A 144,179-nucleotide genomic window follows, 5' to 3' on the forward strand; every position below is an offset into this window, starting at 1 on the left:
TGAGAACATTTAAATGTTTAGGATTGAATTAAAATACTAATTATCAACACTTGTGAATACAGGCTTCAGTTTAGGCATCCTGCAGGAAGAAGCCCAGGCCACAGCAATCACAGATATGATGGACAAGATTTGAGTCCCACAACTTCTGTACCTATGGCTGTATGTCAGTTAAAATTATTTTCAATGAAGGATACAGATAACCCTAATCTTAATGGCTCAAACAACGACTTTGAAAAAAAAAAAAAACATATAAAAGAATTTCAAAGCTAAGGCAGCCCCAAGTTTGGTACACTCAGGGCTTCAGTTCTGATTCCATGAGACAGTCTTGGCTCTGCTTTCTGACATTTCGTTCAGTAAACCCTGGTGGTATAGCGCTTAAGAGCTACCACTGCTAACCAAAAGGTTGGCAGATGATATCCACCAGGCACTCGTTGGAAACCCTGTGGGGCAGCTCTACTCTGTCCTATAGGGTCGCTAGGAGTCAGAATCAACTCAAGGCAATGGGTTTGGGTTTTCGGTTTGGCCAGTGAAGATCGAGAAATTCTTTATCAGAAGCCTACTACAGACTTTAACTCAGGTTTCACTTGCCAGGATTATCACACTTCTCCAAGCCTGGACAATCATCAGCAAGGGGAACAGGGTCACCAGGATGGGCTTGTGCTTCTCATGATTGGCCCTTTGGATGTGGGGATATAGCTCTGGCTTCCTGGAGAAGGCAAACCAGGCAATATTTGGGATTTGTTAGCAAGGAAATAGGGACCATGGGTGCTAGCTAGGTCTGAATGGAGGCAGGGCCCAGATTACTTAATTCAATGTCAGTTCCTGCACTATGTTAGCATTGTCATCAGATGAATTAAATCAGAATCCCTGGGGCTAAAGTTCAGCCATTGGATTCTAGTATGCAGCCAAAGAGGAAAACCACTGCCGTGGGCTTATATGCTAAAGAAAGGAGTTTGAAGTTCATTTGAAGAGCAAAACCAAGCCATTGGGAAGTTTGTGGTATCCTCCTCAGCCACCCACTCAACCTCATTTCTGCATATCAAATGCTTAACTATCTTTCAAGGATGCCACATTCTCTTAGATTAAAAGACTCCTAGGACAATCTCTCCTCACTCTGGACCTTTCAACAATTTTTCTTTACTCTTTGATAACACAGCACCTCACAGATTGTGTTGTGTCCTGTAAATGCCTTTTATCCTCCACTAGAACGTAAATTCCTCAATAGCAGGAGCCTTGTATCCTCAAACAGTGTCTTGAACATTAAGATGAAACAAGATATTTTTAAAAAATGAATTTAAGGACTTTGCTTGGTAATAATTATGTGGACTAAAAATTGATGTACCAAACCTTCACATCTTTACAAATGAGCTGCTCAAATTACCCAAAAAATACAGGCACCAAAAAAGTAAAAGACAAAGATGGTTTCATTGGATTCCAGCCATTTGTTGAAATTGGGACCACATAGAATGGTTTGCTGCATTTCGGGATAGAAGGACAAAATAGGGTCATAAACACCAATTATCTTGCATGCGTCATGTAAGAAAATGTATCAGGTTCTGAATGTGATTTTCTCCAGTAAGTTAAGTAACTTGTATATAATCAAAGTTCTATATTTTGTATTATCATGGTACAAATATTATCCAGGAGTGATGGATTCCATTCTGAAACAATTTCAAGAGTATCAAGAAAAATCATGGAAAAATGGGATCTCTCAATTTAGGCTGACTTAAAACAGAATTGCTCAAAAGCTTAACTGTGCATTCTACCTCGTAGATAAAGCTGCACCTAGCTTTATCTGTACAATTTATATTTACTTAGCAAAGAAACATGATTTTCATTGCTGTCATAGGCACCTGGTTTGCTATCAATTTACACTGAAGGGAAAAGAAGGCAAAATTACTTTCTTGGGCTCCTAAAGTATTTTGTAACGCAATAAGGTAGGAAAAAATTAGGTTGTCTGTCCAACAAATATGAGTAAATTCCATGTGGAAAAAGGCAGCCACTTTACATAGGAACTTACCTTGAACAGCAGTCTACAAACAAAATAAAAGTTAAAAATGGCTTTGTAAGTTCAGGGCTGGAAGAGCATTTAAATGTCTGGCCAACTCTGGTTCACATTTTGATATATAGTTCTCTTGGGTACAGACTGTCATACTGAGTTAGTGTCAATGAAAGAAAATGGTAGATGGACTTTCAGATGTTCTCATTCAGCTAAAAAGAAAAACACAGTTCAAAGAGTTTTTACCCACTGAGATTTTCAAATAACCACTCAGTAGGACAGACACAGTGCTTAAAAGGGAGGGCTCACAAGAATACTAGGAGAACTTGATCTCTGTCATTAACATTGTTTAAAGTGAATCCAGGTGACTGCTTCTGTCCTTTCACCGCTACACGGTAAACAGGTGCTAAAGATAGTATCATCACCCAATTCACAGTGCCACTTCACTGGTGGAGTTAATTTATTATAGATGTTCTTAAGCAGCTCGCACCTAACCAACTTTCTGTATTAATCAACTAATGTTCTCCATTCTCTCTAAACACATCCTAGCCGAAGATGGCCATAGCATACTGACCTTGTGAACTTCCACCTTCTGCAGTTATTAGGTCAGGAATAACACCACAAGTGGCCCCAAAAGTTGATGTTAAGAGCAGTCAAGATAATGAAGATAGGAGATTTGTAAATTTTAAGTCTTCCGGACATACCTAGACTTGCTGTGGTGAAATACAAACCCAAAATTTAGATTGAAATTTTCTCAGTTCAACTTTTTATACAAACTCTACTTTTATATATTGTTCATTGACAACCCTAAGTCACTTTCCATCTGCTAGATTCAGACACTCACGCAGCTTATCACAGTGGAATATTTTGAGGTACCTCACCTGGCCCTCTGACCAGCAACTCCATTTCATAGCATCATTTTCTTTGTCTCTAAGGTAGGGTATATATAATCATTTGATTGCTTTTCTTACACGTTGGCTTTCATAAAGCATTTTCACTTTTATAAAGCTAGGGTGGAAAACAAAAATAAAAGCATTCACGCTTGTTATAAGAAGCATAGGCTAAAAAACATAACAAAGATGGATATGAATAGGCTGGTCTGCCTCAATCAGCCCACTCTTTCGGCCTCAAGTTAGGCAAATATGGCTTATATATTGTAGCTGGAAGTTTTTAATACACCCTTAGAAGACATATTTGTGGAAGCAAAGATCAAAATAAAAGACATGTATATATGACATATTTCCAGTATTCTGTACGTCTGTCATTTTGATCCTTGCTTCCACAGATGTGTCTTCTAAGGTTGTATCAAAAACTTCCAGCTAGAGTTTGAGATTTTATTTACCTTTTTTTGCTCTCAAGTACAGAGAATTGATTTAATTAAATTTCTCAATTTGTAATACATTACTAAAAGAAAAACATAGGTTTTTATTTTTTTACTTATTTTTTTCCTCTTCAACTCACAGATATCTTTTTGCATTCTGACGGGAGCCTAATGTTTTTCTTGATGCTATGAGGTGAGCATTGATAATTACTGATGATTGGAATAGGACTGCTGGAAACAAAGAAGAAGGATCAGTAGTTGGAAATTATGGCCTTGGAGATAAAAGTGATGTCTAAAATCACATGATAGAATTTTCCAAGGACAGTAACTCATTCATTGCAGACACCTTTTTTCAACAACATAAATGGCAGCTATACACATGGGCCCTGCCAGGTGGAAAACACAGAAATCAAATCAACTACAACTGTAGAAAGAGATGATGGAGAAGCTCAATATCATCTGTCAGAGCAAAGCCAGGGGTCCACTTCAGAACAGATCATCAATTGCTGAGATGCAAGTTCAAGTTGAAGCTTAAGAAAATTAAAACAAGGCCACGAAAGTCAAAGTACGAACTTGAGTATCTTCTACCTGAAACGTAGAGACCATCTCAAGAATACATTTGACATATTGAACACTAACAACTGAAGACCGGAAGACTTGTAGGATGGCATCAAGGATATCATACATTAAAAAAAACAAAAGGTCATTAAAAAGACAGGAAAGAAAGAAAAGACCAAAATGGATGTCAAAAGAGACTCTTAAACTTGCTCTTGAACATATAGTAGCTAAAGCAAATGGAAGAAATGATGAATTAAAAAAGCTGAACAGAAGACTTCAAAGGGTGGCTTGAGAAGACAAGGTAAAGTCTTATAATGAATGTGTGAAGATCTGGAGACAAAAAACCAAAAGGGAAGAACACACTGGACATTCCTCAAGCTGCAAGAATTGAAGAAAAAATTCGAGCCTTGAGTTGCAATCTTGAAGGATTCCACGGGCAAAATATTGAACAACTCACGAAGTATCAAAAGAAGACGGAAGAAATACACAGAGTCATTGTACCCAAAAGCTTTGGTAAACGTTTCACCATTTCAGGAGGTAGCATATGATCAAGAATTAATGATATCGAAGGAAGAAGTCCAAAGTGCACTGAAGGCACTGGTGAAAACAAGGCTCCAGGAATTGACAGAATACCAATCAAGATGTTTCAACAAATGGATGCAGCACTGCAAATGTTGAATTTTCTCTGCCAAGAAATTTGGAAGACAACTGGCCAGCCAAATAGAAAAAAAAAATTTTTTTTTTAAGTAGAAGAGGTCCATATTTGTTTCTATTCCAAAGAAAGGTATCCGACAGAATGCAGAAATTATCGAACGATATCATTAATATCACATGCAAGTAAAATTTTGCTGAAAATAATTCACAGGTGGTTCCAGCAGTATAACAACAGGGAATTGCCAGAAATTTAAGCCAGATGCAGAAGAGGACGTGGAATGAAGGATGTCATTACTGACATCAGATGGATCTTGGTGAAAGCAGAGAACATCAGAAAGATGTTTACCTGTATTTATTGGCTATGCAAAGGCATTTGATTGTGTGGATCATAACAGATTATGGATAACCTTGGGAAGAACGGGAACTCCAAAACACTTAATTGTGTTTGTGTTCGTGAGGAACCTGTACACATACCAAGCCACAGTTGTTCAATCAGAAGGGATACTGCATGATTTAAAATCAGGAAAGATGTGCGTCAGGGCTGTATCCTTTCACCATACTTGCTCCATCTGTATGCTGAGCAAATAATCCAAGAAGCTGCACTACACGAAGAAGAAAGTGGCATCAGGATTGTAGGAAAACTCATTAACGACCTGTGTTATGCAGGTAACACAACCTTGCTTGCTGAAAGTGAAGAAGACTTGAAGCACTTACTAACGAAGATCAAAGACTACATCCTGTAGTACGGCTTACACCTTAACATAAGAAAAAAATCTTCACAACTGGGCCAGTAAGCAACATTATGATAAACAGAGAATAGATGGAAGTTGTTAAGATTTCATTTTACTTGGATCCACAATTAACATCCATGGAAGCAGCAGTCAAGAGATGAAGTGATGTATTGCATTGGGCAAATCTGCTGCAAAAGACCTCTTCCAAGTGTTAAAAGGCAAAGATTTAGCTTTGAGGACTAAGATGCACCTAACCCAAGCTATGGTATTTTCAGTCACCTAATATGCATGTGAGAGCTGGACAATGAATAAGAAATACTGAAGAATTGATGCATTGGAATTGTGTTGGCAAAGAATATTGACTATACCATGGGCTGCCATGAACAAATCTGTGCTGGAAGAAGCAGAACCAGAATGCTGCTTAGAAGCAAGGATGGCACTGCTGCTATGTCTCAAATACTTTGGACATGTTATCAGGAGGGACCAGTCCCTGGAAAAGGACATCAGGCTTGGTATAGTGGACAGTCAGCAAGAAAGAGGAAGACCCTCAAGAGGATAGATTGACATAGTAGCTGCAATAATAAGCTCAAACATAGCAATAATTGTGAGGACGGCTCAGGACCAGGCAGTGTTTTGTTCTGTTGTACCTAGGGTAGCTATGACCGGAATTGACTCGATGGCACCTAGCAACAACAACAACAATGTGAGACCAGCTATTTAATAGCTGGAATGAATCCCAGATCCTTTACATTGCTACAGGTGTATGATTGGGGGAAAAAAATTAAAAGAAAATCTTTAAATGGACATATTTAAGGCTCAAAGCCTATGAGGTCTGAAGATAGAAAACCACTGAATATCTGCAGTTTAAGAGGAAATGCCCCAGATGGTTCCAAAGAGAAAAATATAAGAATACAGGATGAAAAACAGGCATCATGCAGTTCAGCCCTGTTGTGAGGTGCTGTCAAGTGGAGTTTGACACATAACAACCCTATGTGATGGAATGGAACTGCCCCATATGGTAGTCTTTACTAGGTCTTTCTCCAGTACAGCAACTGCTTGACCCTTTTGCAAACCAGTGCAACATTATTTGGGAAAACTGAGGGCAGAGATGAGTATCAGAAAAATCCATCTGGGTTTTAAGATCTTGGCATTCTTAAGATGGAAAAACCTTAATTAACTCCTCAGTCAAGTCTTGACTTCAAAGTTGTCCTGCTAAAATCTTCGGGATCAAAAATGTTTAAAAAGGCCATCTCCTCTGCGCAACCCTTCAGCCTGCCTCATCTTTCTCCCACCATTCACCCTTCGAAATGGAAATTGAAACATGACCTAAGAAATCTGAACCAGGAGCAAGTAAAACAGAAGCTAGTCATTCAAAGTGGCAACATGTCAAGAGAGAAGGCTTGAGTCAAATCCAGAAGGCTGCATGCTGTCAATTTCTAATGGAACTCTTCCTTTTCACCAGAGAGCAAGAGCAGGCGATGTTTGTAATGATGCGTTAACATCTGTCTAAGAATACCATCCCCATGGCACCCAAGTACCTTGCCCAAGCAAAGGAAATTCACCATAAAGGCAAGACTGTATACTTTTTATTAAATAGAGAATTGGTATCTGAACTGACAGATAATAACCATATACAGCTGACAGGTCCAATTAAAGTGTACCATACTTAGAGAGTGATTTTCATACTAGATTAGGACATGACAAAAAAAGACAGATGCTTGGGAAGTTTTCCTATGGAATATGTTTAACAGGGCACCTTGCTGGTGACAGTAGAGAGCAATAGGATGAGCACTGGCCCTGGTGTTATATTTACCAAAATTTAATCCCAGATATATCATTCATTAGCTGTGGGTTCCTCTGCAAGTTACTTAAATTCCCTAGGCTTCTGTTTCTCTCTTTAAATGAAGAAAATTTTATTCACTCACAGCTACAATTAAGTGAGAATACATACAGATTCCTAGCAAGTTACCACCAGCAATAATTGCTGTCGAGTCAATTCCAACTCATGGCAACCTCATGTGTGTCAGAGCAAAACTGTGCTCCACAGGGTTTTCAATGGTGTGTATTTGGAAAGAGGTCACCAGACCTTCCTTTCAAGACATCTTCGGGAAGACTTGAATCACCAATTTTTGATTGGCAGCTGAGCACGCTAACCATTTCCATTAGCTAGGAACGCCAACCTAGCAACTTAAATTAGATCTTAATATTTGCTCAGTAAATGTTTTTTCTTACCTTACAAAAATATTCTTCACCACTTTGATATGAAGTCATAATTGCTCATTCTTTTTTTTAAATAATTTTTATGGTGCTTTAAGTGAAAGTTTACGAATCAAGTCAGTCTCTCACATATAAACTTATATACACCTTACTACATACTCCCATTTACTCTCCCCCTACTGAGTCAGCCCGCTCCCTCCTTCCAGTCTCTCCTTTCGTGACCACTTTGCCAGTTTCTAACCCTCTCTACCCTCCTATCTCCTCTCCAGACAGGAGATGCCAACACAGTCTCAAGTGTCCACTTGATACAAGTAGCTCACTCTTCATCAGCATCTCTCTCCTACTCATTGTCCAGTCCCCTCCATGTCTGATGAGTTGTCTTCGGGAATGGTTCCTGTCCTGGGCCAACAGAAGGTTTGGGGACCATGACCGCCGGGATTCTTCTAGTCTCAGTCAGACCATTAAGCCTGGTCTTTTTATGAAAATTTGGGGTCTGCATCCCACTGATCTCCTGCTCCCTCAGGGGTTCTCTGTTGTGCTCCCTGTCAGGGCAGTCATCGGTTGTGGCCAGGCACCATCTAGTTCTTCTGGTCTCAGGACAATGTAAGTCTCTAGTTCATGTGGCCCTTTCTGTCTCTTGGGCTCATAGTTATCGTGTCACCTTGGTGTTCTTCATTCTCCTTTGATGCCGGTGGGTTGAGACCAATTGATGCATCTCAGATGGCCACTTTTTAGCATTTAAGACCCCAGATGCCACACTACAAAGTGGGATGCAGAATGTTTTCTTAATAGAATTTATTTTGCCAATTGATTTAGAAGTCCCCTTAAGCCATAGTCCCCAAACGCCGGCCCTTGCTCCGCTGACCTTTGAAGCATTCAATTTATCCTGGAAACTTCTTTGCTTTTGGTCCAGTCCAGTTGAGCTGACCTTCCCTGTATTGAGTGTTGTCCTTCCCTTCACCTAAAGTAGTTCTTCTCTACTATCTAATCAGTAAATAACCCTCTCCCACCCTCCCTCCTTCCCCCCACTCGTAACCACAAAAGAATGTGTTCTTCTCAGTTTATACTATTTCTCAAGATCTTATAATAGTGGTCTTACACAATATTTGTTCTTTTGCATCTGACTACTTTCACTCAGCATAATACCTTCCAGGTTCCTCCATGTTATGAAATGTTTCACAGATTCATCACTGTTCTTTATCGATGTTCAGTATTCCATTGTGTGGATATACCATAATTTATTTAACCATTCATCCATTGATGGACACCTCGGTTGCTTCCAGCTTTTTGCTATTGTAAACAGAGCTGCAATAAACATGGGTGTGCATATATCTGTTTGTGTGAAGGCTCTTATTTCTCTAGGGTATATTCCAAGGAGTGGGATTTCTGGGTTGTATGGTAGTTCTATTTCTAACTGTTTAAGATAACGCCAGATAGATCTCCAAAGTGGTTGTACCATTTTCCATTCCCACCAGCAGTGTATAAGAGTTCCAATCTCTCCACAGCCTCTCCAACATTTATTATTTTGTGTTTTTTGGATTAATGCCAGCCTTGTTGGAGTGAGATGGAATCTCATCGTAGTTTTAATTTGCATTTCTCTACTGGCTAATGGTCGAGAGCATTTTCTCATGTATCTGTTAACTGCCTGAATATCTTCTTTAGTGAAGTGTGTGTTCATATCCTTTGCCCAACTTTTGATTGGGTTGTTTCTCTTTTTGTGGTTGAGTTTTAACAGAATCATATAGATTTTAGAGATCAGGAGCTGGTCGGAGATGTCACACCTGAAAATTTTTTCCCAATCTCTAGGTGGTCTTTTTACTCTTTTGGTGAAGTCTTTAGATGAGCATAGGTGTTTGATTTTTAGGAGCTCCCAGTTTCTCTTCGTCATTTTTGGTAATGTTTTGTATTCTGTTTATGCCTTGTATTAGGGCTTCTAACGTTGTCCCTATTTTTTCTTCCATGATCTTTATCGTTTTAGTCTTTATGTCTAGGTCTTTGATCCACTTGGAGTTAGTTTTTGTGCATGGTGTGAGGTATGGGTCCTGTTTTATTTTTTTGCAAATGATTATCCAGCTGTGCCAACACCATTTGTTAAAAAGACTATCTTTTCCCCAATTAACTGACACTGGGCTTTATCAAATATCAGCTGCTCATATGTGGATGGATTTATATCTGGGTTCTCAATTCTGTTCCATTGGTCTATGTACCTGTTGTTGTACCAGTACCAGGCTGTTTTGACTACTGTGGCTGTATGATATGTTCTAAAATCAGGTAGAGTGAGGCCTCCCACTTTCTTCTTCTTTTTCAGTAATGCTTTACTTATCCGGGGCTTCCTTCCACTCCATATGAAGTTGGCAATTTGTTTCTCCATCATATTAAAAAATGTCATTGGAATTTGGATCGGAAGTGCAATGTATGTATAGATGGCTTTTGGTAGAATAGACATTTTTACTATGTTAAGTCTTCCTATCCATGAGCAAGGTATGTTTTTCCACTTAAGTAGGTCCTTTTTAGTTTCTTGCAGTAGTACTTTGTAGTTTTCTTTGTGTAGGTCTTTTACATCTTTGGTAAGATTGATTCCTAAGTATTTGATCTTCTTGGGGGCTACCGTGAATGGTATTGATTTGGTGATTTCCTCTTCGATGTTCTTTTTGTTGATGTGAGGAACCCAAGTGATTTTTGTATGTTTGTCTTATAACCTGAGACTCTGCCAAACTCTTCTATTAGTTTCAGTAGTTTTCTGAAGGATTCCTTAGGGTTTTCTGTGTATAAGATCATGTCATCTGCAAATAGAGATAATTTTAATTCTTCCTTGTCAATCCGGATGCCCTTTATATCTTTGTCTAGCCTAATTGCTCTGGCTAGGACCTCTAGCACAATGTTGAATAAGAGCGGTGATAAAGGGCATCCTTGTCTGGTTCCCATTCTCAAGGGAAATGCTTTCAGGCTCTCTCCATTTAGAGTGATGTTGGCTGTTGGCTTTGCATAGATGCCCTTTATTATGTTGAGGAATTTTCCTTCAATTCCTATTTTGCTGAGAGTTTTTATCATGAATGGGTGTTGGGCTTTGTCAAATGCCTTTTCTGCATCAATTGATAAGGTCATGTGGTTTTCGTCTTTTGTTTTATTTATATGGTGGATTACATTAATGTTTTTTCTAATATTAAACCATCCTTGCATAGCTGGTATAAATCCCACTTGGTTGTGGTGGATTATTTTTTTGATATGTTGTTGAATTCTATTGGCTAGAATTTTGTTGAGGATTTTTGCATCTATGTTCATGAGGGATATAGGTCTGTAATTTTCTTTTTTTATGGTGTCTTTACCTGGCTTTGGTATCAGGGATATGGTGGCTTCATACAATGAGTTAGGTAGTATTCCGTCATTTTCTATGCTTTGAAATACCTTTAATAGTAGTGGTGTTAACTCTTCTCTGAAAGTTTGGTAGAACTCTGCAGTGAAGCCGCCCTCTTTTTTTGTTATGGGTCTATTTAGTTGTTCTACTTCTGATTGTGTTAGTTTAGGTAGGTAGTGTTTTTCTAGGAATTCATCCATTTCTTCTAGGTTTGCAAATTTTTAGAGTACAATTTTTTGTAATAATCTGATATGATTCTTTTAATATCAGCTGGGTCTGTTGTGATATGCTCATTCATTTTAAAACCAGTTCAAATTAAGCTCTACACATGAAATGGTGCTGTGTTTTTCTGATCACTGCTTTCAGTCATACTCATTTAAATCCCCTTTCCCACTTTGTATATCATCTTGGGCAGATTTTTATAATTTTCTGACTACTTTTCCGTATTAGAATTAGGTCCAGTCCAAGTTAACATTTCCATCTCTTACCTAACTTAATACTTTGTCTTCTACCATCTCTGGCTATGCTTGTGAAATGATCTAAGGAAAAGGCATAGTCTGGTTTTTCACTGCCTCTCCCATGCCCTTGTAAACTTGGTTGTTGTTGTTGTTAGGTACACGTCAAGTCAGTTCCAACTCATAGCAACCCTAGGTACAATAGAAGGAAACACTGCCTGGTCCTGCACCACCCTTAAAATTGTTGCTATGTTTGAGCCCATTGTTGTAGCCCCTGTGTAAACTCTAAGACTTGGGTAATTGTGACCAGGAGGATGGACTCTGAGACAGAGGGATGGGGCGGGGGAGAAGGACAGGTGTCACTTTATTTAATGGAGCCAAATTGGGAGGCATGCCTGCTCCATTCCTCTCCCCTCTGTCTAACCCTTTCCTCTCACAGACTGTGCTTCCCACTGCTCAGGGAGGCATGGGGCAGAGAAGCCAGTCTGTTATGTAAGCAGACATGCAACTAGATATAAGAATGCCAGGCTTCCAGAAGGATGATGGCTCCTCCCACCCCCCTCAGGTATCTCTTCACATAGTCATTGGAGAGGCAGCAATTCTGAATTTAGAATTCTGGGGATATAGGGCCACAATTCTTGATAGTTCTTCAGCTGTGGGAATTTTAGGGTAAAGAGAAAAGTTCTAATCAATATTTGATTATAATATCATGAAAAATATAAAGAATGGAGAACAAAAAGCTGAGAATAAATAGCGAATAAGTGGCAAGAAACACAAATATTCAATGTATACACGGTCAGTTTGTTTTTCCCTTCGTAGTGTGGTCACAAACTTAATCCAACTGTAACTTTTTAACTAGTCTAATCTTCAGAAGCTCCCAAACATGAGGTGCTAGGAAAAATTGTCATCCAATCCCACTTAAACTTCAGTTTGGACAAGTAATTTGAATAATTTCATTAGGTAAAACTTAGCTTTGAGGATATTCTTAGGCTATTTTTTCTGCTCTCTAGCTTTTCTTCATGTTCCCTCTAAAACAGTGTTTGATGGGAAGTGAAGGGGTTGTGAAGAGCATACAGAATGGATCTGCCAGTCTGTGCAGCAGTCCTGATTCCATGCTGGTCCTGGCCATGCGTAGCTGACCTGATATTTCTTAGGGTTCACTTACTCTAGTCCTATCTCTGGGTGCTCTGATTAACATCTGTACCTGAGTCACAAGATGGCTGTCTGGAAATCTACTATTGTTAGCGCAGTTGGGCCAGCTACGTCTCCCTGCAGAATCAATGTTCTCTTGGTTGATACAGAGCTAGAAACTCCATGATCTCTACCAAGACCCTTGGCCTAAGCAGCCTTTGATGCAAATTCACCTCACCTCTACCTTTATGGGTGCTGTGATAGGCCCGTTTAACACCTGTGATACATGGGAGCCAAGTAGGTTTGGGAATATCAACAAAAGCTTTTACACGTGACCATTCCATTCCACACTGTGAAAGGCACAGTCTCCCCTTCCACTGTGGAATGAATTGAAAACTGTAGTGTGCTTTTCCTATCAGTTTCTCGTACCTCTAGGTTTTCTTTGGAACTTTTCAATATCATTGGGCTAAGTGACTGAACTACCATTTAGTTCACTGAGATTATTATATCAGGATGTTCATCACCTCAAATGCAACCAGTAGAAGGAAGAAGTCATTATTACTTGGTCATTTCTAATAGGCATTTGGTTACATTATTTGCTTCTTCAATTTAGTATAAAGAAATTTCTTACAATGATATTGGAATATGATTGCTTTGCCCTCATTAAAGGTAGAGAACTGATGAAAATGTTTGCATTCACTGTAAAGCTGACAACTGTGTTACCATTGTCTTGAGAGGTGTCTCTGTGTAGGTACATACTTAGACGTCTACTGTACAGAGAATAAAGTGACCTTCAAAAGTAACCCCCAGGGCGGGGCCAAGATGGCAGACTAGGTGGACGCTCCCGCGGATCCCTCTTGCAACAAAGACTCGGAAAAACAAGTGAATCGATCACATACATAACAATCTATGAACTCTGAACAACAAACACAGACTTAGAGACGGAGAACGAACAAACACTGGCAGACAGCGATTGTTTTCAAAACCAGGAGCCAGCGTACCAGGCAGGTGACCTTCGGAGCCCGATCTGAGGCAGAGCCCAGGGGGGCAGACGGCACAGACAAGGGGCCCACCCCTACCCCCCGAACTCATCCCGGGAGAGAGCCTAGCCGATTGGCCCGGGCGGCGTAGCGGCGCAGCCAGTGGGAGAAGCACCCGGGAGGCAATGACAGATCTTGGAGCGGGCAGAGCAACGTCCCAGCCGGGGAGCCGTCCCGCCGGGTGTTTGGTGGGAAGCGGGCGGGGCGCGAGAGAGGGGATCAGCTATATTTCCCTAAAGCGACCTCGGGGACGGGCCCAGCCGTTCGTGCGGGTGACGCCCACCTAGTTCGCGCGAGCAGTGCGGCGCACAGGAGGGAGAAGTCCCCGGGAGGAAGTGACTGGTATCGGAGCGGGGAGAGCAGCGTCCCAGCCAGGGAGCCGTCCCGCTGGGATTCTGGCGAGCGTGGGTGGGGCGTGAGCCCGTTCCCTTGAATAGACCCCGGGGGCAGGCCCAGCTGTTCATGAGGGCGACGCCCACCCAGTTCGCCTGAACGGAGCGGCGTGCCGGAGGGAGAAGTCCCTGAGAGGAAATGACTGGTCTTGGAGTGGGGAGGGCAGCATCCGAGCCGGGGAACCGTCCCGCCGGGATTTGGGCCGACGCGGGCAGAGTGTGAACACGGGGACCAGCTCTATATTCTGAGGTGCTACACTCCTAGCTCTCTGACCCTTCCCCTACCCTCCCCAGGCGGCTCCATTAACATCCGAACACCCCGAGACAGAGGGAGAATTCAGATAGGGATCTAACTACATTTTTTTTAGCTGATTACCTGGAAAATCTAGTTTCCCAGTGATGGCTCGTAGACAGCAGTCCATATCAAACCACATAAAGAAACAGACCATGACAGCTTCTCCAACCCCCCAAACAAAAGAATCAAAATCTTTCCCAAATGAAGATACAATCCTGGAATTATCAGATACAGAATATAAAAAACTAATTTACAGAATGCTTAAAGACATCACAAATGAAATTAGGCTAACTGCAGAAAAACCCAAGGAACACACTGATAAAACTGTTGAAGAACTCAAAAAGATTATTCAAGAACATAGTGGAAAAATTAATAAGTTGCAAGAATCCATAGAGAGAAAGCACGTAGAAATCCAAGATTAACAATAAAATTACAGAATTAGACAACGCAATAGGAAGTCAGAGGAGCAGACTCAAGCAATTAGAATGTAGGCTGGGACTTCTGGAGGACCAGGGAATCAACACCAACATAGCTGAAAAAAAATCAGATAAAAGAATTAAAAAAAATGAAGGAACCCTAAGAATCATGTGGGACTCTATCAAGAAGGATAACTTGCGAGTGATTGGAGTCCCAGAACAGGGAGGGGGGGACAGAAAACACAGAGAAAATAGTTGAAGAACTCCTGACACAAAACTTCCCTGACATCATGAAAGATGAAAGGATATCCATCCAAGATGCTTATCGAACTCCATTTAAGATTGATCCAAAAAGAAAAACACCAAGACATATTATCATCAAACTTGCCAAAAACAAAGACAAACAGAAAACTTTAAAAGCAGCCAGGGAGAAAAGAAAGGTTTCCTTCAAGGGAGAATCAGTAAGAATAAGTTCAGACTACTCAGCAGAAACCATGCAAGCAAGAAGGGAATGGAACGACGTATACAGAACACTGAAGGAGAAAAACTGCCAACCAAGGATCATATATCCAGCAAAACTCTCCCTGAAATATGAAGGCGAAATTAAGATATTTACAGATAAACACAAGTTTAGAGAATTTGCAAAAACTAAACCAAGACTGCAAGAAATGCTAAAGGAGATTGTTTGGCCTGATGACCAATAATATCAGGTACCAGCACAATACAAGGCCACAAAACAGAATGTCCTGATATCAACGCAACTCAAATAGGGAAAGCACAAAAACAAACAAATTAAGATTAATTCTAAAAAATAAATAAATAAACAAAATAATACACATAACAGGGAATCATGGAAACCAATAGATAAACGATCACAATAATCAAAAAGAGGGACTAAATATAGGAGGCATTGAACTGCCAGATGGAGAGTGATACAAGGCGATATAGAACAATACAAGTTAGGTTTTTACTTAGAAAAATAGGGGTAAATAATAAGGTAACCACAAAAAGGAATATCAACTCCATAACTCAAGAAAAAAGCCAAGAAAAACGTAACGACTCAACTAACATAAAGTTAAACATTATGAAAATGAGGATCTCACAATCTACTAAGAAAAACGTCTCAGCACAAAAAAGTATGTGGAAAAATGAAATGGCCAACAACTCACATGAAAATGCATCAAAATGACAGCACTAAAAACTTATTTATCTATAATTACGCTGAATGTAAATGGACTAAATGCACCAATAAAGAGACAGAGAGTCACGGACTGGATAAAGAAACACGATCCATCTATATGCTGCCTACAAGAGACACACCTTAGACTTAGAGACACAAACAAACTAAAACTCAAAGGATGGAAAAAAATATATCAAGCAAATAATAAGCAAAAAAGAAGAGGAGTAGCAATATTAATTTCTGACAAAATAGACTTTAGACTTAAATCCGCCACAAAGGATAAAGAAGGACACTACATAATGATAAAAGGGACAATTGATCAGGAAGACATAGCCATATTAAATATTTATGCACCCAGTGACAGGGCTGCAAGATACATAAATCAAATTTTAACAGAATTGAAAAGTGAGATAGACACCTCCACATTTATAGTAGGAGACTTCAACACACACCACTTTCGGAGAAGGACAGGACATCCAGTAAGAAGCTCAACAGAGACACGGAAGATCTAATTACAACAATCAACCAACTTGACCTCATTGACTTATACAGAACTCTCCACCCAACTGCTGCAAAATATACTCTTTTTTCTAGTGCACATGGAACATTCTCTAGAATAGACCACATATTAGGTCATAAAACAAATCTTTGCAGAATCCAAAACATCGAAATATTATAAAGCATCTTCTCAGACCACAAGGCAATGAAGCTAGAAATCAATAACAGAAAAACTAGGGAAAAGAAATCAAATACTTGGAAAATGAACAATACCCTCCTAAAAAAAGACTGGGTTATAGAAGACATCAAGGAGGAAATAAGGAAATTCTTAGAAAGCAACGAGAATGAAAATACTTCCTATCAAAACCTCTGGGACACAGCAAAAGCAGCGCTCAGAGGTCGATTTATATCAATAAATGCACACATACAAAAAGAAGAAAGAGCCAAAATCAGAGAACTGTCCCGACAACTTGAACAAATAGAAAGTGAGCAACAAAAGAACCCATCAGGCACCAGAAGAAAACAAATAATAAAAATTAGAGCTGAACTAAATGAATTAGAGAACAGAAAAACAATTGAAAGAATTAACAAGGCCAAAAACTGGTTCTTTGAAAAAATTAACAAAATTGATAAACCATTGGCTAGACTGACTAAAGAAATACAGGAAAGGAAACAAATAACCCGAATAAGAAATGAGAAGGACCACATCACAACAGAACCAAATGAAATTAAAAGAATCATTTCAGATTACTATGTAAAATTGTACTCTAACAAATTTGAAAACCTAGAAGAAATGGATAAATTCTTGGAAAAACACTACCTACCTAAACTAACACATCCAGAAGTAGAACAACTAAATAGACCCATAACAAAAAAAGAGATTGAAACGGTAATAAAAAACTCCCAACAAAAAAAAGTCCTGGCCCAGACGGCTTCACTGCAGAGTTCTACCAAACCTTCAGAGAAGACTTAACACCATTACTATTGAAGGTATTTCAAAGCATAGAAAAAGACGGAATACTACCCAACTCATTCTATGAAGCTACCATCTCCCTGACACCAAAACCAGGTAAAGACATTACAAAAAAAAGAAAATTTTAGACCTATATCCCTCATGAACATAGATGCAAAAATCCTCAACAAAATTCTAGCCAATAGAATCCAAGAACACATCAAAAAAATAATTCACCCTGATCAAGTGGGATTTATACCAGGTATGCAAGGCTGGTTTAATATCAGAAAAACCATTAATGTAATCCATCACATAAATAAAACAAAAGATAAAAACCACATGATCTTCTCAATAGATGCAGAAAAGGCATTTGACAAAGTTCAACACCCATTTATGATAAAAACTCTTACCAAAATAGGAATTGAAGGAAAATTCCTCAACATAATAAAGGGCATCTATACAAAGCCAACAGCCAATATCACTCTAAATGAAGAGAACCTGAAAGCATTTTCCTTGAGAACGGGAACCAGACAAGGATACCCTTTATCACCGCTCTTATTCAACATTGTGCTAGAGGTCCTAGCCAGAGCAATTAGGCTAGACAAAGATATAAAGGGCATCCAGATTGGCAAGGAGGAAGTAAAGCTATCACTATTTGCAGATGACATGATCGTACACATGGAAAACCCTAAGGAATCCTCCAGAACACTACTGAAACTAATAGAAGAGTTTGGAAGAGTCTCTGGTTATAAAATAAACATACAAAAATCACTTGGATTCCTCTACATCAACAAAAAGAACACCAAAGAGGAAATAACCAAATCAATACCATTCACAGGAGCCCCCAAGAAGATAAAATACTTAGGAATAAATCTTACCAAGGATGTAAACGACCTATACAAAGAAAACTATAAAACTCTGCTACAAGAAATTCAAAAGGACATACTTAAGTGGAAAAACATACCCTGCTCATGGATAGGAAGACTTAACATAGTAAAAATGTCTATTCTACCAAAAGCCATCTATACATACAACGCACTTCCAATCCAAATACCAATGTCATATTTTAAGGGGATAGAGAAACAAATCACTAATTTCATATGGACAGGAAAGAACCCCCGGATAAGCAAAGCATTACTGAAAAAGAAGAAGAAAGTGGGAGGCCTCACTCTACCTGATTTCAGAATCTATTATACAGCTACAGTAGTCAAAACAGCCTGGTACTGGTACAACAACAGGCACATAGACCAATGGAACAGAATTGAGAACCCAGATATAAATCCATCCATGTATGAGCAGCTGATATTTGACAAAGGACCAATGTCAGTTAATTGGGGAAATGATAGTCTTTTTAACAAATGGTGCTGGCATAACTGGATATCCATTTGCAAAAGAATGAAACAGGACCCATACCTCACACCATGCACAAAAACTAACTCCAAGTGGATCAAAGACCTAGACATAAAGACTAAAACGATAAAGATCATGGAAGAAAAAATAGGGACAACGTTAGGAGCCCTAATACAGGACATAAACAGAATACAAAACATTACCAAAAATGATGACGAGAAACCAGATAACTGGGAGCTCCTAAAAATCAAACACCTATGCTCATCTAAAGACTTCACCAAAAGAGTAAAAAGACCACCTACAGACTGGGAAAGAATATTCAGCTATGACATCTCAGACCAGCGCCTGATCTCTAAAATCTACATGATTCTATCAAAACTCAACCACAAAAAGACAAACAACCCAATCAAGAAGTGGGCAAAGGATATGAACACACATTTCACTAAAGAAGATATTCAGGCAGCCATCAGACACATGAGAAAATGCTCCCGAGCATTAGCCATTAGAGAAATGCAAATTAAAACTATGATGAGATTCCATCTCACACCAACTAGACTGGCATTAATCCAAAAAACACAAAATAATAAATGTTGGAGAGGCTGTGGAGAGATTGGAACTCTCATACACTGCTGGTGGGATTGTAAAATGGTACAACCACTTTGGAAATCCATCTGTCGTTATCTTAAACAGTTAGAAATAGAACTACCATACAACCCAGAAATCCCACTCCTCGGAATATACCCTAGAGATACAAGAGCATTCACACAAACAGATATATGCACACCCATGTTTATTGCAGCTCTGTTTACAATAGCAAAAAGCTGGAAGCAACCAAGGTGTCCGTCAACGAATGAATGGGTAAATAAATTGTGGTATATTCACACAATGGAATACTACGCATCGATAAAGAACAGTGACGAATCTCTGAAACATTTCATAACATGGAGGAACCTGGAAGGCATTATGCTGAGCGAAATTAGTCAGAGGCAAAAGGACAAATATTGTATAAGCCCTCTATTATAAGATCTTGAGAAACAGAAAAAACGGAGAAGAACACATACTTTTGTGGTTACAAAGGGGGGAGGGAAGGAGGGAGGGAGAGGGTTTTTTATTGATCAATCAGTAGATAAGAACTGCTTTGGGTGAAGGGAAAGACAACACTCGATACAAGGAAGGTCAGTCTAATTGGACTGGACTAAAAGCAAAGAGGTTTCCGATATAAAATGAAAGCTTCAAAGGTCAGCGGAGCAGGGGCTGGGGTCTGGGGAACATGGTTTGAGGGGACTTCTAAGTCAAGGGGCAAAACAATTCTATTATGAAAACATTCTGCATCCCACTTTGAAATGTGGCATCTGGGGTCCTAGATGCCAACAAGTGGCCATCTAAGATACATCAATTGGTCTCAACCCACCTGGAGCAAAGGCAAAGGAAGAACACCAAGGTCACACGACAACTAAGAACCCAAGAGACAGAAAGGGCCACAAGAACCAGAGACCTACATTATCCTGAGACCAGAGGAACTGGTTGGTGCCCGGCCACAATCGATGTCTGCCCTGTCAGCGAGCAAAACAGACAACTCCTGAGGGAGCAGGAGACGAGTGGGATGCAGACCCCAAATTCTCATAAAAAGACCATACTTAATGGTATGACTGCGACTAGAGGAATCCCGGAGGCAATGCTCCCCAGACCTTCTGATGGCACAGGACAGGAACCATCCCCGAAGACAACTCATCAGGCATGAAAAGGACTGGTCAGCGGCGGGGAGAGAGATGCTGATGAGGAGTGAGCTAATTGACTCAGGTGGACACTGGAGAGTGTGTTGGCAACTCTTGACTGGAGGGGGGATGGGAAGATAGAGAAAGAGGGAAGACAGCAAAATTGGCACGAAACGAGAGACTGAAAGGGCTGACTCAATAGGGGGAGAGCAAGTGGGAGAAGGGAGTAAGATGTATGTAAACCTACATGTGACAGACTGATTGGAATGGTAAATGTTCACTTGAAGCTTAATAAAAATTAATTAAAAAAAAAAAAAGTAACCCCCAAACATGAAGCTGTAGAAAATAAGCACTCCTCCATAATTTATAGATGTTTGTTTCTTTTTGGAAAGGATATATTAACATCAGTATGCATTCTCTGTAATCTGATGGTTGGGAAATTGAGCTGGCATCTAGGAAATAACCCTCTTGAGCTGTTTTTTTTAAAGGAATTCTATTATATATTATACATACTGCAAAAAATAAAATAAAAAGCTGGTCCCATCATCCTCCCCAAAACCAAAACCAAGCCTGTTGCATTGAGTCAATTCTGACTCATAGCGACCCTATAGGACAAAGTAGAACTGGCCCATATGGTTTCCAAGGAGTGCCTGGTGAATTCAAACTGCTGACCTTTAGGTTACCAGCCATAGCTCTTAATCACTACACCACCCTTTTTAATTGATACTATAGTGCTAACATTATAGTTCATAACTTTGAAAAGCCTCACAACCAATACTTGGAAGTTGCAACTTAAGTGGATTTGCGAAATATTTATCTTCCAAAATATGCATATGTTGATTAAACTGGCTTGTTTTTAGTGTTACTAAAGTTTACCATGTTTGAGTTCATTTTGTCACTTTTTAAAAAATGAAATTATCAGTTTCTGACGTGTGAAATGATCATGTGTTAAGCCAATCACATAAAAAAGATCTCAGAAACTTTGGGTTTCAGAATGTTCACTCTTCTGTTCAATAAAATAATTTGGCCTTTAATTTGGATCTTATTTTTTATTCATGTGCTAACGTGAGCTTTCCTTCAATGTGTGATGCATATTTACCGCTTGTTTTAAATAGTAGTGCTCACTTCTCCCAGGAGAATGATTGCTAGCTGGAAACAAAGGTAGAATTCATTCAAACAATAAGTCTTTGGCCAGGTCTGTAGTAGGAAAGTGAAGTGGAGAACGGAGGCAATCAGCAACAATTACTGAATACTCACTTTCAAAAACCCTTCCACTATGCCCTGTAAATACCTTTAAAGAAAACAACAGTCTCTGCCTTCTTGGTATGTAAAATGAAAATGGAAAATCTGAATCAGCATCTAAACACATGAATAAAAGTGCTAGTGATTCAAAGACATAGACAAATACAGCAGACATAGCTTTTGTTTGTAGGACATATGTCCTAAGAGATGAGAATATGGTTTCAATTCTTCACTTGTCTGGAACAGACACCATCTAAGAAAGAATAGAGTGTTCTATTATACTACAGAGGCGTACCCATCGGCTTTCCACATTTGAGAGAGCAATTTTTTACACGTGATTTTGTACATGAAACACCTGGTTTGGTCAAATTGGTAATATGGTGTTCTTCCAAATAGCTCACAGGGAAAATCCAATTCTGAGACATCAGTGTGCAGTTGGCAGGGTCCTGGTAAGCTTACTCTTCTGCTCTTCCCTAAGATAGAATCTCGCCCCAAGATTGCCTTCTGGCATTAAGAGGCTCAAAGGCCATAGCTGCCCCTTTCCAACCTGGTTTGTTTTTAGACATTGTTGTGGGTAAACTGTTAAAGTTAGCCACTAGAGAACTGGTGGACTATTCACAATAAATGCAGCCCTGGTTGCTCAGTAGTTAAGTGCTTCGCTGCTAAAAGAAAGGTCAGTGATTTGAACCCTCCAGTTGCTCTGCAGGAGAAAGGCATGACAGCCTGCTTCTGTAAAGATTAAAGCCTTGGAAACCCAATGGGGCAGTTCTAGTCTGTCCTATAGAGTCACTGGGAGTCAGGATCAACTTGACAGCAATGGGTATTTACAATAAATAAATAATAATTTTTTTGTTGTTGTTGTTGCTGTTAATTACATTAGATATAATTTCCAATTCCTACAGGTGTTTTAGGAGCCCTGGTGGCACAGTGGTTAAGAGCTTGACTGTTAATCAAAAGGTCAGCAGTTGCCATTCCTTGGAAGCCTTATGGGACCGTTCTACTCTGTCCTATAGGGTTGCTAAGAGTTGGAAGGGCTTGATGACAACAGATTTGTTTTTTTCATTATAGGTGTTTTATAAGCATTTTTATGTAAATCACTTGGTTTCTTTTCAATAAATTTATTATGCTGGTAATTGTGCCTTACCAGCAGGTTAATTAGTCAGGTTTCTATAGTAAGTATGGTGTATAACAAACATCCTCCAAGTTTCTGTGGCTTATAAAAACATTTGTTTTTCACAGCACTTGTCTGTAGGTGAGCTGCCATCTCGCTGATCTCAGCTGACCTTGCCTAGGCTGTTCTGAGCTGGGCTGACTTACAGGCTCCAGACTGGTTTGGGCCTTCATCTCAGGATCCAGGCTGAAGAAGCAATAGGTCCCTGAGATGTGTTCCTCTCATGGCAAAGGGAAGATGTCCCAAGAGTATTAGTTGAAACTTGGCATACTTTTTAAGGCATCGGTTTGGATAAGGTGCATGATCATTTCCATCCAGATTTCAGTGGCAGTTTCAGGGGTCACCTGGCCAAGCTCAAAATCAATGGGGTAAAGAAGTATACTCGGCCCTCAGGGAAGCTACAGCAAGGGAGGGGGAGAACGGAGAGTTAGGAACAAGTGCAGCATTGTTTTTTTTTTTTTTTTAACAGGGTCTCTATGAGTCGGAATCGACCCTGCGGCACTGGGTTTGGTTTGGTTTTTTTGTAATACCATCTGCTCCTACAATGTACATAAAAACCAAGAACCAAACCAGTCGCCATGGAGCAGATTCTGCCTCATGGCCACCGCATGTGTTTCAGGGTAGAACTGCTTCGCAGGGTTTTCGTGGGTTTGACCTCTCAGAAGAAGATCACCAGGCCTTTCTTTGGAGGCACCTCCAGGAGAGTTCAAACTGGAAACCTTTCATTTCTTAACCATTTGTGCCACCCAGGGACTCCAAGAGATGAACAAAATATTTTTGAGGCAATATAGATAATAAAGCCTATAATCTGGTAATAAATTGCAAACGCTCCACTAAGGCAATCACACTTGCTAAAGAAGTCAGGATTTAGCAATTTAACCCTCTAACAAGAGCTGCTCGGAGCCCTAGTGGTGCAGGGCTTAAGAGCTCGGCTGCTAGCCAAAAGGCCAGCGGTTTGAATTCACTAGCTGCTCCTTGGAAACCTTCCGGGACAATTCGATCCTGTCCTATAGGGTCACTAGGAGTCAAAATCAACTCAGCTGCAACAGGTTTTTTAACGGGTAATAAGTGCAACTCAAGCTCACTCTAGCCCAGGAGCCGCTCCAGACCTGCACAGTGGTCTCTTTCAGGTGCTGATGTGGGTGCTTCCTAGAGCAGTCACTTAGCACACTCTCTTCACCTTCATCTGCTCTAGTATCTTGGCAATGATTTGCAAAATAGCAGCCATCTTTCTGGGTTTTGCTCTGGCCTCGGCCTCAAATATTCCCTCTTACCTAATCCTTCATTTTTACTCACTCAACCCGGATCAGGTACTCCTAGTTCAACCTGGATCAGGTATCCCCAGTTCATCTTGGGTAAAGTACCCGACAATTCATCCTGAGTCAGGTACTCCCAAGTCAACCCAGGTCAGATACTCCCAGTTCACCCTGGATCAGGTATCCCCAGTTCATTGGGTAAAGTACCCGACAATTCAGCCTGAGTCAGGTATTCCCAATGTCCAAGCTCTCAGCATAGCATTTAGCACATCAGACCTCATGACCCCGTCTCCTGACTGTACTCATTCTACCTTTCTAGCTTACCCGATTTCTTTTTTTTTCAGGGGGGGAGGGGTATTCTTGGTTATAATTTTTTTGTGTGTAGTTTATGTGAAAGTTTACAGCTCAACTTAACTTGTCATACAAAACTGTATGCATACATTGTTATGTGACACTAGTTGCAATTCTTATAGTGTGACAGCACACTCTGCCTTTCCACCCCGGGTTTCCCATGTCCATCCAACCAGCTCCTGTCCCTTTCTGCCTTCTCATATTAGACTGGACAATAAAACATACAATTATTCTCGTGAAGAGTGTGCTTCTTAGTTCAAGCAATTATCTGATTACTTACTGGAAATAATATTAATTCATTCTTCTAAATACGGAAGTTATAAATCAATGGAAATATGCTATGAATTTAGATTACTTAATCAATAATACCTAAAAAATATGGTTATATTTTATATGTTGCATTTTTATTTAAAATAAAACTTTTATGTAAGTAGTCACAGTTCCTCAATACTATAAAAGACATGAAATATAGTAGAATAAGACAGTTTATGTTTTTAGCCTTCCCTCTGTCATTAAGACTTATGGTCACTTTTCGCATACAATATATCCTTCGGAATCGACCCAACACCAACTAACAACAACATCTATCTCTTGGTAACCTCATTCAAAGGATGGCAGTTATAACCTTTAAAGATTTAGAATAATCGTACTTAAATGATACTAAAACTTGAGTCAAGGTCACAAAAGTATCTTTACTAATTCAGAACATACACATATTTTCTTCAAAACTAATCCCGATGCCACATATATACATCTCTAATTTGAAAGTTTAGAAGTGCCATACACATTTAACAACTAATTTTAAATTACCAATTTCTGATTTAGAAGGCGCTTTTTTAGAACATTTAAAGTTTCATGTTGTTATATTGTAGCCTTGAACCATATTTTCACATTACCATTTGATATGTAAGTCTTATTCTCATGAACATCGTTTTCATTTTTTTGTTGTTGTTGAATCAAGTTGGTCATTTCAGAGATCACTTATTGAGCACCTACTGTGTACTGGGCAGTCTACAATGTCTAAGGGGGAGGGCAGTAGAGATGGACTTTTGTCTCCATGGAGGTTATAGTTTACAGATAATATTGTCTGGCAGGGGTAAAGACAAGAAACAGCAAAACAGATTTAAAATAAAATATTTTTAAAGTTTTAAGTTCTGTGATGAAAATAAACAGAGGAATGGGATAGAAAACGGCTCCTAGTATGTGTTACTTGAATTAGGAAAGTCAGGGAAGATCTTTGAGCTGCATCAATCTGAAGGAAGAAAAAGAAGATGAGCCAGCAATGTGGAGCTCTGGAAGAAGAGATTTCTAGGCTTGGAGAAGAATAAGGAGGAGACCTCAGTGTGCTAAGGCCTTGAGATGGGGGAAGAAAACATGGGGATGGTGATGCCCTGTGAGCCAGAGGGAACAGGGTGCCTGGGGAGTTGAGTGGACAAGGGCCAGGTCACTGAGGGAATTTTGACATACATGATGGTGGCTTCAAAGTGGTGGTATCTGCAGGGCAATGAAGAGCACCAGCTTGCCTGTTAAAGAACAACAAGGGCTGGGTGTTGGGCACCTGATTTAACAATTACTCTTCTACTCACTGTCTGTGCAAACTTGCCCAAATGATCCGTTCCTTTGTATCTCATTTTTGTTACCTGTAATGTGTCGAAGTCCATACTGTTAAGGGGTCATTATATACTCTCATGCACTGCATAACGTCCGTTCAGGCAACGTCCTTACTGCATATATGTCTGTGGCCCCATAAGACTATAATACAGTTTAGAAATCTTGATCACAGAATGGGGCATAGAAGATGATCTAATCCCTGTAAAGCTTATTATATTAAAAATTCGAGGTACATACAATGGTTCATAATAATAAACGGGCAGCACTTTGCCATGTGTATCAAAACATTATTATTATTACCATATTATTATATTAAAGATGTTTTAATGTATCTGGAAGTGTTTCTTTAATTTTTTTGTGCATAGAAAGGTACACTATATACTATATACTAAGACAAATATTTGACTGACATTAGATACAAACCATACCTAACTCTTCCAACTTACATAAAAATTTCAAAGACAGACAGACTTAGGAACTGAACTCGCTCATAACCCAGGGACTGCCTTTATATAACATGGTGTTCACACAACATCCAGCCACATAACTTCCTATTTCACCAAATGTATCCTGGACATTAAGCGATGCATGACTGTGCCTTAATAGACTAAAATTTTTAAAAATCATATAGTCTGGCAACTAACAATATTATCTTAAGCCTCTTTATTTTATGTTAATCATAATTGGAATCTATTTTGTCCTTCAACCTAAAACTATAAATATGCATAGCTTTGTGGCTGGACAGAGAGGTATCCTAGCAACAGAGAGATAAGCTCCTTTCTTCCCACTAAGTTAATAACCTTGATTTGCTCACTCTTAGCTGGAAGGACAAATGCTAGGCCTCTGATAGAAAGAAAAATTCTTTCACATGATAAAGGGTAGGATTTATTTATTCATTCATTCAACACATTTTTTAAAGGCCCGCTAAATCCCAAACACTGTGATGATCACTGAGCACTCAAGGTCAGTACCCAGCATAATGCAGAGGTTCAATATTTCATAGACTATGTGTTGAATTAATGAATACACTTAATGCATAAAATGTACAAACAGCGGTCAAAGTGGCCAATTTTTGAGGCCGATGGAGAGATGCCGATGAGTGACAACAAAGGCAGGACAGAAGGAAAGAAGCCAAGGCTGAAAATATATGAGGGAGGTTGAGGAAATGGAAGTAGTGGGGTTGGCTAGTAAGATATTCTGTTTACCCAGAGTATTGGCTGAATGTTTATTTGAGAAGTTTGGAAGTGGGGCATGTACGATGAAAGCATCTCTGCCCCTACGTACCCCCACCGTGGTGCTGTGTGTACGCATGTACTTATGTGATTATGTGACTGGATGGGGAGTTGCTCACAAAAAGGAAGGCGACATTTACTAGGCAAAACTGATGTGGCCTCTTCCCAGCAGCGTGCTGCTGCTTCTTGGAGATGGTGCTGCAGTTTCAAGGCAACTCACCAACATACGGTTGTGAGCAAAATATTAATGACAACCTTGAGAAGTCATCCAGCTCTCTTCTGCCTTCAAATACACTTAAATTGTTCTAGAAATGAGGCTCTTTTTTTTTCTCTAGTTCTCCAGAAAAGGACATTCCTGTAGCTAGTTCATTATCAGAAATATAGAATTTCCTCCAAAAACACTGTCACACGAAGTATTAGTGCACAATAAGAAGTCTGCGAGAGCACCTAGTGCTCTTATAATGCAATTCTTACTGCTAGCAATAATGCGATGGACTGATTCTTTGCTCTGCTGTCCATGGGCATCACTTGTACCACTTGGACTTGCTACTTCGCCTCTTTGGAGCTCAGTTTCTTCAATTTTAAAACGAAAGTTTGGACTAGAGGATCATTACCAAGTCTTCTAGTTTTAATTCTGTGTCTATAATTTCTACAACTTTAATACTAGATTTCTCCCCCCACCCAAGCTACTTCTCTTTCTAAAAAGGTACCATGCTGCCCTCATGTGCTCAACCTTGAAATAATACACAAATGATTACTGAAACCAGTAAATTTATTTTTGTTTTAATTACTTGTGTGAAATTGTATAACATGAACTTAAAATTCATGATGGTCGGTAACCAAATCAACTTGAATCACCTTTCCACTAAAAGTGCCAAGGTTTTATTTGTTCATAACAATGCACACTTTTCACATAGAAATACTAATATGAATACAAATACTAATATTAGCTAACATCAAGGAATGCTTTTTATGTACTAGGCACTGTCAGTATTTTATACATCTCTTCTCATTTGATTCTTTAAAGATAGACTTTTTTTTAATCTTTCATTTCTCTGATGAGGAAACTAAAATACAGTTGGGGAATGTGCCCAAGATTTCGCAACAAATACACATAAGGCCAACATCAAATCTAAATTATCTGACCCCACACTACAAACTCTTTTACCACTATACTCTTTCTTGATAGTTTTGTGTTTACAACAGTTAATTTTCTAACACTCCTTTGTCACTAGGAGACATAAAGAAATAGACATCTAATTCTTGAAAATATAATATACAGTGAAACCCGTGAGAACTGGACCTTGAAGGGACTGCCTTGTTTTTCCAGGTCTCACAAGTTTTCTGCTTTTGACCGAGTGCATTCTTACCACTTTTCTATCACCCATTTTAGTGGAAAATATTTGAGTTTCCCTTCTCTGACAAGTTCCTGACTTACACGGGTTTCAGCTTTGGCCGGTTTTACTGTATAAGAAAACTAAATTAGTGTCTGACAAATAATCCGATTAAAAATGGGCAAAGAAAATGAACAGACACTTCACCAAAGAAGACGTTCAAGCAGCCAACATAAGACACATGAAAAAATGCTCTGGGTCACTAACCATTAGAGAAACGCAAATCAAAACCACAGTGAGATACCATCTCACCCAGGCATTACTGGCACGAATCAAAAAAAGAGGAAATAACAAAGGTTGGAGAGGCTTCGGGGAGATGGGAACTCTTATGCCCTGCTGCTGGGAATGCAAAATGAAACAACCATTTTGGAAAACGATATGATGCTTCCTTAGAAAGTTAGAAATAGAAATACCATACGATCCAGCAATTCCACTCCTAGGACTATGTCCTAGAGAAGTAAGAGTCGTCATATGAATAGACATATGCACACCCATGTTCATTGTGGCATTGTTCACAATACAAAAAGATGGAAACAACCTAGATGCCCATCAAGAGATGAATGGATAAACAAACCATGGTACATACACACAATGGAGTATTACACAAGGATAAAGAGCAATGATGAATTTGTGAAGCATCTCATAACATGGATGTATCTGGAGGGCATTATGCTGAGCGAAATAAGTCAATCACAAAAGGACAAATATTGTATGAGACCACTACTGTAAAAACTCATGAAAAGGTTTACACACAAAAAGAAACAATCTTTGATGGTTACGAGGGAGAGGAGGGGTGGGGATGGAAAAACACTAAATAGACTGGGTTTTAGACAACAGATAACTGGTAACTTTGGTGAAGGATAAGACCGTACACAATAGTGAAGCATCCAGCACAGCCTGTACAAGGCAAGGTCACGGAAGCTCCATAAACATATCTAAATACCCAGAGAGATGGAATTGCTGGGCTGAGGGCTGTAGGGACCATGGTCTCGGGGAATGTCTAGCTCAAATTGCATAATATGGTTTATAAAGAAAATGTTCTACATTCTACTTTGGTGAGTAGCATCTGGGGTCTTAAAAGCCTGTGAGCAGCCATCTAGTATACTCCACTGGCCTCACCCCTTTGGGAGCAAAGAAGAATGAAGAAAACTAAAGATACAAGGGAAAGATTAGTCTAAAGGACTAATGGACCACATCTACCACAGCCTCCACCAGACTGAGTCCAGTACCACTAGATGGTGCCCATCTACCACCACTGACTGCTCTAACAGAGATCACAATAGAAGGTCTCAAACAGAGCTGGAGAAAAATGTAGAACAAAATTCTAACTCAGAAAGATTGCTGGCCTGACAGAGACTGGATAAACCCTAAGAGTATGGCCCCCGGACACCCTTTCAACTCAGTAATGAAGTTACCCCTGAGGTTCACCCTTCAGCTAAAGATTGGACAGGCCCATGGAACAAAACAAGACTAAAGGGGTGCACCAGCCCTGGGGCAGGGACTGGAAGGCAGGAGGGAACAGGAAAGCTGGTAATAGGGAACCCAAGGTTGAGAAGGGCAAGTGTTGACATGTCATGGGGATGTTAACCAATGTCATAAAACAATATGTATAAAAACTAACTGTTTAATGAGAAACTAGTTTGTTCTGTAAACCTTCATCTAAAGTACAATAAAATCAATTAATTAATTAAAAATAAATTAGTTTCTGATGTGAAAATAGGAGCTCAAAGAATGTTAACTTATCTTTCATTAGATGTCATATTGCTCGTAGTATGACATTATTTAATTTAATAGTTAATATTCATAATCAATCAATTATGACTTGAATACTCAGCCAAAAAATAGATTAAGCATCTTACACTGAATAACCATTTTCTCAGTAGTTCAAACTTTATCACTGGTGAGTGCAAAATGATCTGTTAGAAATTTGTAATTAAGGGGAGTTTGTTCAGGTTTATAGCTCTATGGGACGACTTCATGAAGCAGATTAGCAGTGGTTGTGTTTTCAAATTGCAAAAATAAAGGAGCCAATTTTATTTTAAAAAGTGGAAGGTGTGTATCCACTCAAAGCAGCAGCATAAGCTATTGGAAGAAGTAAGACGGAAGGAGTCAGTATCCCATGCTAATCTCTGGGTGTTCAAGTGCCAGCGAGTGACTTTAGGTATACTACTTAATCCCTCTACATCTCATTAACAGATGTGTCATCTGCAAATTAAAAAGACTAAACCCATTGCTGTCAGGTCCATCCTGACTCATGGCAGTCCCACGTGTTAGAGTAGAATCGAGCTCCATAGGGTTTTCTTGGCTGTAATCTTTATGGAAGCAGATCACCAGAACTATATTCCATAATACCACTGAATGGGTTTGAACTGCCAACCTTTCAGTTAGTAATTGAGCCACTCAAGTACTTCTAAAAAGACTAGACTATAGGATTTGTATATGCTCTTTAAGCATACACATTCCACGATTTTAATGATTCTTAAAAGCCTTATGTTCAGATCCACCTCCTTTCCTTGGTCCGCTTTTTTTGATAATACTGCAGTCACTCCCGGGCTATGTGGGCTAAGTTTCAGAAAGCTTCATGGTAAGAAGATTTGTGTTTGGTTAGTCTTCATTTAACTTACTAGCTGTTTCTCAACCACTTTTGTAAGACCTGAGGTCTAAATGATCTTATCTCTGCCCATACTAACTTAACACCCAAGCAGGCAGGTGCCATCAGATTCTTTTAAAACATCTCTGCCCCCTCCCACTACATCAGACACACACAGAGAGCCTCCATTCAATCTCAATTAACATTCTCTCTCCCTGAATTCCCAGGCAGAAATCACTTCATACTCTGCCATCCATGTTATCTCTACTTTCTCTTCCAAACTCCAAAAAATATATTTCCTTAAATATCTCTAACTCCAGAAATATAATGATAAACAAAAATTCTCTGAGTTTGCTGGGTCAATGAGAATACATATATGTCTTAGTCATCTAGTGCTGCTACAACAGAAATACCACAAGTGGATGGCTTTAACAAACAGAAGTTTATTCTCTTACAGTTTAGGAGGATAGAAGTCCAAATTCAGGGTGCCAGCTCCAAGGAAAGCCTTGTTCTCTCTGTCGGTTCTGGGGGAAGGTCCTTGTCATCAATGTCCCCCTGGTTTAGGGGCTTCTCGGTGCAGGGACTCCAGGTGCAAAGGACACGCTCTGCTCCTGGCACTACTTTCTTGGTGGTATGAGGTCCCCCGTCTCTCTGCTCTCTCTTATATCTCAAAAGAGATTGATTTAATCTTGTAGATTGAATCCTGCCTCAAATCCTGTCTCATTAACATCATAGAGGTAGGATTTACAACCCAGGAAAACCACATAAGATCACAAAATTGTGGACAACAACACAATTCTGGGAATCGTGGCCTAGCCAAGTTGACTCATGTTTTCGGGGGACACAATTCAATCCATGACATTATCTATGAGGAAGTTATGGCTAGGGAGGAAATGCTGTATTTATAAAACCTAAACAAGTTAGAATCATTAGAAAAGTATTTTATTTCCTTTATAATAACAACAGCTAACTCTTATAATATAGAACTGCTAATACAGTCTTAGCATCAGTGGAAAAGATCATTAAGAAGCAGAAAAGACAGGAAGGACCTGTTGTTGTAAGGTACCGTCGAGTGGACTTCTACTCATAGCAACCTTACATACAACAGAATGAAACATTGCCTGGTCCTTTGCCATCCTCACAACCATTGCTGTTTGAGCCCCCTGTTGCAGCCACTGTTGTCAATCCACCTTGTTGAAGGTCCCTTTTTTGCTGACCCTCTACTATACCAAGCATGATGTCTTTCTCTAGTGATTATTCCTTCCCAATGATGTGTCCAAAGTAAAGTGAGACAAAGTGTTACCACCCTCCCTTTAAGGAACATTCTGGCTGTACTTCTTCCAAGGAAGTTTATTTGTTATTCTAGCCATCCACAGTATATTCAATTTTCTTCACCAACACCACAATCTGAATGTGTTGATTCTTTGGCCTTCCTTTTCTCGTTACTCATAATTTGCATATGAGAGGGAAAGGCTACAGTCTTCAAACATAAGGAGTTAGTTTTTGTCTAAGTCACTAAGAATTGAGAGAGTAAAGTCTACAGTTGTTGGTTCTAAATCTTTCCCAAAAAGAAAACTATAAAGCCAACTATTACAGCCACCATTATCAATCAACTTCTATGAGCCAGGGACTCTTTATCCATTATCTCTAATCTTCATAACAACACCAGGACCAGAAATTATTATTTCCAAATATATCTAATGAAATTGAGGCTCAAGGAGGATAAACAAGTCTCTTATGGTCACACAGTCAAAAAGCAAGCCCATGTAAGACTGCAAGTTTATCCATAGCCAAGGCTGTGTTTTACCCACTTTATTACATCACCCCCATTTCAACATTACTGGGGGTTTTAGTCCAAGGATTACTTTAACGATTGTTTTTCTGGGTGCACAAAACAGTATTAAAAAATGCCCGTCTAATAAAAATCATTTAAACAATGTAGTCCTTCAAAGCCGCAAAACAAAATCATTCTTTCTGTGGCTCATCAGCTTTGTGGGTTAGCTGGAAGTGGCTTTCTTTTGAATATGCTGCCAGGGGTATAGGATTTCCTCCAGTGTAACTATGAGTGACTACATGTTTGGTTTTTTGCTTATAGCCACCAAGGGTAAGGCTGATTTTACAACCATCATAGGTGACCCTCATCTATCCAAATTCTACCTGAAGGCTGCTTTTTTATCTGTGTGCCCCCTTCCTTTGAGTCATCCTTTTCTTACACCTCACCTTTGGAATAATGCGGTTTTTGCGCAAGCAATAGAAGTCAAAATTTTTGCGGGCTCTGTCTAATTTAAGGGGAATGAGAAGCTATTAAAGCAAAATGTAGCATAAGTATTTTGTTAGATCATGAACATGACAAATTGTTGCTATTTAAAATTGCATGTGAGGTAAAGAGAGTTTTATCTCCCTGCAAGATATCATTGACAAGTAACAAGTATTGTTTTTACCTAGTGACCTCAGAATGTTCTGACGTACTTAAGAGGACGGAGCAGTCTAAGTCTACAGGGAATGGACTGAGGCAATACAACTGATGGGATTCCGCTGTGACTAGTTAATAATGGTTCCAAAATAAACCCCTTTAGCTCCATCTCCACAGGGCCTGTAATGCAGCTGAGCTAAAAGCTTCATTTGTTCACATTTATTCAAATGTCAGCAGAATAGAAATGGATTGAGGTTTCCATAGAAACCACCAGTGGTTTTAGGTGTTTCTCAGGGCATTAATTGTATGGAGAAAACAGGTATACATTAGCCCCTGTCATGAATTGTATTTTCTTGCCTTGTTAAACGTTGGTGGGTGGCGCTGCCACACCGGCCTGTGTTTCAGCTCATTTTGGGCAGCTCGCCTTGCAGCCTTTAATTCAGCTGAGATGCTGGAACAGGGCACTTCTAAAGAGTGGCAAATCCTGCCCACTAGCGGTGGCTGTTCAGGCAGCATTTCCTCTCTTAGGACCAGAACGAAAATTTGAAAGTTCCTTACCTAGAATTGGTGTAACACATTTTCTTATTTAGGATTTATATTGCTTTTCTGGACTGTTGCCAACACAAGAGGTTAAGGACAAGTGCAATGGTTGTAGGAACCCGATCAACAACAACAACAGCAAAAACAAAAGCAGAAGGGGGGCTTCGAGGCATTAGTAAAATTTTCAGCTATAAAGTCCAAGGCCAACCACAATCAAACCTTTCCATCCAAACACCAGTTAATTAACCACCTACAGGAATAGTGTCCCTTCCCATAATACAGGGAGAAAAAGAAAACAATCTTATCCAGAAAGCATACAATGACTCAAGTGTATCACTGAATGACAGGCTTTCCTGTAAGTTTTCTGCAACAGGTATGATTAATTAGAAAACGAAAGCCAGCACAAAATAAAAGTAATAGTAAAAAACAAGAAGAAGAAGAAGACATGCCTTGGAGTACCCGAGGGCAGCCCGGTGTAGGAGAAAAAGCGTGTGTGGGCTCGGACAGCCCAGTTTACCTCTCACCACGGCCACCACTGCCACTTACTACTTGGCATCTTGAATAAGCTCCTTGATTACTATGCATGTCAGTTTCCTCATGTGTAGAGTGAGGATAACAATGCCTAACTTGCAGGTGCACTGCAAGAATTAGAGATGGTGGACAAGGTTCCTTCTTGTCTTCCTATTCATTATCTGAAACGCAGCAGTCCCCAGCTTGTGTAGGGACACCTATCGTGGAAACATGCACTAAAGAACTAATCTCTTAGAAATTAATATGCACTCAGATATTTCTCCCAGTATAGCACTAGCATCTTTCTCAGCTTATGTCTCAAGTTATTTGACAATCTGTAGCTGATTACCATGCAATTATAATACTCACTGATAACCAAGTAATATCTGCATATCTTCAGAAGGTGCAAGATTTTGCGAAACATGCAAAAGTGATGATGAATAACTGGAGAGGCAGCATAGCATAGACCCCGTGGGTTCAAACTCTAGATCTGCCAGTTTGAGGTGCATAACCTCAAACAAGTGACTCAACTTTTCTGTGCCTTAGTCTCCCCATCTATAAAGTGGAAATAACAACAGTATCCAATTCAAGGAATTGATACGAGGATCAAATATGGTGAATATGTGTGAAGTGTTTAAAAGCACTTGGTAAATCATAAACAGAGTGTTTATTAGGTAAAAACAAAAATAACTCTATAGCAGACCATTTAAAAATGAAGGAGAAAAATTAAAAACTGAAGAAAACTAAGAAGGTTCATGACAGGTTAGATACAACATTAAATAATGACTTAAGTATTGTAAAGGTTGAGAGTCATTGCTGAGACTGGTTGAAGTTCTGGAATATTTTCACACACAAAAATTGACCATGTTTGTTACTGAACCACAAGAGGTTGTGGTCACAAGCCTCCAAGAAGGTACCAATGACCCGTACCGCTGGTATGCATGCCCTGTGTAACCCTCTTGCCAACATCATACCAGGGTTGACCTGTGTAGCCAATAGCAGAAGTGATGGTGTCTAACTTTGTAGATTAGGTTATAAAAGATCCTGCTGCTTCCATTTTAGTTATTCCTTTGTCCACTCTCAATCAATAAATTATCTCTCTCTCCCCTCTTTCTCTTCACTTGCTTTGGAGGAAGACAGCTTCCATGTCACGATAGCCCTCTGAATTGGCCCAGGTGGAGAAGAACAGAGGATTCCGCATACACATGAAACCCCAGTGAAGCCTTCAGACAATTGCAGTGACATTCGACTGTTGACTGCAACCCCATGAGAGACCCAAAGTAGTGTGAAAAAACAAATGTTTGTACTCTTAATTTTCTAACTTTTGGGGTTATTTCTTAGGTAGCAATAAGTATTTAATACATGGCTGAAGGAAGACCCATGGGCTATTTTTTAAATTTCATGAAAATATTACACCCCCTTATGAAAAAAAAAATATCCTATGGCCGTCCAGTTGATACCGACTCATAGTGACCTTAAAGGACAGCGTAGAACTGTCCCATAGGGTTTCCAAGGAGCTCCTGGTAGAATCAAACTGCCAGCCTTTTGGCTAACAGCCACAGCTCTTAACCTCTACGCCACCAGGGTTTCCCATCCCCCTTAAAGATGCAATTTATTGATGCTTATTCTAAGAATTATCGGATACCTGTAACCTTAATTTTTCAGGACAAAAGACTTTTCAAGCTATTTTTTTTTTTTTTTTTTTACTGTTTACAGTAAAGTTGGTCCCCTTTTTAACTAAATACTGAATATACCATAGACTGCCAGAAGAACAAACAAACCCGTCTTGGAAAAAGTACAGCCAGCATGCTCCTTAGAAGAAAGGATGGCGAGGCCTTCATCTCACATGTGTTGGACATGTTATCAGGAGGGACCAGTCCCTGGAGAAGTACATCATGCTTAGTAAAGTAGAGGGACAGTGAAAAAGAAGAAGACCTTCAAGGAGATTGATCAACACAGTGGCTGCAACAATGGGCTCAAACATATCAATTGTGAGGATGGCACAGGACCAGGCAGTGTTTCATTCTGTTGTATATAGGCTGCTATGAGTTGGAACCAGCTCAACAGGACCTAACAACAAAGGCCTGTATGATCTGTGTGTTTCTTACCAATATTGTCTTCTGCTTTTACCCTTCTTCTCTGCACTCCATCCACACCAACCTCCTTGGTGTTTTGGAACATGCCGGGCATACTTCCACCTCAGGGCCTTTGATTTGGTTATTCTTCTATCTTAGTGGTTCTTCCCAGGTTCTTCAAGTCTTTATTCAAACGTCTCCTCACCAGAGCCTATTCTGCACATCTTGCTTCAAACTGCAACTCCTCTTTCCTCCTCCCACTCCGGATCCAACATATCCTGTTTTATTTTCCCCATAATACTTATCACCTTCTAACAAACTATCTAACTTCGTTAATTTTACTCTGCATCTCTCAGTGCTCCGTGAGGATAGGGATTTTTTTCTCTTTAGTCACTAAAACACTGATGTATCCTCATTACCTCGATCCCTGGCACTTATTAGGTGCTTAATAAATATTTGTTGATATAAGCCAATGAACTAAATATGGTTCAAATGGCTTTTTTACAGTTCCAATTACCCTGGGATAAGGATGACTGCCCATATTTAAATTTTCTGACTCAGTAGGTTGTCAAAAAACAGTATCTATTATCTGAAAGCAAACCTCAGTTTAAAAAACATATTGGCTTGAGTGAGTTCCAAAAAATGGGCTAGGTGCTGAAGAACCATTGAGGTAAGCATGCACATTGATCTATAAACTTCTTATCTAAATTAAATCTTTATCACCATATTTTCCAGGGCAATGTATCTCATCAGGCATATATATATATATATATATATAAAGACTTCCATGTCTTTCCTCTTAATACCCAGAACAGATATACATCATTTTTATTACCAATTTTGCATCAGAGAACACTATTACTCACTGCGCCTAGATAAAAACTAGAAACATAAATTAGATGTTGGTTCTAAAAAGTCCAAAAGGGCTGTGACATCAAGATCTAAGACTTCTGGAAGCTTTCTGTAGAACAGATTATAATAAAAAGGCCCAGCAAGTTCAGACTTCATGGGTGCTAGACCTGTGCAGTTGCAAAGAGCACCATTTTTGCAAGGGCGCCAGGCTGTCTTTAATGTTTTGCCTTTGCTATCTTCAAATTCTTAGTAATTTATGAATAAGGGGCCCCATATTTTCATTTTGCACTGAGCTCTGTAAATAATACAGATGGTCCTGAGGCCCAGAGAAAAAGATACTACTCATCTACTGCTCACCACCCAAAGAAATAAGTAGGGATGGAATGCCAGAAAGGCAAATAGAATTTTTTCTGAGATGGATACCCAACCCTCTTTGGGTTTTACTATTGCTTGGGGTGGGGGTGGGGGGGACCAGAGGAGAGTAGCAGTGTTCTACTGTTTTGCCACTTGATGTAGCCTATGTAACCAGCACCGGCAGCAGTATTTGGAAGCTTATTAGAACAGCAGAGTCAGGACCCACTCTAGACATACTGGATCAGAATCTGCATTTTAGAAGGATCCCTAGGTTATTCCTGTGCACATTACATTTTGAAAAGCAGTGCTGTGCTGTTCCAAGAGTCATCTATGACAACTCTAATAATGGACATTTGATGTTACTCAGTCACCATTGTTGTTGTTGGGTGGCCTCAAGTGGATTCTGACTCATAGTGAGCTCATGTGACAGAATAGAACTGCCCCATAGAGTTTTCTAGGCTATAATCTTTACAGAAGCGGATCATCAGATCTTTCACCAACTGAATAGCTGGTAAACCCATTGCCGTCAAGTCGATTCCGACTCACAGAGACCCTATGAGTGACTGGGAGATTCTGTTAAAGAAGAAAATCTTGTACACTGTTAAGAGAGAAAGAAGGGGTTTTATTGAGGAATAATACAGTTTGAGCTGGGCCAAACTAATAACCAGTTGCTGTCTAGTCCACTTGAACTCATAGAACTGGGCAGCATTAAGTAAAAATACAAAGCACTCTGCTGTTCAATGGAGAGAGGGGTCTATATACACAGAGAACAAAGGAAAAGTAGGGGGTTAATGACTGATTATAGATAAGATCAGATTCAGCTTGAAGTCCTTTGAAACGTAAAAGTCAGCCAGTTGGCTAGGACAGAGTGAGTTACCACCTAGGTGAGTGGCACCAGCCAGTTGGGTTATACATGACTGCAGTCCTGACCATATTGTCCCCAGAACAAGATTTCACATGTTGACACATCCTTCCTATGAACAAACAGTTTACATCCTGACCTTTCGTTTCCTGGAAATGCATGTTAGTCCCATCATTCTGCCATCTGACACAAGTGCCTCCAGTTTGAAACTTTTCCGTTTACAGTTCCAACGGCCAACCTTTCCATTAGCAGCTGATCACTTGCACCAGCAGGGCTGCTCACCCATCTCTGTAAAGGAGAGTACCAGCAAATTCTTAACCCCAGAATCTGCCAAACTGGGGCGTTAACTGACTTGAACATTATATTTGTTCCTCCTGTGGTCCCTCCTCTAGGATTGGGTTAATATGAAGTAAAAAGATTTTGAAATAAATAAATAAATAAGAGAAGAAAATGTAAAGAACAGGTTATTATGCACTAAGCTGCAGGTAGAAAACACTGCAGCAATAACAAAATGGACAAAAAAAATTACTTAAAAAATTAGTAAATAGCTAGCACTTACTGAGCATTTCAAATGTGACAGGCATCTTACAAAGGGTTTTATATGAATTACTTCATTTAAATTTTACCACTAACTTAAGAACTAGATGTTTTATTTACCTTAAGGAATGGAAGGACTGGCATAGGGAGGTTTTGAAATGGCCACAGTATTAGTCAAGAAATGGTGTATTGAGGTGGAGCCAAGATGGTGGAGTAGTCAGACACTTCCAGTGGTCTCTGTTACAGAAAAGACCCAAAAATATACAAGCGAATTGGTTATACATGACAATTTAGGAGCCCTGAACATCAAAAGCAAAGTTGAAGAATCAGACTGAGTGTCAGGGGGAGGGAGAACATTTCAGAAACAGTGATGAGTTGCCAGACCCAGCCCAGAGGAAACTGGCACCCCACAGCACCATGAGGCAAACAGTGGCATTCAGAACCCATTTTCAACATCTGAAGAGACTAAGCAGCAGAGTGTTTGAGCAAAAAGTGGCGCTCTCGGCAAAAGATAAATACTTGAGTCTAACCTTCCTTGAGGACCAAAAAACACCCCTTTGGAAAAAACTCTCCCATTTAACTGACCCCTCCCTGCTCTGCACCAGGCCCCTAGTCAGCTTCAGAGAGAGCCACTTTCCCTGGGCTGGAAATAGGACCTATCATGTGCCCTGAGCCACCCTCCTGGCCTTGGAGAAGGAACAAATTAACAAACAGGGGAAAAAATAATCTTCCAGCTCCTCTAAGCTGGGAACTCAGAGCAGAAAGAGCACCTTTGCCTAGGCACAGGCATAGGCGGTCCATAGACTTTGAATGCCTTTCACCCCTGCATAGACCAGTGTGGGCGCGTTTCAACAGCATAGGCCCTCATTACCACAGTACAACAGGGTATACACCTGAAGTCTAACTTCAATTGTTTCAGCTATAAGGTGGAGAGGTAGGTTCATGACATTTGACACCACTCTGCCTATTACGCAGGGTCCTCACCTACCCACATCAGGGGCCTGAGGACTGGTGGCTTCACCCAATGCCACCTAGCCACCATTGAAGGGGTACAATGATGAGTGGGGTCTCCCAGTCCTTACAGACAATGGCATTGGGTGCCCATAGTCCGGCTGCAAAACCCACTCACCTAGGTGCTCTAGGGAACAGGGACACACTTTCCTCACAGGCCTCAATGGCAGTTGTCATTCCACTGCCTTGCTCAGCACATGACCCCCTATTGCAGCCAGATACCTGTGCCTACACCAATCACCCCTGCTTGTCTAAGCCTGTAGGTGAGAGTCTGCACCACACAATTGGTGACCAACTACTGGACACCTGAGCTGAACCCATAGAGGAAAAGTAAATGGACTTCTGGGCTTATATACCTAGTATATACCTAGTAACAGCTCTAACCACCTGCTGACAGGACGTTAGAACTTCAAAGGTCAATAATCAAACTAGCTCACTTGAGCAGCCTATTTGGGCATATCAAAACAAAACAAGAAACTAGGACACAGTAAGCAAACATAAAATAAATAACTACAATAACTCATTGATTGCGTGGAGACAACAGTTGATATCAAATCACATAAAGAGGCAGACCATGATGGCTTCAACAAGCTCCCAAAACAAAGCATCAGGAAATCTTCTGGATGAAGAGAACTTCCTGGAACTTCCAGAGGTAGAATACAAAAGATTAATACACAGAACTCTTCAAGAAATCAGGAAGGAGATCAGACAAAACACAGAGCAATCCAAGGAATGCATAGACATAGCGTAAGAGGAACTTAAGCAGATTAAACAAAAGCATAATGACAAATTTAATAGCACTGCAAAAATCCATAGAGAGACAATAAACAGAAATTTAGAAGATGGATAGGAAGACTCGACACTGTAAAAATGTCTATTCTACCCAAAGTGATCCATAGATACAATGCAATCCCAATCCCAATTCCAGTGGCATTTTTTACTGAGGTGGAGAAACAAATCACCAACTTCATAAGGAAAGGGAAGAGGCCCTGGATGAGGAAAGCATTACCGAAAAAGAACAAAGTGGGAGGCCTTGCACTACTGATTTAGAACCTATTATACAGCCACAGTAGTCAAAAGAGCCTGGTACTGGTACAACAATAGGCACATAGACCAATGGAACAGAATTGAGAACCCAGATATAAATCCACCCACATATGAGCAGCTGCTATTTGACAAAGGCCCAAAGTCCATTAAATGAGGAAAGGACAGTCTCTTTAACAAATGATGCTGTCATAACTGGATATCCCTCTGCAAAAAAATGAAACAAGACCCATACCTCACACCATGCACAAAAAAGAAACTCAAAATGGATCAAAGACCTAAATATAAAATCTAAAATGATAAAGATCGTGGAAGAAAAAATAGGAATAACACTAGGAGCCCTAATACATGGCATAAACAGAATACAAAACATTACTGCCAATGCACAAACACCAGAAAAGAAACTAGATAACTGGAGCTCTTAAAAGTCAAACACTTATGCTCATCCAAAAACTTCATCAAAAAAGTGAAAAGACAACCTACAGATTGGAAAAAAAAATTGGCTACAACAAGTCCGATCAGCCAGTAATCTCTAAAGTCTATAAGATATTGCAAAACCTCAACAACAAAAAGACAAAGAACCCAATTAAAAAATGGTCAAAGGACATGAACAGACACTTCACCAAAGAAGACATTCAAACAGCTAACAGATATATGAGGAAATGGTCACGATCATTAGCCATTAGAGAAATGAAAAACAAAACTACAATGAGATACCATCTCACCCTAATACCCAGTAACCCAGTGCCATCAAGTTGATTCTGACTCATAGCAACCCTATAGGACAGGGAAGAACTGCCCCATAGAGTTTCCAAGAAGCGCCTGGCGGATTCGAACTGCTGACCTCTTGGTTAATAGCAGTAGTACTTAACCACTACACCACCATCACCCCAACAAGGCTAGCATTAATCCAAAAAACACAAAATAATAAATGCTGGAGAGGTTGTGGAGAGACTGGGACACTTACACACTGCTGGTGGGAATGTAAAACGGTACAACCGCTTTGGAAATGGATTTGGCACTTCCTTAAAAAGCTAGAAGTACCATAAAAAAAGATCCAGCAATCCCACTCCTTAAATACACCCTAGAGAAATAAGAGCCTCATACGAATACACATAGGCCCATCCGTATTCATTGCAGCACTGTTTACAGTAGCAAAAAGATGGAAACAAACAAGATGCCTATCAATGGATGAATAGATAAATTATGGTATATTCTCCCAATGGAATACTATGCAATGATAAAGAACAACGATGAACCTGTGAAACATTTCATAACATGGAGGAATCTGGAAGGCATTATGCTGAGTGAAATTTGTCAGTCACAAAAACACAAATATTGTATGAGACCACTATTATAAGAACTCAAGAAAAGGTTTAAACACAGAATAAAACATTCTTTGATGGTTATGAGGGTGGGGAGGGAGGGAGAGGGGTATTCACTAATTACACAGTAGACAAGAATTATTTTAGGTGAGGGGAAGGAAAACACAAAATACAGGGGAAGTCAGCACAACTGTATTAAACCAAAAGCTAAGAAGTTTTCTGAATACAACCAAACACTTTGAGGGTCAGAGTAGCAGGGAAGGGGGCCTGGGGACCCTGGGTTCAGGGGACATCTAGGTCAACTTGCATAACAAAGTATACTAAGAAAACGTTCTACATCCCACTTTGGTGAGTGGCGTCTGGGGTCTTAAATGTTAGCAAGTGGCCATCTAAAATGCATCAATTGATCTCAACCCAGCTGGAGCAAAGGAGAAGAACACCAAAGACACAAGGAAAATATGAACCCAAGAGACAGAAAGGGCCACATAAACCGGGGACTCCATCGGCTTGAGACTAAAAGAACTAGACAGTGCCCGGCTAGCACTAATGACTTCCCTGACAGGGAGCACAACAGAGAATCCCTGATGGAGCAGGAGAACAGTGGAATGCAGACCTCAAATTCTAGAAAAAAGAACAGACTTAATGGTCAGACTAGAGGGACCCCAGAGGTCGTGGCCCCTGGGCTCTTTATTAGCCCCAAACTAAAACCATTCCGGAAGCCAACTCTTCAGATAAAGATTAGACTGGACTATAAGACATAAAATGTATTGGTAAAGAGTGTGCTTCTTTGCTCAAGTAGATGCATGAGACTATCTGGGCAGCTTCTGTCTGGAGGTGAGAAGAGATGGCAGAGGTGGACAGGAGCTGGCTGAATGGACACAGGGAATACAGGGTGGAGAGGAGTGTGCTGTCACATTGTAGGGAGGGCAACTAGGGTCACATAAGAATGTGTGTTTACGTTTCTATATGAGAAACTGACTTGAATTGTAAACTCTCACTTTAAAGCACAATTTAAAAAAGAAATGGTGTCTTATGTTCACAGTTATTATTAGCGTCACACGTTTGTAAACCTCTGTTAAATGAATGCCTCCGTGTAAATTTGCAAGCATTATCTCCAGCGCAAGGTCCAGGTCGCGAGGTCCAGGAAATAAGGAATCGCTGCAGACCTAACAACAGGATTAAGGTCAAGTTAGATTCAATTACTGTCTGCATCTTCCAATTTGAGACAAAAAGGAGAAAAATAAAGGAAATTTCGGGAAATACGGCTCTTAAAAAATGCCAGGTACCTTGACATTTTCTTGATTATATAGTACCGAGACAGCAGAAATCAAATTGTTCACACAGAAGTTTGTATTTTCGTGTTACTCTATGAAGACTTTTATTTACTGTATAAAGATCTTCCTCTGTGGTACATGGCCCTGTGCCTGATGCTTCAAGTAAAACTGCGAGAATCTCCAACCTTCCAGCTAACCGGCTTTCCGGGTACAGAGCACCAGGGACCTGAAGACAGCCAGCATGCGCAGCCCCGTGCGCCCTCACTCCACCCCTCGGTCCCCCGAGCCCGGTAGAGGGAGGAGCCAATGAACCGAAAGAGGAAGCAGCCGGCCTGCTGGCGGAGGGGCTCCGGCCGGGATGGAGCTGCGGGCGCTGCCGTGGCTCTGGCTGGTCTGCTGCTGCGGCGGCGGCGGCGGCGACGACGGCGGCAGAGGGCGCGGCGCGGGCCCCGGCGCCACCTTCTCCCGGACCGGGCCGCCGAGCCGCGAGCGAGAGGCAGCCGCCTTCCGGGTACCGAGCGGGCGCCAGCGTTTCTGTTTCCTTCTCGCCCCTTCCTGTCCCGGGACTGGGCTTGGGTAGAGGGGCCACGGGGTGCGGCGCTCTCGGCGGCCACCTGGCTGTGGCTCTGTAACGAGTCTGCGGTGCCAGCGCTGGGCTTTCACATGGAGCTTGTCTTTCCGTGCTCCGTGTGCCAGGGTGTCTGCCCCTCTCTCCCGTGTCTTTCGCGAACGAAAGGTTTGATTTTCCATGAATGATTTGCGCTGTGGATTTATACCATGCGTCCACAGCAGTCAGGGGATGTGGGCAAAGTAGTCTTGATTGGAAGAAGTACCCCTTTTAGCAGTCCCCTTGACCATTCTCACCCACTTCAAACCTTTACAAGAAGCAGAAGCATGGTGCTGCCTACCGGCGCAGGAAACCTGTCGTTTTTCCCCCGGAGGGGTGCGATGTTAACTTCCTCCTGTGATCAGAAATTTCTGAACAGGAGACTACATTATGTAAATTCTGAGAATCCTGCCATTTATGGATTTTTCTGAACCGGAGCTCCTTAAGGTGGTGTAGCGGTTAAGTGCTATGGCTGCTAACCAAGGGGTTGGCAGTTCAAATCCACCAGGCGCTCCTTGGAAAACTCTGTCCTCTGGGGTCTCTATGAGACGGCGTAGACCCCATGGTAGTGGGTTTGGTTTGTTTTTTTGGAACTCTTTAAAGTAGTTTACCACTTTAAAAGCTTCTGCTGACTTGGTGGAGACCGATTTCGAGAAAATGGAAGAATCTAATTCCTCTTCAGATTATTTGGAAAAGACTTCATAATAACACTTTCTGAAGCCCAGGGGACCGCAAGAAATAGCGACTTAGAGTTTGCCTCACCGTGTTCTGTGTATGTGATACTGTTTAAGATTTGTTTTTAATAACAAAAGATGTCATTATCATGTTTTAATTTATTATAAAAGAAATTGCTTCATTCTGAACCAAAAATAAGTGTGAATTCACTAATATGACTTAGGGGGGGTTGTATTTATTCATTTCTGATCTTTTTCTTGGGGCTTCTCATGGGCTCCTATTGCTGTGCCCTCACCTGCTGTAATTAATGGTTAGGAGGTTCCTACCTTGACTGACCATCCATTCTTAATCTGTGGCCCACACTGACCTGTGAACTTTCTTCTCCACTTTATTACCCTTGCAGCTCAGATCCAGCTTTCGAAACCAGAAGCACTCACAACCCCTTGAGAACACAGTTTCTGTCCTGTGTTCTACCTCTGCCCTGGGCTTGCTTGCTATTGTGGTGACCAGAACCCCTTGGGACCTGTGGGGGGAGGAGGGTGAGAATAGACGCATCTGTACTAATGAATGTATTCAGTGGCTAAATCAGTAAGTGCACCGCCACGTTCCTCAAAAAATCACATTTAAGGACTGGAGGCTCAAGGGGGATAGAGTAAAAATTATACGTATATGTGGAGCCCTGGTGGCACAGTGTTTGGCTGCTAACCAAATGGTCGTCCGTTGGAACCCACCACCACTCTGAGGGGAAAAGATGTGTCAGTCTGATTCTTTGAAGACTTATAGCCATGGAAACCCTATGGGGCAGTTCTCCTCTGTCCTAAAGGATCTCTAAAAAAAAAAAAAAAGGTCTCTAGGAGTCAAAATTAGCTGGAGGTAATGAGTTGGGTTAGGTTACATATATATACATATACACATATATATAACATGTTATTTCTATAATTTATTTTATATATATATATATATAATTTGGAATCCCTAAGTGGTGCAAAAGGTTAAGCAGTTGACTGCTAACATAAAGGTTGATGGTTCGAACCCATCCAGAGGTGCCTTGAAAACTCTGTGGAGTGCAGTTCCACTCTGCACACATGGGGTCAGCATGAGTCAGAATGGACTTGAAGACAACTACTTGTGGTTATATCTATTATTTATGTAGTTATTCATATTGGCCCTGTGAAAAGAACATATCAGGAGATGAATGTATAGAAAATACAACTGTTCTCAGGAGAAATACTAGGTTCCAGGTTGGGAGATGGAAAGTTGCAATTAGAGGAGGGAAGAGTTACGAAGAAACTTGTTGCTGTTATTATCAGCTGTCTGTGACCCCATGCACAATGGAATAGGGCCACTGTGCTTTTCTGTAGCATTTCGTTGGCTGATTTTTGGGAGAAGGTCACCAGGCCTTTCTTGCTAGTTTGTCTTAGTTTAGATGCTCTGCTGAAACCTGTTCAGCATCATAACAAACATGCAAGACTCCGCTGACAGATGAGTGGTGGCTGTGCCTCAGGTGGATAGGCCGGAAGTTGGACCTGGGCCTCCTGTGTGTTGTTGTTAGGTGCTGTACAGTTGGTTCCAACTCATAGCGACCCTTTGCATGACAGAACGAAACACTGCTTAGTCCTGCGCCATTCTCAGAATCCTTGTTATGCTTGAGCCCATTGATGCAGCCACTGTGTCAATCCATCTCCTTGAGGGCCTTCCTTTTTTTTCGCTGACCTTCTACTCTACCAAGCATGATGTTCTTCTCCTGGGACTGGTCTCTCCTGATAACATGGCCAAAGTTGTGAGACAAAGTCTCACCATCCTCACTTCTAAGAGCATTCTGGCTGTACTTCTTCTAAGACTGATTTGTTTGTTCTTCTGGCAGTCCATGTTGTTGTTGTTGTTGTTCAGTGCTGTCGAGTCGGTTCCAACTCAAAGTGACCCTTTGCACAACAGAACGAAACACTGCCCAGTCCTGTGGCATCCTTAAAATCGTTGTTATGCTTGAGCTCATTGTTGCAGCCACTGTGTCAGTCCACCTCGTTGAGGGTCTTTCTCTTTTCTGCTGAGCCTGTACTTTGCTAAGCATGATGTCCTTCTCCAGGGACTGATCCCTCCTGACAACATGTCCAAGGTATGTAAGACGCAGTCTCGCCATCCTTGCCTCTAAGGAGCATTCTGGCTGCACTTCTTCCAAGACAGATTTGTTCGTTCTTTTGGCAGTCCATGCTATATTCAGTATTCTTCGCCAACACCACAATTCAAAGGAGTCAATTCTTCTTCGGTCTTGCATATTCATTGTCCAGCTTTCACATGCATATGATGAGATTGGAAATACCATGGCTTGGGTCAGGTGCACTTTACTCCTTAAAGTGACGTCTTTGCTTTTAACCCTTGAAAGAGATCTTTTGCAGCACATTTGCCCGATGCAATGCATCTTTTGATTTCTTGACTGCCGCTTCCATGGGCATTGATTGTGGATCCAAGTAAAATGAAATCCTTGACAGCTTCAGTATTTTCTCTGTTTAACATAATGTGGCTTATTGGTCCAGTTGTGAGGATTTTTGTTTTTTTTTATGTTGAGGTGTAATCCATACCGAAGGCTGTGGTCTTTGAACTTCACCAATAAGTACTTCAAGTCCTCTTCACTTTTAACAAGCAAGGTTGTGTCATCTGCATATCACAGGTTATTAATGAGTCTTCCTTTCATCCAGATGCTGTTCTTCATATAGCCCAGCTTCTGGGATTATTTGCTTAGCATACAGGTTGAATAGGTATGGTGAAAGGATACAACCGTGGCACACACCTTTCCTGACCCCTTGTTCTGTTCTAATGACTGCCTCTAGGTCTCTGCACACAATTATGAGCACAATTAAGTGTTCTGGAATTCCCATTTTCTGCAACATTATCAGTAATTTGTTATGATCCAACAGTCGAATGCCTTTGCGCAGTCAACAAAACATAGGTAAACATCTTTCTGGTATTCTCTGCTTTCAGCCAGGATCCATCTGACATCAGCAGGGATACCCCTGGTTCCACGTCCTCTTCTGAATCCGGCTTGAATTTCTGGCAGCTCCTTGTCCATGTTCTGCTGCACCCGTTTTTGAATGATCTTCAGCAAATTTTTACTTGTGTGTGGTAGAATTCTCCTGTTTAGAAGGTAAGAATTCTTCCACTGATCTACCACTACCCTCAAAAAACCTTGGGTTGAGAAAGAATGAAAAAAAATGTTTAAATTAATTGCTGCTAATGGGAGATCACTTCATGAGGTTGATCCTTCCAAACATAATTGGGTTTGAACTGGCATGGCTGTTTGGACCTGGAGCAGAGAGCTGGACTCAGCAATCAATAGAAAGGGCCTGCTTCCTTGATAACCGTGAGTGTGGCTTTTTCAGGATGGATTAACATATGCAGTAACTAAAAATCATTATGACCCTAGAAAACTAATCTCTGTAAAATTATGTCATACTGAATTGGTTGAATTGACACCCTCCATTGTTTATGTATCAGGCTAATTATGGTCAGAATCTAGAAAGCTATCTTGATCTGTAATGAAGTAAAATTAGAACAAAATTAAATAAAACTTAAAAAGATGAAAATGGAGTTATAAAGCACACTGTGCTGTGCTACAGAGAACTATAGGTTATAGTGTGCAAAGCAGGCAGACACTGAGGACCAAGAGCTAGAGTCTTTGGATCCTGATGTCTAACTTAAGGATAGCAATAGGGGTTTTTGTTTTTAGTAGGTCTCACCACATTTGCAAACTGCTTGGCAGAGGGTGTTGAGAAGTATCCAGGGCATGCAGCTGAGACACAGTTGGAAAAAGTGCTTGATCGATTAGTAATGCCTTTGATGGTCGTGGACTTAGAAAATAGTGAAAGGTTTTTTCCTTTCCGTCTCATGCATTTTCGCAAGTTCCCCAGGCATATTCCCTAAATGGAAGTTAGGTGACATTTAGGACCACTTTCCCACAAACTATCATTATGTTATTCAGTTATAACCGGGCCCCTCCTTGACTTATTATGGGATGCCATCCAGGAAAACTAACCTGGGAAAGAAGGAATAGCAGCCCTTGTCTTTGCTCTTTCACTCCTTTAGAAACTTCTAGTGTTCAGGAAGCTCCTAACTGTTATATTCTACCTGCCCTCCTTTGTGCCAAACCTAGGCGTACACTCATACTTAGTGACGCTCATAGCTATGCTGAAGAACAGTTAGATTGCTATTCTTTGGGGGATGCAGACCCACTAATGGATTTAATAGAAGTTGTTCATACTCACTTCAGAATTGTGTTCACTGCAAATGCACATATGACTTTGCATAAAATTTCAGAAGCTTCTCCTTAATTACTCCTGTGGCAGTGACACGTGCTACATTGTTACAAAATTATTTTTACCTTTAAGCACATTTGTTGATGCATAAAATAGGAGATAATAGTATCTTTACAATGAGTGATCCTAACTAACCAGCCATAGGTACCTGCTTGTCATAATCAGTCACCTGAACACTGGATTACCTCCTCCAAATAAACTTTATCCAAGAATTGCGTTTTCTGCCTAACATCATGATAAAGAGGTGAATTTGACAAAAGATTGTTTTATTCAGCAGAATATTTCTGATGGTTCTAGCTTAAAGCTGGGTGCCATCGAGCCGATTCCAACTCGTAATGACCCTGTGTACAGCAGAAAGAAATACTGCCCAGTCCTGGGCCATCCTCACAATAATTCCTGTATTTGAGCTCATTGTTGCAGCTACTGTGTCAATCCATCTCATTGAGGGTCTTCCTTTTTTTCGATGACCCTGTACTTTACCGAGCATAATGTCCTTCTCCAGGGACTGGTCCATCCTGATAACATGTCCAAGGTACATGTGATGAAGTCTCGCCACCCTCCATTGCAAGGAGCGCTCTGACGGTTCTTCTAAGTCAGACTTATTCCATCTTCTGGCAGTCCATGATATATTCAGTAGTCTTCACCAACATCATAATTCAAAGACATCAATGCTTCTTCGATCTTCCTTATTCGTTCAGCCTTCCCATACATATGAGGCAAATGAAAATACTGTGGCTTGGGACAAGCGCACCTGAGTCCTCAAAGTGACATCTTTACTTTTTAACACTTGAAAGTAAACTTTTGCAGCAGATTTGCCCAAAGCAATACGTCCTTTGATTTATTGGCTGCTGCTTCCGTGAGCATTGATTGTGGGTCCATGTAAAATGAAGTCACTGAAGACGTCAGTCTTTTCTCCGTTTATCATGATGTTGCTTATTGGTCCAGTTATGAGGATTTTTGTTTTCTTTATGTTGAGGTGTAATCCGTACTGAAGGCTGTGGTTTTGATCTCCATCAGTAAGTGCTTCAAGTCCACTTCACTTTCAGCAAGCAAGGTCCTGTCATCTGCATAATGCAGGTTGTTAATGAGTCCTCCTCCCATCCTGAAGCCATGTTCTTCTTCATATAGTCCAGCTTCTTGGATTATTTGCTCAGCATACAGATTAAATAAATATGGTGAAGGGATACAGCCTTGACGCACCCCTTCCCAGATTTTTAAACCATGCAGTATTGCCTTGTTCTGTTCGAATGACTGCCTTCTGATCTATGTACGGGTTTCTCATGAGCACAATGAAGTGTTCTGGAATTCCACTCTTCACAGTGTTATCCATAATTTGTTATGATACACACAGTCAAATGCCTTTGCATTGTCAATAAAACAGAGTTGTAAACATCTTTCTGGTATTCTCTGCTTTCAGCCAACATTCATCTGACATCAGCAATGATATTCACCTTGAATTTCTGTCAGTTCCCTGTCGATGTACTGCTGCAACTGACTGCGTTATCTTCAGCAAAATTTTACTTGCACGTGATATTAATGATATTGTTCTATAATTTCTACATTCTGTTGAATCACCTTTCTTTTGGAATGGGAACAAATATGGATCTCTTCCAGTGGGTTGGCCTGTTAGCTGTCTTCCAAACTTCTTGGCATAGACAAGTGAGTACCTCCAGTGTTGCATCTGTTTGTTGAAATATCTCAATTGGTGTTCTGTCAATTCCTGGGGCCTTTTTTTTTGCCAGTGCGTTCAGTGCAGCTTGGACTTCTTCCTTCAATAACATTCATTCTGGATCATAATGCTACCTCATAAAATGGTTGAATGTTGACTAATTCTTTTTGGGACAGTGACTCTGTGTATTCCTTCCATCTTCTTTTGATACTTCCTGCGTCGTTCAATATGTTGCCCATAGAATCCTTCATCTTTGCAGTTTGAGGCTTGAATTTTTCCTTCAGTTCTTTCAGCTTGAGAAATGCCAGGCATGTTTTTCTCTTTTGGTTTTCTATTTCCACATCTTTGCACATGCCATTATAATACTTTGTTTTCTCAAGACTCCCTTCGAAATCTTCTGTTCAGCTCTTTTACTTCATCATTTCTTCCATTCACTTTAGCTGCTCTACATTCAAGAGCAAGTTTCAGAGTGTCTTCTGACATCCGTTTTGGTCTTTTCTTTCTTTCGTGTCTTTTTAATGACCTTTTGCTTTCTTCATGTATGATGTCCTTGATGTTATTCCACAACTCATGTGGTCTTCAGTCATTAGTGTTCAATGTGTGAAAGCTAGTCTTGAGATGATTTCTAAATTCAGGTGGGATATACTCAAGGTGGTACTTTGGCTGTCATGGACTTATTTTAATATTCTTCAGCTTCCACTTGAACTTGCATATGAGCAATTAATTGTCTGTTCCTTAGTCGGCCCCTGGCATTGTTTTGACTGTTGATATTGAGCCTCTCCAGTGTCTTCTTCCACAAGTGTAGTTAATTTGGTTCCTGTGTATTCCATCTGGTGGGCTTCGCATGTATGGTCACTGTTTATGTTGTTGAAAATGTTATTTGCAGTGAATAAGTCATTGGTCTTGTGAAACTCTATCATGCGGTCTCTGGTGTCGTTTCTGTCACCGGGGTGTATTTTTCAAGTACTGATTCTTCTTCTTTAAAGCATACAATGCCTAAATGAAATCTTGTATCAGAATTTATGAATTTATTTGTCCACCTGTCCAGCTGTTTATTCCATGATTTATTTAATTTATGTAATATTTACTATGTATGAGGTTGCTCTAAGTTTTTGAGTGATATAAAGAATAAGACATGTGCAGAACTCTGAGAAATCATAATCTAATAAATTCATATTTTTATCTTTCAACGTTGTGCTATAACTCATTTTCCAGTGAACAGACGAATATAGAGACTAGTCTACAAGAAAAACAAATTCCTTCATCCAGTTCACAAAAGAGCATTTTTTTAATTCAGTCTGTGAATACAGGAGCATAGGTACGCACACGCGCGCGTGCGCACACTCACATGACCACATTCAGTCTGAATGACTACAAATTTCTTATTACTTTACCTAGTAAATATATATGTGCATTCTTTTTACACAGACCTCAGCACACCCCCCATAAAATGTCTTATGTAAGAAACTTTTCTAAAGCAGTAATTCGTAAAAGTATATTCAATGAAATTATATTTTAATTATTCTAGTACGGGGCTTCTGAACAGCAACGCAAAGAAATACATAAGGCAGTAGAGAATACAACAGTGATCCCATGTATATCTGGTCATTCTTTCTTGTGGGGGCCGTTCTGTGTGTTGTGGGATGTTTAGCAGCATCTCTGGCCTCTACCCCCACCAGACACCAGTAACATTGCTATCAGACTCCCAGTGTAATGATCAAAAAAGTCACCAGCCATTGTGACACGTCCCCTTGGGGGACAAAATCACTCTCAGTTGAGAAGCACTGTGCTAAGGTACAACCCTCAAGTTTTGAGAGAAATTCTCAATAATTCTCCTATATAGCGTACAAATGTTTTATCTCTTTTGCCTATCCCCGAATTCACTGCAACTTTCGGAAACCAAAGAGAATATTTAAATTCCACATATAGAATTTATGATTCATCCTAAACCAGACCTCAGAATCGGTACATGAGGGCTGTTAAGCCTTGGTAATGGAAGTGAAAGGCAAGCAGTGGCCTTTGAGGTTCAGTAGAGAAAGTGATCTTTACAAACTGCTTGTTTCCTCAGCTAGTAATTTCATGTAAAATTTACCCTGTCAGTGCATGGGATCATCATAAGGGATACACACACCATCACCTGGCACCACATCTGTTCAAAACCTGTTCTGATTTATCAGCTGTAATTTTTCCACCAGTATATCCATCTGATTTTCAGACTTCTGCTCATTTAAAAGCTGTAATGATTAGTACCCTCCAAATTTTATATCTTTCTGTGATAAATGAAATGAGGGCTCTAGTCTTTAATATTTTATACGGCTTTAGGTACAGTACTCTTCAGTCAATCACTATTGCAGTCTCTATTACCTTATGTTAATAAAATATGTTAATGGAACTTTTGGCTACTTTTGGTTCTATGACAAAACCAAAACAAACCTGTTGCTGTCAACTCTATTCCAATTCTTGGTGACCCTGGGCGTTGCAGAGTACAGCTGTGCTCCACAGGGTTGTCTTGGCTCTAATCGTTAGGGAAGCAGATAGCCAAGTCCTTCTTCCGCTGAGTGGGTTTAAACCACCAACGCTTAGGTTAGTAGTCCAGCACAAAACACTGGTCCCACCACAGAGGCTGTTAATACAACGAGCAGCAAGTGCTCAAGATAGTCAAAGTTTGTAATACTTTTAGGAAATCTGCTTTAGCTGTAAGAGATGGGCCAGAAAAGTCTCTTAAAAGAGCAGATACTCTCGAGGAATGAAATATAGAGCTTTTTAAAATGTAAGTAATGCGAAACCACTGTTAAATAAACCGGATATGCATCCTACTGTTACAACAAACAGAAAAAATATTCCTGATAATATTATTTTGAAGCACAAGATAGCTTTCAGTAGGTAAATGGTCCTCATTTCCCATTCCCTCGGAAATATTTACTCCACATTAACCTAAGTAAATCTGAAAACATGGTCTTTGAATGACACTTGCTATAATCCAAATTTCTATATTTCAGGGCAAAGGAGGATTCAGCAGGATGTATTTCCTTGAGCATCTATTTAGCCAGACACTATAATATGTTTCCCAAATGTTACCTTATTTAATCCTCACATTTTGACAGGTTGGCGTTACCTCATCTGTCAATGAAGAAAGCTCAGAGAGGTTAATTATGTAGTCAAAGATTACACAGCAGTGGGATGTCTATGTGGTGAAACATTTTAGTATGTTGCAAAGTCGAGAAAAGATTAAAGAAATCCATCCTTAAGTGTGTGCGTGTAGATGTGTAAGGGAATGATCCTTTGTTCAGAGCCTCCAGGAAAGGACTTTAGTCATATTGCAGAGTCAAGGGAACAGGGTGGCGGTGGTTGGGGGCAGGGAGATTGTGGGACAGAATACTTTGGGGTCCAGCGTGTTTTTTTTTCATAGCAAGAAGTTGCCAATTACAAATATCAAGTAGTCCTAGCATGGGCCCTGGATAGACATGAAATGGCAGGAGTAATTGTCCTGGAATGACAGACAAAATTCATAAATGGGATTCTTCTAGAAGCTGGCCCTGGTTAAATATGCAGAAGAGAGCAACATTTCCACAAGCCCTGCAAATATTGTAGATGCTGACATAAATCAAAGAACAGCAAGTGACAGCAAGTAGAAAATATATTTGAAGAGACGTCTGCCTTTTCAAACACATGCTAAAGGCTAAAATCAAGTAGCTGTTACTGGAATTATCATTGAGTATTAGGGACATGAATATTAAAAATAAATCAATAATCATTTCTTTCAATATTAGGTTGCTGTTAATATAGCTACCTCATAACCAGAATGACTAAAATTCAGATGATAAAGTAAATGTCTTAGCCTATGCAAAATTAAGAGAAGAACTTTGAAACTCATTGAGCGAAAGATGAATAGATTTGATTATTTTTAAGTATTTTGGCTTTAACCTGATATTTACTAAGAGAGGCAATGTTTGTTTTTCTCACAGTGTACAAAAACACTTTGCATTTAGTGTCCAACTGTGTGGAAAAAATGTGGTAAGCTGCCACCTCAGTTTCCCAGCCACGCGTGTGAACGCAGCCATATACTCACCCTTTAAGTGTCTGTAGTGATCATGATTCTGGCATGCATTCCTAGAATATCTGGGCCAAAGAATTTGTGCAGTTTGAGGGCTCTTAAAAGGGTGTACCAGATTATATAGCGCGTATATGTGTGCATGTTCCAGTTTCCCAGTGTCTTACTTTATAAACAATGTACAAATTTTATAAGCAAAAATAAGATGGCATTGTTATTTCGCTTGTTGGTGTTAGTTGTCTTCACATGGGCTCTGACTCATGACAGCATGACATGTAACTGTAGAACGTTCGTTGCTCAGTCCTGCTCCATCTTCATGATCATTGGCAGGTTTGGGCTTATCTTCCAATACTATGTGGATAATATTCTTGTTGTGAACCATAAGATTTTCAATGGCTACTTTTTAGAAGTAAGACTTCAACATACCTTTTTTGAGGACACAATTCATTCCATAACAAAGGTCTTTCAAAGAGCTTAATTTGTTAATATTGGCGAAATGTATTTTATCCAGTTGTTTTTGTTTACTAAGATATTATTTACATGTAAATAAAATCTTCCAATTTAAAGTATACAGTTAGGTGAATTTTCATATTATGAAATCATGTAATCACCTCTGTAATCAAGATACAGCACCAAACCCACTGCCAGCGAGTCGATTCCAACTCACAGCCACCCTGTAGGGTTTCCAAGGCTGTAAATCTCTATGAAAACAGACTGCCACATCTTTCTCCTATGAAGCAGCTGGTGGTTTCAAACTACTGACCTTTCGGTTAGCAGACCATTGCTTTTAACTACTGTGCCACCAGAGCTCCTATAAGCTGTAGCACAATTCCTCATTTTTCGGTTTCTTAAGCCATTTGCTCTGGATAGTCCTCCTTCTTCCTATTAGTCTGGCCCCAGACAACCACTGTTTTTTTTTTTTTTTTTTCTATCACTGTGTTTTTGCCTTTTCTAGAATTTTATATAATTGGAATCATAGAGCACATAGTCTTTTGTGCTTGGTTTCCTTTACCCTAAAACCATTAAGGGCATGGCAAACATAAAACGTTATTTATTTATTCAACAACAAATATTTATTGAGTACTTATTGTGTGTCAGGCATGTGCTTGATGTGGGGACCACAGTGATGAATAAGACAGATGAGCTTTGCTCTCATTTTGCATATAGATTTGTGAGAGACAGACACACAGTAAACCCTTAATAGCATAAATACAGAAGTGACAGTTGAAAACCTACCAAATTACGTTGTCGTTATCATCAAGTTGGCGCCAACTCATGATGGATGACCTTATATATAACGTAACAAAAGAGTGCCGGTCCCACGCCATCTTCCTGGCCGTTGGTATGTGCAAGTCCGTTTTTGTGGCTGTTTGTCTGTCCATCCCACTGAGGGTTTCCCTTTTTTTTGCTGACTTAACCAAACATGATGCCCTTTTCTAGTGATTGATCTTGCCTGATGACATATCCAAAGTAAACAAGCCAGAGTCTTGCCATCCTTGCTTCTAAGGAACATCTGGTTTTATTTCTTTTAAGACTGATTTGTTCGTTCTTTTGGCGGTTTACAGTATATTCAGTATTCTTCAGCAATACCACAATTCGAATACATCAATTCTTCTGTTTTCCGTTTTCATTATCCAACTTTCACATGCATGTGAGGCAATTAAAAAGGCCATGGCTTGGGTCAGATGGACCTAGTCGTAAAAGTGTTCTTTGGTTTTAAAACCTTAAAGTCGTCTTTGGTAACAGACTTGCTCAATGCATTATGTCCTTTGATTCCATTACCGCTGCTTCCAAATGTCAGTCTCCTGAAATTTTGTTTATCCTACTCATTTGGTCAGTATTAGAAATTTGAGTCATGTTCGTATAGAAGGCAAGATATAACAAAATTCAAAGCCAAGGAGATGTAAATAATGGCCATATTTTCCCTCCAAATAGAAAAATCAACGTATCTTCCTGGAACATTTCCTGGGTTGCATCTCTTCCACAAACCTTATAACCCTAAATGAGATACCAAAAAACCCAAACCTGTTGCCACTGAGTCAATTTCAACTCATAGCAACCCTATAGGACAGAGTTGAAATGCCCCATTGTGTTTCCAAGGGGCAGCTGGTGGATTTGAACTGATGATCTTTTGGTTAGCAGCTGAGCTCCTCACTACCGCGCCATCAGGGCTCCAAATGAGGTGTAGTTATCTACAAAGCTTAAATAGAATTAGGTTTATTTATTCATTTTATTTACTCATTCCTTATTTCATGCTTTGTTACTTAGTGCTGGGAAATAACAAAGATGAAAAGAACACACTTCAAATGTCGTAATTGTTCAATTATATGAATATCTGTAGGTGACAATTTGCCCCTAGTCATTTGCAGTTTATTCATGTATTTTTCACTGAGCCAGCATTTCAGCAAACATACATTTAGTAATCCCTGCATGCTTGGTGAAGGGAATTCAGAAATAAGTAAGACATATTTTTCCATGCTTTTATAAAATATCTGAAATCAGAGAGTAGTTCTAATACAACAGGCTTTTAAATCTGATCTGGATATCTTCTAAAACCTTTCATTATGACCTGTAGGAAATAAATCAATCACTGACTTTTGCACCTGAAAAATATTTTTGAAGTGGGTTATATACAAATCACTTTGAAAAGTCAACATGCTTGATATAAATGAGCTTTTTTTTTTTTTTATTATTTCTTCAAAGGAAAGCCTTAACAGACATCGATATTTGAATTCTCTATTTCCTAATGAAAACTCTACTGCCTCCTATGGAATAAATCAGTTTTCTTATTTGTTTCCTGAAGAGTTTAAAGGTATGGTCTAATTGTTCTCTGAGTAGATTAATTTCCCAATTTTAACTTGTTCGTTTAACTTTTGAGGAATTGTTTAATTATAAATCTAGTAAATTGAGTAAAAGTTAACCTTTATTAAGTATTTACAAACCCAAGTGTCAAGCATGTGCCAGGTGCTGAGAGTTAGAAAAATATATTGATGGCCAAACCAAAAAAAAAAAAATTGCCATCAAGGTGATTATGACTCATGGCAACCCAACCCCATGTGTTTCAGGGTAGAACTGTGCTCCATAGGATTTCCAATGGCTATGATATTTTGGGGAGCCCTGGTGGTGCTGTGGTTAAGACTTTGGCTGCTAACCAAAAGGTTGGCAGTTTGAATCCACCAGCTGGTCCTTGGAACCCCTATGGGGCAGCTCTACTCTGTCCTATAGGGTCACAATGAGTCAGAATCAACTCAATGGCAATGGCTTTTTTTTTTTTAGTTTATGATCTTTGCAGTTCCAGGCCTTTCTTCTGAGGCATCTCTGAGATGACTCAAACCGCCAACCTTTTCGTTGGTAGCTAAGCACTTAAGTGTTTATGCAGCTGCTGAAAAGCATAATTATACACATTTCCATTTGGCTATAAGGGACATTGTGTTTTATCACTTCTGCAGTTTTCCAGTGCTACTTCTGTTCAAGACACCCGTGGTTCCATAGGCTAATGTTAAAACAGATGATGTTGATTGTATCCATTTTTATTGTTGGCCTGATTTTACCAGACAAGTCATTTTATCTGTCAACTCCAGCCTTATGTTAGGAATTCTTGTTTTTTGCTAGCTTTCAGCTGGATGTATTTCCTGAAATGGAAAAACACAAAGAAAAATCTAGAATGACAAGCTTCCTCTTGGAAAGTTTCTACAATATGTTTCTTTTTGAAAATGTCCTAGAGAAATAATTGTAAGGATCTCGCCCTATAATGTGTTACTGGTAGTATTTTCATTTCATGTTTCCATTCAGCAATTTATTTGAGAAGCAAGCCTTCCAGATTTCCCAGATACCCAACAGACCTACAAATGTCAATCACCAACGTATCCTTGCCAGTGAGATTTGACTGGAGAGAGAAGCATGTTGTAACGCAAGTGAGAAACCAGAAGATGGTAAGTTTCAGATTCTTTAAAAAAAAAAAAACTTAGCATCGGAAGGCATTATTGCGATCAAGTTCAGTCAAAAACTTGTAAATGGACTCATCATCTTTCTAGATAAAATCAAACCTCAATCATCCCAAAAATGGCAATGAAAGGAGACTCTCTGATGGGATGAGATGTAGACATCAGAGCCCTGACTTTAATTCCTGAAGCTCATCCTTCATTTGTGTGTCCTCATGGTGATAGCCATTGCCCTCAGCACACTCCCTCAGGGAGACTTCCTGTAGCTGGATCACAGACACCAGGCCTTCTATACAATAGCAGCTGGAAGGTTGGAGAAGGTAAACATGGCCACTAAATGGTAAGTGGTTCAAAAGGGAAACAATACTGAAAAAGTAACATTTACTAACAGCGTGGACTTATTCCTTGGGTTCTCATGCCTCATTCTCTGATCTCTATCAGAAGACCCTTTCCCTACCACAGCCTCCTGTGGGATCACACGTTTTCTAATCTGTGATCCTTAAAGGTGCAGTCAGTTCTGCTATACGGTGACATGCGTGTTCCTAAAAATCCCCACCTATGCAAAACTACTCAATAAAAGTGCTGGAGTTTATGGGAAACATGGAGATAGGAACACAGCACTCAAAAACTTTGTCAATGACACAAAAAAATAGGAAACTAATAAAAAATCTTAACAGCTTTACACACATAAATGATTTAAAAAATAGGAGCAACAGAGGAAGAAGGGGAGTGGAGTCAGGAATAGGAGGAGGAAATGGAATGTGTGGCTCATTGTCTCCATGAAAAACTGCCTCCTTTGTCATGAGATCAGAAGAACTGGATGGTGCCTGGCTATAATTATTGAGCATTTTGATCAAAGATTCTTTAGAAGAATCCTGATCAAAAGGGGGAAAGTGCAGGACATAATTTCAAATTATGATGGAATCCTGATTTTCTGGAGCTATGGAGGCTGGAAAAATCCCTGAAATTATTGCCCTGAGATAATCTTTGAACCATAAACTAAAAATATCCCTTGAAATCTTCTTAAATCCAAACAATAGTTTACTTAGTGAAGAATGCCTGCCTTGAGTATTGTGCTCTTTTAAGCTCTGTCTATATGGGATCAAACTGACAACAGTACCTTGAAAGATGGGAATCTTAGGGGACAGTGAATTTATGCTAATGGAGAAGGAACAACCCAGAAAAGGGGGATGCAAATGGTTGTACAACTCAAAGAGTGTCATCAGTGTCAATGAATTGTACATGTAGAAATTGTTGAATTGGTGTACTCCTGTGTGTATTCTGAACAAAAACAAAAATAAATTATAAAAAATACATGAACACTGCAATAAATACAGTACTCTACCTTGAAAAACGGATCATGTATGCTTTTAGAAGCGAGCATTAGAAAGGTTGCAGCTTGTGAGTTAATGTGACATGGTGGAAGGAGTGCCATCTGAAAGTGCACAGAACGTTCTAACACTAGATGCGGATGGGTGTGGCTCATAACACACGCAGTGAACTGAGGTAGCAGGTAGGTGATTGAGCTGTGTGCATGCACGTGTGTTGTGTATTTCTACAGAGCTCAGTTCAGCTGGGTACGGCTTTCTGTATTTTCCTACTGTATCTCTTGTAGATGAAATGACACATAAGCAAATGTTCTTGTTCCCTAATATATTAAACACTATAACAAACTTGGGTTTTCAAAACAAGTGTCATTAACAGTACTGACTGTATAGACGCCAGAGAGTGAGTCCCTAAAAGACCGATTTTCCTTCTATCCTACTTTTCTTCACCTCACCATTGGCATAGGGAATGTCAGTTGACTGCCCAAACCAGTTCCCTAACTTCAGGGGTATAATCTCAGTGTGTTTGCAGTGGAAACCGCAACAGTTCATTCAGCTTTCTCTTTTATGGTATGTTTTGCAGCCAAAAGTTTCTCAGTCTAGTTAGAATGATCCATTTTATTTCTCAGGTTCTGTATTGCTTGCTGTACGTTAAATTTTCCTGCCATTTCCTTTGCTTTATTATTGGATTCACGGTGAAGTGTCTTCTCACGTTCTTGCTTTAGCATCTCGCCCCTCGCACCTATTTGTATATACACTCACAGATATTTGTCCAACAGCTATTAAAGTTTGTGAATTCCTTCTCCAAGTAAGGACTTACAGCTGTCCTTAGTATCCATTTGGTCTTTAATTTTTATATTGTACTTATTCGTATTATCTCAATCTACAAGTTATTTGCAGGGAGCAGCTGTTTAAATAAATAAAATAGACGTGTGTTGTTTTGGTTTGCAGCACCCATTAATTGTTCCATTGTGGCAAAAGAAGTTGATTTTCATTTGCTCCTGCTCTCCTATGACATGTATGTGGGATACAATCTCAGATCCATGGATGGATCCAGAGTTAAGTCAATCAGTCCACCAAACTCCTGTAGCAGTGGTTGGTTCAGAGATGGGCTTGCACAGAGGTTGAATCACAGGACTAGTGTGGGAGCTATTGTAAAAAGTGGCTTACCCTTTTCTACTGTAAAAGAGGGCTTGTTCTTTTCTACTGAATGGCACCTGGAAGGCTATACCCCATTAGCTCATGACAACTAACTTGTGTCATGAAGGAGAAAGTCTTTCTGAGAATGAAGCCAACAAAGGTAGAAGAGACACACCAAACCAGGAGACAGGGAGAGCCATGTCTGATGATGTCATAGACTGTCTTTATCCAGCCATGCTGGAAACCAAACTCACCCTAAACTCACCTCAGTAACCCTTTTCCTTAAACTGGACTTGGTTAGGATTTAACTGTTCATTTACTCCCTCCTAACTGTTATAACCCCAAAGAAGTGGTATCTGTGTGCAGAACGGTTTCTGTTTGTATTTTTCTTTCTTTCTCACATGCTGTTGACCATGTTTTATCCTTATGCTGCTCTGCTTTCCAGTTTGAAGATAAGTAGTTGTTAAAGTTAGGTGCTGTTGAGTTGGTTCCTACTCAGAGAGACCCTATGCACAACAGAACAAAATACTGCCTGTTCCTGCATCATCCTCACAAATCTTTGCTATGCTTGAGCCCATGATTGCAGTCACTGTGTCAATTCATCTTGTTGAGAATCTACCTCTTTTTAACTTACTCTCTATCAAGTATGATGTCTTTCTTCAGCAACTGGTCCCTCCCGATAACATGTCCAAAATAAGGGAGACAAATTCTCACCATCCTTGCTTCTAAGGAGCATTCTGGCTGTACTTCCTCCAAGACAGACTTGTTCATTCTTCTGGCAGTCCATTGCATATTCAATATTCTTCTTCAACACCATAATTCAAAGGCATCAGTGCTTCAGTCTTCCTCATTTGTTGTCTGACTGTCACATGCATATGAGGCCATTGAAAACGTCGTGGCTTGGGTGAGGCACACCTTAGTCTTAAAGTGACGTCTTTGCCTAATGCAGTGAATCATTTGATTTCTTGACTGCTGTTTTCCATGGATGTTGATTGTGGATCCAAGTAAAATGAAATCCTTAAGAACTTCAGTCTTTTCTCCATTTATCATGATGTTTCTTATTGGTCCAGTTGTGAGAACTTTTGTTTTCTTTATGTTGAGGTATAATCCATGGACTGAAGCCTGTGGTTTTTGATCTTCATCAGAAGTGCTTCAAGTCCTTTTCACTTTCAGCAAGCAAAGCTGTGTCATCTGCCTGTCACAAGTTGTTAATGAGTCCTCCTCCAATCCTGATGCCATGTTCTTCTTTGTGTAGTCCAGCTTCTTGGGTTATTTGCTTAGCATACAGATTGAATAAGTATGGTGAAAGGATACAACCCTGATGCACACCTTTCCTGACTTTAACCACACAGTATCCCCTTGTTGTTTTTGAATGAGAACAGGTTCCTCATGAGCACAATTAAGCGTTCTGGAATTCTCATTCTTGTCAGTGTTATCCATAATTTGTTATAATCCACACAGTCGAATGCATTTGCATAGTCAGTTAAACACAGGTAAACATCTTTCTGGTATTCTCTGCTTTCAACCATAATCCATCTGACATCAGCAATGGTATCCCTGGTTCCACATCCTCTTCTAAATCCTGCTTGAATTTCTGGCATTTCCCTATCTAGGTATTGCTGCAACAGCTTTTGAATGATCTTCAGCAAAATTTTACTTGTGTGTAATATTATTGATATTGTTCAATGACTTCCACATTGTTGGATCACCTTTCTTTGAAATGGGTATAAATATGGACCTCTTCCAGTCCATTGGCCAAGTAACTGTCTTCCAAATTTCTTGGCATAGGCGAGTGAGCACTTCTGGAGCTGCATACATTTGTTGAAACATCTTAGTTGATATTCTTTCAATTCCTGGAGCCTTGTTTTTCATTAGTGCCTTCAGTGCCGCTTAGACCTCTTCCTTCAGTACCATCAGTTCATAATCATATGCTACCTTATGAAATGGTTGAATGTTGACCAGTTCTTTTTGGTATGGTGACTCTGTATTCCTTCCTTCCATCTTCTTTTGGTGCTTCTTGTGTTGTTTAATATTTTTCCTGTAGAATCCTTCAATATTGCAACTCAAGGGTTGAATTTTTCCTTCAGTTCTTTCAGCTTGAGAAATGCCGAACATGTTCTTCCCTCTTGGTTTTCTATCTTCAGGCCTTTTCACATTTCATTGTAATACTTTGTCTTCTCGAACCACCCCTTGAAATCTTCTGTTCAGCTGTTTTACTTCATCATTTCCTTCTTTTCCTTTAGCTACTCTTTCAAGAGCAAGTTTCAGAGTCTCTTCTGACATCCATTTTGGTCTCCCTTTCTTGTCTTTTTAATGACCCTTGTTTTCTTCATGAATGACGTCCTTGATATCATTGCACAACTAGTCTGGTCCTCAATCATTAGTGTTTAACATGTCAAATCTATTCTTGAGATGGTCTCTAAATTCAAGTGGGATATACTTTGGCTCTCGTCAGCTTCAGCTTGACCTTGCATATGAGCAATTGATGGTCTGTTCCACAGTCGGCCCCTGGCCTTGTTCTGTTTAATGATAATTGAGCTTTTCCATCATCTTATTCACAGACGTAGTTGATTTCATTCTCTGTACGCCAGCTGGTGAGGTCCATGTGTATAGTCACTGTTTGTTTTCTTGAGAAAATGTACTTGTAGTGAAGAGGTCGTTGGTCTTGCAAAATTCTGTCATGTAATCTCCAGTGTCATTTCTATCACAAAGGCCATACTTTCCAACTACCAGTCCTTCTTCTTTGTTTCCAGCCTTCGTATTCCAATCACCAGTAATTATCAGTGCATCTTGTAGAAGTTGGTAGAAATTTTCATTTTCCTCATCTTTGGCCTTAGTGGCTGATGTGTAAATTTGAATAATAATTAACCGGTCGTCCTTATAGGCATATGGATATTATCCTATCACTGATGGTGTTGTACTTCAGCATAGATCTTGAAATATTCTTTTTGACACTGTTCATCTTCAATTTGTCATTTCCAGCACAGGAGACCATATGATTGTCTGATTCAAAATGGCCAATACCAGTCCATTTCAGCTCATTAACAACTATGATATCAATATTTATGTGTTTCGTTTCATTTTTGACAATTTCCAATTTTCCTAGGTTCATATTTCCTACATTTCACACTCCCATAATTAATGGATATTTACAGCTGTTTCTTCTCATTTTGAGTGGTGCCACATCAGCAAATGAATGTCCTGAAAACTTGACTCCATCCACGTCATTAAGGTCAACTCTACTTATTTTTTATTTTCTACTTTGAAGAGGTAGCTCTTCCCCAGTCATATTTTGAGTACTTTCCAACCTGAGAGGCTCATCTTCCAGCACTATATCAGACCATATTTTGCTGCTATTAAGATTTTCACAGGGCCATTTTTTTTTCAGAAGTGGACTGCCAGGTCCTTCTTCTTTGTCTGTCTTAGTCTGGAAGCTCCACTAAAACCTGGTCACCAAGGGTGACCCTGCTGGTATTTGAAATACCAGTGGCATTTGAAATACTAGTATCACAGCAACATGCAAGCCCTCACAGTATGACAAACTGACAGTCACGTGGTGGTTGAGGAGAAGATTCTTGGAAGCTAACTAAAGTCAAAAAGTTCTGCTCCCTGAAAAATTCTGCAGTAGCCTATTTCCTGCCGGTTCTTCTAATTCTGATCACAGCAGATAATAGTCCTTATATTGTTGCTTGTGGTTTTCTTCCCATCTAATAGCTGTGCTTCATCACAATATTTAGGAAAATGTCTTGATTTGACGTAATTGTATATAGAATGTTATTTGTGCTCTAAAAATTCCATAGGCAACCACTTGAATATTTTCACTTGCATGTTTAATAGGCATTTCAGACTGAATGTGTCCAAAATGTTCAGAACTCATGAACAATCCCTAAAGTAATGCCTCTAATCTGATCTTTCCCAGCTCAGTAATTAATACCACTCAACTGAAGCCACAAATGCAAAGCCTTGATTCCTCTCTTTACCCAATCCACACTCCATATCTAACCATCACCAGGTTCTGTTTGACATATGTCTCCATCACATATCTCAAAACAGTCCACATATCTGCCTTTTTACTTAATCCCCCTAGCCTGAGCCCCTCATCTTTAATACCACATTTCTGAGTCCTGTTCCATAGAGAGAGGCCTGTTTAGTATACAAAGCTGGGCTCTTTAATCTTGCTGAGCAAGGGAGAGCAGCACATTGAGAGAATCTCAGTGGCATGTCAAAGTGAGGGTTGGGGGTTAGTTAGCAAGGGTAATTGCAGAGTATGGTGGCCTGGGGTTAACATACGTTGTTTCTAGGGCAGAATCAGCTAGTGCAGCCTGGCATTGATCAGAATTCATAAACTTAGCATTGCTGGGACAACCGGTGGTCTTACTTTTGGAACACATGAGTCTATGCATAAACCAAACCAAACCCCTGCTGTTGAGTTGATTCCGACTCATAGCGACCCTATAGGACAAAGTATAACTGCCCCAAGGAGCAGCTGGTGGATTCATATTGGTTAGCACCCGCGCTGTGAACCACTGCACCACCAGAGTTCCTAAATCTATGCGTGGTTACAGTGAAAAATAGTTTGTCTCTGATGTTATCTTGGAACATGTCAGTCCTGCCCTCTGGGAACTATGTAGTAAAAAAGCCCTAGTTAAAGTAACTTACATATGCTGACTACCTGCTGTCTGTGTTCTAAACATGTATCAGCTCACTTAATCGGTAGAATATATCTGTGAGACAAGTACTATTACTGTACACATTTTACAGATGAGGAAACATGAGACCCAGATTTTTAAACAGCTTGCCCCAAATCTAATAATAAGAGAAAGAAAAATAAATGAATAAAGAATTTGTCTTCCTTTCCTAGTGCTGCTATAACACAAACACCACGAGTGGGTGCCTTTAATGAACAGAAATTTGTTTTCTCATAGGTCAGGAGGCTAGTAGCCTGAAACCAGGGCACCAGCTCTAGGCTAATGCTCCCTTATTTCTACTTGCTTTTGTGTCTAATCTGCTTTTTCTTATAACTCAGAAGTGATTAGGTTTAGGACACACACCACACTGGTAACGGTCTTATTAATGTAACAAAGAAATCCCTATTCCCAGGTGGAATTACATCCATCTATATAAGGGATCCACAATCAACACCCATTAAAGCAGCAGTCAGGAAATCAAATGACACATTGGATCAGGCAAATCTGCTACTAAAGACCTCTTTAAAGTGTTAAAAAGCAAAGATGTCAGTTTAAGGACTAAGGTGAACCTGACCCAAGCCACGATGTTTTTAGTCACCTCATATGCCTGTAAAAGCTGGGCAGTGAATAAGGAAGACTGAAGAGGAATTGATGCCTTTGAATTAGGGTGTTGATGAAGAATATTGAATATACCATGTACGGCCAAAAAAATGAACAAATCTGTCTTAGAAGAAGTACAGTCAGAGTGTTCCTTGGAAGTGAGGATGGCAAGACTTCGTCTCACTTACTTTGGACATGTTATCATGAGGGACCAGTCCCTGGAAAAAGACATCATGCTTGATAAAATAGAGTGTCAGTGAAAAAGAGGAAGACCGTGAAGGAGGTGGATTGACACAGTGAGCGTAACAATGGGCTGAAGCATAACAACGATTGTGAGGATAGCTCAGGACCTGGCGGTGTTTCATTCTTTTGTGCATAGGGTCGCTACGAGTTCAAAATCCATGGCACCTAACAACAACGACATATAGGGGTTAGCACAGTGGTTAAGAGCTCGGCTACTAACCAAAAGGCTGGCAGTTTGAATCTACCAGCTGCTCCTTGGAAACCCTATGGGGCAGTTCTAATCTGTCCTATAGGTTTGCTATGAGTCAGAATTGACTCAAGGATAGTGGGTATAGAGGGGTTACCATTCCAACACATATTTTAGGTGGACACAGTTCAATCCATAACAGAATTTTATCTCCCTCCCCAAAGCCTTATGTAATCTTCATGATAAAAGTATTTTCTAGAAAGAATGAAATCTTATTTTATAGATCTCCGAGGTCCCTGGGTGGTCCAAATGGTTTGCTCTCCACCACTAACCAGTAGAGTCAGTATGAGTCAGAACTGACCCAACAGCAGTGGGTTTTTACTAACGTAAAGTTGGCAGTTCAGACCCACCAGCTGCACTGTGGAAAAGACCTGGCAATCTGCTTCTGTAATGATTACAGTCAAGAAAATTCTATGGGGTCACCATGAGTCGGATTATCACCATGGTGCTTCTGCCTTTGCTCTTCTCCTCTGTTGGTCTGCCTACTAGACAGTACTGAAGGCTTCCCTTCACTGTTCCTACCCTCACCTTAGGGTTCCTGCCCCCTACTAGACAGTACTGAAGGCTTCCCTTCACTGTTCTTACCCTCACCTTAGGGTTCCTGCCCATGTGTCCTCTTAATGCCTTCTTCTGGGATTGCAAACAAACGGCAGCTGTTTCTCTATTCAGCCTTTTGTCAAAGGCAGTAGAGAAGATGGTTTTCATTGACCCACAGGACACTAAGTCCAGGGACCCAGGACAAAATTACAAAAGAGGTAAAATCTATGTTTTAGGGTCCTATTGCATGGTTTATTTTTAAATCCTCTTCCTAATTCTCCCTTCTTCTCCTTCAATTAAGCCTGTCAAGTATTAGATTTTCACAGCGAAGTGTGAATTAGTCATACTCAGTCCTTCTGGAAGTATCTAAATTGCATTTAAGGGGAACTTCTAATAAAAAAAATAGAAATCTTTAATTAAAGGAATATAATGGAGGATATTTTCCAACAGGAACTGCCCTCCTTGACTATATAGGTATGGTTGTCACATTTCTCAAGGGCTGGGGCCCCTGCTGTAGATTCATTTAGTGACTATTTTACTGTGTCATAAGCACAGGGAATGTAGAGACAAATAAGACCACTTAAAGCCATTAAGTTGCTCAAACTCAAATATATCCAATTGTTCTTCCTTTGCCTAACACTGCAGCACACAGTCTTAAGAGTGTGTAACTTAAGTCCAGTTTCGAATCCTAGGCTCATCTTTGCCTTTTCTGTGGTTCCTTCGTCTTCCTTTAGGGAGATCCACTGGCTCTGTTTCCTCCATCACCTCCTTTTATTTCAGGACCAGGCTTTTTAATATGTTGTTCCAATTTGTCAGATAAAAGGAGGTGAATAAATAGATTCAGAATCAGCTAAAATGGTCAGCCAGTATTTGATTGAGGAATAACTAATTTGGGTTTATAGCATTAAGATATTTCACGTGCATATGTGATATGCATACTTAATGGTGCATGCTGGCATCTGTCTGCATACAGCCTTATTAGTTTCCTAGGTCTACCATAATATACCACAAAGCGGGTGGCTTAAAACAACAGAAGTTTATCTCTCATAGTTGTGGACTGTATTGCTGTTAGTTGCCATCCAGTCACCTTGGAATCATAGCAGCCATATGTATGATAGAACTAAACGTTGTCTGGTCCTGCACCGTCTTCATGACCATTGGTATGTTTGAGCCCATTGTTGCAGCAATTGTGTCAGTCATCTCATGGAGGTTTTCCCTCATTTTTGCTAACCCTCTGCTTTACCTAACATGATGTCTATTTTTACTGGTTGGTCTTTCTTGATGATGTGTCCAAAGTAAGCAAGAGGAAATCTTCCATTTTCCATTCCAAGGAACATTCTGGCTGCACTTCCTCCAAGACTAATTTGTTCTTCTGGAAGTCCATTCTGTATTCAATATTATTTGCCAAAGCAACAATTCAAATGCATCAAGTCTTCTACAGTCTTCCTTTTTCATTGTCCTACTTGCGCATACATGAGGTGTTAGAAAAGACCTTAGCACTGGTCAGACACACTTAAGTCATCAAAGTGATATCTTTCCTTTTTAGCATTTGAAAGAATCTTTTGCTACGTAATTCTTCAGAGCAACATGCCTTTTTTGAGAAAATAATTTTTATTGTGCTTTAAGTGAAAGTTTACAAATCAAGTCAGTCTCTCACACAAAAACCCACATACACCTTGCTACACACTCCCAATTACTCTCCCCCTAATGAGACAGCCTTCTCTCTCCAGCCATTCTCCCTTTCCGTGTCCTTTTCACCAGCTTCTAACCCCCCCGACCCTTTCATCTCCCCTCCAGGCAGGAGATGCCAACATAGTCTCAAGTGTCCACCTGATCCAAGAAGCTCATTCCTCACCAGCATCCCTCTCCAACCCATTGTCCAGTCCAATCCATGTCGGAAGAGTTGGCTTTGGGAATACTTCCTGTCCTGGGCCAACAGAACGTCTGGGGGCCATGACCACCGGGGTCCTTTCAGTCTCAGACCATTAAGTCTGGTCTTATGAGAATTAGGGGTCTGCATCCCACTGCTCTCCTGCTCCCTCAGGGGTGCTCTGTTGTGTTCCCTGTCCGGGCAGTCATCGGTTGTAGCCGGGCACCATCTAGTTCTTCTGGTCTCAGGATGATGTAGTCGCTGATTCATGTGGCCCTTTCTGTCTCTTGGGCTTGTAATCACCTTGTGTCCTTGGTGTTCTTCATTCTCCTTTGATGCAGGTAGGTTGAGACCAATTGATTCATCTTAGATGGCTGCTTGCTAGCGTTTAGGACCCTAGACGCCACTCTTCAAAGTGGGATGCAGAATGTTTTCTTAATAGATTTTATTATGCCAATTGACTTAAATGTCCCCTGAAACCATGGTCCCCAGACCCCTGCCCCTGCTACACTGGCCTTCGAAGCATTCAGTTTACTCAGGAAACTTCTTTGCTTTTGGTTTAGTCCAATTGTGCTGACCTCCCCTGTATTGTGTACTGTCTTTCCTTTCACCTAAAGTAGTTCTTATCTACTATCTAATTTGTGAGTACACTTCTGCCACCCTCTCTCCCTCCCCCCTCTCATAACCACAAAAGAATGTTTTCTTCTCAGTTTAAAGTATTTCTCAAGTTCTTATAATAGTGGTCTTATACAATATTTATCCTTTTGCAACTGACTAATTTCACTCAGCATAATGCCTTCCAGGTTCCTCCATGTTATGAAATGTTTCACAGATTCCTCACTATTCTTTACTGTTGCGTAGTATTCCATTGTGTGAATATACCATAATTTATTTATCCATTCACCCGTTGATGGGCACCTTGGTTGCTTCCATCTTTTTGCTATTGTAAACAGTGCTGCAATAAACATGGGTGTGCATATATCTGTTCCTGTAAAGGCTCTTATTTTTCTAATATTCCAAGAAGTGCAATTGCTGGATCGTATGGTAGTTCTATTTCTAGCTTTTGAAGGAAGCGCCAAATCGATTTCCAAAGTGGTTGTACCATTTGACATTCCCACCAGCAGTGTAGAAGTGTTCCAGTCTCTCCACAGCCTCTCCAACATTTATTATTTTGTGTTTTTTGGATTAATGCCAGCCTTGTTGGAGTGAGATGAAATCTCATTGTAGTTTTGATCTGCATTTCTCTAATGGCTAATGATCGTGAACATTTCCTCATATATCTCTTACCTACCTGAATGCCTTCTTTAGTGAAGTGTCTATTCATATCTTTTGCCCATTTTTTAATTGGGTTATTTGTCTTTTTGTAGTTGAGTTTTTGCAGTATTATGTAGATTTTAGACATCAGGCACTGATCAGAAATATCATAGCTAAGAACTTTTTCCCAGCCTGTAGGTAGTCTTTTTACTCTTTTGGTGAAGTCTTTGGATGAGCATAAGTGTTTGATTTTTAGGAGCTCCCAGTTATCTAGTTTTTCTTCTACATTCTTTATAATGTTTTCTATACTGTTTATGCCATTTATTAGGGCTCCTAACGTCGTCGCTATTTTTTCTTCCATGATCTTTATCCTTTTAGATTTTATATTTAGGTCTTTGATCCATTTTGAGTTAGTTTTTCTGCATGGAGTGAGTTATGGGTCTTGTTTCATTTTTTTTGCACATGGATATCCAGTTATGCCAAAACCATTTGTTAAAAAGACTGTCTTTTCCCCATTTAACTGTTTGGGGGCCTTCGTCAAATATCAGCTGCTCATATGTGGATGGATTTATGTCTGGATTCTCAATTCTGTTCTATTGGTCCATGTATCTGTTGTCGTACCAGTACCAGGCTGTTTTGACTACTGTGGTGGTATAATAGGTTCTAAAATCACATAAAGTAAGGCCTCCCACTTCGTTCTTCTTTTTCAGTAATGTCTTATTTATCCAGGGCCTCTTTCCCTTCCATATGAAATTGGTGATTTGTTTCTCCATCTCATTAAAGAATGTCGTTGGGATTTGGATCGGAATTACATTAAATGTATAGATCGCTTTTGGTAGAACAGACATTTTTATAATGTTAAGTCTTCCTATCCATGAGCAAGGTATGTTCTTCCACTTATGTAAGTCTCTTTTGGTTTCTTGCAGAAGTGTACTGTAGCTTTCTTTGTGTAAGTCTTTTACATCTCTGGTAAAATTTATTCCTGAGTATTTTATCTTCTTGGGAAATACTGTAAATGGCATTGATTTGGTGATTTCCTCTTCTATGTTCTTTTTGTTGGTGTAGAGGAATCCCACTGATTTTTGTATGTTTATCTTGTATCCTGATACTCTGCTGAACTCTTCTATTAGTTGCAGTAGTTTTCTGGAGCATTCCTTAGGCTTTTCTGTGTATAAGATCATGTCATCTGCAAATAGAGATACTTTGTCGTCTTTGCCAACCTGGATACATTTCATTTCTCTATCTAGCCTAATTGTTCTGGCTAGGATTTCCAGCACAATGTTGAATAAGAGTGATGATAAAGGGCATCCTTGTCTGGTTCCCGATCTCAATGGGAATGTTTTCAGGGTCTCTCCATTTAGGGTGATGTTGGCTGTTGGCTTTGTATAAATGTCCTTTATTATGTTGAGAAATTTTCCTTCTATTCCTATTTTGCTGAGAGTTTTCATCATGAATGAGTGTTGAACTTTATCAAATGCCTTTTCTGTATCAATTGAGAAAATCATATGATTCTTGTCTTTTGTTTTATTTATGTGGTGTATTACATTAATTGTTTTTCTAATGTTGAACCATCCCTGCATACCTGGTATGAATCCCACTTGGTCATGGTGAATTATTTTTTTGATATGTTGTTGAATTCTATTGGCTAGAATTTTGTTGAGGATTTTTGCATCTACATTCATGAGAGATTAGGTCTATAATTATCTTTTCTTGTGGTGTCTTTACCTGGTTTTGGTATAAGGGATATGGTGGCTTCATAGAATGAATTTGGTAGTATTCCATCCTTTTCTATGCTCTGAAATTCCTTTAGTAGTAGTGGTGTTAACTCTTCTCTGAAAGTTTCCTAGAACTCTGCAGTGAAGCCATCTGGACCAGGGCTTTTTTTTTTGTTGTTGGGAGTTTTTTTATTATCTTTTCAATCTCTTCTTTTGTTACGGGTCTATTTAGTTTTTCTACTTGTGTTTGTGTTAGTTTAGGTAGGTAGTGTGTTTCTAGGAATTCATCCATTTCTTCTATGTTTTCAAATTTGTTTGAGTACAGCTTTTCATAGTAATCTGATGTGACTCTTTTAATTTCAGTTGGGTCTGTTGTAATATCGCCCATCTCATTTCTTATTCAGGTTATTTGCTTCCTCCCCTGTTTTTCTTGAGTTTTTAAAAAAAACAGCTTTTGGTCTTGTTAATTCTTTCAATTGTTTTTCTGTTTTGTATTTCATTTAGTTTAGCTCTAATTTTTATTATTTGTTTTCTTCTGGTGCCTGTGGGTTTCTTCTGTTGCTCTCTTTCTATTTGTTCAAGTTGTAAGGATAGTTCTTTGATTTTGGCCCTTTCTTCTTTTTGGATGTGTGCATTTATTGATATAAATTGGCTTCTGAGCACCACTTTTGCTGGGTCCCAAAGGTTCTGATAAGAACTGTTTTCATTCTCATTGGATTCTGTGAATTTCTTTATTCCATCTTTAATGTTTTCTTTTTATAATCCAGTCTTTTTGAGCAGGGTATTGTTCAGTTTCCAAGTGTTTGATTTCTTTTCCCGAATTTTCCTGTTATTGATTTCCACTTTTATGGCCTTATGGTCAGAGAAGATGCTTTGTAATATTTCAGTGTTTTGAATTCTGCTAAGGCTTGCTTTATGACCTAATATGTGGTCTATTCTAGAGAATGTTCCATGTGCACTAGATAAGAAATACGTTAGTTGCTGTTGGGTGGAGTGTTCTGTATATGTCTACGAGGTCAAGTTGGTTGATTGTGGCATTTAGACCTTCCGTGTCTTTATTGAGCTTCTTTCTGGATGTCCTGTCCTTCACCGAAAGTGATGTGGTGAAGTCTCCTACTATTATTGTGGAGCTGTCTATCTCACTTTTCAATGCTGATAGAGTTTGTTTTATGTATCTTGCAGCGCTGTCACTGGGTGCATGAATATTTAATATGGTTATATCTTCTTGGTGTATTGTCCATTTAATCATTATATAGTGTCCTTCCTTATCCTTTCTGATGGATTTAACTTTAAAGTCTATTTTGTCAGAAATTAATATTGCCACTCCTACTCTTTTTGATTGTTGTTTGCTTGATATATTTTTTCCATCCTTTGAGTTTTAGTTTGTTTGTGTCTCTAAGTCTAAGCTGTGTCTCTTGTAGGCAGCATACAGATGGATCTTGCTTTTTATCTGTTCTGCCACTCTCTGTCTCTTTATTGGTGCATTTAGTCCATTTACATTCAGGGTAATTATGGATAGGTATGAATTTAGTGCTATCATTTTGATGTCTTTTTTTTGTGTGTTGACAGCTTCCTTTTCCTATTTGATTTTATGTTCTGAGTAGATTTTCTTTATATATTGTCCTTTCCTCATATTTGTTGTTTTTGTTTCTGCTGAGTCTGTATTTTTCCCTTGTATTTTATTTTGATGAGTAGGTTAGTTTGTCTCCTTTGTGGTTACCTTATTATTTATCCCTATTTTTCTAAATGTATAACTAACTTTTATTTGTTTGTATCACTGTATCTTCCTCTCCATATGGAAGGTGTATGATTACATTTCTTAGTCCCTCTTTATTATTTTAATGTTGTCTTGTTTTATATAATAACATTGCTGTTATCCTGTGTTGGGCTTTTTTTTTTTTTTTTAATCTTGCTTTATTTATTTATTTATTTATTTTTGATTTCCCTGTCTGGGTTGACTTCTGGTTGCTCTGCCCAGTGTTCTAGTCTCGGGTCGATACCTGATATTATTGATTTTCTAACCAAAGAACTCCTTTTAGTATCTCTTGTAGTTTTGGTTTGGTTTTTATGAATTCCCTCAACTTGTGTTTATCTGGAAATGTCTTAATTTCACCTTCATATTTAAGAGACAGTTTTGATGGATATATGATTCTTGGCAGGCAATTTTTTTCCTTCAATTTTTTAAATATGTCATCCCATTGCCTTCTTGCCTGCATGGTTTCTGCCGAGTAGTCTGAGGTAATTCTTATTGGCTCTCCCTTGTAGGTGACTTTTCTTTTATCCCTTGCTGCTCTTATAATTGTCTCTTTATCTTTGGTTTTGGCCAGCTTGATTATAATATGTTTTGGTGACTTTCTTTTAAGATCTACCTTATGTGGAGTTCAGTGAGCATCTTGGATAGATACCTTCTCATCTTTCACAATATCAGGAAAGTTTTCTGCCAACAAATCCTCAACAATTTTCTCTGTATTTTCTGTTATCCCTCCCTGTTCTGATACTCCAATCACTCGTAGGTTATTTCTCTTGATAGAGTCCCACATGACTCTTAAAGTTTCTTCATTTTTTAAAATTATTTTATCTGATTTTTCTTCAAATATATTAGTGCCAAGTGATTTATGTTCGAGTTCAGAAATTCTAGCTTCTACTTGTTCAATTCTGCTCCTCTGACTTTATTGAGTTATCTAATTCTGTAATTTTATTGTTAATCTTCTGAATTTCTGATTGCTGTCTGTGGATTTTTCCAGCTTATTAAACTTTTCATTATGTTCCTGAATAATCTTTCTGATTTCTTCAGTTGCTTTATCTGTGTGTTCCTTGGCTTGTTCTGCGCATTGCCTCATTTCCTTTCTGCTGTCTTGAAGGGTTCTGTATATTAAACTTTTGTATTCTGCATCTGATAATTGCAGGAATGCACTTTCATCTAAAAGATCCCTGGATTCTTTGTTTTGAGAGCCTGTTGAGGTGATCATGGCCTGTTTCTTTATGTGACTTGATATTGACTGTTGTCTCCAAGCCATCTATAAGTTATTGTATTCATTTACGCTTGCTTACTCTGTCATAGCTGCTTGCTTTGATTTGTATTGGTATACCCTTATGGGTTGCTTGAGTGAGCTAGCTTGATTATTTTCGCCTTTGGAGCTCTGGTGTCCTGTCCCCAGCTGGGTAGAGCTGTTATCAGGTATATCCGTCTAGGAGTCCATTCAGTTTTCTTGTATGAATTCAGCTCAGGTTTCCAGGTAGCTGATATCAAGTGTGTGGTACAGGCTCTGTCCATCAGTCTTTAGAGGGGCAGGGGTGATTGGGGTATATAACCGTATCTGATTGCAGCAGGGGGTCACTCTCTGAACAAGGCAGGGGGCTGAGAACCGACCCCCAAGTGTCTCTGAGGAAAACGTGTCTCTGTTCCTTAGAGCATGCTGCTGGCTGGGCTCTGCAAAAGGACCATGGGGACCCAAAGATTTTGTTGTAAGGACTGGGAGGTACCAGTTATCCCTGGGCCCATGTTGCGGGTGGCTGGGTGACCCAAGTGGAGCCACCCGTCCTTAGGTCCCTGTTGTGGATAGGTGAGGACCTTGTTTAATAGGCAAAGCAATGTCAAATGTCAAACACCCACCTCTCCACCGCACAGCTGAAACGGTTGGAGTTTGCCAACAAGGGCCTATCCTCCTGAAATAGGCCCACACAGGTCCATGCAGAAAGGAAAGGTGCTCAAGGTCCATGCATGGTTTATGCCTGGACAGGAGCCGTTTCCATCCTGAGCTCCCCCAGTTAATGGAGCTAGCAAATTATCTTTTCCCCCCAGTTGCAATTTTTTTTTCCTTCCTCAAGGCCGGGAGGACGGCTACAGGTGCTCACCAGGGTCTATCTCAGGCCTACGGATTCAGCCGCTGAAGCTGGGTTGGGGGGGGCACGGTAAAATATACGCAAGTACTTAGCTTTTGCCAAGAGAGCCCTTGTCCTCAGGTTCCGGAGGTGTGAGTGGGCTGTGTGGCTGGCTGCTTCTCCCTGAGGAAACTGTGGCTGAACCCTAGGACCAGCCCGCCTCTGCCGCCACCGCTGCCTCCGCTCCAAGAATGGTGCCTGAGGGCTTCCTGCAATTCAGGTCAGGTAACACCTCTCCGCTTCTGAACGGTCTCTGCCTTCCCCTGCCCCTCAGTTTGTTGTCTAAGCCTGCCTTTGTTGCTCAGGGCTCCCAGCTTGTCACAAATGTATTCGTTTCACTTGTTTTTTCGGGTCTTTGTTGTAAAGAGGGCTCGATGGAAGCGTCTGTCTATTCTGCCATCTTGGGTCCGCCTCCGCAATATGCCTTTTGATTTCATGGCTGCTACTTCAAGATTATTGATCCAAGTAATAATCTTGATCCAAGTAGACTGAAACCCTTGACAACCTCTGTTTCTTAGCCATTTATCATGGTGTTTTTTATTGGACTAGCTGTGAAGATTTTTTTTATGTTCAATCTATATTGAAGAGTGTAGTCTTTGACCTTCATCAGTATGTACTTCAAGTTGTGTTTATATTCAGCAGGCAGGTAGTTAATGAGTCTTCCTCCAATCCTGATGCTTCGTTCTTCTTCATATAGTCCAGCTTCTTGAATTATTTGTTAAGCATACACATTGAATAAGTAAGGTGAAAGGATACAACCGTACTACATTCATTTTCTGATTTTTAAGCCACATAATATCCCCTTGCTCTGATTGAATGACTGCCTCCTGATCTATGTGCAGCTTCTGCGTGTATGTACAGTCTAGAAGTCCAAAATCAAAGTGTTGGTAGGGCCATGCTCCCTTGAAAGCCTGTAAGGGAAGATCCTTACCTCTTCCAGAGGCCATTTGCCTCTTCTCGTAGCTCCAGGCATTCCTTGCCTAGGGCAGCATCACTCCAACCTGTGCCTCCGTCTTCACATGGTCGTTTTCCCTCTGAATCTCTCTGTATCTGTGTCTCTTCTCTTTTTATAAGGACACAAGTCATGTTGGATTAAGACTTACCCTACTCCAGTGTGACCTCATGTTAACTAATTACATCTACAAAGATGCCATTTCCAAATAAGGTCATATTCACAGGTACCAGAATTTAGGACTTCAGCATATCTTTTGTGGGGGACAAAATTCAAGCCATAATACAGCTTAAAAAATTAATTCATTCAGTTCTTGTGTCCCTCAAATAATGAATTAAACTTACATCCTCACCCTACTTCATCTCATCACTGACGTCCACCCTTGGGATAGGAATGGTGGATGATAAAGAGGCAGAGGACCCGGTGAAAGATTAGTTGGGTTTAAAGGGTGGGGTGAGATTTGGTTCTCACTCTTTGTAGAAACATTGCTTATAAACAGATGTCATATATTCAGCGGACCGATTAGTCTTTGAAAAATTCATCAGTTGGTCTAAGCATTTTCTTAGTCTCTGAAAGTTTACTTTAATCTTGCATTGTCTGAATTTGCAATAATGATATAACTAATTTACCTTTAATTAATAATTATATTTTCACAGTTAAAAGAGACTTTCGGTTTTCTTTTCTTTTTTTTCCATTTGAAAATCTAGATGATGGATATGTATGTTTTGTAGACTTCCAAGTTCTGTAAACTTTATTTGATTTGATATATTTTCTATTTAGAAATGTTGGTAGACATGATTTAATCACTGGTTGATGATAAATATCACTCTTTTCCTATATTTTTGAACAGTGTGGAGGATGCTGGGCCTTCAGTGTGGTAGGTGCGGTGGAATCCGCATGTGCCATCAAAGGGGAGCCTCTGGAAGACCTGAGCGTTCAGCAGGTCATTGACTGTTCATACAGTAATTATGGCTGCAATGGAGGCTCTACTCTCAGTGCTTTGAACTGGTTAAATAAGGTGAATAATTTTAAACTCTTTTCTTTTTTGCTTGTTTAACGTGTGTTTAGTATCCAAACAATTTACTTTCATATGCTAAATAAGGTTTTCAGGTTCAGAAATTTAGATAAGCAAAGCTTGAATTAATCAGAAGGTTTAAAAATGAATTGTTTCTAGGCAAATCAGTCATCAGGAAATCAAAGGGCGAAACATCTTACCTGAAATCTGTTTTCAGTACATATTTATGTTTATTTCTTAATAGGAAAATACTTGTTTGCAGATCAGTGCTACAGAATGACCGAGAAAGACGAGAGAAAATGATTTCCATACAATTACTGAACATTGAGGTGAAAAGGGATATTAAAGTCAGCTAATTTAGTAACTCTTTTTATAGATGAAGAAATGAGACCTGAGAGGTGAAATCACATTACCAAGTCATTGGGTGAGCCAAACTGCACCTGTCTCCCACTTCAGGGCTTGACCCAGTCTAACACAGTGTCCCTCAATGTTCTTTGTAAACTCTCTAACATTGTCCCCAGTCAAGCCTCAACTGTATGAAACCACACAGTGTGAGCACTATTACATCTTTTGTTGTTGTTGTTTGTTTGTTTTAATCAAGGCAATGTTCCTAAGACCTGGATTCACTATATTTTGTGTTACTTTATGCTTTGGGTCGCTATGAGTCGGAACCGACTCAACAGCACCTAATGACAACAACATATGCTTTGGGGCATAGTGGTTAAGAGCCTGGCTGATGGAACCAAAAGGTTGGCAGTTTGAATCCACCAGCCATTCCTTGGAAACCCTATGGGGTAGTGCTACTCTGTCCTCTAGGGTTGCTGTGAGTCAGAATCTACTCAATGGCAATGGGTTTGTTTTTTTTGGTATATGATTTGGGAGCCCTGGTGGCATAGTGGCTAAGAGCTCAGCGGCTAACTGAAAGGTCATCAGTTTGAATCCACGAGCTGCTCCTTGGAAACCCTATGGGGCAGTTCTTCTCTGTCCTATAGGGCTGCTATGAGTTGGAGTCAACTCAACAGCAATGGGTTTGGTTTTTTGATATATGCCTTGAGCTGCTCTGTACACATTGTGCGGACGGTGAATTGTGTGTTCTTGTCCCTGGGTGGTGCAAATGATTAACTCACACAACTGCTAATCAAAATGTTGGAGGTTCAGTTCTACCCAGAAACATCTCAAAAGAAAGACTGGTGATCTTCTTCCAAAAACTTAGCCACTGAAAATCCTGTGGAGCACAGTTTTGCTCTGAAACACATGGGGTCGCCATAAGTAGCAATTGATGCAAACAGCAACTGTGTTCCCCTTCCCCCTGCCAAAGCCCAGCATTCTGGACGGGAGAACTATAAAATGTGTGACTCATGACAGATGTGGGTAGAAGAATGCTTAACCTAACCATTATCTTGTCTTGCTAAATCACTGTACTTAAACGAGTCTTATTCTGACTCATAGTGACCCTAGAGGACAGAGTAGAACACTCCCTACATGATTTCCAAGGAGCAGCTGATGGATTTGAACTGCCAACTCTCTAGTTAGCAGCTGTAGCTCTTAACCACTTCGCCACCAGGGCTCCGTCAAAGACTTGCTAATGTAGAACCAGAAGACTGGAAGGAAAATGTTACCTTGTCGTTCCTTCAGGAGCAAGATGACTCTAAGCTTTGTTACCAGACAGATGGAGATTCTAGAGAAGGAAGGTATGGGAAAAAGAGGAGTCAAATGGAGAAAGAAGGATATTGTCTGTGATTCCCTAGCATATCCATGACAAGCACCTAAGACCTTAAGGTCCTAAGAACCCAAAAAAGCACCCACATGATGAAGATGTGGCCAAGGTGGACCTTATTTTAACACATTGAAGCATTTTGTTTGATTTTTAAAACAGTTAAATGCCAACTTAATTGTTTTAATTTAATTGTGGCTGTTTTTTTTTTCAGATGCAAGTAAAACTGGTGAAGGATTCAGAATACCCATTTAAAGCACAAAATGGCCTGTGCCAATATTTTTCTATTTCACATTCTGGATTTTCAATCAAAGGTTATTCTGCATATGACTTCAGGTAAATATCTTTTTCTCTGTGTTCTTTAATTTATGATCTGTTGAATATTCAGAATTAATAACAAGATTACCTCAAGCTCTTAAATGTTTTAAAATCTGCTTTTTACTAGACAGTAATTGCCAATTACAGTGGAGTATTATGGGTATTGTTTGTTGAATACAATCAACTTACTTTTCTGTGTCTAATTACAATAGAAATAACAATTTTAAATTAACACACTTAAATCCAGTTTAAGGAGGCCTGGTTGCACAATGGTTAAGAACTTGGCTGCTGACTGAAAGGTTGATGGTTCGAACCCACCACTGGCTCTGCAGGAGAAAAGACCTAGTGATCTGCTGCCATAAAGATTACAGGCTAGAAAACCCCATGGGGCAGTTCTGCTCGGTCCTAGAGGGTCGCTATGTGTCAGAATAGATTCGTTGACACGCAACAACAACAAATCCAGTTTAAGGTATGATTTATACTTAGCACTTTTCTCTTACCAATTGTGCAGTAATACTATTAGCACATTTCAGTCTTACTGTTGAATCAATTCAGAATTGCTCTGTGTAGACTCTGATATGAAGCAGCCTATGTATCAAGAAGTATTTTTGGACATACTCTATGTCCCTGTAATTTTCAAGTCACAGGCTGTAATAAAAGCATTAAAAAAAGCTTTCAGATTAAGAACAAGTAGGGAAGAGCGTTTTACTGAAGATAAATTGCATAGCACAGGGTCATGATAAGAGTGCAGGGATAGAAAAGATAGGCTGGGGAAGAGGACTCATGTTGGAACTTGAAGGGCAGATTGACTTTGGGTAGGTTCAGGGGGAAACAATCAATAAAAAAACACGTGAGAAACAAAAAGCCAGCTAGAGAATCATTGTGACCAGTTGATGGAATACAGGATAGGTGTTCAGAGATGATAAGGACAAAGGAAACTCAACTAACTCGTGCTTTCAATTTTTATTAAGAAATAAAGAGATCACAGCAGTGGGTCCTGGACAGAGCAGGAGAAAAATCTAGAACAAAATTCAAATTCACAAAATGAGACCAGACTTCTGGCCTGATAGAAACGGGAGGAACCCCTGAGACTGTAGCCCCCAGACAACTTGCTAACTCAGAACTGAAGCCGCTCCTGTAGTCCACCTTTCAGCCAAAGATTAGACAGGCCTGTAAAACAAACAATAACACATGCGAGGAATGTGCTTCTTAGTTCAATCAAGTATATGAGACTAAATGGGCAACACCTGCCCAAAAGCAATGATGAGAAGGCAGGAAAGAACAGGAAAACTGGGTGAATGGACAGGAAGAACCCAGGGTGGAAAGGGAAGGGAGGAGAGTGCTAACACATTGCTGAGATTGCAGACTATGTCAAAAAATGATTTGTGTATAAAAATTTGAATGAGAAACTAGTTTGTGCTGTAAACTTTCACATAAAGCACAATAAAATTAAAAAAATACATATATGAAAGGGAACTTCACATCCCAGAACTTAAACAGAGAAAACAGAAGCATTAAATTAAATTTAGATAAGGTAATAACAGAATGCCCTGTAATTTACTTGATACTGAATGTAAAAGACTCTCTTGATCCAGATGATGTGTACCCATGAGATCTGAAGAAAACCAAGGGTGAAATAGGACCATTGCAAAAAATATAATCCCTCTAAATAAGCGTAAGTGTGCACAGGACACACCTCCTCTCCATAACAAGGGTGACCCTGGGAAACGTACACCAGTGAGCCTTGGGTCCATACCTGGCAGGCTACATAGGATCTCAGATGAAATATACAGGGTCACCGAGCACATTCCCAACACCTCCTTTGGAGGTAAAGACAACAAACTTCTAAAGCGAGAAAGAGTGCCTTTATAAGTCATTAGTTCCTTAAGAGTGCAGTTAATCCCCAGCCTACAACTGGGTTCCGTTCTAATGACTCTGTCATAAGCTGGTTCTGACATAAGTCAAATACCTTGTTTTTGTTGTTGTTTTGTTTTGTTTTTAGTTTTCAATACTATTGTCCTTTATTACCGGTATCTTCGTAAATCCTGTATAAGGAAAGGGTGTGAACAAGAAGGAACTACATTTTGAAAATGTAATTAGGAAGTCCTTTGTCATGCATAGAAGATTGAAAAAGTTAGGAAGACACAAAAGAATAATAGGCATCAGTCTATACTGGAGCGCATGTGTGGGTGAGCATGAGAGAGAGAGAATCTAAGGTCATTGGTATTGAGCCTGAAACAGGATCTAACCAACCTTTAGTTAAGAAGGAAGAGTTCCAATAAAAATTTTGGCATTTATAGTGAACAGTAGGCTTTCCTGGCTAGAGTAATGTTAAGCTGATTGTGTTAGATTCTTCAGTAAGATCTTTTATTTATTTATTCATTCATTCAGATATTTATTTAACACAGTTTTAGGTTCAAGGGATTTGACAGTGAACAAAACAGATAAAAACTCTTGCCTTCATGGACTACATTGTAGTGGGAGAGACAGGCAATAATCAAAAAAACAACAAAAAAATAATGTACGGTGTGTTAGAAGCAATCATTTCTAAAGAGAACCAAATAAAACAGTGAGAAAATAAGAAATATCTGGAGAAAGGGGCATATAAAATTTTAGAAATGATTGCCATCGAGGGACTCACTGAGAAGGTGAAGATCTGAAAAGGACACTTAGCCATGCAGATATCTGGAGAAATACTCTTTCAAGCAGAGGAATCCGTAAGTGCAAAGACCCTGAGGCAGAAACATATCTGATATGCTTGAAGAATAATGATGAAACCGGTGTGGCTGCAGTGGAAAGAAGAAGGACAGAACTAGCAGGAGATGAGGAGAGGTTACCAGTTATTAACTTAAGAGGGGGGTTGGTTCTTTGTCTTTTACTCTAAGATATAAAACCATTAGAGGGTTTTGAGAAGAGAAATGACATGGCTTGACTTGCATTTTAATAGAATCACTCTGGCTTCCACAAAAGAACAGATAGAACAGGGTAAGGACAGGAGCACAGTGACCAGTTAGGAGTAGGGTTGCCATCTTTAGCAAATGAAAATACAGGGCATCCAGTTAAAGTTGTATTTCAATTAAATAACAACTATATATATAGTTTGTTTGTTTGTTTTTAGTGCAGAGAGCCCCAAACATTTGTTTATCCGACATGCTGCATGTGGCCCACTTATACTGTGAAGCAGGGTGGAAGTCACAGGAAAACAGAAGTGACCCTACTGGGTCCAACAGAAAGGATTCAGCGTAGGGAACAAGATGCCCAAGAGTTAGGAGACTGAAAGCCTGCCGAGAGAATGCTAAAGTAATTCAGGAATTAATAATTACAGAATCAACTACCACCCCTGGAGCTGGTGAAACAAAAGAACGAGAAGACATTGTTAAAACATAGGCTTGCAGAAGAGTGTCCCTGTGGGGACTTTCTGCAGCTAATGCTTAGACCTCCACAGAAGGGTGCCACACCACTGGTACTAGGGGTGCTAAGAGAATCTGGGGGTTTGAGCCAGCTCTTTCTGTGGTGGTACAACACTGGCAGGAATTAAAAAAACAGGAAGCCCCTTTTCTCCTCTTTCCACCTTCCAGCATCCCTTTGTTGTTGCTGCTATTACGTGCCATCGAGTCAGTTCTTCATAGCAACCCTACGTACAACAGAACAAAACACTGCCTGGTCCATGTCATCCTCATAACTATTGCTAAATGTCCGTTTAGAACATCCAATTGCCATCATCTAGTCAAAAGTTACATGTCAAAGGAGTTAGAAAACTCCAAGTCAAAACACCAAAATACAGAGTATTAAAATGATATTCTTGAAGATGAGAGACAATAGATAAATATCCCTCACAGAGGGGGAAGCTCCACAGGTTGTACAGAGGGCTTTATATGAAAGGTAGAGCCCTGGCAGTGTAGTGGTTAAAGTGTTCCACCGCAACTGTAAAAGTCGTGTTCGAATCTACCAGCCACTCCTTAGAAACCCTATGGGGCAGTTATACTCTGTCCTGTAGGGTCCGTATGAGTCAGAATCGACTTGATGACAATGGCTCTGTGTTTTTGTTTTGTTTTACATGGAGGGTAAGAGAGAGGAGAGGCAGCTATGACTCCAGGCTTTTTTTCCTGAACACCTGAAAAATGGATTTACCATTAGCTGAGATATGGAAGATTTGAAAGGGAACATCAAAAGCTTTGTTGGGGCATGTAGGAAGTGATTTGTTAACCTTGGTAGGGGGAATGAGGAAGAAAGACAGAACATAGAAAGCAGGATTTCATTGTTATGTAAGGTAGCTGGGGAGCTCTGGGATCCAGTGTGAGATACACACTTCAGAGTTAACCCACCCAAGCTGGTGTTCATCACCTCCCATGATTTATTAGTTAAGGCCGCATCTGGCACGAGGTTGGAGGGTAACTGGTGATCCTTGGCACTTTGCGAGAGATGGAGCTCAGGCTGAGAACTGCAGGACTCATCCTAGGAAGCTGGGCTAATGTGTACTGTAGTAGGAAGGTCTTTCACAGCAACTTTTATATATATGGATCAGGCTCTGGGCACTTCAAAAATCCCCGTTGACAAAAGAGGCCCCGAATAAGTAAAGCATTACTGAAAAAGAACAAAGTGGGGGGGTCTCATCCTACCTGATTTTAGAGCTTATTATACTACCACAGTAGTCAAAACAGCCTGGTACTGGTACAATAACAGAACTGAGAATCCAGATACAAATCCATTCACATATGAGCAGCTGATACTTGACAAAGGCCCAAAGTTACCTAAATGGGGAAAAGACAGTCTTTTTAACAAATGGTGCTGGCATAAATGGATATCCAACTGCAAAAAAAATGAAGCAAGACCCATACCTCACACCATGCACAAAAAAAAACTAACTCAAAATGGATCAAAGACCTAAATATAAAATAAAATGATAAAGATCATGGAAGAAAAATAGGGACAATACTAGGAGCCCTAATACATGGCATAAACAGTATACAAAACATTACTAACAATGCACAAGAGAAACTAGACAACTGGGAGCTCCTAAAAATCAAACACCTATGCTCATCCAAAGACCTCACCAAAAGAGTCAAAAGATTACCTACAGACTGGGAAAAAGTTTTTAGCTATGATATTTCCAAACAGCATCTGATCTCTAAGATCCACATGGTACCGAAAAAACTCAACTACAAAAAGACAAATAACCCAATTAAAAAATGGGCAAAGGTTATGAACAGGCACTTGACTACAGAAGACATTCAGGTAGCTAACAGATAGATACATGATGAAATGCTCACAATCATTAGCCATTAGAGAAATGCAAATCAAAACTACAATGAGATTCCATCTCACTCCAACAAGGCTGGCATTAATACAAAAAACACAACATAATAAATGCTGGAGAGGTTGTGGAGAGACTGAAACACTTACATACTACTGGTGGGAATGTAAAATGGTACAACCACTTTGGAAATTGATTTGGCAGTTCCTTAAAAAAGCTAGAAATAGAACTACCATATGATCCAGCAAACCCACTCGTTGGAATATATCCTAGGGAAATAAGAGCCTTTACACGAACATATATATGCACACCCATGTTCATTGCAGCACTGTTTACAATAGCAAAAAGATGGAAGCAATCAAGGTGCCCATCAACGGATGAATGGATAAATAAATTATGGTATATTCACACAATGGAATACTATGCATCGATAAAGAACAATGATGAATCCATGAAACATTTCATAACATGGAGGAATCTGGAAGGCATTATACTGAGTGAAATTAGTCAGTTGAAAAAGTACAAATATTGTATGAGACCACTATTATAAGAAGTTGAAAAATAGTTTATACTGAGAAGAAAATATTCTTTGATGGTTACGAGAGTGGGGAGGCAGGGAGGGAGAGAGGATTTCACTAATTACATAGTAGGTAAGAACTATTTTAGGTGAAAGGAAAGACAGCACACAATACAGGGGAGGTCAGCACAACTGGACTAAACCAAAAGCAGTTTCCTGAATAAACTGAATGCTTCGAAGGCCAGCGTAGCAGGGGCGGGGGTTTGGGGACCATGGTTTCAGGGGACATCTAAGTCAATTGGCATAATAAAATCTATTAAGAAAACATTCTGCATCCCACTTTGGAGAGTGGCGTCTACGGTCTTAAATGCTAGCAAGCAGCCATCTAAGATGCATCAATTGGTCTCAACCCACCTGGAGCAAACGAAAACGAAGAACCAGACTACTGGTGATTAAAGCAAGTCTTACAGGTACAGGCTCTTGCTGATCATGATTTGCTTTAATCACTGAATTTCGGTGGAAATAAAATTTAAGAGAATTCTTTGAAGACTGTAGGTCTTGTAAATCACTGCTGGAAAAATGAATAGCAAGCTCATGGAACCAGGATTTGATAATATAATATATCCATTATCAACAAACGTGCATTTGATAAGAGTTCTACATTGGACTAATAATGGAGACAGATACTGTTTGGAATATATTTTAAGTTGCTAAAGGCTCATATCTTTCTGGTGTTCAGCTCCGGAGCTACATGGAACAGTTGCCTGGCTTGGTTTGTCCTTAATATCACAGGACCCCTTATTTCTTATTTTTCAATATCGTTGATATATTTTTTTCAGCCTGCCTCAGTTATTTCTTTCATCCTACAATGTTAACAGCCCTTTATTTTCTTTAAAAAAAAAAAAAAAAAAATTCTCCTTGATCTCTCTCCTTCACACTTTCCCCTGAAACTGGATCACTGATGTGATGTATTTCACAGTATATCTTTTGTTGCCTTAAAGAAGCAGAGACAACTATGTTCTGGGTCAGACAGAGAAGATCATATAAATTGTATTTGAATTACAAAATATTCAAAGAATTTGAATACAATGAAGTATACTATATACACTGAAACTTAGGTTAAACAAAATTTATTAGATGACTTCGCAATGAGGAAGGAAACAATGTTGTAAAGTTAGAGTAGAACTCCTGTGCTAGCCATGGTACATAATTTGTACCCATAATTTTATCTTATATTGATTCTACAAATTAGGTGGAATGACTGTAGTGTACAGCTGAAATTTGTACCCAGGTCTGAAGGACTTCAAGTCCCTGAATACTATAAAGGGGTTGCACTCAACTACTAAGGTTGGCAGTTTGAATACACCCAGAAGCACTGCAGAAGAAATGCCTGGCTATCTACTTCCATAAAGATTAGACAAGAGTTCTATTCTGTAACACATGGGATCATGATGAGTCAGAATTAACTCCATGGCCATGTTCTGCTTTTTTTTCTTTTTTTTCTTTAACACAGAATTTCAAAGCTATAACCTACCATGATGGCTTTTAAGAATTTTATAATTTTATCTTGTATCAAGATAATCTTAATGACTAGTGATTAGTAATATAGTATCAAAATTCAGAAATGCCTGGTTGTAGATTCCCAAAAAACAGAGTTTAGCTTGTAATATGAATAAATGTGTGGAATCAATGTACGGTTTCTTTTGAATTTCACTATTGTGCATGCAGTTCTTTCTTGATCCTTGAACAAAGTGTCCCCTTCCTAGAAACTGGCCTCCAGCTGGGTGTGATGAGGTACTATTTACTCTTTCAAACCATTAATCCACCCATAGCCTGTTGCAGCAATAAACTACTAAATGCTATCTGAATAATGGCCTGAAATACCAGCAACTTGCTTTCAGTATCCTTTAACCACAAAGCTGACCTTTAGAAAATGTAAATGGTGGTTTAAGCATATACTATTAAGATGGAGAAGGAGCCCTGGTGGCATAATGGTTAAGCACACAACTACTAACCAAAAGGTCAGCGGTTTGAACCAAACAGCCATTCTGTGGGAGAAAGATGTAGCAATCTGTTTCCCTAAAGATTACAGCCTTGGAAACTCTATGGGGCAGGTTCACTCTGTCCTAGAGGGTCACCATGAATTGGAATTGACTTGATGGCAACCAGTATTAAGACGGATGAAGGCCAAACATTATATAATGAAAGACTTTATCAATAGATGTCCATTTATGAAAGCGATAATTGTGTCCTTTTTTGAAAATCTAGCACCTAGTTTGGGAATTTTAACATTTCTTCTATCGTATGATTATGTTAACCCCTTTTAGAAAATCCATCCATTTAATTTCTGTATTTTATATTCACTAAGATAAATTGGTTGGTCTCTTGATTTCACATGGTGTGGCAGAGATGACAAGATATTTCCACTTATCCATTTTTTCTTCTTTTGTATCAAAATAATCTTTTTATTTTAGCTGTGAACTTTGCAGCTACTCAATTTCATTTCCTATCATCCTTGAAGCTAGATTTAAGCCATATGACTGAGTTCTGGCCAGTGAAATCTATGGAGATACATGCAGAAGAGTGTGTTACTTCTGGGAAGGAAGTCTTCTCAACAAGATGGAAAACTTCTTCTTTCCTACTTTTTGCTGTCTAAAATATGTATTAAATGGCTGGAGGTCCAGCGGCCATCTTGGACCATGAATTGACTCTGGGAATGGAAGCCTCACATAGCAGATACCAGAACAGTAATATAGAAAGAGCCTGGGTTCCTGACATCTTTGAGCCCTATGCCAGTACAGGACCGCCAATAGCCACATTTCATTTAGTGTCCATTTTTTAGTTCTTTTGTAATTGCAGCCAAACCTACTCCGTAAAAAAAAAAAAAAAAATTTTTTTTTTTTTTATACACAGGTTAAATGGTTCATTTTTTATATTTTACCTTCAAAAACAAATACGTTAACCAAATATTTCCTTTTTTGATAGTGACCGAGAAGATGAAATGGCAAAAGCACTTCTCACCTTTGGCCCTTTGATAGTGGTAGTAGATGCTGTGAGCTGGCAAGATTACTTGGGAGGCGTGATACAGCACCACTGCTCTAGCGGAGAAGCAAACCATGCTGTTCTAGTAACTGGGTTTGATACAACAGGTATGTGCTGATTGCTTCCACCTTCAGCTCTAATTGCCAAATGATCACCGTTGGCTTAGAATGTTGAAATTTGGTCCTTCCCAACTCCTAGTAGACTTCTAAGTATAAATCTCTTGCAAGATTCCACCTATAAATTTTGGTAGATACCTTGTTAAAATGATGATAATTCTTGTTTAAAATATATTCATTTTCCATGTGAAATGTTTAGGATAATTGTTGGGAAAAAAGAGAATGTTTATAATTTTATACATTTCTAGATTTTTTTGCCTTAACTCCCTAGAAATGTGTGACTGTTTTTATTTTATACAGTGTCTGCATTAAGGGAAATTAATTTAGACATATATTTCTACTGTTCAGAGTGGTACATTACCTATAGCTCAAGTTTCCTTAGCTAGCTTAACTTTACATTACACTTTTAATCTTTTTTCCCAGAGCTACTCTTATTTATCAAGAACCCAATTTTAAAGACACATCTGCATTCACAAGTGTGAGTTTTTCAGTGTTGGTTATGATTTTATGTTTTACAGGAAGTACTCCATATTGGATCGTCCGGAACTCGTGGGGGAGTTCGTGGGGAGTGGATGGCTATGCCCATGTAAAAATGGGAGCTAATATTTGTGGTAAGTAATGAATTTTTTTCTATAATGAATTTATGTTTAAAAATCCAGATTAAATGCCAAGGAAGACTCTTTGAAAGTATTAAAACTATAAAAGTATACAGTTTATAATATGGTTCTTATACACTCAGATCATTTTTGTAGTAGTAATTTTCATCTTTCAATTATTTTTAAAAAATTAATTAATTAATAAAAATAAAAAGTAGTTTTAAACAGACTATTGCACATACTTATTTTTAAAATAGTCTCTGAAGAGGCCTATAGTAAAAACAAATAAAATATAATAAGCAAAAAATGATAAGGTATAGTAATAATTTATCAGTTAGCTGCTTCAAAAACCAGATAAACACTCAACTTAGGAGGCTGACTTTCTCCAGATATGTCTTTTAGTTCCAAATTTGCATTTTATATCTGTGTAAATTCCTCTTAATTTGCATATTATACTACTTAAGGATTATCAAAAATAACTTTTTCATTGGAATCAAAGTTATCTTTCAGCTGAATATCTGAGCATTAGGGTTGTTTCCTGAGATTCTGTTTATATGCCCTTTGTCACATACAAAATCTTAGCATAATAAACCACCCAAAACCCAGTGCCATCGAGTTGATTCTGACTCATAGCGACCGTATAGGACAGAGTAGAACTGCCCCATAGAGTTTCCAAGGAGCTCCTGGCGGATTTGAACTGCCGACCATTTGGTTAGCAGCCGTAGCACTTAACCACTGTGCCACCAGGGTTTCCTGTTAGCATAATACCCACTAGAAATCAGAGGCTTAAACAAATATCAAAAGTGCTCTTTTCCTGAATAACAAACTTTCTAAAATAAACAACCAACTAGCTAGTGAACAGTTTAAAGTTGAAATTAAGCCTGTGTTCTAAAACATTTGATCTGGAAAATCAGCACATTTTCTGAATCAAGCTAGACCCAAGCTGATATTGCATGTTCGAACAATCATTTAGTTTCCTGTTACAAATAGTTCCGACATATGTAGAACTTTTAAAAAATTATAGAACCCTTCAGATTGAGACTGATGAAAGAGAGTCATAGAAATATTTTTACTCAATCTAGTGACTGTTAAGGAGCCTTGGTGGCACAGTGGTTAACTGCTCAACTGCTAACCAAAAGGCCAGCAGTTCAAATCCACCAGTGGCTCCACGGGAGAAAGATGTGACTTTCTATTTCCATAAAGGTTACAGCCTTAGAAACCCTATGAGGCAGTTCTGTTCTGTCCTGTAGGGTCATTATGAGTCAGAGTGGACTAGGCAGCACACAACAGAGTAACTTACCATCCAATCATTCTATAAAGTAGAATCCTTTATAGATAATAAGTGACCTGCTATATGACCCCAACCCATATAGGGTCGCCATGAGTCAGAACCGACTTGACAGCAACTGGTGTTTTGTTTTGTACGGGTTTCTATGATCCCAGTGAAACAGCTTTTATAAATTATGTATTGAAAAATGTTGACAGCACAGGAATCTTTCAGCCAGAGCGCTGGCAGCCCAATCAGACCTCCACTTTCCAGTGCCCTTGGGGCTTTTACGTTATTGGAATTGCAGATCAATGACTTCTGCCATTCATTGAACTCCTGCTTGCTACTGAACACACATGATGTCTTTGACTGTACGAGTGGTGGAGCCTGGGTTTTCTGTTTTCAAAGCTGTGGCGGGAGAGTGCCAAGATCATAATTCAGATATTGGCTCACAGTTGCCTCGATTACGACTATGCCTCACGCGTTCTCTTCCCCATCTCTAAGAGTGGCTTGGGATAATTTTCTCCCCCCACCTTAGTTCATAGTTTTTACCTGGTAAGCAAGTATGTACAAACCCAAATCCTTCTTGAAAGTGAATATTTCCTGAAAGTTGACTCCCAGTGATGGCCACATTACCTCTATAAGGTAGATAGCATTTGATGAACCCAAAAGATGTCAAAAATCTTGTTAATTACAGCAAAATAGCAGCCTTCAGATGCCATTGTTTTGGTAAATAATGTGCCCACAGAAATAACATGCCCACACACAGAATGTGCACAAATGATGAAATTAAGTCAAACAGTTCTGGCATAGCTTGCCCATGCATATGCCACACGTCTCCTGACATTTCCAGAAGGGGATGTCTGCCTTACTCACCCATCCTTCCCTATTACAGGTACATCCTATTGTTGTGTTCATTTTCTTTCATCTCCTGCTTATGTGTTTAAAAATAGTCCAAAAATGTAACTTTTGATCATAATTGTATAATAAAAGTATAATCCATGGTCAAGAAGTCATGGATCCAGATTGGTAGTCCCCCGGTAATCAGAAAATAAATAATTGGAACTGTGCATTTGTTTCTATTAAGTTGATAATTATAGTGCATTAGGTCAACAGTTGAATGTGAAAAGCTTATCAGATCGTCTTAAGTGAAGCCATTAGGTTATGTTAGGTCTGCTTGTTCCCTAGTTTAATTATGTCTTCTTAGTGTTAATTGAAATCAGCAACTTGTAAAAAAATATTGGCATAGTGTGTTTACAAAAATAATACACAGAAGGGGTTGTGTGGTTGGCAAAAAAGTACATAATAGGCACTTTTTTGTGTGAAAACCATGATAAGCTATTTATTGTTTTCCATGATGTTGGGGTCTATCTTCTTGTGAGTTGGGAAAGCATAATATACTTGTGATTTATTGATTTTGTTAATTAAAATTCAAATCTTAGCATTTGAATTTTAGAATTATATTTAAAAAACCCTATAAATTATATATGCATGCAATTCAGATTTCAGATGCATTCACGTATTGACTTAACAACTATTTGTTGTTGTTATTCTCTTGAAACAAAAATATCAAGCATCTCTTCTGAGTTCTGCTTTTGCAGTTTTCGTGTTTACATCAGTGGGTCATTATGACTATGAAATTATTTTCTTAGTAGATATTAACTTTTTATGAAACCAAGGGAGAAATAAGTTTTAATTTGCTGTTTAAAAAGCATTTAAAGAAGGAATAGGCCAGTACTAAGAATTCCTTTTTTTTTTTCCCGTTTAGGTATTGCAGATTCCGTTTCTGCTGTATTCGTGTGATACGTTGGGCATATCAAGAGACAGTTCCAAATATTAAGCTTTTTATAATGAAATGTAAAATAGTACTTCATTCTAAAGCATCGTTCACCCTTAGGTTTCCACAACCCAGCGAGAGAAGGTTCCAGGGCCTTGTAGTATTTGACCTGAGAGTGGTCCCCTCTTGTAGAGGGATGGACAGCCAAAGTCAGCAGGAAGAACACCCGCACCCATCAGCTGGCAGGACCTGTGAAACAGGTTACCACTCTGGTCCAGTTAGGAGACATCTTAGATCATTTCAGCTTGAAGAGTCGATATTTTTTTGTTTGCTCATTTCCTTTTTTTTTTTTAATGAGAAACTTTAGGTAAATCAAAGTGACAATAAGAGTTTCTTTTTCTTTGTGGGATTGCAGTCACCCACATTAGTTTACCCCATGTACAGGAATGGCCAGGCTGAAATTACATGTGCCTCTCATATCAGCAGCCCGTAAGATGGAATACTGTAAGGATTTTGAGCCATCAGTTACTTTATCTCAAGCAAATGTTGCTCACCCCTTGAAGTGTAGAGAGATTATGTGGAAGGAATTAAAAGGGCAAAATGGCTTCTTAAGAGAAACAAACTAATTGAAATTAAATGACCAGTATGGCATCCAACAATGTGATGAGGAACCGTAATTAGCATTGCTTGAAAGACAAACTGTTGTTCTGAAATTTCATTGTCAGTAAGAATCCAATAGGTTTTCTTATTGTGTTCTTCTTAGAGCCCTGGTGGCACAGTGGTAAAGAGCTTGGCTGCTAACCAAAAGGCTGGCAGTTCTAATCCACAAGCTGCTCCTTGGAAACCCTATGGGGCAGTTCTGCTGTGTTCTATAGGGTCGCTATGCATCAGAATGGACTAGGCAGCAGTGGGTTTGTTTTTTGTTTTGTTTTTTTTTTAAGGCAAGTTTCAGATGGATATCTGCCATTGGTCATCAAGAGTTCTAGGAAATACAGGCAGTGTTTCAAAAACAATACATGGTAAAAAGACTAATTTTTATTTATGAAAATTTTAATCAAAAGTCCTTGTACAGAATGATGCATTTTATTGTATAAATATTTGAAATAAATGAAGTTTACAAGCTGATAAAGTTTGAAACAGTGAGAAAATTATTACATTAAGGAAGTAAGTGAATTATCAAGGGAAATTGAATTTTTAATAGAAAAATGCTCTGGGTACAGTGTTAAAATTTAACTGAATATTTTTATCTTAATCTTATCACAAACTTGAGGTAATAAAATGATTTTTGAAATTGAATCAGAACACCGTGGTGCTTAACTTGTATATACACATATTAAGGCTATTCGTGTACTCATGAAAATTCATAGAAAATAAAAAATATACAGTGAGAAATCACTGTTCTTCATGGATTTTGCAGGTGATTTCAATCTGATTCATCACTACTGAAGTAAGAGCTGTCAGAGTACTCAGCCGTGTAGATGAATTTATGAATGATTGGGTTCATCTTCGGTATCCAGTGTCGTGGAACTAGATATGTTGAAAGGTTAAATAGATCTACAAATACCTTGTACCTGTCACTGGAAAAACGCATATATACAGACATTTTAGACTCAGTAACATGAAATATTTAAAAGTTTATATCCAAAAATTTCATGTCTAGGATTATGACATTTTGCCATAAATTATTAGGTTTCAAAGTTATATTAAGTATGACACATACATACATAATTACATACATACACACATACCTATATCTAACAATGATTGTGAGGATGGCGCAGACCAGGCAGTGTTTCATTGTGTTGTACTTAGGGTCGCTATGAGTTGGAACTGACTCTGATGGCACCTAACAACAACAACATATGTTATATACGTAGGTGATACGACAGCTGCTAACCAAAAGGTTGGTAGTTCAAACCCACCTAGTGGCTCTACAGGAGAAAGACCTAAGAGTCTGCTTGAGTAAAGACTACAGCCAAGAAAACACTATGGGGCAGTTCTACTCTGTCACATGGGGTCACTGTGAGTCAGAACTGACTCAATGGCACCTATCAAAAACAACATGTAATATTAGTATTAAGGTTATCTAGTTCTTAATCCATCTTCAAAGTTCATGCCTGTAAAACAGTATTATGTGTTTGGTTGATGCCAGCCCAGCTCGTCTGGCTTAGAACCTACTGTTGTTTTATTGTCATGCTGCTTTCATAAAGATAAGGTGTGTTCTCATTTTCTACTTTTAAAGAATGGTGTGCGAACTGATAAATTTAAAGCATGTAGAGTTCTTAGTTGTTTACTGGGGAATAGTTCCCAACTGCAAAGTAGCTGATAAGTAGCTGCCATGATGGACTAACACATTTTTATAAAAAAAAAAAAAAACACATTGATAGAGTATCTTAAATGTATAATGCATATCTGTAAAGGTATTTTAACTTTAAAAATTGCTTTTGTGTTTGGTAGCTGACTGTTTTAACACTGTTGCAGTATTATAGTGGAAGAACACTATCCTTTAAAGTCAAATGAATCTGGGCTCAAATCCTGATTTCATCATGTACAATCTTTGTGAGCTTGGTCAAGTTTTTTAAATCCTCAGTGCCTTGGCTTCTTACTCTGTAAAATAAAAACTAAAATTCCTACTTTCCAGGCCTTTGTGAAGATTGAGTGATATGAGGACACACTGAAAATAATCAGTTTATGTTGGTTATTCCCACCACCACTCCTGTTCCGTGCACTTATCTTGAATAGCCATTGGCGATTTATGTTTACTGACTTTATCCCCAGAGAAAGAGAAAATACGTGAAGACGGGGAAAATCCAAATCAAGGCATTTTAAAAATCATTGTAGAGTTTATTCTCAGGGAAAGTTAGAGTACATAAAAAATGGTGGAAATCAAAGCCAGTGAATTTTAAAAATCATCCAATCTGGTAGTAAAACAAGGATGAAAACAGTTTTTCCTGAGGAAATTGGGGAGCTAAATTTGAGTATTTAACTTATTCTTGAGCTGATTATGCTTTCCCAAGGGAATGTGTAAGTTTTTCCAATATGTCCAGATGTCTCTCCCACCCAGCCAGCCAGCCAGCCAGCCAGCCAGCCAGCCAGCCAGCCAGCCAGCCACCCAGCCACCGAGCCACCCAGCCACCCAGCCATCCATCCATCGTGTCCTGCTGTGAAGATTAAACAAAATAATGCAAACGGCCTAGAAAATTTTCTAGTATGTTTTAAGTGCTCAATAAATGCTGACCACTTTACTTCTAAACACTATGAAAAGAGCACTCTGGTATAGATAGAAGCAATTATTAATAACATAAAATATTTATATCAGGAAAGGAAACCCTAGTGGTGTAGTGATTAAGTGGTATGGCTGCTAACCAGGAGGTCGGCAGCTTGAATCCTCCAGGCACTCCTTGGAAACTCTATTGGGCAGTTCTACTCTGTCCTATAGGGTCGCTATGAGTTGGAATTGACTCCACAGCAGTGGGTTTTGTTTTTTTTTTTTGGATATCAGGAAACAAGAAACTGCTTTTTGACTGGATCTGGCCAATATGACATAAGTGAAATTTAATGATGACAGTTTTAATCTAGACAAATTTTTGAGCCAGGATGAGTAGAAGACATTTCTGCCTGGATGTAAGCACTCGTAACTCCTTCGTTTCCTCACAGGTTATTCAGCTCTTGGCTCCATGTCTCTTTTCATCACCAGATCGAATGATGAATTCCAATAATTAATGATTTTGTATAATGAATTCCAAAGGTTCCAATTTGAAAAAAAAAACATACAGTTGCTGTCAGTTTCAACTCATGGCCACCCCATGTTTGTCAGAGTAAAACTGTGCTCCACAGGGTTTTCAGTGGCTGGTTATTTTGGAAATAGATCACCAAGGTGCCTCCGGGTGAACTCAAACTTCCAACCTTTTGGTTAGCAGTGAAGCATGCCAACCATTTGCTCCACCCAGGGACATTCGAATACCTTTATCTAACTACAAATATATTGGTAGAAGTTCAGACAGGAGCAAATATAGATGAATTTTCCTAGACAATGCACAAATACATATGAAAACAGAACTGGTGACTCCCACCAAGATGAAAGGGTGGATTTCCCATCTCACCTGATGGTTGAACGCAGGTACTGGTAACCTGAGGACCCCCCAGTGCCAGCCTTGCTGCCCAGCATTCTGTGCACCATGCACACGTGGTTATCTAGGCAAACACACAAATTGACTCCATGGATATTTTTCTGCCATTAATTCCACAATGTTCTAAAAACAAGGGGCTGGTAATGATTATTGCTCCCGAGCAAAGGCTGACACCTTATCAGGTAGCCATAGGGAAGGTTCATCCACGAGAGCCTGAGGAGGCCGCTGGGTTGCCTGGCACCCCACTTGGTTTAGGCCACGTGCATTTTACTCCATTTGACGTTACATTCAGCTTGTGAACCCAACAGAGGAGAGCAGGGCCACCTCCTGACTGTCCTGAGTCCTTAGCACTTTTGTGTAGTGATGTAGTGAGCCCCTTCCTCAATTAAAAAAACAAGAACTATTAAAAATTTTATTTTACAACTGCATTGGCATAAAGGCAAGCATGTTAATATATACGCAATCATTTTCTCTGACCTAAAAGTTCATTTTCTGCTTTCTGATTTAAAATAAAACATTTTCATGGGTCCTCAAAAGTACTATGGGCCCTAGGCACTGGGCTTATTGTGCTTACTGAATTAGTCTGTCCTGCAGCTTATTTAAAAAAGAAGACAAGCACACACACGAGAGGCAGAGAGAGAAAGTGAAAGCAAATAAGAGAAAGGACAGGATGGTGGGCTAAGGAGGGGAGGACTTACATCTCCATTTGGTCATGAGTGTGTCTATGTCCATAAGAGAAGTCAGCAACTGAAAAGGGACCTGGAATCTAGGCTCTTCTCTAAAGGAAAAAAAGGAAAAAGAATGAAAGAAGTCTATTCAAGCAAATGCAGTGTGTTAGAAAGGGCATGCGTTTTATAATCAATCATCTCTGGAGACCAGTGTCAACAGTGCTTCTTAGGTGCTGTGCAACTTTGGATTGTTGTCTCTGTCTTCGTTTCTTCCTCTCAAAATGGAGGACACTACTGCTTAGTTTGCAACATGGGTGTGAACAGTCTACGACACCTCATGTGATACACATGAACAACCAGCCAGAACCACACATAGCATGTTTTCTCAAAAGTTTTCCCAGCTAGCAATACTCACCAAGCTTCTTCTAGGTAAAGATAGTCAAACAAGAAGACAACAAGTGTTATTATTTCCTCTCTCTATTTTTCCTTCTTCATCTAACCCTCAACCCTGTGAGAACATTTTCAGTTTCAGACACATATGCCTGAGTGACAGACATTTAGGAAGAGTCTAGGAAAAGAATAAAAATATTTGATGCTCCATCCTGAAGAAATCTGAGAATTAAAAAAAAAAATTAACTAAATCCAAGGAAGGAAGAATTATTCAGTAAACGAAGTTATTTGAGGCCTTTTTGCTAGCGTGCTCCTCATTTTCTTCTGCATTTAATCCATGGGGATGGAACCTTTATACACGTGGAGTAAGTGGACATTTAAGGGACACCTCAAACACTTTATAGACAGCAAAGGCAATGTTACATTAAATTACTAAAGAAAATAAAGGCTTATAAGGTGATTCCTCCATCCTTTCTTCATTTTACAAAACAGGAAAACCCCTACAATATTGTTGAAAGACAACACATTTCATGACTGAGTTTCTGAGATAGAATAAACTTTGACTCCTTAGCAAACTCTGTCACATAATACTTTGTAGAATTTCATAAAAAGGATATTTGATTAATTTATATTATTTTACCCAGTACAGGGATAGTTATATCCTTGCTATCTACAGGCAAAAATTGCTCATGAAACCAACCCCACTACTGGTTAGTTTCTGTTTTTCTCTTAAAATGAAGTGACTGTAATAACTGTGATTGTAACTCATAAGCGTTATACTTGTATTATCTGAGAGTCCACTCCTTCAATTTCTATTTTCATCTCCTCTCCTCTTCTGCTTTGATTTTACCTGTAGAAATATATCATCAACGCCCCCTGAAGTGCTCGGTATGACAGCCGTCTTTCACCTGCAAGATACATAGTGACTTTTGGTTTAATATGTAATTTAATAAATAGAGTCGTATTAATTTTGGTATCATTACCATTAATAAATGCTTCATATGTTTTTAGAAAACAATGTGAGTTTTAAATTGTTATCCCTTAACTTACATTTGAAAACCTATTATTCATAATATTTTAACATATTTTAAAAGACAAACTATCTACATCTATGTCTATTGATATCTGTATCTGTCTAAATTCTCAACACTAAAATGTCATCTTAGGAAAATAATCATGTAGAAAATACATAATGAATAATCTTTATTTGAAAAGTCATTTTCTGTATTTACTTAGGGATAGTTTACTTGGCTTCAAGGTGCAAAAATATTACCTAAAATCTCATATGTGTGCTCTTATAAAAAGCTTTACACCTAATTGCAGGAAAATAAGACTTCGCTATTTCTTAATTGTTTTTTTGTTTGTTTTAGACAACTGAGGCTAATAACCTTTTGGTTTCAGACTTTAATGCTGGTTTTGTAGACTGCTATGTCTTGTACCTTATACTATAAAAATTATCTTCTATTTCTATTTTGCTTATTTCCAAAAAAAGTTTTTAGGTAGTTTACAATTCAAGTTCCAAATAAGATAAACACAAGTTAAAACAGGTAAAAGAGAAGAGTTACTTAGTGAAGGGACTGATTATATTGATCAATTAGTTTCATATTAACAATAGGTCTACTTGGTGCAAACAGTTGGAGCACAAATGCAGTTCAACCACCCCACAGTACTATGGAAGAAAAGTCCTGGCAATCTGCTTCCATCAAGATTACAGCCAAGAACACTCTATGGAGCAGTTTTACTCTGGAACATATGAGGTCACCAAGAGTCAGAATCCATTCAACAGCAGCTAATAACAACAATATCGATTATGATAACTTACATGTGTACTTTTTCTGGTCTGCTTGGGACACATTTCTTTTGCAAAGCCAACCTTGCTCTTATAGTAGAGTTATTCCTTCCCTCTCCTACCTCTACTTAAAAATATTAGCTTTCACTCCTTCCCCTATTAGGCTATAAACTACTTGAAGAAGGAATATGTTCAATTTATATTGGTACTCCTAATGTCTGACATATACTATGAAAAAATGTTGATTGTCTTTAAAATAAACTGAGCATAAAACCTAACCCAAGTCTCTCATAGATAACATTCTACTTTCTATGAGTAGTATATCAATTTTTATTCTATTTCCACCAAATATGGCTTGATAGTCTTGCACACTTATGTTTTGATCTCACATTCATAAATTCCATGGAAAAGACCATTAGAATAAAACACTGACCTTTACTGAGGAGATGTTCATGACGTTTCTCATCAAATAAAGACAGTAACACCTCTTTTTGTTTCTGAAATTCAGCCATTTGTTCTTCTTTTTCTTCTGACTCTTCCCTAGCCTGTGGAGAAAATACTGCATTAAATTCCCAAAAGAAAGAATAATTTCAACCTTAGTTATCTACTGCTGCTATAACAGAAATACCACAAGTGGATGGCCTCAACAAACAGGAATTTATTCTCTCAGAGTCTAGGTGGCTAGAAGTCCAAATTCAGGGCGCCAGCTCAAGGAGAAGGCTTTCTCCCTGTCTGTGGGCTCTGGGGGAAGATCCTTGTCATCAATCTTCCCCTGGTCTAGGTGCTTCTCAACACAGGCACCCCAGGTCCAAAGGACATGCTCCCCTCCTGCTTCTTCATTCTTGGTGTATTTGAGGTCCCCTCTTCTCTCTGCTGACTTTTCTCATATATATCTCAAAAGAGATTCACTCAAAATCTAACTAATCCTGTAGATTGTGCCCTGCTTTATTAACATAACTGCCTCTTTAACATCATAGGCATTACATATATATATATATGTGTGTGTGTGATATTACATATATATATATGATCCCACTTATATAGCTTGCCTTCTGGTGCTCATGTTATCATTTGTATGCATTTATGCTGTATATTAGGGCCTCTAGTGTTGATCTTTTTTTTTCCTATGATGTTTACAGTTTTGGGGTTATATTTAGGTCTTTGATCCATTTTGAATTAGGTTTTGTATATGGTGTGAGGTATGAGTCCTGTTTCATTTTTCTACGGATGGACATCCAGTTTTGCCAGCACCATTTTGTTAAAAAGAGTGTCTTTTCCCCATTTGGTGGACTTTGGGCCTTTGTAGAAGATCAGGAGACTGTAGGTGGATGGATTTACATCTGAGTTCTCCATTCTGTTCCACTGGTCAACGTGTCTCTGGTTGTACCAGTACCAGGATGTTCTGACTACAATAGCTGTATAGTAGGTTCTGGGGTCAGGTAGTACGAGTCCTCCTACTTTATTCTTCTTCAACAGTGCTTTACTTATCCAGGGCCTCTTCCCTTTCCATATAAAGTTAATAATTAGTTTTTCCATCTTTTTAAAGAATGCTGTTGGTATCTGGATCAGGATTGCATTGTATTTGTAGATTGCTTTGGGTGGAATTGACATTGTTACAGTGTTGAGTCTACCTATCCATGAGCATGGGATGTTTTTCCATTTATGTAGGTTTCTTTTGGTTTCTTGCAGTACTATTTTATAGTTTTCTTTGTACAGATGTGTTTGTATAGACAGGTCTTTTACATCCCTAGTTAGATTTATCCCTGAGCATTTTATTTTTTTAGGGCTATTGTAAATGGTATTGTTTTCCTGATTTCCTTTTTGTAGTTCTCTTTATTGGTCTATAGGAATCCAACTGATTCTTGTATGTTTATCTTGTGCTGCTACTCTGCTGAAACTTTCTTTTAGTTTCAGAAGTTTTCTTGTGGAGTCCTCTGGGTTCTCTGTGTATAGTACCATATCATCCACAAATAGGGTTAGCTTTACTTCTCCCTTACCAATTTGGATGCTCTTTATTTCTTTTTCTCACCTTACTGCTCTAGCTAGGACTTCCAGCACAATGTTACATAGGAGTGGAGATAAAGGGTATCTTTGTCTTCTTCCTGTGCCCAGGGGGGAATGTTTTCAGCCTCTCTCCATTAAGAATGGTGTTGACTGCTGGTTTTGTATAGATGCCCTTTATTATGTTGAGGAATTTCCCTTCTATACCTATTTTATTGAGAGTTTTTACCAGGAATGGGTGTTGGACTTTATCGAATGCCTTTTCTGTGTCAGTTGAGATGATCATGTGACTCTTTTATTTATGTGGTGGACTATGTTGATTGATTTTTTTTAATGTTGAACCATCCTTGCATGCCTGGTTGAATCCCACGTGACATGATGCTGAATTCTATTGGCTAGAATTTTGTGGAGAATTTTTGCATCTGTATTCATGAGAGATATTGGTCTATAATTTTCTTTTTTTGTGATGTCTTTGCTTCGTTTGGGTATCAGGTATCATTCTACCAGGGCTTCATAGAATGAATTTGGAAGTATCTCTTCCTTTTCTACGTTCTGAAATAGTTCTACTAGTACTGGTGCAAGCTTTCTTCTGAATGTTTGGTAGAATTCTCCAGTGAAGCCACCTGGGCCAGGGCTTTTTGTTGTTGGGAGTTTTTAAATTACCTTTTCAATCTCTTGTTATGGGTCTGTTCAGATTTTTTACCTCAGTTTGTGTTAGTTTAGGTAGGTAGAGTGTTTCTAGAAATATGTCCATTTCCTCTAATTTTCAAATTTGTCGGAGTATAGTTTTTTCATAGCACTCTGTTATGATTCTTTTTATTTCAGTTGGGTCTGTTGTAATTGCCCACATCTCATTCCTCATTTGGGTTATTTGTGTCTTCTGTTTTTCTTTTGTCAGTTAGGCCAATGGTTTGTCAATTTTGTTGATCCTTTCAAAGAACCAGCTTTTGGTATTGTTGATTCTATTTTTTTGTTTTGTTTTGTTTTAAAATTTATTTTATCTGGGTTAGTATTGCTACTCCTGCTCTTTTTTGGTTGCTGTTTGCTTGATATATTTTTTTCCATCCTTTGATTTTTAATATATTTATGTCTTTGTTTCTAAGATGTGTCTCTTGTAGAAAGCATATTGATGGGTCCTGCTTTTATCCACTTTGTCACCCTCTGTCTCTTTATGGGTGCATTTAAGCCATTTAGATTCAGGGTGACTATTGATAGGTGTGAGTTTATTGCTGTCATTTTGTAGTGCTTTTTTGTGGTGCTGATATTTTCTTTGTTATTCTTACTTTCCTATCCTGAATTTCTTTTGTTTGTGGATTTTTCATTTATTTTGTTTTTGTAGATTTTGTGTTTACTGAGACTTTGTTTTTCTTCTCTGTTTTGGTAAGTTTGTTAATTTTCTTTATGGCTACCTTAAAATTATCCCATCTTCCTAAGTTTAAACCAGTCTTTTATTACTTGGTATTGCCTTGACTTCCTCTCCATTTGAAAGTTCTAGGCCTACACTATTTATTCCCTCTTTTATTGTTCTGGTGCTGTTGTCATTTACAGATTGACCTCTCTGGTTCCCTGTTGTAAACTTTTTAGATTTGTTTATCCTTAAGAGTTTGTCTGTGTTGGTATCTGGCTGATGCTGTCTTATGTGCTAGATTCAGGTTGTTGTCTGATGTTGTTGGTTCTCTAACCAAAGGACTCCCTTTAATGATTCTCATAAGTTTGGTTTGGTTTTTACCTGCTGCCTTAATTTCTGTTTATCTGGAAATGTCCTGATTTCTCCCATTATATCTGAGCAAGAGTTTTGAAGGATATATTATTCTTGACTGGCAATTTTTTTCTTTCAAGGTTTTATGTATGTCATCCCATTGCCTTCTTGCCTGCATGGCTTCTCTCAAGTAATCAGAGCTTGGTCTTATTGTTTCCTGTTTGTATGTGACTTTTCATTTTTCTCGAGCTGCTTTCAGGATTCTTTCTTTGTCTTTGGTTTTTGTGAGTGTGATTATGATATGTTTTGGTGTTTTTCTTTTGGGGTCTATTCTATATGGGGTTTATTGAGCTGCTTGGATGGTTGGCTTTTCATCTTTCTTGATATTAGGGAAGTTTTCTCTCAGCAAATCTTTAATCCTCTCTGTGTTTTTAATTTTTCCCCTGTTCTGGAACTCCAATCACACGCAAATTTTTGCTTTTGATCGTATCCCACATTGTCCTCAGGATTTCTTCATTCTTTTCTCTGATTTTTCCTCAAACAAATTGGTATCCAAGCATTTGTAGTCAATTTTGCTGATCCTGTCTTCCATTGTTTCAAACTCGCTCCTAAAACTTTCTATTGCACTGTCTGTTTTTGAAATCTTGTTGTTTATCTTTTGGATTTCTAGTTGCCGGTTTTGTAAGATTTCTAGTTATTTATTTATTTTGACATTTTGTGCCTGTATTATTTTCCTGAACTCTTCCATTGCTTTGTCTGTGTTTTCCCTGATTTTATCTGTACTTTCCATGATTTTGTCTATTTTTTCCTTATTTTTGTCTGTATTTTCCTTCATTTCTTGGAGAATCCTGACTATTAGAGCTTTGAATTTGCTATCAAGTAGTTCCAGTGCCTTTTCTTCTACCAGAAGGTCATCTGGTGTTTTATTTTGGTTGCTTTTTGGAGCCACCATCTCCTGCTTTTTTTTTTGGTATGCTTTGATATTGTCTTGTCTCCAGAACATTCAGGAATTATTTTCTTTGTTTATTGATTGTAGATTTGATTGTTTCCCCCTGCTTTTTTGTTTTATTTGGTGGGGACAGGACAGACTCAGTGAGACTGTGTGCTGGTGGCTCCCTAGCCAAGTGGTGAGAGTGGACAGAATTGGGGTAGCAGTGAGCTGATGTCTTTCTCTCTAGGTGGTATGGTATAGCCCATCATGAAAGGGCAGAGGCAGTGCAGGGCCTAGGCGGGAAGGAAAAGGAAAAGGGAGAAGGGGAAAGATGAATAGAAATTAAAAATATGGCACTGACAGAGCCAGCCTGTGCGGATGGCACAGATCCAGGGACGTCACGTGCCAGAGGCTCTCCAGCCACGCAGTACAGCACAGCCAAAGTAACAATATCAAAAAACAAACAAAAAATGGCATTGAAGGGGCCAGCTGGTGGGGGTGGGGTGGACCCTGGTGGCAGTGAGCTGGTGTCTCTCCAGCCCAGTGACCTTGGCCCATTTGAAAGCAATGGTCTTACAGCGGGAAAAAGGGTGAGGCATGGGAAAGTGTGTATTCCTGCTTACGAGGTGCTCTGCCTCCATTTGGGAGCTCCATGAAGTTGCCTTGCTGTAGTCCCTGTTCGCAGTCCTTGGTGCCTGAGGTCCAAGATAGCGAATCCAGCCAGCCAAGAGCTGGTATCTCTCTAGCCAAGTGACCAACCATGGCCTGCTGGAAAGTGGCAGAGGACTCATACAGGGAAGAAGGGTGGTAAAGCGTGTATCCCTGGTTAGTAGGTGCTCTGTCTCCTATTGGGAGCTCCATGAAGTTGCTTTCCCATACTCCCTGTCTGCCTTTCTTGGTGGCTGTAGCCCAAGATGGTGAATCTGGCCACTTCAGCTGGTGTGGGACTTCCACTCTGTAGCTCCCCTCATCCTCTGTCAGTTTCTTATTCCATTTGGTGCTTGATCAAGATCTTTATTCCTTCATTTGTTGCTCACAGTTCCAGCATTGGCATCTGTATCTGTTTTACTTAGTTTCTCGAGCCTTCGCTGCAGAGGAACAGCATGGTGCTTCTGTCTATAGCGCCATGTTGGGTCTGCCTCAAGGCTGTAAATCTCTATGGAAGCAGGCTGTCACATCCTTCTCCCGAAGAGCAGCTGGTGGGTTACAACTGCTTGCCTTTTTGGTGGCAATCCAGTGTATAATCATTGTGCCAACATAACCACTGTGCTGCATACTATAGATAAGACACTCTTATTTTCTACTTGACCAATGATAAAAGTGAGGTAAAGAGAGGTTAAGTAACTTGCTTAATGTTACACAACCGTTAAGAAATTGAGGTGGAGTTTGAACCCACGCAGTGTGACTTCAAGGTTCATGCTTTAAGCATTACTGTATACAGCCTCTCAATGTATCAAGTATAAACAATTCTTTCAGAAGTTTTAGTAGTGAAGAGAGACAGGCCTGCAACTGAGAAATCAAGTGTTTTTTTTTAATGGGAGAAACTTACATTGTCAGGGAGCTAACAGGAAGGATCCAATAAATACACAAAAATGAAGGAAAAATTAGATGGCTAATATTTGTCTCAGTGGTCCTTTATGTGCCCATTCCTTCCTAAAATTGGTTATAATGTAGAATTTTCAATAGAAATGGAAAGTAAAAAAATAATAACCTCAGCTGTTTATTCCAGACAAAAGCTTGCCTGCAGTGAACTCCTTAATTTAGTATAATTTTTTTTGCACATAAATAAAATTAAGTAAATCATGCAAGACATTCCAAGATGATACAGCTATAAAGAAAAAGAATGTAAGAAAAATGAAAAGAGAAAAGTAGAGAATGGTTAAAATAAAATTTCCACTATTTCTTCTGCATAAATGTACATTTACTCATAGTATCATAAATACCTGAATCCTTGTGAATTCGTCTTCCAGGCCTTTTTTAATATTTTTTTCAAATTTTCCCCAGAAGTTAAATCCATGTGGTTCTAAACCTGGTGTTCTTTCCAGCCATTCCTTAAGCAAATATTATGTTTAGGTGAATATATGATAATATTTAAACTATGTAAAATATACATTATAACTAAAATGTATGAACTTGACCCAGTAAATCTTTATAGTTTTGAAAAGTATGTGTCATAAGTTTTTATTTGTAAATATTTCTCTTTCACTTCAATTTCTTCAGTTATGTTATAGCAATTGATCATATTTCATTTTATAAATTTTTAGGGCAATCATGATTAATAATATTTTCTCTTTTTTTTAAAGTATATGATTACGAGAACATCAAATTTGTTTTATAAGTCTATGAAGACATCTAAACATTGCTTTAAATAAGGTCTTCCAGTTTATTTTCTCAAAATACCTTATGTTTTAGTAGTTGAAAGAATTACAACATATATAAGGTATGACTTAAAAAAAAAATGCAAGGATATTGTGTAATTAGAAGGTTTGAAATCAGCTGCCCACAAAATTATTTTAAGATCCTACAACACTTTTTAATCCTGAAACAGAACTCAATTCATGCATCTCTCTGGGTTCCCATTTACCTTATTTTTAGATTCTAAATAAGCTTTGTGAATCTCTCCCTACCTTCATAAGCCCTTATATGACATTACACATAAGACATTACACAAAATCCACATTTATAATACCCAAGGGGTTAATGAGCAGTCTAATTCACCAGAAAAAAAGTTCAATTTGCAAAGGAAAAGACTTTGCAAAGGAAATCAAAACCATACACATTTTATTTGTAAATTTACCTGGAAGAAACAAATGGATAATTCCACAAGAGTATTTATACACCTATAGGGAATCTGGAGATCCTGGTGGTGTAGTGGTTAAGAGCTACGGCTGCTAACCAAAAGGTTCGCAGTTCAAATCCACCAGGGTACTTCCTGGAAACTCTGTGGGGCAGTTCTGCTCTGTCCTATAGGGTCACTACGAGTCAAAGGCAACAGATTTTTTTTTATAGAGAATCTGCATATGAAGGTGAAAAAATTTCTGAAGGGTCTACTATTAGGGATTTAGTTTCATTAAGAAACATACTAAACAGGAGGCAATTTTCAATGATGGAATATTTGAAAGAAATACAAGTTGCTAAATAGCCACATTCAGTGTAAAATCAGCTAAATAAAGGCTGCTTAATAGGAATGCTTAAAAATACTGCTTTAATTAGATGAGGACATTTTTAAATATTCACCTACAATTAATTATACACAGATTTCTGATGTTCTTGAAAAGGTCCTTTATATTTTTTCTCAATATTTTAAATATTTCAATAAATTTGTCAGTTTAAGTATTTTTTTTAATTATTTCTGTCCTTCTTGATGCAAGTGATGCAACTTTTGTATGAATTTTAAACATGTAATCTAGCAAAAGTTGAATTAACAAGAAGCACTGAGTCAATTTTAGAAAGAGGATTTGAGCATGTACCTCCACTAGCTGCAGAAGTGTTTTCTCCTGTTCGGACTTAAGAAGCAGTTCATTATCTTCTCCTTTGAAGTTATCACGATAATGTCTTCTGTTGTAAGGGACTCTCATGCTCTGAAGAACACCTATCTTGTTTTCTAATAGGCGAAACTGAAAACTCTGGAAGCCTGACGCTGCAGATAAGTACTCTCTTTGAGAATAAATGGGGAAAGAGAAAGAGAAGAAAAAGGAAGTGTTGACATTGTAAATCACTGTAACGGTGCCTTTTCTAGTGAGAAGTTGTCAATTTTACTCTACTATGACTATGTGACCTCGCAACTGGATCAGTAAGCAACATTATGATAAACGGAGGAAAGATTGAAGTCAAGGGTTTCATTGTACTTGGATTCACAATCAATGCCCATGGAAGTGGCAAATGTAATGTGAAAGATCTGTTTAAAGTGTTGTAAAGCAAGGATATCACTTTGGGGACTATGGTACACCTGACCCAAGCCATGGTGTTTTCAACTACCTCATATGCACGTGAAAGCTGGACAATGAATAAGGAAGACTGGAGAAGAATTGACGCCTTTGAACTAGGGTGTTGATGAAGAATATTGAATATACCATAGACTTCCAGAAGAATGAACAAATCTGTCTTGGAAGAAGTACGGCCAGAATATTCCTTAGAAGTAAGGATGGCAAGACTTTGTCTCACATACTTTGGACATGTTGTCAGGGACCAGGCCTTGGAGAAGGATGTTGTGCTTGGTAAAGTGCAGAGTCAGCAAAAAAGAGGAAGACCCTCAACCAGATAGATTGACACAGTGGCTGCAATAATGCGTTCAAGCGTACCAAAGATTGTGAGGATGGCACAGGACCAGGCAATGTTTTGTTGAGTCAGAACCCACTGGACAGCACCTAACAACAACAAATATCACCAAAACTAGGAGACACACAACTGCCTAGAGTATGATTTGGACTTACTGAAATAAGGAAATCTACATAAACACCATTTTTTGCTGTTAGTCAACTTAAAGTAAGAAAGTTTGTTATATATATCCAAAAACCAAACCCAGTGTCGTCGAGTTGATTCTGACTCATAGTGACCCTGTAGGACAGAGTGGAACTACCCCATAGAGTTTCCAAGGAGCGCCTGGCAGATTTGAACTGCCAACCCTTTGGTTAGCAGCCATAGTACTTAACCACTAGGCCACCAGGGTTTCCATATATGTACACATATATATGCCTGTTGCCGTCAACTCGATTCCAACTCAAAGCGACCCTATAGGACAGAGGACAACTGCCCCATAGGGTTCCCAAGGAGCACCTGGTAGATTCAAACTGCAGACCTTTTGGTTAGCAGCCATACGTCTTAACCACTATGCCACCAGGGTTTCCCATATATATATATATATATATATATATATATATACACACACACACACACACATAAACATATGCATGTGTGTATGTACATGCATATATGATATATACGTGTACAGAGGAAACCCTGGTGATGCAGTGGTTAAGAGTTATTGCTGCTAACCAAAAGGTCAGCAGTTTGAATCCACCAGCTGCTGTTTGGAAACCCTATGGTGCAGTTCTACTCTGTCCTATAGGGTCGCTATGAGTTGGAAATGACTCCACGACAATGACTTTTTTTTATGTGTATAGCTATATATATATATGCACTTACATACTAAACACACACAGACATATACACACACCCACATGCTAAATTCTTCCCAAGATAAAGACAGGCAGACAGTGTACAATTTTTTTTAATTCCACAATGACAAAAAGTTCTTTATAGATATTATTCAACCCCACCCACAAGTAATATTATCATTATTATCAATATCTTGAATATTATCATTAATCTAACTACCTAGCAGTGCTACTCTCTCCTACAGGGTTGCTATGAGTCGGAATCGACTTGACGGCACTGGGTTTGGTTGTTTTTGGTTTTAACTACCTGGTTTTTTTTTTATTATTATTATTTTGAGTGCCAATGAGTTTAACAAAGTAAACTGAATGGGATGTTACCTAGCACATAGTACCAAAAAAACCAAACCCGTTGCCATCTAGTTGATTCCAACTCATACCAGCCCTATAGGACAGAGTAGAACTGCCCCCCAGGGTTTACAGGGAGTGGCTGGTGAACTACAAACATTTTGGTTAGCAGGCGTAGTTCTTAACCACTGCTCCATCAGTAAAAAAAAAAAAAAAAAAAAAAAAATTTTTTTTTTCACTCAAAAAACACTAATACTCTCACCTCTGACAACCACCCAAACTCTTACATTCTTGTAAACCTTCTTTATTAAAATAGTGCTAAGACTTAAGTTTATTAAAATCCAGCATAAGAGAATTTTACCACTCTTCCATTGATTGTCAAACATGTTAGGGACACCGTATGTTACGTCGTATCATGCACAGATATGTTGTTGCTGCCATCAAGTCAATTCCGACTCATGACTCATAGTGACCCTTGTGTGCAGAGTCAAACTGCTCTATAGGGCTTTCAAGGCTGTGTCCTTTTGGAAGCAGATTGTCAGGCATGTCTTCCAAGTTGCCCCTGGGTGGGGTCAAACCATCAACATTTTGGATAGTAGTCGAATGCTTAACCACCACCCAGGGACTTCATTGTGAGTTTTCTTTAAAAAGAAATTCTTCTCGAATTTTGGTACCAAAGAAAGCTTTTTCTCCAAGAAAATTACGTCGTTTTCATTCCATTTGGCTTTGGCTCCCTGAAAATTTAGAGCAGGATTTTATGTTCCAGTCCATAAATTATACTGACACTCTTCTCTGACCTGCTTCTTTATATATCACTACTGTTTCTCTTTTATCTTTATTTTGTTTAATTTTATTACCTACCTTGTATTAGCTGTTTTAGTCGTTTTTTTAATTTGCCTAAAAGCTTTTTTGAAAAAAAAAGGTACACAATGATGAAATAAACTGATTATTATATTTGTATGTAAAAAGGGGTGATGAAATGTACCTAATAACTTCTTAACTAGTTTGCTGTTAAAAACCTCTACACGTGCTTATAGTGGCAAAGTGTCAGTAGTAGGAGAGGCTCCTGATATCACACAGCAGACACATGCTTCTTCTGTCTCACCAGAATGAAAAGGTAAATCCCATTGCATTAAAAAAAAAAAAATGCACACCTGAAGTCATTGAAGTCCAAGGCTGTCATTGTTTCCAGAACGGAAAACTGTTGTACCAATAGTTTCAGGATCACTGCCACGCGATGCATCCGAGTGACAACCTTGAGCATGTTCCTCTCATCCCTGACCTGATGGTTAAGAAATAAAATACCAAGTCATCAACTATGATTTACAGAAGATGCAAAATAAGCTGTAACTAACACTGCATTCCTGTTAATTTTACCTCTACCTTTTATTATATTTTATCATGCTTTCGGTGAGGGTTTGCACGGCAGATTAGGTTCCCCTTTAACAATGTCTACACGTATTGTTCATTGACATTGGTTACACTTTTCGCAATGTGTCAGCATTCTCATTATTTCCATTCTGGTTATGTCTATAATAAAGAGGAACATTGGAACCAAAATTTGCCGTAAGTATGTGTTGAACTAACAGCAACTCTGAGTTGTGTTCAAGAAATGTCTGCAAATAAGAACACTTTTTCTTTCTTTAAAAATAGAAAATTACGTGGAAGCAAGTTAAAAGTAAATTCTGGACTAGAACTCCCACTGATTTCAAAACCAGCTTCTCTCTTTGTTTTGCTTCACAGAATAAGGGTCAAGGTAACATGTGAACTACTGGGTGAGGATTAAGCAACAGCTGGATAAATCTGCACTTTACTTTAGGGACAAAGATGCCATTGACGTAAATGAAAATTGTGTTTACATACTTGGGGAGAGTATTGTCTCTGTGTGTATGTTTCCTGTTCCCTAAACTCTGTTGGAGCAGGGCTGAGGTAGAGGGCCTCAGCCTGAAAGGGTATGGGACGAGGTGGCAGGAAGCGCAGAGGGAGAGCCGTGCAAACTTCTGGGATTGCTGATCTCTGCTCTCCCACCTCTCTTTGTCCTCCTGGCTCTCCTTGCTCCTTTTATTCTTTCTCGTTCCCCTTCTTATTTTTTTTCATCTTTTTCTTCCCCTGCTACTCTTTTTGCCGTCTCCTCTTTTTCCTTTCTTTCTTTTTTTTCATTTTTGACTTTCCTCATTATTGGTCCTATCTTTCCACAGTTAAGACCCATACTAATTAGAAATGCAGCTCTGGTATCTAGCAGCTAAATGACTGGTATTAGCTAGCTGGGATGTAATTGTCATTTATAACAATATTTTTAAATGTGAGTCCTGAACAAGGGACTTGAAACAGATTTGAAAGAAACCTTAGAGCTCTGAGTAGAGCCAGGGCAACCATGCCACTGGGGAAACCTGTCTAAACTCTGTCCTCTCAGAAAGGTGTCTTTTATTATTAAATATATATATATATATTTTTTTAATAACCCCACAATTGGTGTTACATTTTGTTCAATACTAAACATTTTCTATATTCTTCAAAAAACATATGAAACCAATATTGTGACATAATAACTTACATGGCCATTCTGAAAGATCTCTCTAACAGAATCTAATTCCCAGAGGATTTGCTTAAACCAGAGTTCATAAACTGTTAAAAAAAAGAAAAAAAGAGTTATGTGGAGAGCTCTTTGACTATAAGAGTGACATGAATAACACTTTAAAACAGAAATGAAAATGAAGTTTTAAAATCAACAAAGGCCAATTCAGCCCTATTTTATGCCAGAAATACATATTAATAATAAATTTATAATACCTTCCTTCTATTGAATCCTTTAGAGTGCCAGGCACATTGTCTAAATGTCTTATGTTCATTATTGTTACCTTTATTCCTCTCAACATCCCTCTAATTTAGATCTTTTAAGGATGTAACACATGACCCAGTTCTAACTTCTCTTATGCAGACTGGAGGTATGTGGGAAAGCAGAAGCGATACTTAACCCTACCTACAGACTGAGAAGAAACCCTGGTGGCGTAATGGTTAAGAGCTACAGGCTAAGAAATTAATATTCACCAAACTAAGTGAAAGACTGTGATGGTTAAAGACCTTGAAATTTTAAAGCTGTTATTTAAAATGTAGTGTTTTGTCTATCTGTGAAAATCTTAGCCGTGTATAGACACAGAGTAGATGGGAAGGGGGGCAGATGTTTGTGGTAAGTCGATAGTGACAAGAACTTCATATTATTCTCATGGCTAATTCCCAGGGGCATTATCCAGTATATCCTTGTTTAGAATATCCGTTTGAGTCCAAGGATATTTGTTTAAACCTGAATCCCTGCCAAAGCATTTCTGTTGAAGGATTTAGGCAGGGACTTTTGCTTTGAGTTTGTTTTCCCCTTCCTTGAAGGCCTTCTCAATAATAACATTGGCACTAAAGAAGGGTGATACAATGTAATACACTGGAAGAAGCATAGTTGGAATCAGTTCATCTGAAGTTACTAACAATGTCTCCTGGGGTAAAAAAAAAAATTATTTCCCTGAAATTCAGTTAACGCTTTTGAAAAATGGCCAAGAGTTACCCGTCTACAAACAGAAACCTACTATACAAAATCTTAAGACTGTGATAGATGTGGGGAGACATTTTGACTCCTTTAGACTGTTCACAGAGGGCATAAAATACTTCTTCCTGTAAGCAGGTCCTCTCTTAATATTGCAAGCCTCTAGAAACCAAAAACCAAGGACTTTGTCATATGCATCTATTTTCCCTCAGAATGTAGCAGTGTTTGGCATAAGGTAAGCACTGGGTGATAATTTTACAAATAAATGAATTAAATAATCAATGTGGTTATTAGATGAGCATTGTTGTTAGGTTGTTAGGTACCGTCTCATAGAGACCCTATGGGACACATTCCAAGAAGCAGCTGTTGGATTTGAACTGCCAACTTTTTGGTTAGCAGCCAAGCCCTCAACCACCACACCACCAGGGCTCCAGGTAAGCATAAAAAAAAAAAAAAAGCATAGAAGTCCAATAATCTTAAAGCTCTCTAGTGCCTCCTATTTGGAACTGTCATTTAAGTAAAGGCTATGTTCCTGTACTAACTAGGGAAATCCAACTATAACTTCAAATTTTGTTTAGAGAGGCTTTGGGGATGCAAATTTTCATATTTGTACAAAGAGCAAAGCAAATAATTGTGTATCAGCTTACACAAGCTTTTTTTCAGGATTAACTTTGTGCCATAGGAAAATTTCACTTTCTAATAAAGATAGCTACTATTTGACACATGCTTATATGTGTCATGTCCTGGGCTAAGTGCTTAATGTACATTATCTCATTCTATCTTAGGATCTTCCCAGAACCCTATGAGCAAGAAGATAAAATAATTACCTCCAATATACAGAAGAAGAAATGGAGGTTCTAAGACATGAGCAAATTGTCAAAGATCACACAACTTATACTGGTAGAGAGATGGGATTCTGAAATTGTTTAATTCTAAATTTGTGCTACACTGTGATCCTTCTCCTATTGGTTTTTGCTTGGTACAAGCCACCAATAAAAATGTAAATATAAAAACAGGACAAATAACTCATTAAACCAATTATTATTCCATTTTTACTTCCTTAACTCAAAGACTTTTATCATTTTAGCTGATCAGTGAGGCCAGCAACCAATTGAGGAAATCACACCAAGAATTGGTGGAGAAGGGAGACATGTCTACACAAATCATTGGGCCCTGGTCAGCCAAGGGGTAGTAGTATGTACTGACAACCTCAGAGTAAATGTTCTTAATATTTGGAGATCACAGATCACTTTAAGACACATATTCATGAAATTTTGCACATAATTTCAAAGAATTCAGAGATCTTCTCAACCCCTAATTCTCAGCCAAGGACCACCTAGAGATTAGAAGGCTGGATAAGGTAAACACACAGTGTGCTCAAAATTTCTATTTTTGTCTAGTACTAGAATTATATATTATGTAAATCCTCAAGAAATTTAAATATTTTTCTTTCTCAAAAAGAGTTTTTTAAAGTTCTAAGCTGAGAAATGGTAGTATCTTAGCTTGCAAATTCATTGTGAAACTTGGATGGAAAGTCTCTTGGACAAAACTAAAGTCCCTCTTGACTGAATTATCAACGAAGCAGCATAAAGAATGAGGTGATAAATCCTGGAAGGAAGTCTTATTCAAATTTATCTGGTAGCAAGATATTTTCAAGCATTTCAAATAAAAGTAGATTCCTTGATCTTTCACCATCTTACAGTAAAAAGAATTGTAGATGCCCTTATTGTTGATAAGAAATGTCTGTGGAATAGTTGTTCTCTGATCCTTTGTGCAACTTACCTTGATGAGTTATGATAAAAAGATGCTCGTCATGGATTTTATTTCCTTTTATTTCACTTTGAAGTTCTTGTGCATTCAAAACTTTTTCCAACTTTAAAAGGAAAACAGAAAGGCTGATTTTGAAATGGCAGAACTTGGTTTTTATCCACTTTAATAAGTAGAATCCCCAGTGCCGTCGAGTCGATTCCAACTCAAAGCGACCCTGCAGGACAGAGTAAAACTGCCCCATAGAGTTTCCAAGGAGCACCTGGCAGATTCGAACTGCCGACCCTTTGGTTAGCAGCCATAGCACTTAACCACTCCGCCACCAGGGTTTCCAGTAATAAGTAGAATACAATACCCAAAAAATCCCCCATATTCCCAAGTTCTCAGGAACCAAGCTTTTTTTTTTTTTTTTAACTATGCTTGAGTCTGGTCACAAAGAGTGAGTTGAACTTATTTTTATTCTTAGAAAAATGATATTCTATGGATTCTATCATAACAAAGGCTATTACACTCACTGAGAAGTTACGTCCGTCCTAGCTTATGAAAATGCGTGGTAAAGCCTGTCACCATGCTCAGCTGACTGCGCACCTGCTGTCCTGTATTCCCCCAGAGAGCCTACTCTGAAAAGAATTGGACGTTCTCCATCAGTTCAACTTTAGAAGCCCATCAAGAGCTCTAACCTTTTGCTTCTTAAAAGGAACAGAAGAGAAACTGGCATAAATGTATCAATACCTCATTCACTAACATCCCTTTTCTATTAATTGATGATTTCAAGAAAACTCTCATTGTGCCTTCAACAATTCTACTTCGTGACCAGGGGTTTTGAAGGTAAGTTTTTTCTGGATGCATTTGCAGTTATCTAGGCTGGAATTTATTGACCAAGTCTTATGTACACAAGTTGTGCAAGGTCTGCCTGTTAGCTCCACTGCATCTTATTTATAATCTTCTGCCCAGACCCTGGTTCCCATACTCTGCTGGACAGAATTTTCACCTATGTGTCTCCTGAATTCTGACAAAAGTTGAAACAGCATGCATTTGTGCAATATCTTTAGATTTAGAAAACTGTTTGGCAACTAAATAATAAAATTAAAAAATGAACCTGAAAATGTTACCCCAGCAGGATTTAATTCCTCACGATGGACGCTGCCACTGACCCCGCCACTTACATGCAAGTAGTCCCCATAGATGAGCCCCCCTTTGCTGGCTTTATTCACACCATTTTGTGCTTTGTCTTCTTCGCTTCCTTCTACAGACAGTTTTTTAAAAGCATATCTGCAAATTCAATAAATGAAAAGGAAAAAAAAAATCAGCACTTGAGAAAACACAGTTAACTAAAAAAAAAAAAAACCCCAGTGCCGTCGAGTCGATTCTGACTCATAGCGACCCTATAGGACAGAGTAGAACTGCCCCATAGAGTTTCCAAGGAGCGCCTGGCGGATTCAAACGGCCGATCCTTTAGTTAGCAGCCGTAGCACTTAACCACTACGCCACCAGGGTTTCCAAGTTAACTAGAGTACGTAAAATTATTTTACTATTTTTTTTTCAGAGCAGATTATTAAACAAGCCAATAAAGGTGACAGTTTTCTATGCTAAATAAACTCAGAAATTAAAGTACTCACCCTTGTCACGTCTGAGAATCTAGCCACACTTAGAAGTAATACTCACCCCAAGTTCTTTCCTAAAAGTGGGCACCCACTCATGGTGAACACTCCCTGTCTGAACAGCACCGTAGATTTTTCTCCTGGTAAATCTCATTGACCTTCCCAGATGTTCCACAGCTGCCTTTTATGTGTCCTGTGCCTCCCGCGCCAGCCAATCAGCTACCCAAAGAGTACTTTTTGTGTACTCTTGGCTGGGCTCCCACTTCAGTTGGTACAGACGCTGAAGCCCTGTCAACCTTAGAGTGGATTATCTTGCTGACGGTTTGTTTGCAAGGACAGTGAGGCCATTCTGCCGGACGGAATCATCTGACTTGCCAAATTTTGTTTTTATATTCAAAGTAATAAACATTAAATAGATAAATAGAAGACAAGTTTTTTAAAAAATAGGGGGAAGTATTTCACTATTCATTTTGAAGAACACACTTGGCATAGTGTTAGGGTATATAACACGATGAGCTTGTAGAATCTAAGCATTTATTTTCTCACATTTAGATACTCTTATAAGGCTTGGCTTAAACCAAACTCTGAACTTCCATGTATCTGGGAAAACAAATTCTTTGTATAATAGACACAAAATGCATGCTCAAAATCCCCACTTTCCTTCTATTAATAGAATTCTTCTAGCCCAAATCTCACCTCATTGTGATCAGCTGTTAAGCTCCTGACACATAGCTTTGGAATTTGAACAGGTGCTATTAACTTTATGTTCATCATTTGCATTCCACAGGCAGGGCAGTAGGAACCATTCGTGCTGGGGTTTATTGTCTGTAGAAAATTTTAAAACAAAAATAGCCATGAGTGTACAGTTCTAAACAATGTCATAAATTTTCCTCCTATAGAAAACATAATTTACTATTATAACTTCTAAACAATTGCTTCAAAGGCTGTTTCACCAGGTAGAAGCTTCACCACCTCTGCTCTTGGTACACACTGAGAACCATACATAGAGAAAATATTTCCCACTTATTGCACCCTCTAGAATGGTGTTTTCATTTAATTTACTAGAGTAACAAGGAGTTGGAAACCGAATTCCAAGTCTTGGCTCTGCCGCTGGTTAGCTGTGTCATATGTGGTAATGCAGTTAAGCTCTGTGTATAACTGCTTCCTCACTAAAAGAAATGAAGATATTTAAAGTCTGTTGTAATTTTGAAGGTTATGATCCACCCAAAAATCATGATTTTATTACCCTATAATAAATCACAACATGTTTAATAAATTATAACATGTTTAATACTAACATGTTTTAATTTATTATAGGGTAATAAAATCATGATTTTAGGGTTAACCAGGAGTATAAACAACATGAAAATGCTTTGTTGTAAGAAAAAAAAAAAAAATAACCCAAACATCCTATTGCTCATATTTCCTTTGACTTTTCACAGATGACCCTTGAATTGCTTACACACCGGACAACCGGCCTGTCTGGAGAAGGGGCAGCGTCAACGTTCTTGGTGCCCTCCCACGGAGTCCTTATAAGCAGAGAATGCCTGGTATCTTTTTTCTCAACTTTGTTGTTCAACTAGGTGTTTGTTTACAAAGAGTGTAACTAAATAACTTATTCTCCTTTTGGGACGAGAGCCTTTTGGGCCAAGGAATGTCCTTCATTTACTGGTCAGCATACTGGTGAGAGAAATAAAACTATCTTTTATTCCCTATAGAAATATTAGACCTTTTTATTTGTTTTGAAATCCACATAGGGTCAAATTAGCCGTTTTAAAGTGAACGATTCAGTGACATTGAATACAGCCACAATGCTGTACAACCTCCACTTTCATCTAATGCCAGCACATTCTCAGCACCCCAAAAGGAAACTCAACACACATTAGGCAGTTGCTCCCCATTCCCCTTCCCTCAGCCCCGGGCAACCACTAATCTCTGTCTGAATGGATTTTATTCTGGAAATTTCATGTAAATGAGATCATGTAATATATGACCTCGTGTCTGGTTTCTTTTACTTAGCGTGATGTTTTTGAGGGTCATTCGTGTTGTAGAATGCATCAGGGGTTTAATTTTTTATGACAGAATAGCATGCCACTGTATATGTATGGAACCCTGGTGGCACAGTGGCTAAGAGTTCGGCTGCTGACCCAAAGGTCATCAGTTCGAATCCACCAGTTCCCCCTTGGAAACCCTATGGGGCAGCTGTACTCTGTCCTATAGGCCACTATGAGTCAGAGTGATTTGTAGGCAATGGGTTTGGTTTTTGTGTATATGCCTCCATGTGCTTATCCACCCCTCCATTGATGGATGTTTGGGTTCCTTCCACCTTTTGACTATTATGAATAACGATGCTGTGAACATTCATGTACATGAAATCTGTTTGAATTCCTGTTTTCAATACTTTGGAGTATACACCTAAGAGTGTAATTACTGGATCGGATGGTAATTTTGTATTTAACATTTTGGGGAGCAGCCGAAATGGCTTCCATAGCCCCTGAACCATTTTACATTCCTTTCAGTAATGTATGAGGACTCTAGTTTCTCCACATCCTCACTAATACTTGTTATTTTCCATTTTTGTAAATATAACTATCCTGTTTTTGTTGTTAGGTGCTGTCGAAGTCAGTTCTGACTCAGAGTGACCCTATGTATGACAGAACAAAACACTGCCTGGTCCTGCACCATCCTCACAGTGATAGCTGTGTAAGCCCATTGTTGCAGCCGCTGTGTCAGTTCATTTTGTTGACGGTCTTCCTCTCTTTTGCTGACCCACCAAGCTTGGTGTCCTTCTTCAGGGTTTGGTCTTCCCTGATAACAGTCCAAAGCACATGAGATGAAGTTTCGCCATCCTCATTTCTAAGCACCATTCTGGCTGTACTTCTTTCAATACAGATTTGTTTGTTTTTTGGTCAGTCTGTGGTATATTCAATATTCTTCGCCAACACCATAATTCAAAGGCATCAATCAACTCTCCTTTTGGCCTTCCTTATTCATTGTCCAGTTTTCACATGCATATAAAGCGGTTGAAAGTACACTGGCTTGGGTCAGGCACACCTTAGTGCTCAAAGTGGTATCTTTGGTTAACACTTAGGAGGTCTTTTATAGCAGATTTGTCCAGTGCAGTACGTCGTTTGATTTCTTGACTGCTGCTCCCATGGGCACTGATTTTGGATCCAAGTAAAAAGAAATCCTCGACAACTTCAATATTTTCTCCATTTATCATGATGCTACATATTGGTCCTAAAAAACAAAAAAAAATAGACCCATTGCTGTTGAGTCAATTCTGACTCATAGTGACCCTATAGGGCAGAGTAGAACTGCCCCATAGAGTTTCCAAGGAGCAGCTGGTGGACTCGAACAGCAGACCTTTTGGTTAACAGCAGAGCTCTCAAACACTGAGCCACCAGGGCTCCATATTGGTCCTAGTGGATGTGAAGTGCCATCTCATTGGAGTTTTGATTTGCATTTCCCTTATGATATTGAGCATATTTTCATGTGCTTGTTGGACATGTGAATACTTCTTTGAATAAATGTCCAGTAGAGTCTTCACTTTTTTAAATTGTGTTATTTTCCTTTTTGTTTGTTGAGTTGTAATAATTTTTATATATTCAGGATGCTAGAGTACATGATTTGAAAATACCTTCTCCCATTCTATAAGCTGTCTTTTCATTTTCTTGACAATATTCTTTAATACACATTTTTTATTTTTATGAAATCTAATTTATCTTTTGTTGCTCATTATTTTGTTGATTTGACAATTAATTAATTATTAATATATATGTTTTATGTATTAATTGTCAAATCTAAGATCCTGAAGATTTACCCCTATATTTTCTTCTAAGTATTTTATCATTTCAACTCTTATATTTAGATCATTGATCCATTTTGAGTTAATTTTTGTACATTGTGTCAGGCAAGGGTCCACCTTCATTCTTTTGTGTCTGAATATCAAGTTGTCTCAGCACCATTTGTTGAAAAGGTTGTTCTTTGTCCATTAAGTGGTCTTGACAACCCTGTTAAAAATTAATTGGTCATTAATGTATGGGTTTATTTCTAGACTGTCAGTACTTTGGTCTATATATCTGTCCTTATGCCAGTTACGCAGTTTTGATTACTGTAGCTCTGTAGTAACTTAGAATCAGGAAATGTGAGTCCTCCAAATTTTTCTTCTTTTCAACACTGTTTTGACTATTTTGGATCCCATACAATTCAATACAAATTTGAGGGTCAGTTACTCCATTTATGGAAGAAGACTATTTGAATTTTAATAGGGATTGCATTTAATCTATATATTGCTTTGGGTACTATTGCCATCTTAACAATAATAAGTCTTCCAATCCATGAACATGTCATGTCTTATGTAGTTCATTTTAATTTCTTCCAGCATTGTTTTTTATTCTTTAAGATACAAGTGTTTCACCGCCTTGGTTAAATGTATCCCTAGATATTTAATTCTTTTGTGTGCTATCGTAAATGTAATTGCTTCTTAATTTCATTTTTTACTTTGTTCATTGGTAGTATATAAAAACACAAATGATTTTGGTGTATTCATGTGTCATGCTTCAACTTTGCTGCTTAATTAACTTAAGCATTTCTTCTGTGGATTTTTTGGGGGGGGACTTTCTATATATAGAACCATGTCATCTGCATCCTTTCCAATTTGGATAGCTTTTATTTATTTTTCTTGCCTAATTTCTTTGTCTGGAAACCCCGGTGGTGTAGTGGTTAAGTGTTATGCCTGCTAACCAAAAGGTCGGCAGTTCGAATCCACCAGACGCACTCCTTGGAAGCTCTATGGGGCAGTTCTACTGTCTATAGGGTCGCTATGAGTCGGAATCGACTCGACAGCAGTGGGTGGGGTGGATAATTTTTCTGTCTAGAACTTCCAATGCAATGTTCGATAGAAGTGGTGATAGCAGGTATTCTTGTCTGTTTTCTGATTTTAGGGGAAAACCTTTTAGTCATTCACCATTAAGTATGATGTAAAAAAAAAATTTTTTTTTTATTTTAAGCTGTGAGTTTTTGAAAAATGCCCAATATAATGTTGAAGATACTTTCTCTATTCCTGCTTTTCTGAGTTTTTTTTTTTAATCACAAAATGCTATTGGACTTTGTCAAATTATTTTTTCTACATCAGTTAAGATGATTATATGTGTTTATTTTTCTTTTATTATTAATGTAGTATAATACATTGTTTTTGTTTTGTTTTTATTAATCTACCCTTACATTCCTGAGATAAGTCCCACTTGGTCATGGTGTATCATCCTTTTAATATACTTTTGAATTCAGTTCACTAGTATTTTGCTGATGATTTTGAAATCTATATTCACAAGGGATATTGGTCTGTTGTTTTCTTTTCCTTTAGTGTCTTTGTCTAGTTTTAGTATCAGGGTAATGCTAGCCTCATAGCATAAGTTAGGAAGTGTTCCCTTCTGTTTTTCAGAAGAGTTTAAGAAAATTCCTGTCACTTTTGTATGTAAATATTTGGTAGAATTCCTCAGAGAAGTCATCAGATCCTTGCCTTCTTTTTTGACCAGGAGAGAGGAATTTTATTGTTTGAGTCTGTGGACTTCCACTCCAGTGTAACTAGTGAGAATGGCTAAAACTTTATTACTGCTCCCTTTCATGCTTACAGTAAACTTTTTTGTTTAATTTGATTTTTTTTTTTTTTGTTGTGCTTTAGTTGAAAGTTTACAGGGAAAGTTAGCTTCCTATTCAATAGTTTGTACGTAAGGTGGTTTCCTTCTCCACAATGTGTCAGCACTCTCCTCGTTTCCACCCTGGTTTCCACATTTTCTTTCTCTCAGATTATCTACCCCTTCCTGCCTTCTCATCTTACAACTGATTAACTAAGGAGTGCATTCCTCTGGGGTGTTATTGTTTATCTTATGTGCTTCTCTATTGTTTGGCTGGGAGGTAGTGTTCAGGAATGACTTCATTTCCAGGTCAGAAGGGTGTCTTAGGGCCATACCCTCGGGGGTTCCTCCAGTTTCTGACAGACCAGCAAGCCTGGCCTTTTTTGTGAGTTTGATTTTTTTTGTTCTACAATTATCTCCTGCTCTGTCCAGGATCCCATGTTATGATGCCAGTCAGAGAAGCTGATGGTGGTAGCCAGGCAGTATGTAGTTCTTCTGATCTCAGGGTTGTAAAGGCTTTGGATAAACTGCTCCCTTGAGTCTTTGGTCTCCTTCACTATCCCTCTCTCCAGTGGGAAGAGACCCATAGTTGTATCCTAGATGGCTGCTCGCAAGCTTTTAAGTTCCCAGACACTACTCACCAAAGTAGATGCAGAACATCGACTTTACGTATTATGTTGTGCCAGTTGACGTAGATGTCTGCCAAGTCTATGTCTTCTAGCTTAGGAACTTCATTTTGCAAGGTGTTTGGTTATGTCTAAGAGGGTTCCTTGACTTACCCCATGTGTGCTCTTAATGAGCGTCCCCTATAATCATGTATGTAGAAATATCTACCACCAAACCCATATCTGCTGGTGGGTGAGTTCCCTTACATTCTGCCACACCTCTTGGCATATCTATCTATCTATTTGCCCATTCATAAATTTTTGTTTCTTAATAGCATTGCTGCATGATTGCATAAGCTAAGCTATAGTAGTTACCATAAAACCAGAACACAATGCCGACAAGTCGATCTGGACTCATAGCACCCCTATACCAAAAAACCAAACCCAGTGCAGTCGAGTCAATTCCAACTCATAGCTACCCTATAGGACAGAGTAGAACTGCCTCCATAGAGTTTCCAAGGAGTGTCTGGCAGATTCGAACTGCTGACCCTTGTGTTAGCAGCTGTAGCACTTAACCACTACGCCACCAGGGGTTCCAGCTGCCCTTTATTCTTATATCCCTCTCAGTGTCCTCTCTTGCCTTGGCCACGTCATACGGATTTCCCCCATATAATGTATTGCCTTTCCCTTCACCAATATTAAATTGTGTCTTCTATCTAAGACATCCCTGGTAGCCATCAAAATTTTTTTTTCTTTTTTTTCCGAAGTGGTAAACCTTTTCTTGTTACTTTATAGTACTGGTCTCATACAATATTTGTCCTTTTGTGATTGACTTATTTCACTCAGCATAATGTCTTCCAAATTCATTCCTTTCGTAAGATGTTTTGAAGATTCATCTTTATTCTTTATCATCTCATAGTGTTCCATCGTGTACATGTACCATAGTTGTTAACCAATTCCTCTGTTGATGGGCACTTAAGTTGTTTCCATCTTTTTGCTACTGTGAATCATGCTGAAATGAACATGGGTGTGCATATATCTATTTAAGTCACTGCTCTTATTTCTTTAGGGTATATACCTAGGAGTGTGATCATTGGATAATATGGTATTTCTATTTCTAGCTTTTTAGAAAGTGCCATACCGTTTTCCAAAGAGATTGTACATTCTTACCAGCAGTGTATAAGAGTTCCAATTTCTCCTCAGCCTCTACAATATTTGTTATTTTTTTTTCATTAGTGCCAGTAATGTTGGGGTGAGACGGTATCTCATTTTAGTTTTGATTTACATCTCTCTAATAGCTAATGGTCATGAGCCTTTCTTCATTTGTTTGTTAGCTGCCTTAGTTATCTAGTGCTGCCATAACAGAAATACCACACGTGGATGTCTTTAACAAAGAGAAATTTATTCTATCACAGTCTAGGAGGCTAGAGGTCCGAATTCAAGATACTAGCCCCAAGGGATGGCTTTCTCTTTCTGTCTGCTCTTGATGAAGTTCCTTGTCATCAGTCTTCCCAGGTCAAGGAGCTTCTCAGCACAGGGACCCTGGCTACAAAGGACACACTATTCTCCTGGCTCTTGTTTCTTGGTGGTATAAGGTCCCCTGTCTCTCTGTTCACTTCTCTTTTTTATATCTCAAAAGAGATTGGCTCAGAGGGAGGGGGCCAAGATGGCTGACTAGGTAGACGCTACCTCAGATCCCTCTTGCAACAAAGACTTGGAAAAACAAGTGAATCGATCACATACACAACAATCTACGAACCCTGAACAACAAACAGATTTAAAGAGTTGACTGGAGTGACAGAGATGGAGAATGAACAACTACGGGGAAGCAGCGACTGTTTTCGGAGCCTGGAGCCAGCGTCCCAGTCAGGTAACCTTGGTGTGCCGGGCTTAGGACTGGGCTCAGGGGAGAGCTGAGCACGGCATCCTCTCACGGCACAAACACGGGGCGCAACCCTACCCCCCTGAACTGATCCCGGGAGGGGGCCCAGCTGGTCTGTGCAGGCGGCATGGCGACAGGGCTGCCAGGAGGAGAAGTTGCCGGGAGGCAGTGACTGGTTTTGGAGCCGGGAGTGCAGCATCCCAGCCAGGAACCTTGGTGCCGGGCTTAGGACTGGGCGCAGGGGAGAGCTGAGCACGGCATCCTCTCACGGCGGAAACATGGGGTGCAGCCCTACTCGCCTGAACTAACCCTGGGAGGGGGCCCAGCCGGTCTGCGGGGGCGGCACGGTGACGGGGCTGGCGGGACAAGAAGTCCCTGGGAGGCAGTGACTGATTTTGGAGCCGAGAGTGCAGCATTCCAGCAGGGGAACCTTGACGCTGGGCTTTGGACTGGCAGCAGAGGAACTGACCGCGGCTTCTGCGGGCCAGACCCTTGGGGGCAATCTCTACCCAGCCAGCACACGTAGGCGACAGGCCCCTAGGCAGTCTCAGATAAAATAGTCATCCCAAGCAAGAGAAGCAACTTTGTCTATATTCCAGGGTGCTACTCCCTCCTGTTTTTCTGAACCCTCCCCTCCCCTTCCCAGGCGGCTTCATTAACATTGGAAGTTCCTGAGCCAGAGGGAGAACGGCTCCGGCTCCGCAGCTTTTCTTTTCCCTTTTTTTTTTTTTGGTCTTTTCCTAACCCATTCTTCCGGCCTGAGAGAAGCAACCACAAAAAACCCAGGGACCAAAAATCCTTCCCTAATTGGACTAAAACCACAGAACCAGCTCCAGCCAAGCATATATGATCCATATTTCGGGCTTTCATCACTACAGGGAACAAGGTGGCTATTATAATGCAAAGGCATTTCTGATAGGGATCTGACTGCATTTTTTTTTTAGCGGATTTACTGGAAAAACAAGTTTCCCAGGTCTGATATCTCTGCTTATTCAACAGAGCCCTAACTGACCCACAACAGGGAACTGAGGGCTGAAGCTCCCCCCAGACCACCTAGCCTCTTGCCTTAGGGGTCTAAGGAGGGTGACACCTACCAATCTGTAGAGGTACTTGCATTGGGGGCCTAAGGTACAGCTGCAGAGCCCTCCCACCAAGGTGCTTTAGGAATAGAGACACACCTACCTCACTGACACTTGGGGGAAGCCTATCAGCATCCTGCCCCCCCCCGAGTGTGAATCCTAGCTGCTAATAGAATCTGCTGCACACAACTATCACCACTACTTCTCAAGGTGGATAGGTGTTAGGGTGCAGCACACACTTGATGACCCAAAATCAGATTCTACACAAGAATAGTGAATAGACTCAGGCATATATATCTGGCAACAGCCCAAGCCAGCTGGTAATAGGTCATAAGTAAGTCAAGGGCTACAACAATCAAGACAGCACAATCTAGTAGCCCATCCACATATATTGAAAGAAAACAAAACAAGATAAGACTCAGTGAGCAAATATAGAATAAATCACTACAATATCTTAGTGAGGGCTCGCAGACAGCAATCGATATAAAACCACATAAAGAAGCAGACCATGACAGCTTCTATACCCCCCAAACAAAAGAATCAAAATCTTTCCCAAATGAAGATACAATCCTGGAATTATCAGATACAGAATATACAAAACTAATTTACAGAATGCTTCAAGACATCAGGGATGACCTCAAAAATGAAATAAGGCAAAGTGCAGAAAAAGCCAAGGAACACGCTGATAAAACAGTTGAAGAACTTAAAAAGATTATTCAAGAACATAGTGGAAAAATTAATAAGCTACAAGAATCCATAGAGAGACAGCATGCAGAAATCCAAAAGATTAACAATAAAATTACAGAATTAGACAACACAATAGGAAGTCAGAGGAGCAGACTCGAGCAATTAGAATGCAGAGTGGGAAATCTGGAGGACCAGGGAATTAACACCAACATAGCTGAAAAAAAATCAGATAAAAAAATTTTTAAAAATGAAGAAACCCTAAGAATCATGTGGGACTCTATCAAGAAGGAGAATTTGCATGTGATTGGAGTCCCAGAACAGGGAGGGAGGACAGAAAACACAGAGAGAATAGTTGAAGAACTCCTGACAGAAAACTTCCCTGACATCATGAAAGACGAAAGGATATCTATCCAAGATGCTCATCAAACCCCATTTAAGATTGATCCAAAAAGAAAAACACCAAGACATATTATCATGAAACTTGCCAAAGATAAAGAGAAAATTTTAAAAGCAGCCAGGGAGAAAAGAAAGGTCTCCTTCAAGGGAGAATCAATAAGAATAAGTTCAGACTACTCAGCAGAAACCATGCAGGCAAGAAGGCAATGGGATGACATATACAGAGCACTGAAGGAGAAAAACTGCCAACAAGGATCATATATCCAGCAAAACTCTCTCTGAAATATGAAGGCAAAATTAAGATATTTACAGATAAACACAAGCTTAGAGAATTTGCAAAAACCAAACCAAAGCTACAAGAAATACTAAAGGAAATTGGTCAGAAAACCAATAATATCAGATACCAGCACAACACAAGGTCACAGAACAGAACATCCTGATATCAACTCAAATAGGGAAATTGCAAAAACAAATTAAGATTAATTAAAAAAAAGTGCTCAAAACAGGGAATCATTGAAGTCAATATGTAAAAGATCACAATAATCAAAAAGAGGGACTAAATACAGGTGGCATAGAATTGCCATATGGAGAGGGATGCAAGGCGATATAGGAAAATACAAGTTAGGTTTTTACTTAGAAAAATAGGGGTAAATATTAAGGTAACCACAAAGAGGTATAACAACTCCATAACTCAAAATAAAAACCAAGAAAAACGTAATGACTCAGCAAACATAAAGTCAAATACTATGAAAATGAGGATCTCACAATTTACAAAGAAAAACGTCTCAGCACAAAACAGTAAGTGGAAAATGAAATTGTCAGCAACACACATAAAAAGGCATCAAAATGACAATACTTACTTATCTATAATTACGCTGAATGTAAATGGACTAAATGCACCAATAAAGAGACAGAGAGTCACAGACTGGATAAAGAAACACGATCCGTATATATGCTGCCTACAAGAGACACACCTTAGACTTAGAGACACAAACTAAAACTCAAAGGATGGAAAAAAATATATCAAGCAAAGAATAAGCAAAAAAGAAGAGTAATAGCAATATTAATTTCTGACAAAATAGACTTTAGACTTAAATCCTCCACAAAGGATAAAGAAGGACACTACATAATGATAAAAGGGACAATTGAGCAGGAAGATATAACCATATTAAATATTTATGCACCCAGTGACAGGGCTGCAAGATACATAAATCAAATTTTAACAGAACTGAAAAGTGAGATAGATACCTCCACAATTATAGTAGGAGACTTCAACACACCACTTTCGGAGAGGTACAGGAAATCCAGTAAGAAGCTCAATAGAGACACAGAAGTCCTACTTACAACAATCAACCAACTTGACCTCATTGACTTATACAGAACTCTCCACCCAACTGCTTCAAAGTATACTTTTTTTCTAGCACACATGGAACATTCTCTAGAATAGACCACATATTAGGTCATAAAACAAACCCTTGCAGAGTCCAAAACATCGAAATATTACAAAGCATCTTCTCAGACCACAAGGCCATAAAAGTGGAAATCAATAACAGAAAAATTAGGAAAAAGAAATCAAATACTTGGAAACTGAACAATATCCTCCTGAAAAAAGACTGGGTTATATAAGACATTAAGGAGGGAATAAGGAAATTCATAGAATGCAACAAGAATGAAAACAGTTCCTATCAAAACCTCTGGGACACAGCAAAAGCAGTGCTCAGAGGCCAATTTATATCGATAAATGCACACATACAAAAAGAAGAAAGAGCCAAAATCAGAGAACTGTCCCTACAACTTGAACAAATAGAAAGTGAGCAACAAAAGAATCCATCAGGCACCAGAAGAAAACAAATAATAAAAATTAGAGCTGAGCTAAATGAATTAGAGAACAGAAAAACAATTGAAAAATTAACAAAGCCAAAAGCTGGTTCTTAAAAAAAATTAACAAAATGAATAAACCATTGGCTAGACTAACTAAAGAAATACAGGAAAAGAAACGAATAACCTGAATAAGAAACAAGAAGGGCCACATCACAACAGACCCAACTGAAATTAAAAGACTCATAACAGATTATTACGAAAAATTGTATTCTAACAAATTTGCAAACCTAGAAGAAATGGATGAATTCCTGGAAAAACACGACCTACCTAAACTAACACAATCAGAAGTAGAACAACTAAATAGACCCATAACAAAAAAAGAGATTGAAACGGTAATCAAAAAACTCCCAACAAAAAAAAGCTCTGGCCCAGATGGCTATACTGCAGAGTTCTACCAAACTTTCAGAGAAGGGTTAACACCACTACTGCTAAAGGTATTTCAAAGCATAGAAAATGACGGAATACTACCTAACTCATTCTATAAAGCCACCATCTCCCTGATACCAAAACCAGGTAAAGACATCACAAAAAAAGAAAACTACAGACCTATATCCCTCATGAACATAGATGTAAAAATCCTCAACAAAATTCTAGCCAATAGAATTCAACAACAAATCAAAAAAATAATTCACCACGACCAACTGGGATTTATACCAGGTATGCAAGGCTGGTTTAATATTAGAAAAACCATTAATGTAATCCACCATATAAATAAAACAAAAGACAAAAACCACATGATCTTATCAACTGATGCAGAAAAGGCATTTGACAAAGTTCAACACCCATTCATGATAAAAACTCTCACCAAAATGGGAATTGAAGGAAAATTCCTCAACATAATAAAGGGCATCTATACAAAGCCAACAGCCAACATCACTCTAAATGGAGAGAGCCTGAAAGCATTTCCCTTGAAAACGGGAACCAGACAAGGATGCCCTTTATCACCACTCTTATTCAACATTGTGCTAGAGGTCCTAGCCAGAGCAATTAGGCTAGACAAAGAAATAAAGGGCATCCTGATTGGCAAGGAGGAAGTAAAATTATCTCTATTTGCAGATGACATGATCTTATCCACAGAAAACCCTAAGGAATCCTCCAGAAAACTACTGAAACTAATAGAAGAGTTTGGCACAGTCTCAGGTTATAAGATAAACATACAAAAATCACTTGGATTCCTCTACACCAACAAAAAGAACATCGAAGAGGAAATGACCAAATCAATACCATTCACGGTAGCCCCCAAGAAGATAAAATACTTAGGAATAAGTCTTGCCAAAGATGTAAAAGACCTATACATAAAACTACAAAGCACTACTACAAGAAATTAAAAAGGACATACTTAAGTGGAAAAACATACCTTGCTCATGGATAGGAAGACTTAACATAGTAAAAATGTCTATTCTACCAAAAGCCATCTATACATACAGTGCACTTCTGATCCAAATTCCAATGTCATTTTTTAAGGTGATAGAGACACAAATCACCAACTTCATATGGAAGGGAAAGAAGCCTCAGATAAGCAAAGCATTACTGAAAAAGACAAAAGTGGGAGGCCTCACTCTATCTGATTTCAGAAGCTATTATACAGCCACAGTAGTCAAAACAGCCTGGTACTGGTACAACAGACACATAGACCAGTAGAAAAGAATTGAGAACCCAGATATAAATCCATCCACATATGAGCAGCTGATATTTGACAAAGGACCAGTGTCAGTTAATTGGGGAAAAGACAGCCTTTTTAACAAATGGTGCTGGCATAATTGGATATCCATTTGCAAAAAAATGAAACAGGACCCATACCTCACACCATGCACAAAAACTAACTCCAAGTGGATCAAAGACCTAAACATAAAAACTAAAACAATAAAGATCATGGAAGAAAAAATAGGGACAACCCTAGGAGCCCTAATACAAGACATAAACAGAATACAAAACATTACCAAAAATGATGAAGAGAAACCAGATAAATGGGAGCTTCCTAAAAATCAAACACCTATGCTCATCTAAAGACTTCACCAAAAGAGTAAAAAGACCACCTACAGACTGGGAAAGAATTTTCAGCTATGACATCTCCGACCAGCGCCTGATCTCTAAAATCTACATGATTCTGTCAAAACTCAACCACAAAAAGACAAACAACCCAATCAGGACGTGGGCAAAGGATATGAACACACACTTCAATAAAGAAGATATTCAGGCAGCTAACAGATACATGAGAAAATGCTCTCAATCATTAGCCATTAGAGAAATGCAAATTAAAACTACGATGAGATTCTATCTCACTCCAACAAGACTGGCATTAATCCAAAAAACACAAAATAATAAATGTTGGAGAGGCTGCGGAGAGATTGGAACTCTTCTACACTGCTCGTGGGAATGTAAAATGGTACAACCACTTTGGAAATGTATTTGGCATTATCTTAAACAGTTAGAAATAGAACTACCATACAACCCAGAAATCCCACTCCTCGGAATATACCCTAGAGAGTTAAGAGCCTTCACACAAACAGATATGTGCACACCCATGTTTATTGCAGCTCTGTTTACAATAGCAAAAAGCTGGAAGCAACTAAGGTGTCCATCAACAGATGAATGGTTAAATAAATTGCAGTATATTCACACAATGGAATACTATGCATCGATAAAGAACAGTGACGAATCTGTGAAACATTTCATAACATGGAGGAACCTGGAAGGCATTATGCTGAGCGAAATTAGTCAGAGGCAAAAGGACAAATATTGTATAAGACCACTATTATAAGATGTTGAGAAATAGTATAAACTGAGAAGAACATATATTTTTGTGGTTACGAAGGGGGTAGGGAGGGAGGGTGGGCGAGGGTTTTTTACTGATTAATTAGTAGATAAGAACTGCTTTAGGTGAAAAAAAAAATTTTTTTTTTTTTTGGGAGGCGGGGGTTTGGGGACTATGGCTTAAGGGGACTTCTAAGTCAATTGGCAAAATAATTCTATTATGAAAACATTCTGCATCCCACTTTGAAATGTGGTGTCTGGGGTCTTAAATGCTAACAAGCGGCCATCTAAGATGCATCAATTGTCTCAACCCACCTGGAGCAAAGGAGATTGAAGAACACCAAGGTCACACGATAACTAAGAGCCTAAGATACAGAAAGGGCCACATGAACTAGAGACTTACATCATCCTGAGACCAGAAGAACTAGATGGTGCCCGGCTACAACCGATGACTGCCCTGGCAGGGAGCACATCAGAGAACCCCTGAGGGAGCAGGAGATCAGTGGGATGCAGACCCCAAATTCTCACAAAAAGACCATACTTAATGGTCTGACTGAGACTAGAGGAATCCCGGCGGTCATGGTCCCCAAACCTTCTGTTGACCCAGGACAGGAGCCATCCCCGAAGACAACTCATCAGACATGAAAGGGACTGTACAGTGGGTAGGAGAGAGATGCTGATGAAGAGTGAGCTAACTTTATCAGGTGGACACTTGAGACTGTGTTGGCATCTCCTGTCTGGAGGGGGGATGGGAGGATAGAGAGAGTTGGAAGCTGGCAAAATTTTCACGAAAGAGAGACTGGAAGGGCTGACTCATTAGGGGGAGAGCAAGTGGGAGAACAGGGTAAGGTGTATATAAACTTATATGTGACAGTCTGACTTGATTTGTAAACGTTCACTTGAAGCTCAATAAAAGTTAATTAAAAAAAAAGGAGATTGGCTCAAAACACAACCTAATCTTGTAGATTGAGTCCTGTCTCATTAAAGTAACTGCTGCTGATCCCACTTCATTAACATCATAGAGATAGGATTTACAAAACATAGGAAAATCACATGAGATGACAAAATGGTGGACAATCATATAATACTGGGAATCCTGGACTAGCCAAGTTGACAGATATTTTGGGGGGACACAATTCAATCCATGACACTGCCTGCATGTCTTCTTTGGTGAAGTGTATGTTCATAGCTTTTGCCCACTTTTAAATTCGATTGTCCTTTTATTGTTGAGATATTGAAGTTTTCTAAAATTTTAGAGATTAGTCCTTTGTCAGATATGTCATAGCCAAACTTTTTTTTCCCAGTCTGTGAGTTCTCTTTTGACTCCTTTGGAGAAGTCTTTTGTTGAGTTTAAGTGTTTAATTTTTAGGAGGTCCCATTTATCTAGTTAATCTTGTGCTGTGTGTTCATTTTTAGATATGTTTGGTATTCTATTTATGCCATCTATTAGGGCCCCAGTGTCGTCCCTGTTTTTTCCTCCATGAGCTTTATAGTTTTAGGTTTTATATTTAGGTCTTTGATCCAGTTTGAGTTAGCTTTTGTGTATGGTGTTGTCATAGATTGAACTGTGTCCCCCCAAAATATCTGTCAACTTGGTTAGGCCATGATTCCCAATATTGTGTGGTTATCCTCCATTTTGTGATCGTAATTTTATGCTAAAGAGGACCAAGGTGGGATTGTAACACCCTCACTAAGTTTACATCCCTGATTCAATGTAAAGGGAGTTTCCCTGAGGTGTGGCCTGCACCACTTTTTATCTTACAAGAGATAAAAGGAGAGGGAAGTGAACAGAGTTGGGAACTCATATCACCAAGAAAGCCATCACCGGGAGCAGACCGCATCCTTTGGACCTGAGGTTCCTGCACAGAGAAGCTCCTGGACCATGGAAAGATTAATGACAAGGACCTTCCTCCAGAGTCGACAGAGAGACAAAGCCTTCTCCTGGAGCTGGTGCCCTGAATTTGGACTTCTAGCCTACTGGAATGTGAGAGAATAAACATCTGTTTGTTAAAGCCATCCACTTGTGGTATTTCTGTTATAGCAGCACTAGGTGAATAAGCCAAGTGTGAAGAATGGGTCCTGTTTCACAATTTACAGATGGACATCCATTTTTGCCAGCACCATTTATTGAAGATGAAGAGGCTGTCTCTTCCCCATTTAATGGTCTTTGGTCCTTTGTCAAAGATCAGCTGACCATAGGTGGATGGACTTATGTTTGGGTTCTCAATTATGTTCCATTGATCTACATGTCTGTCATTGTACCCGTACCAGGCCATTTTAACTACCGTGGCTGTGTAGCATGTTCTGAAATCAGGTAATGTAAGACCTTCTACTTTGTTCTTCTTCAATATTGCTTTACTTCTCTGGGGCCTCTTTCTTATCCATATAAAGTTGGTGATTAATTTTTTCACATTGGTAAAGAAAGCCGTTGCGATTTGGATTGGGATTGCATTAGATCTGTAGATCACTTTGGGTAGTAGTGCTTGGGTGTGTCTGGGAAGTTTCTGTCCTTCATTTTTGGAGAATAGTTTTACCAGAAAAAGAATTCTTAGCAAGTTTTTCTTTTTCCATTCAGCACATCAGGAACGTCCTCCCATTCCATTCCTGCTTCCAGGATTTCTGATACAAAATCTGCTGTTAATCTTCTTGAGGAAAACTTTTATGTGAATATTTGCTTCTCTTTCTGCTCTCAAAATTCTTTGTCCTGGCAGCAATTTAATTATGATGTTTCTCAGTATGGGTCTCTTTGTTTATCTTGCTTGGAGTTTATTGAGTTCCTTGGATGTGTAAATTTGTGTCTTTTAACACATTTGGAAAGTTTTTGGTCATTTATTTCTCCAAATATTTTTTGTGACCCTTTATCTCTCTCCTCTCCTTCTGGGATTTCCATAATGCATTTACTTTTTTTTATATGATGGTATGCTTGATGCTATGCCACAGGTCTCTAAGAGTCTGTTCATTTTTCTTCATTCTTTTTTATTTATGCTCCTCAAACTGGATAATTTTAATTGAGCTATCTTCAAGCTCACTAATTTTTTCTTCTCTAGCTCAAATTTACTGTTAAAACCCTATAATGAGTCTTTTGTTTCATTTGTTTTACTTTTCATGATATAATTAAATGATTTTTTAAAATCATGTACTATTTAAGTGAGAAATGCTTAAAATTTGCCTGTATACTATGAATTGTATTAATATAAATTTTATGGTACAATATTAATGTACTTTTTTTTTAAAGTTCTAAGAATCACATTTTATCTTAAAAACAGTAAATGGTGAGAACTTTAGGCATTATAGCCATAATATACAGTTTGAACCATAGGAAGTTGATGCTTCTATACATCAAAATGGTTCAATATCAGCAATTTCATATCACTCATTCTATTATACTTTGAAAGTGGCTTGCAAGTCAGGAAAATTTGTAAACTATTCAAATAGTGAAACCATTCTTTGAAAAGGAAAGGGGGAGTAAATTTTTGTGCTACCAGGATTAACTTATATCACTTAAAAAATTTAATAAAATCTGCATAATGCTCAAATTCATTAGCATAGAGCCCAAAGACTTCATTGCCTTAAAGCAGATTGTGTCATTTTTTTCAGATTCTATTTTCCCATCTCTTCCCAAAAAACAGAGCGTAGAGACTGTCCTGAAATTTCCTAAATTCTCCATGTTTAGATTGAGTTCCTTGCCTTTCTAACTTCTGGACTCTTACTCATTTGTAATGCTTTCCATAATACCCCAGGGAAAGCATATTCTTCCTCTTCTGTAGTTCCACTAGACTTTTTCCATAGTTACATTCTTAGAACTTAGCACATTTAATTATCATCATTTGATTTTGTGCCTGGCTTTCTCATTGGGCTATCTTTTCTCTAGGCAAGCACTCTGTGGTACTTTCTTTTAAAAGTTTTGTACCCCATAGTGAGCCTGGTAAATAACAACAACATAGTGAACATTTCTGAACAGATTTAAATATCATCTTGCCATCACCATTTGTTGAGCAATGTCAAAGATGAATTCAAAAGCTTAGATGTCTAATATAGTAGAAGTGTATTGACAGAATTTTGGAACATGGAAAAGAATAAACATGAGTAACACATGAAAAAAGTCAATGAGGTTTGTTTTAAAGTTATGAAGCTTCAGGTGCCATGGATTGCAGTGTATTTATACTTAAATCTTTGCACACAGGCTGGTCAGCAAACCAACAACTTCTTCTGAGCAACTTCTCAGTAAAAATCACTCAGTTTCAGGTAGCTCTCTTCTGGGCATTTTGTATTCTTATGAGTCCAAGATGAAATCAATTACTCCTAAACAATTGGAAAATAATTTGCAGAACTGAATGGAGAAAATTCAGTAAGTAAAAAGAGAGGAAAAAAAACTATGTGTTTGAAATAGCTATATGCCAGACACTGCACTGCCCTAGGGTTGTTTCATGTGGTTCTTTACTTAACCCTCTGAGAACTGACTTTGTCAAGAATACGTATGCTGATAGTTGACAGAGCCAATATCTCTCTTACTCTGAAGTCCTTGCTCTTTTTTCTTCATAGGTTGCCTTATAATTCCCAGTGTTAGACTGCAGTAACACACCTTTACTTATTCTTCTTTTTATCAAGGATAAATTCCCATGTTTTACACTGACGTAAATCTAGGAATAGCCTTAATTATATCAAGCAATAAAGAAACTAATTTTGTGGTAACAATTGACTTGACCTCAGTGTGTTTTTATTTGTTAATTTAATTATGTTTCAACTTATATTTTTTTTGTAAACAAAATTGCAATATCTAGAATCTTACACCTATGGCAAGTTTACTAGCATCTACAGGAAATGAAGCAGTTGTGACAGAATAAATCTCACTAGTTCCAAATTTGCCTCAAGCCTTGGGTCCGTTTGAACACCCAAATTAAAAGAAAGATATTCAAAGTTAATACAATAAAATATAAATAGGACATTTAAAGACTCATATTTGTGTCGTTTTTTAGATCCCATTTTCCATCACTTCCTACCCAAATATCATATGATTTTAAACCTTCATAACTTTGAAACAAAGATAATTGACTTTCATCATATGTTACCCATGGTTAGTTCTTCCAGTAATAACGTAAAGGAAATGTAGATTTTAGAAGTTAAGTCATTTAGCACCATCAAGGATCAATAATTCTTTAAATATTGTTCTAAAATGTATGCAGTCTTAAGTGTTGATTTAAAATATATTTGTAAGGTTATCTAAATTTGCACTAAAGACATTAATTCACTCAGCATATTGAGGGGGATGACTATGTTACAAACAGTGTTTTAGGCTCTGTGATTAATATGGTGAACAGGGTGATATGATATACTCTTTCATGAAGCTAAAACCCATAATGAGGGGTAAATAAATGACAATAGAAATTAAAACAAATTAAGTAATAAGATAATTTTAGATCATAATGTTGTCTATGTAGAAAATAAAATAGGGCAATGAGACAAGAAATAACAGAGAGTCTCACCCTCTGAGAGATTGAACTTGGAGCCATAAATGGTGAGGAGACAGCCATGCAAACGTAATATCAGATCTAAGACTCTCGTACCTTTTATAGAATTTTAACTTCAAAGCAAATTTATAACATATACAAATAGAACTGTATATTCAATAAATTTAATTTAAAAAATTAATATTCTGTTGAAACTGTGATCAGCTCTATGCAACTGTGATTCTATACCAATCAATGTGACCTATACAATTATCACAGCACAAGTTTTTCTGAGTTTTGCTGGCCTATGATGACCAAACTTTTTAATGCCTCTGTCCTCCCAATGTTTTTGCCTATTCATACAATTGTGAAACAACTGTTCCAACAGAGTACAGTGATGACTTTTGACCTGAGCTTGGTGGGAACGGTCTATCTATTAAGTTCCCCTGTGTTCTTGTTTAATTTGCCTAGGACAATTACAGAATAACTGAATGTTAAAAAAAAAAAAAAAAAAAACCTGTTGCTGTAGAGTCTACATGAAATGAGGCAGTTGTGACAGAATAAATGTGGACTTTTACATTCCTGAACTGTGAGAAAATACATTTTTGTTCATTGGAGTAACTTAGTTGTGGTATTTCTGTTGCAGCAGCACTAAGAAACTAAGGCAGCCTCACCTTATATTTCCGTTGTACAGCACTAACCTAGATCTCCCCAAAGTCAATAACCTTCATAATTTTAATTTCATGCATATCTCTCTCTGTTCACCACCTTACTCTTTCCTGCTCGCTTGTTCTTCTCTCCTGACCTCAACGATCTTTCTGGGATCTCTAATGCATTGAGCTGACACCTCTTTTCCCTCATCGCCTTTATGCCTCACACCCTCTCCTCACACCCCACATCATCCAGCTGTACTTACTCTCAGTTCGCTTGCTCCTTCTCATTTTGTCATGCTCTTATGGCCAAAGTACTACCCTGGCTAGGTCTCCTTCTCCATTTACTGGATGCTTGTACTCTGGCAACTCAACAGACTGGAGAAAAAAAAAAATCAAAACCATATTTAATAGGTTTACTTTAATATCAGAACCATGAACCTTAAGTAGGCCCTTCACATTGCCAAAAAGTCATATATTCCTAGACCATCTGTTTGACCAATTTCCACACTATCTTGCCAAACCCTTATTTCTATTCTTGGATGATGACTTTGATTTCTTGTCCATTCTTTACTGCATCATTCCTAGAAGTATATAAACCAAAAAAAAAAAAAAAACCCAAACCCATTGCTGTCAAGTCTATTCTGGTTCATACTGGCCCTATAGGAGAGAGTAGAACCACCCCATAGGGTTTCCAAGAAGTGGCTGGTGAGGTCGAAGTGCCAGCTTTTTCAGTTAACAGCTGATTGCTTAACCACTGCACCACCAAAGCTCCTTATAAGTACATAAACAGACATGATATTTCTCTATCTTATGAAAAAATTTAATGATCACATTTTCCATTTCAGTGTCATTTTATTGTTTTCCTTTGCAGCAAAACTTAAGAAACTTGTGTATACTCGAATTTTTCTTCTTGCAATCCTTCTTAAACTCCTTGAACTTCTGTTCCCACCACATCATTACCTCTGCATATTGGTAAGTCCAATGGTCAATTTTCAGCCTTCATCCTACTTGACCCATCAGCAGCATTTGACACAGTTGATCACTCTTCTTCTATGACTAACTTTCTTCTTTTGGGTACAAGGAATCTTACATTCTTGCTTTCTCTGCTACTTCACTGGTCATTCTATTGATAATTCCTCTGCTTTTTCCCATAGCTTTTAATATTAGAGATTCCCGAATGTTTATCTACAGCTCGAGCTTCCCTCTAGAACAACAGGCTCATATCTCTAAATGCCAACTCAACACCTTTACCTGATGGTTAATTGTTGTTATTGCTGTTAGTTACCATCAAGTGAATTCTGGTTCATGGTGACCCCACATGTGCAGAGGAGGACTGTGCTCCACAAGGTTTTCAAGGCTGTGAACTTTTGGAAGCAAATCACCAGGACTTTCTTCCAAGGTACCTCTGTGTGGGCTTGAACCTCCAGCCTTTCAGCTAGGAGTCCAGCACTTGACCATTTGCACCACCCAGGGACTCTTAATACGTTGCAATCTTAATGTGTATACAACTGAACTAACCTTCCTTGTTTATTCCACAGAAAACTTTGTCTATCTCATTTGATATCAGTTCCATCCTTCTGTCTGCTCAGGTCAATAATCACAGAGTCATCCTTGACTTCTGTATCTGTCTCACAACCCACGTCATGCACCAGAAGATTCTTTTGGCTCAACCTTTAAAAGTAAATTTGTAGACTTCGACAATTTCTTATTTCCTTCACTTGCCTACGTGCAGCTACTAGTCTATTCTCATTGCAGTAACCAAGAGTAAACCTTTTAAAATATAAATTAAACAAACCTGTAGAATCTATCCATTTTATTTAAAACAAAAGACAGAATCTTTACAATGGCTTTCAAGCCCAGTATTATCTAGCCTCTTTTGATTTTTCTTCTTCCTCTCTCTCACAGCACTCAAACTACAATAGCTTTCTTGCTCCTCCTCAAAATCAGGCAACTTCCACCCAAGGCCTTGGCTCTGGCTATGCAGTCTGCCTGGAACATGCTTTTCTTCTTGACTAATTCCCTCACCACTGTCAAATCTTATTCAAATTTCACCTTCCAAATTAGGTGTATGCTGTTTTTTTTTTTTCTTTTTGAATGTCCTGTGACTGCAACCTGTATCATCTTCTAAAGCACAGTACCTTTGATCCCTCCAACTACATTCTGCTTCTTTTCCCATTGCACATTTCATCTCTAAACTCATAAGGTAGTTTACTTATTAGGTTTATAGTCATGTACTACTTACTAAGCCAAAAGCTCCATCAAGATAGGAAGCTTTCTTTTGCTCACTAATGTAGCCTACTCAGCGGGAAACAGAATCTCAATCACATTAGGTATTCTATGTTTGTTGGATGAAGGTGATATTCTTAGGAAATGGAATGTTGGACCCAAATGCAATGTAAGAATATTTCTTATTGTTTTTGGTTTACTGAAAATATTACATAGATTTTGGCCATATGCTGTTTTTCCATTGTAATACTGTTTATTTAAAATATTTGTTTCTACATTTTGCCAGCATCCACTTGGATTGTCACATTTGTTTTGCCATATAGTACACAAGAGATTCATCTAGCAAATAACCTAGTGGTCACTTTTGAAAGATGTAGCAAAAATCATCAATGTTACAATTCTTGTAGTTTACAAAATTCTTGTATCTGATTTTCCCTTGAACATGTAAAATCCACATGGGAATTGTTTTTAGCCATTTATGTTATATTATCTATCATGACTTGTACCTATTTAATATTCAACATTTTTTGGTATCTTTGAATAGATGTTCTTGTTTTGCTTTATTTTATTTTTTAGAAGATGCCCTAAACACAACTTAAAGTGCTCCTTTAGATAGTCCCCAAGGTTATGGAAATAATAATAAATCAGTACTTTTGTTTCAAGTAGTCAGATAAATCTCTTCAAAATAGAGCTCCCAAATATTTTTTGCACAAGGAGTTGAAAAAACAGACAGGAGCATGAAATTGCATGGAGACTATTTGGAGAATTTGACCCTGTCCAGGTAACCTTTATCCACGGGGTCATGTACTGTATGGATACTGATTTTGCAACTTCATGGGCCTACAAGCTAAGTATTAATAAAGCCCTTTTACTTTGGCCAATAACAGAATACTTTCAATATTCCGCTCAAAACTACAGGAGTGTTTAAACAGAGGCAGTTTCCCTGATAGTGTTGCTACATCTGAGTGACAAGCAGAAACCTCCCACAGACTGAGCCTATGGCAGACCATAGCATTCAATTATAGTAGGAAGCTTATCAGCAAATTCCCCAGGAAAACTTTCATTTTCAGAAGGCTGAACTTGTCAGCTTGGTATATGCTCTTTGAATACACAAATGACTAGAAGTATCTATGGTATATTTAATAAATGTTAATGATCATTGTCACAGATATGTAACATTTTCATAAGTATATTACTCAAAGTGTACAAAGAACAGTTGCTTCCTGTGTTAAAAATCGAAAGATGTGCATTTCATTTAATCAGCATATGAATGTACAATTCAGAAGAATTCTGTGTGTATAAAAAAGTCAACATCTTTTAACTACAGTCATGAAACAAGAAATGAAATAGAAATTACTTGACTCATTTTCATTTTGATGCAAGAAATACGTTTTTAGTATGTTGTTGTTGTGTGTACAATTGAGTCAATTCTGATTATAGCAATACTATAGGACGTACTCGAACTACCCCATAGCGTTTCTCAGGCTGTAATCTTTCAGGGTGCAGATTGCCAAGTCTTTTCTCCTGAGAAGCACCTGGTGCATTCTAATCACTGACTTTCAGTTAGCAGTCAAACTGTTAATCATTTCATGCCAGATAAAAAAATATAAATAGGGGAGGCAGGGCCTGGATGGCAGAATAGACAGATGCTTTTGGGGAGCCCTCTTACAACAAAGGCCTCAAAAAACAAGTGAAACGAGTATATTTACAACAAGCTAGGAACCCTGAACATCAAAGGCAAAGTTAGAAAACCAACTGAGCAGCAGGGGGAGGAAGAGATGGTTCAGAAGCAGAGAGGAGTTACTGGGCCTGAATCACCAGGAACCCTCAGGCACCATTCCTGGGAGTGGCTGTGATGGGCTGGTACTAGCGTTCAGCTGCAGTTTCCTCACTGAGAAGCAGCCAGCCACACAGCCTACTCACACCTCAAGAACCAGAGAAGAATGGCACTCTTGGCAAAAGCTAAGTACTTGCGTCTATTTTACCACACCCCACCCACCCCCAAGCCGGCTTCGTGGCTGTTGATCTCCCTGGGACTGAGATAGGTCCTGTTGAGTGCCTAGACCCATCCTCCCAGCCTTGGAGAGGGAATAAATTCACAACTGGGGAAAAAGATAATTTGCCAACTCCACTAACCATGGGAACTCAGGACAGAAGCAGCTCCTGTCCAGTTATAAATGGTCGTTGGGCTTTGAGTACCTTTCCCCCCGCATGGACTTTTGTGGGCCTATTTCAAGATAATAGGCCCTTGTTGACAGACTGCAACCGTTTCAGCTGTGTAGTGGAGAGTTAGGTGTTTGATGTTTGATACCACTTTGCCTATTAAACATGGTCCTCACCTACCCACATCAAGGGCCTAAGGACTGGTGGCTCCACTCAGGTCACCCAGACACCTGCAACAGAGGCCCAAGGATAACTGGGACCTCCGAGTCCCTACAACCAAAAACACTGGGTGCCAATAGCCCATCTGTAGAACCCACTCACCTGTATGCTACAGGGAAGAGGGGCATGCATTCCTCAGAGACACTTGAGGGGTGATTCACAGCCCCCTGCCTTGTTCAGAGTGTGACCCCTGCTGCAACCAGATACTGGTACCTACACCAGTCACCCCTGTAGGGGCTGTAGGACAGATCCTGTACCGCAGACTTGATGATCAGCTACTGGAAACCTGAGCTGAATTCATACAAGAAAAGTGAATGGACTCCTAGACTGATATACCTGATAACAGCTTTAGCCATCTGGGGACAGGATGTCAGGGCTCCAAAGATGAAAATAATCAATCTAGCTCACTCAAGCAACCCATCTGGGCATCTCAAAACAAAACAAAGCAAGAAGCAAGGATATAGTGAGCAAAAATAAAATAAACTAATACAGTAACTTATAGATGGCTCAGAGACAACAGTCAATATCAAGTCACACAAAGAAACAGACCATGATGACCTCAAAAAGCTCTCAAAACAAAGAATCAAGGAATCTTTTAGATAAAAGTGCCTTCCTGGAATTACTGGATGCAGAAAACAAAAGATTAATATACAGAACCCTTCAAGATATCAGGAAGGAAATGTGGAAATACGCAGAACAAGCCAAGGAACACACAGACGAAGGAGTTGAGAAATTAAACAGTTATACAGGAACAAAATGAAAAATTTAATAAGCTGGAAAAATCCATAGAGAGACAGCAATCAGAAATTCAGAAGATTAACAATAAAGTTACAGAATTAGACAACTCGATAGAAAGTCAGAGGAGCAGAATTGAGTGAGTTGAAGGCAGAATTTCTGAACTTGAAGACAAACCACTTGGCACCAATATACTTGAAGAAAAATCAGAAAAAAGAACTTAAGAAAATGAACAAACCTTAAGAATCATGTGGGACTCTTATCAAGAGAAATAACCTATGAGTGATTGGAGTGCCAGAAAAGGGAGGGATAACAGAAAATACAGAGAAAATTGTTGAAGATTCGTTGGCAGAAAACTTCCCCGATATTGTGAAAGATAAGAAGATATCTATCCAAGATGCTCATCGAACTCCAGATAAGGTAGATGTTAAAAGAAAATCATCAAGACATAATCAAACTTGCCAAAACCAATGATAAAGAGAGAATTTAAAGAGCAGCTAGGGATAAACAAAAAGTCACCTACAAAGGAGAGTTAATAAGAATAAGCTCGGACTGCTCGGCAGAAACCATGCAGGCAAGAAGGCAATGGGATGGCTTATATAAAACAACGAAGGAAAAAAATTG

General features: G+C 39.0%; 2 protein-coding genes across 3 annotated transcripts; one reads left to right on the forward strand and one right to left on the reverse strand.

The window, feature by feature from the left end:
• The first annotated feature begins 44,220 nt into the window (after positions 1 to 44,220).
• On the forward strand, positions 44,221 to 94,411 carry CTSO (cathepsin O). Of its 2 annotated transcripts, XM_049905683.1 has the most exons (8): positions 44,221 to 44,414; positions 57,916 to 58,024; positions 59,005 to 59,144; positions 78,457 to 78,624; positions 80,550 to 80,671; positions 89,410 to 89,573; positions 90,101 to 90,193; positions 93,214 to 94,411. In XM_049905683.1, exons 1-8 carry the CDS (start codon positions 44,262 to 44,264, stop codon positions 93,246 to 93,248), a joined length of 984 nt encoding a protein of 327 aa, XP_049761640.1. In that variant the 5' UTR covers positions 44,221 to 44,261; the 3' UTR covers positions 93,249 to 94,411. The 2 variants fall into 2 exon arrangements, with proteins under 2 accessions (XP_049761640.1, XP_049761641.1); XM_049905684.1 differs by lacking the exons at positions 57,916 to 58,024; positions 59,005 to 59,144.
• A 72-nt stretch (positions 94,412 to 94,483) lies between these two features.
• TDO2 (tryptophan 2,3-dioxygenase) lies at positions 94,484 to 117,413 on the reverse strand. The gene is made up of 12 exons (XM_049905682.1): positions 117,257 to 117,413; positions 116,758 to 116,863; positions 115,607 to 115,697; positions 112,847 to 112,917; positions 111,447 to 111,574; positions 108,301 to 108,487; positions 106,774 to 106,881; positions 100,633 to 100,744; positions 99,261 to 99,318; positions 98,051 to 98,130; positions 97,326 to 97,416; positions 94,484 to 94,799 (listed from the first exon to the last, which is right to left on the reverse strand). The coding sequence occupies exons 1-12, from the start codon at positions 117,289 to 117,291 to the stop codon at positions 94,646 to 94,648; spliced, it is 1,221 nt and encodes a 406-aa protein (XP_049761639.1). The 5' UTR covers positions 117,292 to 117,413; the 3' UTR covers positions 94,484 to 94,645.
• Positions 117,414 to 144,179: the final 26,766 nt, after the last annotated feature.

The sequence above is a fragment of the Elephas maximus genome, chromosome 13 (genome assembly GCF_024166365.1).
Source record: "Elephas maximus indicus isolate mEleMax1 chromosome 13, mEleMax1 primary haplotype, whole genome shotgun sequence".
NCBI classification, from domain to species: Eukaryota; Metazoa; Chordata; class Mammalia; order Proboscidea; family Elephantidae; genus Elephas; species Elephas maximus.

Excerpts from the sequence above, each read along its gene's own strand:
- CTSO (XM_049905683.1), top strand. The coding sequence starts at position 44,262 with ATGGAGCTGCGGGCGCTGCCGTGGCTCTGGCTGGTCTGCTGCTGCGGC. Across the intron at positions 58,025-59,004 it reads GTTTCCTGAAGAGTTTAAAG|CAATTTATTTGAGAAGCAAG; the intron begins GTATGGTCTAAT and ends GTTTCCATTCAG. Across the intron at positions 89,574-90,100 it reads AACTGGGTTTGATACAACAG|GAAGTACTCCATATTGGATC; the intron begins GTATGTGCTGAT and ends TATGTTTTACAG.
- TDO2 (XM_049905682.1), bottom strand. The coding sequence starts at position 117,291 with ATGAGTGGGTGCCCACTTTTAGGAAAGAACTTGGG. Across the intron at positions 115,698-116,757 it reads TCTATGGGGACTACTTGCAT|TTGGAAAAAGTTTTGAATGC; the intron begins GTAAGTGGCGGG and ends TTCCTTTTAAAG. Across the intron at positions 106,882-108,300 it reads CACTTCTGCAGCTAGTGGAG|GAATGGCTGGAAAGAACACC; the intron begins GTACATGCTCAA and ends TATTTGCTTAAG.